This window comes from Emydura macquarii, unplaced genomic scaffold, assembly GCF_026122565.2.
Source record: "Emydura macquarii macquarii isolate MOO-44397 ecotype Brisbane River unplaced genomic scaffold, CSIRO-AGI_Emac_v2 contig_691, whole genome shotgun sequence".
In the NCBI taxonomy this organism is placed as follows: Eukaryota; Metazoa; Chordata; order Testudines; family Chelidae; genus Emydura; species Emydura macquarii.
In genome coordinates this window covers 13918207-14062385 of record NW_027130828.1, presented here as the reverse complement: position 1 = coordinate 14062385, position 144179 = coordinate 13918207, and positions in this window count along the sequence as shown.

Here is a 144179-nt window from a genome sequence, read left to right as displayed (position 1 = left end):
TAAAGCAGTATGCCATTTTCACAACACAACTGGAATTTGATTGTCTCTCATGACGTGAAATCAAAAACTGGCCTGTTTTCTCTCCCTGCCTCAAAAAGTCAGCATGTCTGTTTCACTTGAAAACAAATTCATGTTTTAAGGTAAATTGATCCTCTCTCAAGAAGAAAAAAAGACAAAGCCCTGGCTGGGTCGATTTAGTTGGGGTTGGTCCTGCTTTGAGCAGGGGGTTGGACTAGATGACTTCCTGAGGTTCCTTTCAACCCCCATCTTCTATGATTCTAAAAGGACTAACATTTCAATTCAAAATAGGTAACATGTTAAGTGAAATTCACCCTTATTTACAGCAAAAGGAATCTGTGAAAAAGCCCATTTTTTGATCTGTGTTCCAAGAGTCTGTGGACTTGAAATTACCATGAAATGAGTCGTGAGCAGTCTCTCATACTAAATAAATAAAGTTTGCAGTTGCGCAGCACACTTTGGGACAGATTTTCAAGTACTCGGCACCTAGCTGCTCCCATTACGATATATGGGTAACATTTTCAAAAAACATCTGAGTGACAGAGGCCTCAAGTCCCATTGAATGTTTAATGGGGCTTAGTCTGATAAATGACTTAAGGTCCGCCCACACCGCAAAGAAAAACCCGCAGCACCAAATCTCAGAGCCTGGAACTAGGTTCTGAAACCCAGCGAAGATGGTGAGTCTCAGACCCCGGGCTCCAGCTTGAGCCCAACAACTACAATGTTATTTTTAGCCCCCCAGATTCAGCCCTGCAAGCCAGAGTCAATTGACCCGGCCTCTGAGACTTGGCGCCGTAGGTTTTTCTTTGCAGAGTAGACACACCAGTAGGTGCTTTTGGAAATTCTACTCCAATTGTCCATCATCCGGCATGCTGAGATCTGAAAATCTGGCTGCTTATTATAGCGCCCAGAGAGGATTTTCAAAAGCACTCGACTCCCTATCTGGATATCCCTAAATCCTGTATCCCATATTAGCAAGAGCGCAAACAAAGCTGCAAACGGCTGGGCAAAGAGAGCATGAATCTGCTGAAAAGTGAATCAGGCATTTCTACTGACAGCAAAGTTCACCTCTTACTGTATGGAGCCAGGAAGGAGTCTAAACAGTTAGAGTATATTTTGAAAAACGTTGCACTGCTACCAAATTGGAGAGAATGGTACTGTAGAATGAGACCCAGAGTGCTGGTTAATCCAGTTTGCTATTTATTTATAGCACAGGCAGTGCATTCCTAGCCTGAGGTGAATTCTCAAGAGGAAAAAATAAAACACAGGAGGAAAAAAGTGCATGAAAGTTTCTGTGACAGCAGTGGGGCAAAATAACAAGTGCATTTACATTTCCATGTTTCCTAGCAGCTTTCTAAGTCATCCCTGGAGTAGAATATACAAGTGGAATACCTTCTTTATTCTTAACAACGTGAACAGGAGACAACTCCAGCTACAGCCGAGTTCTGCCCCTGAGTCCAGTGAAGCTTTCCCCCAAGTCCTGTAGTCATGAGGGTCTTGATGTAAGAAGCTCAGGTTGAAGGAGAGGAATGTGAGTCTATTTGAAATGATTTGCTGTCTGCAGAGCACACTAGAGCGGAATGGGGATGCTGGTAGGTATAAGTTGCTGGGACCACCAAGATTCAGGCATTCTGACAGTGAATTAACTGATCTAGATACTTGGCACTGAGAGCTTGGTGGTTGCCCTTTCTCATGCATTTGTGACTGCTTATTTCCTATGGTGCGTGTGATGAGTAGAATTGTGCGAATGCCCCCCCAAACATTGCATGGAGTTCTGAATTGGGAAGAGCTCAAACACTCAATAGAAACTCAACCAGAGCTCCAAGTTTCACCAGAATTGGGGTGGGCACCACTTGGAACTCTTATTAGCCCCAAATTGGGCAGCTGCCTGATTGAAGAGGTGCCTGTTGCTCTCTGTCGACGTCTGCTTTGTAGAACTGGCTGAAAAACTTTGCTTCAAAACGAATGCGTGCATTTGTTTTTCTTGTTGAAAATCCAAGTTTCAAAGAAAAAAATCATTCAGAATGCCAGCTTCAGATTTTGACCTGCTCTAGAGCAGATCAAAACCAAACATTTTCATCCAAAAATGACAGTTTGACCATTTTCTAGCATTTGTCAAAAATAGATTTTTTTTAAAAAATCAAAACACTGAAAATTCTAAATTATGGAACCTCTGACCTGGAACCCAAATGTTTGCCAGAAACCCCTTCATGTCAAATGTCCAGCCCAATTCTGCAGACTGTAGTGGGTTTTGATGGGGTTTGGACATATCTTTCAACCTGCCATGCCCCAAACGTGGGAACCTGAACCAGGTCATCCATCACTAGATAGAAACCACTCCGTTTTGTTTGGTTGTCCTGTAGGCCAGAGCGACAGCTGTTCATTAGATGCCTTGTAGTATAAATAGAGGGACCCTTGGGGCTGTATAGACATTTATTTCTAGTACAGCAAAAAAGTTTATAGGACCCAATCAGTATCAGGTGGAAAGACTCCCATTGACTTCAGTGGCTTTTAATCAGCCCTTTGAATCATGTAGAGTGAAAGTTCTGAAGTACCTGAATGTGCCGGATTGGAGGGCTAGTTATTATTAGAGTGAAGTTGTCCTAAAATTTTTGCTTGAAGATTTCTTCCCAATAATATTTGTTATGAATTTAGCCCTTTTTTTTTGTTTTGTTTTGGTTGTGAACCCTTCACAAACCAATCTGGATCCCTACAAATGTATTGGTAAGAATTTGTCAAAGTTCTGAAAGAATTACATGGATCGGTGGGTTGACTGTGCATTCTTTGCCTTGACTAGGTTTGCTGTTCCTGACGTGTTACTGGCCACCTATGTCATAGGATGCTCTTTGTTCCTTGATTGGTAGCGCTGGTCAAAAATGATGTATTTTTCTTAATTTTACCCCAAAACAGGGAGAAGAAAATCATGAAAATGTCTAACTGGAACTTTTAAAACCAGGAAAGTACTGAATGATAAACAGCAAATAAACCACTCTCTGGTGCAAACTTTTGCTGAATAATATTCATGCCAAGACTCAAGAGAGAGTCAAGATTAACAAACATTTTTTGCCAACATTTGGCTGCTGTCTGAATACTAGTTAATGGCAAATAATCATAGAATCATAGGGCTGGAAGGGACCTCAAGAGGTCATCTAGTCCAGTCCCCTGCACTTATAGCAGGACTGAGTAATATCTAGACCATCCCTGACATATAGGTCTATATATAACAATGAACCAAACAAACTGCTTTCATATGTGAAAATGTTTGTGTCTTGCATTTTTCAGTCAGTTGCACATGATCTGTCTCATGACTGTCATAGGGTAACATGCACCGGACAATGTAACTTGTTTTTTTGTTCTATCTATATGTGGGCCAATGAATGGGGAAATTGGGTAGGACGCAGGAGACCAGGATTTTATTCCTGGCTATGCCACTCTCATGTTGGGTGCTTGGTCAAGTCACTTCACACTTCTGTTTGCCTTAATTTCCCCATCTGTAAAACGATGAAAACAGCTGACTGTTTTAAGATCAATGGATAAAAAACATTGACTCGTCATAAGATCTGACTAGCAGGATGCAGTTTATATCCTTCCCACCCTGCACGTCACAATCATGTGCCTTTTTCCTTCCCTCACTCCCACTTTCACAGTTTCCAGGCCTTAGTTCCTCTGTCCCAAACTTTCTCCAGCATGATCTCATATCAGTAAATACATAAAGGCGCAGCTGGAGAATTGCTGTCATAACCCACAACGCAAGGAGAGCAGCTTGAATTTTAAAATGATTTTCTCCCCTTCTTCCTTTGTTTCAGTCGGGCCGCTGTGAGTTTCCCACAGCAGCTCTCAGCTCATCTGTGTCCCGACAGCTTGACACTTTAATAATTTAAATGATTTACATTCCCTAAAGTGCATCAGAACAGATTTATTACCAGTGTTTGCGACCTGTTCTCCTAAGCATTTTTCTGACGTCTGTTCCTCATTGTAGAGTTCAACACTCAGGTCCATGCTGGATGGTAATAGAAAGGTAACTGATCTTTCTTGAAGTTTATCACTCATGGAAGGCTGTGCACATCAAAATAAAGAATACGTTGGGGTCTGTGTGTATGTATTTATGCTGTTAAATGGGTACGGATCCTAAAAAGAAATTCTAAAATAAGATCAAACTGAAAAGTTGTTCCATTTCCTTTTTCCCTCTACAGCAATGTGATATTTTCCATTACGAGTTGTGGCTCACTGGCATCCCTGCTCCTCTCTTTGCCAGCCTGCTCTGCACCAACCCACCCACCGTGAGTATAAGTCAACCTCATTTTCCACTGACCAGTTCTTAAAGAACCTCGTTTGTCTTGCTCATCCACAGTAGCCCTGGATGAGGTCTGCAGCCTCATCCTTGACCCCTGAATTCCTGTCCTGCTAGGAGATCTGAATGGTGCCCCATTTTCACCAAAGGAAGAAGATTCCAGGATCATTTTTCACTGACAGTGACTAGAATGGCCAATGTGCTGTCTGCCAAGGGGTGAGAGGTCAGGCCGGGTCCACACTGTGGTTACTTGTTTCTCTCCACAGTGACCAATTTCAGATAGTAATAGGCGCATCAATTATGCCTCTGTCTTCCCTTGCTGTTCAGGTTTTTTTATTGATTGAAATATTGCAGTCTCCATTCGCTACATCAGCCCCTGTCAGGCAGGCTGAAGTAGTCACAGCACATCTCCCTGCAAGTGGGCTGTGATGAGCTGGTCCTGTTTGGGATCGCAGCGGTGAGAACTGTGGGTTCAGACTTGCAGCCTCTTTGCTCTGTGGTTCAGGCCTCTGAGGTTTCATGAGCCCCTGGTACTCGCCTGGCAGTGCAACTGCCGCACCCATGGTTGCATGCTTGGGCACAACAGATGGAAAAGCCTCTCTGAGAGCTACGAGCTATCTTTGATCTGCAAGCGTAGAACCCCGGCTTCTGCTGTCAGAGCGGCCGCTGAGGATTCAGGGCAGTAAGTCGCTAAAGGGACACGAGCTCTCTGACATGCACCCTTTCAGAGCCAACCCGGATGTGCCCCTATTCACTGCATGGTGAAGCGTGAGCCAGCCAGCAAGAACTGAGTTATAAGAAACTCTTTGGGGAGTTACTGAATGGTACATCCACTGCGCCTTCATCCCACTCTAAGAGCCACTTTGGAGAGGAAGCGACAAGAGATGACACTGATTTATTGTGTCACTTTCCTCCCTGGGGAAGTTTTCCAAAGGCACAAAGGGCAGCAAGGCTCCCAACTCTCATTGAAAGTTAGGGGGATTTGAGTATCTATCTCCCATAGATCCCATTGAAATCTTCCCTTCTGTGTCTTGGTTTCCCCCTATTTAGAATGGGGATAACAGTAACTGTAAACTGGATATTACAAAGATCTCAAATAACATCCAAAAGCGTGGAGACATTTTTTTTTAAATCAAATATCAGTTTCTATGGAAACATAGGTTGGAGACCCAGGTATGGATTTTGGATCACACACAGAGGCGGGTATTTGGGGGGAGGGAGAAATCTGGGGTTTGTCTGTGCTTCTGAGACTCATTTGTGCAGGAACGTAAAGAGCCTAGACAGCGCAATGTGTTTATGAAGTACTGCCTGTGATTCTGAATTGACTGTTGTTATAATAGCGGTGTCAGAGTGCAGAAAAGAGGAGAGCACTCACTGAGCACTAGTGCTATCAGCTGTGCCGGGGTGGCACTCATGGGATCTCCTTGCCTTTGGATGGGATAGCAAACCTGATGCTTCACCAGATGGAAATGAAGGGCTGGAATGGAATTACATGGCGGGGTTGCCTGTGATAGCAGGGAACTGGCCTCCAGGACCCCGGAGGGTGCCTTCCAGTCCTAGGAAACTCTTATTCGCACTTGTGATGTCAATAGGTTGGGATCTGGAGCTCACTTTCAGAGCTTTAGCAGGACAGAGTGGGCTAGAAATGGCCAGTGGAGAATTTCCCCTGTACAGGACAGCTCTCCACTGAGGGCACAATGGAACCAGATTCTGGGTCGGCTGCCTCTTTCAACCTTGGCATAAGGGGTAGAAAGGGGCATGCTGAGGGCAGGCTGGGCCAAGGAGTGGTGTGGCAGAGCAGAGCTGCACTGTCTCTCTGACATCTCCTTATGGATGCCAGAACATCAGCTCTAGTTCAGCATAGCTCGATGAGCGTTTAATCTGTCCCCCAAGCCCTCCTTGATGTTTCCCTTCTCCATCACTGTGAACACTACGCTCATCCTGACAGTCATTCAGGCCCATAAGCTTGGCATCATCTTTGGCCCGCACCAATCTCTGGGTGCTCACATCCAGGCTACGTCTAAATCTTCTGCATAACAGCTCAGAGGTACGACTTTTCCTATCCATCCACACAGCTAAAACTCCCATCCATCTTGCCCTCGTCTCGCTTGCCACAGCAGCCTCTTCTCTGGCCTCGACAAATGCATCGTGCCCCACCTATATCCATTCAGAATGCTGCTACAAAGCTCATTCTCCTGGCTTATCTCTCACACCGGGTCACCCCTCTCTTTCGATTCCCCCTTCAACTCCCCCTTCTCTATCGCATCAAACATAAACTGCTCGTCTTCCCACTCAAGGGCCTTCATGACCTATCAGCTCCCATTCATTATCAAGATGTTGACTCCTGTCTATAGTTGGCCCATGATGCCAGCCTACATTGCCCATGTGTTAAAATTTTAAACAAACGCCTTTTTTCCTTCTCCCACGCTGCCCTATTCCACCCTTGGAAGAGCTCCCTGTACACCTCCAGAAAACCAATTCATTATCTGCCTTTAAATCGCTCCTTAAAACTCTCCTTTCCTGTGGTGCCTACAAAAAACAATTGACACCGGGAAGGCCACTGGTGTGCTGAGACCACTGCCTGTCATGCTGACTGATACCGTTCCCTTGTACTCCCCCATCTGTCCACATTGTATCATCTGTTGTCTCTTGTCTTGTGCTGAGGTTGTAAGTTCTGAGGGGCAAGGACCTTCTGTTTGTACAGCACCTAGCACAATGGGGTCTTGCTCCATGACTAGGGCTCTGAGGTGCAACCGTAGTATAAACAAATAATAACAATGAAGTGGGTAGATGGTGGAGGCATAGGCCTTGGGTTTTGTTTCACCTAGTGCACGTAAGACTGCACAGGAACTGAGTGAGGATATTTGGGTTATTTATTCTGTCTGTGAGACACACACAGAGTTAGGCTGCTGGGGCACTGATCCCACTGCCCATCATGCTGATCAATATTGTCTCGTTGTTTCTTTGTACTGCCCTGTCTGTCTGTCATGGGCTTGGCTGAGACAGGGGAGTCTCAGACAAAGAGAGAGCTCATCTAATTGTGCAGCAGGCGAATTAATGTTCAACCCAGGAAGGCCCAAGTGAGCCTTACACTCCACCAGGGAAATGAAAGCATTTCATTGCAGTTGGAATAAGGCACTGGCCAGGTCTGGCTTTTTGGGTTAAGGCAGAGGGATGATCCTCCTGCCCCTGTCCCAGCTTCACCCAGAACTGCCCTCTGACAGCAACAGCCAGCCCTCTATGTTTGGCCTGCTGGGCCCGGATTGGCCTCTGCCTGCTGGAAGACCAAGTCCCGCTGGTTCCACCCACAGCTGATCCTGGAAGGTCTCTCTGGGCAACCCTGCGAGGTCCAGATTTGCCACCCTTCTTTTCTTAAAGGACAGCTGCTTAGAGCGAGATGTGCCAAGGTAGTGGGATCTCCGGAAGGGGGCGGCAAATACCTGGTACACCCCACCACACTGTCTGTATGCATCTGTTGTCTCTATTCTTATCCTTACAATAAAAAGATGGCTCCAACCCCCAAAAGCTGACAATCTATCTTTGTACAGCACCTGGCACATTAGGGTCCTTGACTAGGCCTCCTAAGTGCTCTGGTGATACAAATAATAATAAGAAGTGTAAGGTCATTGAGGGATCTTACACCAGTGGCATTGCTTAATGTTGATCCCTAGCAGGGTGTGGAATCTGACCCAGGGGCACAACACTTGTGTGCAAGCATTCACCAGTACGAATAAAGGCTGTCTACAGTCTGTCCCTAGCGTATCCCCAAAGAGTAGGGATTAGGTTTTTAATTAAATGTATTCTCCACCAATATGGACAGCACATGCACTGTTTATATTCTATTATGCAGTGTAACTCTTGGATGGAAAGTGAAATTTATAGCTCCTGTTGCTAATTTCCCACTGGAAAGGATTTTTTACAGTTCTGACTCTCCAGTATGTTCTGTAAGAACTGTTTAGGGTAATTGATATTCAAGTGATATTAGTTCCTTCCTTCCATTCACCAAGGCTGGAATGGAATGGCAACAGCCCCTGCATTTATAAGAGAGGCCATTGTTTATTTCAGAAATTAAAACATGAATTTAAATTAAATTGTAAGCAAGAGGCGGACGAGACGTCTGGATAAAAACTGAAGAGTTACTGGGAAAATCGCAGTGAGGATGTCTGGCTGGGGTCGGAAGCATTAAAAACAAAACCACAAGCCAGATAGGAGGTTGGGTGCATTACAATGTTGATACAAAAGAAGAAAGAATGCATTATAGGCCTGATTTTTAGTTTCACTGTGGGCCGCTTGACACCACTCTGGCCACAGAGGAAGGACCGCCCAGTGGTTAGGGATACTCACCTGGAGCTTGAGAGGCTGCCGTTCAAGTCCCTGATCTATCACAGACTTCCTATGTGACCGTAGGCAAGTCATAGTCTCTGTGCACCTCAGTTTCCCATATTCAAAATAGAGGTAATAGCGCTGCCCTACCTCACAGGGGTGTTCTGGGGATAAATACATTAAAGACTCAGGCACTCAGATACTCTGGGGGCTGAACAAGTACTGTATATAGATAGGTAAGAATGATTATTTCCAATCTCCTTTATACCTAAATGATAACATCCATTATACAATATGCAGGCTGAGTGGTAATTCCCTGTACTCAGTTTTCTCAGACCTGCACAGGGAGGGCATTCTCACCACTAAACCGTCCTTCACATCCCGGTAAGTCGGTTATATTGTGCACAATTTGGTTTGTTGCATTGTCCCTGCAATCCTCGCAAATAAAACATATACCGTTATTTATAGGGAGGGGGGAAAAATCAAATTTCCCCAGAGAGATTATTGGCAATAGAAAAGTCAGAATGATTTTAATCCTGTCCAGTAGAGAGAGTTACCAGTTACTTCTACTTGTTAGTCTTTTGTTTTGCAAAAGTTTATCTTTGGTTCCCAAAGGGTCATACTAAACTTGATTTGGCAGAATCTGATCCTTGACATTTCTTCTTTTAATACAGTCTCTGCATCAGCTAGGAATGTCTTTTTTTTTTCCCTCCCTGAGTACCAAGCCAGTGGGATTGGTCCGGAAAATGAATGTGAAACCTTGAGATGTCTAAATCAGCTTTCAGTGGATGGGAAGGCAGAATGCTCTTCTTAATGAGAGAGAAGTATCAGGACTCCTGAGTTCTGTTCCTATTTCTACCACTGAGTGACCACAAGCTTTCTGTACGTACCTCAGTTCAGCTGTTTTTAAATTGTGTTTTCTAACTGGAATTGACACCCCTCAGATGAAATGTGCTACATCTGAGCAGTGTGGGGTTATATTAGACTACCTTTAACTATGAAAATTAAAAGGCAACTGATTTAAAACTGGTGAAAGGCAAATTTTCCCCCCCTCACAACACATGATGTACAGCACTCATTGCAACCGACGTTACTGAAGCCAAGAGACGGCGTCCTTAGGAAGATTCACAGGAGGATTAGATGTTCATTTTAATAACAAGGAATTCCATTAGAGAAATTAAAAAATGTCTAAGGGATTGAGACCCTCATGCTTCAGGACATAAAACAGCCACTAACACATGGACAGGTAATTCTATAGCTGTTGCATTATGTGGTTGCCCACACCTTGTTCTGAAGCATTTGGCTTTGCTTGGTATAGTGTGTGGTCCTGTAACCAGGTCTGGCTTAGCCCCAGCCTCTCCACCCCGTGAGGCAAGCCACTCTGTTGCAGTTGGTGACAGGATACTGGAGTAGATAATTGACTGTTCTTATTCAGTATGGCGATTCCTGTGTTTGCCCTTGAATCTTTTATACCCAATTTTACTCCCCTTTTCACTAGTGCAATCTTAGGGAAGTCAATGGAGTTACATGGTGTAAACAAGAGAATAATTTGGACCCGTATCTCAGAGGATGTGAGGACAATTTTGCCTTACAAGCAAGTTGATTTCAAATCATTCCTGTTCATCCTGCATATATATATATATTTGTCCAAGGCCTTCCACAAACATGTTTGCATAAGACATACAGTCATTTAGCAAACATATCAGGTAGCCAAGAATGTTTGAAGACATTGAACAAGCAATTATGGTTCATTCGATCAAAGGCTTTCGTTTGATCCAGGCTCAATTAATAGAGAAAGACTTGCCACGTCTCTCCCCACGTTCAGATTACTGCAATATTTCTGCTGCCTTTGATAGCATAAGAATGATTACAAGACATGAGAGCAAAAGTGACCTTCCCCAGACTTTTCCAGTGGTATTTCAGCTAATATTTTATAATCACTGTTTAACAGAGGAATTGGTCTCCAGTTATTAATATAAAAATTATTACTTTCTTTGACTAATAAAATCAATAAAATTCGCCTGCCCTATAAAGGGGCCAGGCAAGCTTCTCTCAGCTCATGATTAAACATTTCTTCCTAATCCAGTGCAATAATAACCTTCACAGTTTTATGAAATTGAAAATAATAATAATACCTTACAGAACACCTTTCAACTCAGCGGGTTTCAGAATCGATGGCCCTGATTCAAGAGAGCATCCTTTCCCATGGCAGCGCTTGAGCATATGTATAATTTTAAGCAGGTGCTTTGTTCCCATGCAGTCAAGGATGGATTTAAGCATATGTTTAAGGGGTGGTTTTTTTTCCCTTCTGGATTGTAACCTATATGTTGTGCTTGCAGCATCACTGAAATGCAGCTGCTTCTGGACAGCAATACACCATGGTCATAATATTCAACAATGGATGCCTGAAGATAGGCATTTACATCCAGGCTTAGGAACTAAATGTGTGACCCAGCTTTCAGAGGTGCTGAGAATTTGCAGCACCCATTGAAGACACAGTAATTTGTAGGTGCTCAGTAGCTGTGAAAATCGGGTCTCTTTCATTTTTGGTGCCTAGCTTTAGGCATCCAACTTTGAACATATTAGTTAATAGTTTTCTACAGGATAGAAAGCAGCAAAAATCTGACCAAGGGAATTATGGTAAACATGTGCTCTTGTGAAAAACCACCATGGGGTACCTTGCGTCAACACGCTACAGGCAGCTCATCCATTCTTAAACCTGATCTGAAAGACCCACGGCAGTGAATTGCATATGCCTCAGTTTACCTACTCTGGAAGGATAAAAGGCTATGTGAAAGATGCTTGGATTTGGAACCTCTCTTCCCAAGAGTCAAATCTGTAGCTCACACAACTAATCTGTCATCTTTCTTTGTCTGGTTGTCTTCACTAGGAGTTATGTTTATCAGGAGTCCCAACTTCTGAAGCTAGTCTTCGCTGTCAAGTATAAATAACTATTCTCTTGAGATATCATGAGCCATCAAAGCTAATTAACTGATCCATCTTGTTTTGAAGATGATGAGTATTTATATAGCATCTTCCACCCCAATGGATCCCATTGCCCTTAACATACCTACTTCCGCCATGCCCAGGGATCACTTCATTCGCAAATGACAGGCAGCCACTTCTACACTGAAACAAAGCAACTGTTTAGTAACACACAGCAATGCTACACAACAATTCATGGCAGGGAGTGCGGACTACCCTTCTCAAATGATAAACTTATTTAAGAAAGTGATATCTCTTAGAGCATTTTGTTTTGTCTGTTGTCTATTAGTGAGAGCCACGTAATGGTGCAGGAATGTAACAGTGGTCACTCACATTTCCTCCCCAAAAAAATAGACATTCAACAGTCATTACCGGCACATATCCCAGTTTAGATTTTGATATACTTTTTGGCCTTCAAAATAGGATCCATGTCCCTCTCTCTTGACTTCCGGCTCTGTCTTTCATAGCTAAGAGTATACAGCTGAAGTTTGGCATGCCCTGCCATTAATTGCTGGGTGAATTCGGGCAAGGCGCTGAGGCTCACATCTGCGGTTGTCTTTGCAGTTTAGACGTATCAGTTTTTGGGTAATCTAGGGAGTGGTTTCCAGAGGTGCCAAGTACCCACAACCCTTGTGGAAAGCCAGACTCTGTCTGAAGTTGGGCACCCATACACCGAGGCATCCAAAATTAGGGGCCTCTGTTGTAGAATATAGCTTTTCCCCTCTGTGCCTTAATTCCCCCTTCTGTAGAATGGAGTAGATAAGACCTAATGCTTGAGATCTATAGATGAAAGAACTGTGTACGTACCAAGTATTATCCCTGGGCCAGATCCTCAGCTGCTGTAAATTGTTGTAGTTGAATTGCCATTGAAGTCAGTGGAACTATACTAATGTACACAAGCTGAAGATGAGGCCCATTATTATTTATTACTATACCATTATCATGTGACCCTCAATCCCACACCTCCTGTGTTTACCCGTCACTGGCTTTATCACATTTCCTTTCATTTGCTTCCTTTCTGCACAATTTACATTTCATCCCCTTGGTGCTTTTTGGATGAGAGCTCTTTCATCTCTCATCATAATGTTCAATAATAACGTTTCCATTTGTTTTCCTTTTCATGCAGCTCCTTTCTGAAAACAGGATCTGCCCTCTCCCTTTGTATCAGCCAAGGATCACGTTGTGCATGAATTTAAATGATTTTTTACAGAATTTGGTTACTTTATTTTTGTGTGTGTGCTTGTTTATTTGTTTGTTAATTTCCAAGTCTTTGCCAAGTGGATTATACAATTTTCAGAGCCTGTTTCCAATTACTATTGAGTCTTTGAATTGAACTGAATGTCACTGTGAGCTGGATAATAGAATGATCTGAAAATTCAGCTGGAAACATGTCTCTATTGTTGCTACAAGTGTTAGTGCTAATATAGAATTTATCAATTTTACGTGCTTTAAAAAATCCAGCTTTGAAATCAACATATGGATCATGCCAAACAAAAGCCAGTTGCACCTGCTATTTCGCCTATTATCAAAAACATGAAACCGATCCAATCCCTATGTACCTGGACTCCTTGCATACAATCCTGGGATAATGTAAAATAAAATATTCCCCCCCGAATTACTCTTATTTACCCAGAGATAAGTGTAAAGCAGCATATCTCCATTGACTTCAGTGGAATGATACTGATTTACACCAGCTGAAAATCTGGACGTTGGCACCCATGGCACCTTATGGAAAAATAAAACTAACAGTGCCCTTTCTGATGAGCTGACGTTGTAGGGCAGGGGCCGGAGCTTCGGCAAGTATAAATCAGTGTTGCTCCATTGATTTGGATGGAACTATGCTGACATTAGCTGAGGATCTGGCCCTTGTGGTCTGAATCTTTCTCCACTTACACTGGCTTTGCACCAGCCTGTCTCCATTGACCTCATTGCAATCGTTACTGGTATGAGACAGAGGAGAATGAGGTCCAAGGACGGCATATTACGGAGAAATCCTGATAATAGCTCTATTCCACCTCTAACTTGTCTACAGTAGACAAAATATACACAACGAGTAAGATGACGGCCTTGGTTGGAAGTTGGAGTGGCAGTGCTCTTATGAGGAATTCTGGCTCCTATGTGGTACGCATTAGCACGGCAGCTGCATTGGAGATAGTGACGCCTATACTCCACTCTGCAGCAGCCAATTCGCCTGGCCACTGCAGAAGGTTGACTGCTGCCTTTGGAAAATACTGAAGATTGACTCCAGTAGGCTTTGGGTCAGTCCCTGTGAGCTTTCCATCCCTCTAACCACTCAGTTAATCTGGGTTTAAAGCAGTTTTCCGTTGCCAGAACAGTACAAATCACATAGGTGAATCTCATCCAAAATCTTTATAAACCCTGGAGTTGTTCACCTTGAGTTCAAATCCAGCTGAGTCAATAGTTTATTTATTTAGATGTATACAAAACTAAAAGGGGAGGCATCCATCCCTGCCAGCACCCCTTCTGTAAGTTACAAGACCAACTAAAACCCAAAAGTCCCCTGCCATCACAAACCTGATTCCCTTCATAATCCCACCTCTGCGTCAGCCTCTGCAAACAGATGCACCTTGCCATATTCCTCAATGGTCTACAGACCTTCAATACCCCTTGATAATTGTTACCATCTGAGAGCTTGATGAACTGTCTGAAATAATATCTCACACTCATGTAGTTCTTTGCATCTTCCAAGTATTGCACCAATATTAACAATCATCCCTATGTGGTAAGTAGATAAGTATATCTATCCCGGGGAAAATGATGAGTCAAATCTGCTCTCATTGGCACTTGTTTATGATAAATCTGGAGTTGGAGCTGTGTGACTAGCTGATTTTTCAGTTCAGTGGCCAAAATGAAAAAAAAAATGTTTCAAATCAACCTGAAATGAAAATGTTTAGAATTTTTGGGTGATCTGAAAAAACGGAACATTTCTTGTTCTGGGTTCAATGAAACGTGTTTTTCAACCCCAAGCTAAATGTTTCATTGTGGTTTTGACTTGTTTTAACACTTAAAAAAAAAACCCAAAACTGAAATGAACTTCAAAAAGTTGTTTTGAATAAAAGACCTGAAACATTTCATTTAGAAAACATCAAAATGAAATGTTTCAATTTTGTCTGATTTTTTTTTTTTTTTACCAAAATGATTTTGCAAATTTGATGCCAATTTGCAAAATATTTTGGTTGACCCAAATCTTCATTTTTTTAGAGGAAAAGACATTTTGTCTGAAAAAATGTATCCCGCTCTAGCTAAATGAACTCCATTGACATCCGTCTGGATTGAAACTGGTGTTACTGAGAGCAAAGTTTGTTTTAAATGGCTTGCCCATCATCACACTGTACCTGAGAGCATACTGTGGAGTTGAACTCATGAAATTTCCAGACGTGGGCTCAGTTCAATAGACCATGCTGCTTCTCAGGGTGCTGGGTAGGTGGCTACATCACAACAATTACCATCCTACATGGCAGTAACAGCCCGCCTCAGCAGAAAGGATAAGGACTGAATGAGGCATGAAGACAGAATCACCTCTCATCCCTAGACTTGGTCCAACTATCTCATGGATGAGACACATATGGTCAGATCCCCATCTAATGTAAATCGGCACAGCTACATTGACTTTGATAGAGCTATGGTTATTTATATCAGTTGAATGGGGATAGGTGTTGGGGGAAGTGAGGGTTGCTCCTGAGACTCAGCCGGAAGTGGGGTGGAGCCAGCCGTGAGTTGGAAAACGGAGTCCCAGCAATGTCTGTCTGGTGCTAGGCCTAATCCTGGGCAACACTGCAGCCTTTGCAGCACCTCTGGGTCTTAGTCTCACCTCTGTCCCTTCATGCTAGTTTACACGGGGGTGGAGCCCCCACAATATCTCCGCTGCAGGGGCACTAGCGCCCACGGGCCCCTAATTCTGCTGCCTCTGAGCTAAGGATCTGGTCCCTTGGCAGGTCGGGAGGTGGGAGGCTGGCCCTGTTGGTTTCAGTGCTGCTCCTGTTCTGTTACAAACAGAGGATTCCAGTCTCCAGAGCTGTTCTGTGTTTTTTCACCAGCATTAGAATCACTTCCAGCCTTGGGTAGGTTTTGATTTTGTTAACGTATTTCATGACCTTTAAATACGAAGCCTACCCTCTGCATAATTACTGTTCCCTACAGACCACAATCAAGGTCTCTATTCCTAGTCATTCGACTCCGTCTTCCATCTCTACTTACGAGTCATGTCGCTGGTCAAAATACATTTTTTTGGCTTGAAATATGTCCATTGCCATTTCCTTAGCTGCTGGTGCTTTGATTTTAGTCACCTGCCATGTTACTATGGTGATAGAAGATGCCGCGGTCCCAGAATTTGTTTTTACAAAACTCATTTGAATTTGTATTAATTTATTTTGATGCACAAAATAAAATGGAGTGCTGCATAAAAGGTGGGGAGAGGGGAGATTTGCCTGTTCTCAGAAATAAAGATCTTCTCTGTATGGAGATTATGGGTTTCTTCATACTTTTATCCACTTCCCTTTTCTTCATGGTTAGACTGTTTTGTCAGCTGACCGGCCTCCGGGGTATTTTCAAAGGCAATGTCTGCCTTCACCAGGTGCTGGGGACCACTTCCCAGGGTGTTCTGGGGGAAAAGGATTATCTTTTGCAATGAAGAGTTTGAGGGCGCTTCCTCTAAAACGATTGCTCCACTCTCACAGTTCATGGAGGTTCTGTCCCATTGTGTCCCTGAACCTAATCTTTGGCTGGTGTAAATGGGTGGAGCTCTATGGACTTCAGGGAGTTACACTTATTTAAACCCACTCGGGATCTAGTCCACAGTGTTTAGGGTGACTAATTTAGTTGTTTTTTTTAAATGAGGACTTATGGGTATTTAGATTTAGGGTCAGATCCTCTGTAGGTATAAACTTGTGATGCTCCATTGTTTTTCAAGGAGCTATGCTGATTTATAATAGCTAAGAATCTGGCTAATAGAATTTGCATTCAGTCAGTGGTAGAGACTGCGAGCCAGACCCAGTGGTGCGATATGCTGATTTACACCAGCTGAGGATCTGGCTCCATGAGAGGATCTCCATCAGCTAAGCGTTGACTTCCCCAGAGTGCAGAGATATTTGGATCCAGGGGTTAATTCAGATCATCTCTATATTGCCACCATTTAAAAAAAGATCTGTTCAGAAGGATGTTTAAAAGCCTTTTCCTCTGTCTCCAGTTTATCAGCTCTTTTCCATCCCCCATCTCTGAATCAGCGTGTCAGTATTTTTGGACGGTTCACTGAAAACTTTGCAGTGTGCTTTCAAGCCAGGAAATGATCTCCTGTGCTATCAGGGCTCCATTCTGAAACAAGGAATTCATGACTTTCCCTTCAGGCACTGAGACTAGTATTTCTACCAAACCCTCTCATTCAGGTTTATTTTTAACTCCTCCTTCCTCCCCCACACATAATCTCCAAAAATCACTTTAGAAAAGTACTATATCAAAAGCTGATATTAAACTCTCAAGTGCCTGGCAAATGATTTAAAGCAACTGCTTGTACTGGGGTAAACCCCAGAGATTTCTTTTGTAAAGTTCCACCCACATAATCTCTCAGAGGTAGATTTTCAGAGTTTATCATTTGCTTTAGTCTGGAGACATTGCTGTGCTTGGATCCCTCATCTGCTTTCTGGCCACTACTTCTTTTGGGTGGGAAAATAGTTGTTTTCTTCCTATTTAATCTCCTTCTTTTATTCAGCACTTACCTTTGCTGGCGCCAAATACACACGCGGGGTATGATCAGCCCATCTGTTCTGTGGCAGGACAGCTGAGGAAAGGAACATGATAGACATCTGATATGGGAAAAAAAACCAACAACAACAATGCAAGCCAAGCAAGTGTGTGAGCTTTGTTTCCATGTGCAAATGCTGCATATAAATAAAGAGCCCTCTTGGAAAAGAAGGCCTTACAATGGGAAAGTAACCTGTATCACATGCTGAGCCACATCATCGGATGGTATAAATTAATGTTGTTCCACTGAGGTCAATGGTTTCACCAGCTGAAGTTCTGGTTCATTATACACAATAATCTGAGTGTATTAGTGAGTGATGTTGCCCTCTAGTGGCTGACCCTCAAAGATAAGGGACATGCTATTGCTGCAATCTAAAAGTTCTTCTTTAACCGGAGTGACAAATGCTCATGTTTCCCGAGCTGTTAAAACCAGGTGTTCTAGTCCCAGCACAGTAGATGGATTTGTTATGATACATGCAATAAACAGGAATGCAGAAAGTACAACGTGAAGTTACACAAAGCAGCCACAAATTACACATTTTGCCCTCTATACAAGTGTGAACAAGACAAAGGGTTGCAACCAGTATGGACAGAAAGTCCATACACCATACAGCTTTAATCGAGGTCTGAGCTGAGTGTGCCTTAGGGTTAGACTATGTGTGATGTCCCTAGAAGAAATAGCAGCTTTGGGCTAGACTCACAAAGGGATTTAGGCATCTATCTGCATTTTTTGGGAAAAGATTTGATTTTGGGAATCATCATTTTCTGACCAAAAACAGTTTTGCTGAAAATTTCCAGACCAGCTCTAGTCTGAATGCTTTATGAAATTAACCACTCCACGTAATCTGATATTTCTCTCCTGCAGTGCTCTACCTCCCCAACATACTAGTTAGCACATCTGCTTGCCTTGCATGCTTTTTTTTTAATGCTATAAGAGATGATTAGATCCACTTCTACACACACACCTGCATCACACACACCAGCTATTTGCATACATACGCCCCCAGATTCTACACACACCACATTCACAGCCGCCCACATCACCTCCACTCTCATCTTCCTCCACCACACCAGTCCTCACACACAAATGTATACCCACCCATACCCCTACCCATTCTCTTGGTCTCCCAGAATTCCCTGCTTTCCCACACAATGTAGCTGTCCTCGCTGACATACCAATCCCTCATCAAACCCAGTGCTGCTGCAGAAACCTGGGATGGGTATATGTGAGCTATAGCTGAGCACATAATGGCTGTTGCATTTGTGTACGCTTACTGTACTTCCAGTGTCTAACTCATTGCTTCGCAAAGCCCTTTGGGATACCTGAAGCATGAAAGATGCTATATAAAACCCCAACCCTATTCTCTTCTAAAAGTGTACTTTAAGTCCTTTTATCACAGAATGAGGCAAGCAATGAATTGAGCCCTGAAATAGCAATTTAAAGTTTTCATGAAAGAGCAGCACAGTGTATGTTTGGTATATTTTAACATAATTCCAGAGCACTAAAGTGCACTAAAAATGCTCCACTTGTTTTTGTGTGGGGGAGAAATGTAAGCACCTGTTTTTCGCTGGGATTTAGTTTATTATATGAGCTAACAAAGATCTGTCAGGATGACAAAGAAGGGAAAAAAAAACAAAACACCTAGCTGAGGTTCCTGATTGTTTGAGCTCAGAAAAAAATAACAGCTTGTTTCAGTTCTTTTAGCTTGGAGAGTTACGAGGTGTATGGTCTGAAACTAGCCATGTAGCTGGAGAATAAAGGGAGAGAGCTCTAGGATGGTCAAAACCAAAGCTTCTAGGTTATGAGGAGTGAAACACATTTGCTAAAGGGGCAGCTGCACGAGAGAGAGGCTGTCTCCAAATGGCCAGGATTAAGGCAGGGTTCTTGGGAATCCAAGCCAGGCAGCAGAAAGGTGGCTCTGAAATGACAGCTGTTGGTGGCGTGAATCACTGCTGATTCAGGCAGGGGAAATACAGTGCACCTCTGAGGATGCACTTGTCATCACACTGTGACTCATGGAGAAGGGGAAGAGGCAGCATGGAATGTCTGCGACTTGCACGTTCCCAGTTCATAGCCACTTGCACGGTGCATGCTGCCAGCGCTCCATGTGTTGACAGAGCCCCCAGAAAAGCAGGACTCTGGATGGATGCACATTTTGCACGTGCACAGATACTAGCATGTCTCAGGCTAGTATATTCTGTGCCAACCTCTGACCATAGACACAATCTCTCCCACGTGTTCTGCAGGTCCCAGGATAGGAACTAGACATGAGTTAGAGAGGCCTCGATATCAAAGGGAATACACCAAGCCTGGGGAACCTGTTTATCCTCTTGAACCCAACCCTCACTGGGACACTGCCCCTTCTTGCCAAGACCAAGTATGAAACCATTGAATTCAGTGGGACCAGGCTTTCACCCCTAGTAAATAATCTACAGCCAGTAGTACCTCTGGTGCCTTTCCAAAACTAGATCAATCAGCTTCCTCTATAGAGTGTGTTGTATATGATACAGCCTATGATCAGACCGTCCAACATTTGGCACTCAGGAAGCATAAAAATCGAACTCCAATATGCCACTGATTCACCCATATGTGTGCTACAACAGATCCACCTACAGAACAAGGGTTTACTTAGTGTCTGGGAAAGAAAATTAACAGCACTGGAATAGGGCCTTTTTTTCCTTTGGTTAATAAAGGTATACCCAGATGTTTATTCTCTGGGGATGCATTAACCTTGTTTCCTGCTTAATCTTGGTACAGTGGCCAGGAGATTAATTCTAGGACTGGATTCCTTGTTCACAGAATGATAAAAAATAAAAAGGGGAAATATTCCTGTAGATAACTTTGTTCTTCTCCCTGCCCCGGCAGCATTGTTTGCTCTTTAATGTTCTAGATTAGTGGATCCAGGATAATTGTAAATGACACAAGCACTGGAGTTTCCACCCCTTCCATTGGGAGACATCCATAGACTAATCAACCTTCCTTTTCAAGGAAAAAAAATCCAGACATTGACCTTACATGTTTACTTCAGTGGCGTTTTACCAGCTTTACACACATGTAACTGAGGGCAGAGTTTGTCTCTTTGACGTCAATAGAATTATACCAGAGATGAATTTGTCCTACTTAGATAATTTAATCTTTCCTTATAAATCAATCCTTCCAGTCCCTTAATCTTTTCTGATGATGTTCTTTGAATTCTCTCCAATTTGTCGATAGGTTGCTGGGGGTCAAAGAACTCAGAATCGAATGCTGTTTTGTCTCATCAAGCCCAAAGAGAAATAGATCATAAATGTCTTAGGCTGTGACATAAGCCACACCCCCAAATAGCATTATTTTCTTGTTGTTTGCCACCATTTTGTATTGCAAGCTCAACGGTGTATCTAAGTTGCTATTCACTTTTACCCCTGGGTCTCTTTTGGTATGATTTGTTTCTGGACTAGTTGTGTTTCCTGTTGTAGTTTTTTGAGAGCGGTATTCACTGCATTGCTCCAAGTGGAGTTTGTTTTCATTTCTTCTACGCTCAGACATGTCACTGACTTCCTGTGTGACCTTGGGCAAGTCACTTCCTCTCTCTGTCCTTATCTGTAAAATAGAGATACTAATACTGACAGGGTGTGCTTCACAGGCAGGGTTGTGAGCCTTCTTCAGTTCTTGTTCGTAAGGAACCCAGAGCTCTCCAAATGGATTGTGCTATGAAGTTAGTTTGAGATTTCTAAATTCTCTGAGGGCCCAATCCAAAGCCCATTTATGGAGACACTCCCTTTGACTTCAGTGGACTCTGGAGTAGGCCTTTAGATCCCTTTGTAGTAGTGTTTGTCGCTCCTCATTGGTACTCACAACACAGTCCAATATGCAACTAGGTCTTCCTGCTGTAAATCAGCAGAGCTCCAGTTACATCTCCAGAGGATCTGGCCTTTAGTATCACTTGCTAACTAAACTTTAAGTTAGAGGGTTGAATCTTTTTTACAGTCCAGTGGCTCTTCCATGTCCTCATCCTATTGAAAGACTTTCTTGGCTAATCCCAGATGAGTTTTCTATATAGAGCAGACCCTCAGCTGTCTTTCCTAAGCTGGCTGAGTCTCATTTCAGCTGCTTATTGTATTCCTTTGAAAGCTGAGTGGAAGAAAGTGCTTTAGTGAACGGAGCGAATGAGCTGGAGAAGAAAAGTCTCTGAGAAGAGGAAGTGGTGAAATGGATGGAGCAAAATTCCTGTGCCTCATTTTGAAAGACTAGTGACAGAGGTTAAAAATGAGCCAGTTCCTCCTCTGGCTGGCACCGCTGATAGACAGAACCTTTATCAAGTGTCAGCAAAGGCATATGACATTTATCAAGGTGGAAAGCTGCTTGCTGCTGTGCTGACAGAGTGTATTCAATTCATGCCATCTCCACTGTGCTGCCATTTCTTAATGGCTTGATTTCTCACTGAGATCAGGACAGCTCTGCCTCATCTCGGGTCTCCCTCTCCCCATCTTCTTGCTACTTCAGTTTCCTGCCTTCCCTTCATCTGCCTTTATTTCCCTTTTCTCCCCTTCTTTTCCCCTTCCTACCTAACCTTCCCTCTTTCTTTCTTTCTTTCTTTCCATCACACCCTTCCTTTCTCTCTACCTGCCCACCCCTGCCCACCGGGTCCCCATCCACATAGCTCAGGAGAGCATTACTGAACCCTGTCCCTGTCAGATTCTGAGAGGGATGAGCTGTAACCACACGAGACTGGCGTGCAATTTCCAGACCTGAGTCATAAAACACTTCAAATCTCTTTAGTTTATGGGAAAGACAAAGAGCCACTGACCATGAAATTCGGGCCAGAGGAATTGAATCCCATTGTCAAGGAGGTAAAAGTCTTACCAGGTGTGTTAGGACTGAGAGCTGGGCTCACGGACCCATCGTATTCTGCACAAAGCACAGCGTGACGGGGAGGAAAAGAAATCAGAGCATCAGCAATTAAGTGATTATGCAAATCAAAACAGGGATTTTGTTTTAAAGCATTTTCCAGTTTGAATGTGACATGATTGCCAGAGACATGCTATGTTAAGCACCAGGAAACAGGAATGCACCTGGGAATAACCTAACCAGTCACTGGATGTCACCACTGAGCCACAGAAATGCAGATGGAAGATCATTATTTATCTGCTTTTAAAAGCATGGATACTTAAGGACGATGGTTGCAACTGGAAGCTCTCAGGTGTGACGGCACTTCTTTGTAGGTTGGCCCTTGCCTTCAGCTGGAGCATCATGTCAAAGGTGACACACGTAACATAAAAGCCAAAGTGTTCATCCACAAAGGCATGATAGCAGAGAGCTCGAGTGTGGGGTATGATCCCGTAGTGCTTGGATAAATGTCTGGAAAACAAAATACCCGAGTGCGCCCCATGAATCAGGAACCTCCTTCTCTCTCTGCAGAGTCTGGGGGGTTCTGCATCAGGACAGGTGCTATATTAATACAACAATAATATTATGTGAGAACAGCTGAGAGACGCAGAGGTGCTGGAGCCCCCTTAATGAATAAGAGAGGGAGTCACCTACAGCAGACTTAGGTTTTAGAATTCACTTCCCACCAGAGCCCTGATTCATTCACCTTTCAGACACATGGCAAAACCCATCTTCGTTTGCTCTTCACAAAGCCTGCAGAGAGCTGAGGTGGGCGACCCCTTTTGTGTGATGCTGTGATTATCATTCATTGGATAGGTGCCTGGTGCACCAGGTGGGCTCCTACAGTTGCATAATTGACTCAAAAGGATTTGGGAAATTCACCCCATGCAGACAGACAGCCCAAAGGACAGGCACCACCTAAATCTCACTTCAGCTCTGTTTCAAAAGGGCACAAGTGATGCATAGATTTTGTGCTGGCCCTCTGAACAGGGGCGATATCACATGGAAAGCGAAGGCAAAGGGTGAGCAAACATGGCCAAACCAAATTCATATTTACATTTAGGAACATAAAAAGGGACATTCGGTAGAGTGGGGCTGTCCCAATGGTTGGCCCATTAGCCTAAAACTTCGGAGACCCCAAATCAATTTCCTGGTCTGACACGCGTGTCCTGTGTGACTTTGAGCAAGCCACTTATGGCTTGTCTACACAGGATGTGACAAGATGCTCGTTGGGTGGGGAAGTGATTTCTAAAGTGCACAAATCTATTACATTGAAGCACACTAGAGAACCATTAGCATGCACCAGCAGGGTCTGCACAGACCAATTAATGTGCAATACCTTAGTGCGCTTTAGAAATTACACTCCTGCAAAGTTCATTATCCCACTGGGTAAACAAGCCATAAGTCTCTCTGTGCCTTGATTCCCCATCTGTAAAATGGAGATCATAGAACTTCCCTTCCTCATGGGTAGCTGAGGATAAATATATTAACCATTGTGAGGTGAGCAGGAAATGTGGAACATATAAATACCATAGATAGGTATTGATCTAGCTCTACTTTTAAAATACCTTAGACCTTAAGTAGCACAGCAACTATGCTAGAAATGTTAGAAATTATTTGCTATGTAGAAAAGCAAAAAAAAAAAAAAAAAAAAAGAATTAGTTCCTAACAAGGATTGCTTCCCCTCTCCCCCCTCTCCCCCACAATGAAGTGATTTGAAATACAGTTCTCAGAGTAGTGGTGTAACTAACATGTCTTTAAAAAGAACCCGCCATCCGTCTTTCTGGTGTCAGGGTGATGGATTGTAAATTTCTCAGTAATATCTCTTGACTGAATGAGCTTTTCTAACACCTCTATTTAGGAAAGAGACATCAGCAGATGAAATGTAACGGATTGTTTCATTGTTCCTGGTAGCAGGAGGTGGTTACTTTTCCAAAGTTTTCAGACATTATGTAGTTTTATGTAGAAAAGACTGATCAAAACTTCCAAAGGGATTTCATAATAAAGCGTCTCATTGATCTCACCCAACAAAGTCTGTGGTGTTATATTACCATGCATATCTCACTATGAGCAAGACACAACCGCTTGCCTTGACCTTGAGATCCTTTTGTCCACATTCTGCAATACTATCTTTGTAGGGGAAAGGGTATCATTGGGCACAGCTACGTACACATATGAACAGTCAAGAAGGAAAGCACCTTTCCCATACCATAGCTAGAAGCTTGAGGTGTCTTGCCACTGTAGTGCATTGGGATTTTACAGGCTGGTGACTTGTTAATAAAAGTAGGGAGCCCTTTTGAGACACAATTAAGTATGTTAGACCACCCACTTCTGCATGCACATGCTCAGACTGGCACTTAAAATACTTACATTTGGTATTAAGGTGCCTTAGTGCTAATTTGATCTAGATTCAGAACTGGGCAACTTAACCTAAATATTTACATTTGCAAAATGGACTCCCTGTGTAAATTCCTGGCACACTGCCCAGTGTGCTCTCCAGAGTAAACTGCCTGAATAAATGTCCCAATGCACCCTCAAATATACCACATGAAGCCCCAGCGAGGGCACAGTTCAGCACGACCGCCCAATGCACCGGTCAGTCCAGTACGATGTCTGGCGCAAAGTCCAGTGCATTGCTGAGTACAGCACACAGCAAGGTCACTGAGCACGTTGCCAGTGCAGTTTCTGTCCCATCAGTCAGTGAACCAGGGGAGCATTTACTGTCTTCCTTGATAGTTAAGCATCCAAACAGTTAAATCTGATGAAATGTTTTCCTGGGGGGTGGGGAAGGAGAAGGGAAGCAGAGACAGAGGAAAGATCACAGAGAAAAAACTCACTTGAAAAAGGGAGATAAAGATGGTTTAATAACTGGGACACAATCTACACAGTCTGTGGAATTCAAGTTCTCATTTCTACTGGCCAGCTGCCAAATAGAGAGGCACAAACAAAGCCAGAGAAAAGCAGGTTAATGAGAGAGCCTACTAAAAAAAAAAAAGAAAAAGAAAAAAAAAGAGAGAGAGAGAGAGCATGGAGTTGCTGCTGATGGGATAAATAAGATTTGAGCTGGCATTATCGGATCTGTTTGCCATGTGTATTTTATTTGATGGGGACAATCTTTTAAGTCTCCCAGACACAGGTCTCAGCCTTGGCATCTCAGCAGCCCTTGCTGCTCCCATCCGACTTGTCCCTCAACATTTCTGCCCTCCCTCCCGGTCACTGTGGGATTTGGTCGCATCCTGATTTGGTTGCTAGGATGATGGTAGCTCACTTTGGAAAGGCATTTGCTGTGTGCTGAATCTGTCAGCAGGCTGCGGAATCACAGGAACTCATGGCGTGATGGGCCACGTGTCAAAAGCAATAAAGAAAAATGACAGTGTGAATCCCACATGAGGAATCTGGCTTTTCAGAACTGCTGGCCAGTGGCAACTTTGCAGAGATTATTTTTAACTCACTACCCCTCTCCCCCCCATTAATGCGTGAGCTTGGGACAGCTCCTGAAATTATTCTTCTTTTTATTACTTGCTTAAATTTTTAAGACGAAGGGGATGGCGTAAGGGCCCAAGCCCCTGGTCTGAAATGCCTAGGATGCTTCAAACCACAGACATGGATCCCATCACGGTCCCCTCAGCTCCTTTTCCTTTCAAGGCAGATAAACTGAGCTCAATGGGGTTGTAACTGGGTCACTGTTAGTGCCCCATCATTTTTAGTAGGGTCATTTCCACTGTTTTGGGGTTGTCAAGTCTTTTAAGCTAAGGTAGAAAAGCAAACTAAAACCAACAACTCTCTCTCTCTCTCACACACACACACACAGAACAGCATTTCAGGCTGCTTTCCCATTGGAGACAATGAGGGAAACTCAATTAAAAGGAAACTGAAAGACAATCTATAAAAATCCTACTGAACAACAGAGAGTCCTACCCCTCCCCTGTGTCATGGGGAAGAAGGAGATAATCCAGTCCTTTTCTCAGGTTCCCGTTCTCTCTTGTCAGTCAGGGAGGAAGTTCCACCGCTCCTTCCCAGGAGAAACTTTTCCATCCCCCTGAAAGCCTTTGGCTGGCATTTTCAAAGCTGTTTCAGAGAGTTAGGTGCAAAAATCACATTGACTTTCAATAGGATTTGGTGCCAGCCGAACTCCCATTGGAAAGTCCCCGCGTTGGTTTTTATGGCCTCTGGGTTCATGAGGTGCAGTTGTTGGTTTCTTCTTTGCTCTGATTAGAGGTTCTAATTCCTTTGTGGTTCAGCCTAGGATAAACCCTGCTGTAGGGGCCTTATGAACAAGGCCACCTTAGTTCTGCATGGATGCCAAACTTCCACCATGCTTTCCCCAGATGTTTTGGTAGAATAATCCTAATAAAATAATCCAGTCGGTCTCCCTTGGAGCTAGGGATTAAGGGCTTGGCCAAGTCTCCTTGGCCATAACTTCTTCTTCACTTTCTGGTGTGATGTGCGCCGGCTGGTGCTGTATCAGTATTGTTATTCCCCCTTAATGCATTACATTTGTGTGAAAGGTGCCAGGCTGACACACTCTGAACTCCTCTATCTCTGCAGGGCAGGCCAAGTTTCCCTCACACCTTCCCTTCACAATGCACTTATACCAGGACCTCCTCCAGGGTGGAGTTCATTCTCCATGGCCCATTCACTGTTTGATCTCTGTGCTGAGATCACTCAACAAATGCTACACGTCATAGTGGCTTTTCAGCATGGGCATGTCAGTAGGAGGTAGGTTGAGACCATCAGCCCGTCTCATGTAGGCCACTAAACTGTCATTGGACGGCAATGATTTCTGGCCATGGCTATGGTTGACTGAATTTGAGCACATGACCTAGACTTGAAAGCCTCTGTTATGCATTAAGACACACCTGAGTTATCCAGGGTCCTGGTCACCCATTTTTCTGAATGTTTTCAAGCGTGATTTTATTTTGCTTTTGTTTTATCGTGGGATGCTGAAGTCATCCAAGCATGGACTTTCCACCAGCCCAGCATGTCCTCAAGGAGTCTTTGCTCAGGAGAAGACATCAAGAGTTCAGGTCAGTCCAGAAGTGGGGTTCACCAAGATTTTATTCACCATGTCTGTCTAACTGCCACACTCTCTCTCACGCAGCAGCTGTCTTTTTACATCAGGGGTGGGGAACCTTTTTGTTGCCAAGGGCCCGATGGTGGCCCTGGCGGCGGGTGGGGATTCGGCGGCAGGGGGGGGATTCGGCGGCGGCACAGTTACGTGTGGGGCGGTACCCGCCACACGAATGCCGCCGCCGTTTCCGCCTTTTCGGCGGCGCGGTTTTACAGTGTCCACAGGGTTCCGTGGGGCAGTAACCGCCTCCGGACTCCCCCCGCCGCCGAAAATGGGCAGACGGCGGCAGGGTTTCGGCGGTGCACACTTCCCGCCCGCCCGCAGGCCGGATCAAGTTCTTTCGCGGGCCGGATCCGGCCCGCGGGCCGGAGGTTCCCCACCCCTGTTTTACATTAACCATATGAGCGTTGACACAGGCTGCTTCTTTAGAAGTGCTAATGCTGCTCTCTGACCCTCTCAGGGGTTGGCATTGTAATGAAGAGCTCAGGCAACTTCTCTCAAGAGGATATGAAAAGGGCTTCCTTCTCCTTCGCGTTGGACCTTGTGGAGAGCAGATGTAATAGGCTAATCAGACTGGTAGCGGGGTACGCTGATTGCATGTTCACTTTGCATAGGTGTAGATGATGAATAAGGCCCAAGGCAATGGGAAACCAACTTCAGTGAAGCTATACCAATTTACAGGAGCTCAGGATCTAGCCCTTGCTCTCCAATCCCATGGTATAGATCAGTGGTTCTCAACCTTTCCAGACTACTGTACCCCTTTCAGGAGGCTGATTTGTCTTGTGTACCCCAAGTTTCACATCACTTAAAATCTACTTGCTTACAAAATCAGACATAAAAATACAAAACTGACACAGCATGCTATTATGAAAAATTGCTTACTTTCTCATTGTTACCATATAATTATAAAATAAATCAATAGGAATATAAATATTGTACTTCCATTTCAGTGTGTAGTCTATAGAGTAATTTAAACAAGTCATTGTCTCTATGAAATTTTAATTTGTACTGACTTCATTAGTGCTTTTCATGTAGCCTTTTGTAAAACTAGGCAAATGTCTAGATGAGCTAGCTGATGTACCCCCTGGAATACCTCTGTGTACCCCCAGGGGTATGTGTACCCCTGGTTGAGAACCACTGGTGTAGACAGCCATAGTGCCGCCACAGAATTTCATTGGGTGTCACCTCAAATTGCCAACCCATCCATTTCTGTCATTGCTTTATCACACAGCCAGTATCCCTGTTCCTTCAGGTCTATGGCATTGTTTAAGACTTAAAATAGATATCAGACAGCTTCTCTCCCTCCACTCCTTGCGCCTTTCTACCTTGACAGAGGACCTCATTGGGTAAATGCCAGAAGACAGCCACATCCCACCTGCTGTTGCTAAGCATGGTCCATCCCTGTTTGCAACCCAGGTGTAAGCGATTGAGTTCAAACAACATCAGGACATAAAACAGCCAGTTCTTTTGATTCTCCCATACACCTACTTGGAGTTGCCATCTCCAGCGCACAGAAATCTAGCCACATTTCTCTTTTATACTGAAATTCATCCCAAGACCACTGCTATTATTTGTTTTTGGCATGGAAACTGTCTCAGTGATAATATCTACAACTTTCAGTCCGTGTGGACTTAAACCCCATTGACTTCAGTAGGACTTCAATGTATGGTTAAAGTAACACACGTGCTAAAATGTTTTGCTGATTAGGGATGCTTTTAGCTCTCTCTCTCTCTCCAGCTATGACTCCTGTTGATTAAGAGTGCCCATTGTAAATCCCTATGGAATTCTCTTTAGACAAAATAAACAAGACCTCATGTTTAGAGAGCTTTAATTTTAACCCACTGGGCCAGACTTTAATGGAGTTAGGCTGATGGACACCAGCAGAGGATTTAGCCCAGGAACTCAGTTATTTTACTTTTTTTCCCCCTCTCAAATAGCTCCCAAGTGTCAGCCCACATTTTGTGCTACTGGGATGCTAAAACCTAGTATATAAAAAACAAAGCTTTTCTTTTATGTCTTCATGTTGGAAGTGGTGGGAGCTGGAGGGAAGGCATCTTTAATCAGTATAATTCCATAAGGTGTCTTTTGGTTGGATTTATTTTTTAAAGACTTGTATAAAAGAAAAATATGCCAGTGGTGTTTGAACATTTTCATGCTGACAAAATCGTATATATATTTGTGTGTGCACACACTGAAAACCCCTCCCCCACATTTCAATCTACAGCCAAAATTAATGACAGACTCATTAATTATTATTATTAGGCATTATATTAGATTATAAGCTTTTTGGGGGCAGGGATAATCTTTTCGTTCTGGATTTATACCGCACCTAGCACAATGGCTCTTATTCCATAAGTGGAGGTCCTAGGTGCAACTGCAACACAAAATTCTAGTAGCTGAAAGCCTGTGCTGTTGCATGAGTGTAATTTGTAAAATCATGGGTGTAAAAAAGCCCAGAATGGGGGCTCTTGTTTCCATGTGCTGTGTTGTAGTAAGCAGTGTTACTGTTTGTACAGGTTTTCCAAAGTTTGTGCAGAATGCCCCCTGGCTGGAGGCACAACCAACACTTTGTTACCTCGCTGAGCTGTTACTCCCACCTTCTCTGATCTGTTACATTTCCAAACGCCACAGAACCTCTGGGCTCCAACATTCCATGTGGTTCTCACAGGGCCCACAGATGATCCAATTTAGGTGATATTCTAACAAAAAGAGTTCTCCAGCATGCTTGTAGCTATTTCCATCACTTTACAATGACTCAACTGACATTCTAGGCTTCATAGTGACACACAGACAGAGTGACAATCCAGGAATTTTTATTATATAGATAATAATAATAAATAATAATAATATGGTAACACCTAAATACCCACGGATCAGGGGTACATATGATGCTAGGTACTCTACAAAGATATAGTCAAAGAGTCCCTGCCCTGAAAGAAATTACAATCTAAAAGACAAGACATACCAGATGGATGAGACAAACCAGCAAGCCAGAATTGATGAAGCAAAAAAGTTATAGGAGGTGTACCCTTCTTAGCCAATCAGGAGCAGTATTACAACTCCTCACCAGTCTAGTAGGTATTAAATTGCAGTTTTCTATATGAATTATGGAACACGTGAGTTGTGAGGAGTGATCTGAAGGAAAACAAGTATAACGATGGTTGCTAATACGAAGCGCTAAGATGGATAGAAAAGAGAAGAAGGAGTTAAAAAGTTGACTCAAAACTTTAAGGATTCCAAAAAGATTGTCTGGGGGAAATTGTCTTTAACAGAAGGAAAAATAGGTATCATTAAAAAAAAAAAAAAAGTAAATCCATTTGCTGAGCATTAAACTCTGCTACTTTCTTTTCTGTGCATTTGAGTTACCTTGAATCACAAGACACAGAGATGTAGTGATTAGGAGAGAGCTCCTATACATAGATTTGTACATAATTCATAGTTTGACTTCCCCAAGTTTGCATAATAAATAGTTTAAACACTGCAGAAAATATGTGAGAGACAAAATTAGGATTCTGAATGAAAAAGTTAATTATACCTCTAAGGGTATTTTTTTTTCAGCTAAACAAAAAATAAAAATCTCCAAGTGGATAATTTAGGCTTAAAGGAGATGGAAATGCAGGAAACTATGGGAGTGGTAGTAACAGGAGAGTTATTTTATTAAATGGGAAGTTTAAACTAATTTAATTTTAAAACTGTGGTACTGCATTATAGATAAACAATGGAATAAGTAATGGCCCTGGACAGCGGGTTTTCAGCTACAGATGCTTCTTGAGTCTGTAAAGGATTTTGTATTTCATTTTCAGCCATTTTTCCTGTTGTGTTAATTCTGAATTACCATAGTGGGTGGATCCCTCTGGTATATTCATTGATGAGTCACCATGTGAGCATCAGAGACAGGAAGTTATGGAGGAGTGGGTGGGAATAAATACATCATTAAAGAATCACTGGTGAGTGGCCTGAAGGCTGGTGACCGATGGAGCAATGACTAGGTCCTAGAGCTGGAAGCTATTAAGTACCAGTGTATCAGGAGGAAAGATCTTCTCTTTTAATCTTGAATGCTTTTGTCAGTGTAATTCTCTCTAACTGTGTTTCTCAGAAAGTATGGAATGCTGGATTTACACATTAGAGGGGTGACTGGGAAAGAAAAGAAAAGAAAGAACAAGTATAGGATGAGACATTAGATCAAGAGAGTGAGATGGCGATACATTATGACAAGCTATCACAAAAGCTCCTCTTGTCTGTTTTTCTAGTCCATGTAGCGGAAAGTCCTGTGTACACCCATTTCCATCCAGCTGCTGACAGAGATGAGGCAGGACAGCCAGCAACTTGGAGCTCTTCTGTTGTCAGACAACCGTCCTGATGCGCATCTAAAACACCTTTCAAGTCGAGCTGCCTCAGCTGTCATCCAAATACTGCTGTGGAGGGAGATAAACTTCTGAATTTGCGGGGTTTCCTATTCCCTTTCCTTTTCACACTTACGCCTCCCATTGATTCTGTAACATCTTGCAGAGGCAAGGGGCACCAGCACATCAGAGCTGCATCGAATTACACGGTGATGAAAGACACCTGCCAGGTGGGAATATCGGCCTAGTCTTGCACAACATCAGATCACCAATTAAAGGGGTGATTTACAGTTTAAAGGTAGGATGCCCTCGCCTCTTTATGGATGAGGGGGATGAGGAAAAGATAGTGACAACGGTGTCCTCATGGGGGAAGGGTCTTTGGAAATAGACCTTGCTGATGAGCATCTTCATGCAGCACATAACGGAGTCTATGGATGTTTGCTCGCAAGCAACTTGCCTTCTGAGTGAACCAGCCACAGATCGACAAGCACGGAGAGAAAAAGAGAGCGGTTCCTCCTGCCAACTGCCTGACAAAAGAGCCATAATGGACTTGGATTTCCTACTTGGAACATAAAAGGGCTCAGCAGACTGCAGGAACAATGACTGACATTATCTGAACCAGAAAATGCTGTGGATGAAAAGCAGCTTGAGCCAGCCGCTCCCAGACGATGGGGGGCTGATAGCAGGGCAAAGGGCCTTTCACTTTGGAACCCCCCAGCCCAGCACTGGCCTGACAAAGCCCACGTTTGTCGGCTGATTGGGCCACGTGGTTTATCCGCCGCCCAGGTTCTATTCTGAGCAGGTTCTATTCTGGTGGAGTGGTGCAGGGAGGATTGAGGTCAGGGTTGAGTTGGTGGGTTGCGAAGGATCATTAATATGGCTATGGGCTGACCACACATCGGCCTTTGTTTTTAAATGTAATTAGTTGATGTGCCTTTTAGAAATCTAAGTAAATGAAACGGTGCTCCTGCCACCCTGCAGCACAGGATGGTGTGGGGCACAGTGAAATAAAATGACTCTGGGCAGGGTATTTATGGAACAGCCAGTTTATCCATGTGTTCTGGCTGAAGGACCCAATCTTGAACTCTCATGTGTAGTCCAACTGATGGATTTGGCCTTAAGGGTCTTGCCTCCATCAGCGGTAGGATGAAGCCACAACATTTTGGGAGCTAGGTTGGTCCAGTGGATAGGCTGAAGCAGGCTTTGGAGACCTGGCTCTGCCACTTATCTGCTGTATGACCTTGGGCACGTGGCTTCACTGCTCTCTGCCTCAGTTTCCCTTCCCCATCCTCTGTCTGTCTTGTCTTAAGATCTTACCGTCTAAACAGACTTTCGATCATGGGCAACGCCTGGTGGCACAATGTCATCGCATGGTCACAGAGACAAGTTTAAGTGCAGAAAGGATCACCAGATCATCTAGTCCAACTGCCTGTACACCACAAGCTGCCAACACTACCCAGTAGCCGCACACTAAGCCCCACAACCAAAATTAGGCCGTAGTATGATAGCCCTAAGGAGACTCATTATGTGCCACAGGCAGAGAATAGGAGGGACCGAGGTGCACCACTGCTCAAAGGCCCCCCAACGGCAGGGAAATGATTAATGAGAGCTACCCCCATGATCCTGGCAAATGACCCACAGCCACACGCCGCAGCAGAAGGCAAAAAAAAATTCCCAAGGTCACTGCCCAGGCACCCTGGGTGAAAATTCCTTCCCCACCCCATCTCTGGCACTCAGTGAGACTCTGATCACATGAACAAGAATCAGCCAGCCAAGCACCTGAGAGAGAGAGAGTCCTCGGTGCATCTCAGAGCCATGGCCCTCCCTATCCAATGTCCCATCTCCAGCTTTGGCCATGCCTGCTGCTTCAGAGGAAGGAGAAAGCTGAGCCAGAATGAGCCCACCCTGTCAGAAGGGCCAAATGACACACGCAGCTGAAGAATCTGCTGTAGGAGTTTAGTTTGTGTGATGCGTGGAAGAACCTCATCTCATTGAGCGGATTGCCTTGGCTTTTGCTGATGACTCACAAGGATTAGGCCCTACGTTATTGTCTTTATATCCCAGAGCATTGTGGCTGCAGTAAAAGATGTTGAAATAGATCAGGCAGCCTTTGTGGAAATCTCTCTATGAAATATGGAACACGAAAGAAAACTATCCCCAGTGGTGACTTGGTTCAGAACTTCTGGACACAAAAGACCTTGTGAAACTTTTGGAAATTGCTTTTGGTGATATTTATTGAATTTGGCAGACAAATATACACCAGGCAGAGGCCTCATTCTGCTGGAGGAGACAGGTGAAGCTCTTATGTGGGTCACTGTGGTGGGTCAGATAACCACCTGCCTCTTCCCCCCCTCGGTCAAGAAGGTCATCAAACTCTTGTGGTCACAATCAGCCCCAAACCGTTGCACAGGTGTGGCTTGGGCAGGCCCTTAAAAAGGAGGAACTCAGCTCTGTTGGGGTAGTACTCTGAACCAAGCACATCCAGGGTCCCCAGACGAGGGCACTGGATTACTCACTGAGCAACAGATTGGGGCTGCTGTATGCCTGAGCTGTCTGAGAAAAGAAGACAGGCCGGTTTGTTTCCTTGATTGAAATACCCAGCACTAACTCATGGCCTTTAACCAAGCAGAAAAGTGGGAGCGGAGACTTCCTGCAGAGCCTGAAAGACTGCTTCCCTTCCTCTGGAGAGGGCCTGGACCCTGGCTGGTCCTGGATCTATTTTCCTCTGGGTTTGGACTGCTTTACAACCAGATTCACTAAGAGGTACAGGTGAAAGGCTATACCTCATATTCTTACAACCAGACCACAGGACTTCTCGGTCCAGGGAATGACATAGGAGGTAAATGAGGCACTGCTTCCACTCAAGAGCAGGACCTTGGGACATCATAATCTTGGATGGGCAGCATGCCATTCTGCACTCCATCCCTTAGAAAAATTGAACTGCTGGCCGGTGTGGGGAGAGGTACAGAAGGATCTTAAGTATCTGTGCAAATCCATTCCAGATAACAGTGGCTGAAAGTTGTTGCTGTCTGAGGGCCATTTACTGGTCTACTTGCTGATCACAGTCTGGGTCCTCGAGGATAGCAACCCCATCACAGCTGGCACTATTTATGACACCTTCCCAGGCACTATGGGCAGAAAGCCAAGGGCTGAATGGGCATATGGACTGGGCTATTCTTGCTCCTAAAGGTGGTCCCTGAAGTTGCGGACACTGATGAGACAGTCTAGGGCGAGCTCGTGTTGACTCTGCTCATCTTTCATATTCCTCTTCCATAGAACCCTGGAATCACAGCTGTTAGAGGTGGAAGATGTGTACTGTAACTTTTAGTCTCTCTCCCTGAGAGGGCAGCAGCATTCCTCGTATTATTCCCTGGCATTTGATTTGGGAACAAAATGCAACACCCTTTGCAATACTCACTATTTTCTGGCAAAGTGTCCAGGATTTTCAGAAGGAGTCGGTATATTGGGTGTTGGTCCCTTTTGGCTATCTGATTATAAATGTCACAGTGGGAGATGCTAGAAGGTAAGAACTTTTGAAAATCAGCCCCTTATTTGTCTAACTTGGAGATGAGCTTCCTCTGCAAAGGTGGTCCCTAGTTAATGGCTTTTGGAGGGGTACAATCTGTGCCCCCGCCATGGCCCCAGGGCTGGAGGAGCTCGCTCTTTCTGCTGATTACTGGGGGGGGCATGTCCCCCCCCATCCCTCCCCCTCCCCCCCCGCTTGTGCATGATCCTGGTGCGGCATTCCTTGGAAAGCCGGGCTGCACATGTGTAATGATGTCAAATTCCAGTGCCATTGTAATTCTGGAGTTAGTGTGATCTAGGAGGAAACGGGACCTAAAAATTATTTAGAAACTATTGAGCCTGATTCTGCTCTCTTGTGTGCTGGCAAGAGTCAGGAGTATTTCATTAGAGTCTATGAAGTTTACACAAGTGTAAAAACAAGAGCTGGTCAGACCCTTCACTTGTCACAGGCTTTAGAAACTAAATTTCCCATCGCTCAGTCACACTTCTTGTACAAGGTGCACATACTTAATGTAATAAAACAGGACCAGGTCCTCTGCTGATGTAAATTACAGTTCCATGGAAGTCAATGGAGCTTGTGCTGATTTGTACCAGATGAGAACCTATGCCCTGGTTTCAGTAGACAAGGGCGGCCTAAATTCTTCTCTCATTTATACTGGTGTAAGTCTGGAGTAGCTGTGGAGAAGTCAATGGAGTTTCTCTAGATTAACCCCAGGATTAATGAGAAAAGAATATGGCCTATTACTACACGAGTGGTATCTTCACACTTGTCAGTGAAAACATACATAGCCCTTTCGCTGACAATACAAGTGGTGCTACTAAGAGAGCCCTTATGATATTATTAAAGTGGGAACAAGACTTAAGACTGAAATTTCAGCAATAAAACAATACTGTAAAGAACACAAGATACAGTCCATGTATGTATGGTTCTGCATCTGTTCAGAAACTACAGTTTTAAGGGGTTTTCTGTATATGTGCCTCCCCTTATGCACATATGAAATGTAAGAGCACCGAGTTGCTTTACTAGTCTCTGAAATAACTGCTACTTACTCACACAATATGGCCTTGTAGTGAGGTGCAATCTCTTTAGAAAGTGGCAACACAGGTCTTGGAAGAGCTGCCATCAAAAAACAGACCACATTGTTAGCTGTACTTCCTAGAGGGAATTGTAAGTGCTCGAAACGTCACAACGGAGGGACCTGGAAAAAAGGACAATCAGTTAACCTTGCCTATGCTAGAACTCCAGACTGAACTTCTGTTAAAAAACATCTCTGAAAATTGGCATTATAAAATCAATGGCAGAAGAAATGGATTTTGTGGCCATTTGGTCCCCATTCCATGTCCTTTTTATACAGCACATCCAGCACCATCATCAGCTTCTTGATGACTTGCTGATACAAATATTTGTATCTAGCATTCACCGCTACACAGTCCATCATTAAACCATACAGCTAAAATATACAATAACATCTGTCACAGTTACCAAGCTAGCTGCATTACTGTCCTTTCATGGGACCTCACCCAGTGCCCCCCACCTGAGGTCTCAGACCTTTACCTCCCCTGTGGTGGAATTCTATAGTTCACTCCCCTTAGAACAGACCCTGGGATTACCTACCAGGACTGTTTCAGTAGGTCCATCTGGGATCTGGGCCCTGGAGGAATGAACTCTTCTGAAGCTGGGTATCCGAGGCTGTCTTATCTGCTCCATTCTTTAAATGCCTCTTTATAGCCTCCTTTCATTTCACAGCCTCCATGTGTGCGTTGTGATAAAGCCAGGCCAGCCGGACTGGATGGCTACAATAGGGTATTACTGGCTGGGATGATTTAGTTGGGGTTGATCCTGCTTTGAGCAGGGGGTTGGACTAGGTGACCTCCTGAGGTCCCCTCCAACCCTCATCTTCTATGATTCTAACCCAGAGAATCTATGGGGAAGAAAGTCTGAGAGAGGCAGGGTAGGAAGAAGCCCAAGGAAACATAGTAAGGAGTGGGACTGTGCAGACCTTGGCTACTGGTTATAGGGTCCCTGGGCTGGAAGCTGGTGTAGTGCGGGGCCCAGGTTCCACTACCAACCACTGGGAAAGTGGCATAGGACCTGGAAATGTGGAACAGACCATCAGAGGTGGCATCCGGATGGTGATGAGACTGTTACTCCAGAATGGGCAGGGGGAATGGGGTAAGACTACACAACCACCTGGATGGAGGGGTGAGTCACAATGAGGGAGCCATGGATAGAGAGAGGGGGGGCCACAGTGTGAGCAACTGACATAGGGAGCCCCAGACAAGGCAAGAGCTAATTCCAGACCCAACCACAAGGAGGTGCGCCTATGGTGGGAGGACCCCGGTGCTGTGCCCCATCACAGAAGGATGTGGGCCTGAAGGGCCAAAGGAAACTGTTCCATGATGATTTAATACAGCGAACCCCAGGACGAGGAACTTTGCATTAAGTGCTCAGGACTGCAAGACAGTTACTGGGAGAAATAGGAAGGAAAGGAGGGCGAGGGGTCTGCAGGGTCACACAGTGCCACGAAGGGGCATGCTAGCGGATGGGATCCTGCCCCAGGAAGCTAGTGTTGAACGGCAGAGTGGTGGTCTGCGCTTCCATGGACCTAGTCCAGATAGGCATCAGACAGCAGCATTCAGCCGTTCACCTGCAGCCTACTTGCGTTGTGCTGTGCAGTTATGGACCTGGGAGGAGTGCTGGAGGGGCTGTGTTGCAAGTGGGTTAGCAGCTACCCTTCCTTTATAATGGATGCTGCATGTAGGATTGCAGAGCATGTAAAAAAAACCACAACTGAGCAGGAGGCCAGTGAAGGAGTGGGAGAAGAAAGGAAGGAGGATGCTACTTCTGATGTCACAATGCCACCACTCCACCACCACCTCCTTACAGGACAGCAGTGGGGCAAAAGAGAAGGGGAAGGAAAAGTGAAAGGAAGAAAACCAGGAGGGAGGGAGGGAGACATGGGAGGAGGCCGCAGGAAGACAGAGCATGCTTATGGAAGCAGACTGAGGGACATGGGGTACTCCTGAAACAGTCTGGTTAGCTGTGAGCTAATGATTAATGGCAGTGAGATCGATTAGTCTTCAATGTAGACTAAAGGCCGCACACTTGGTGTGACAAATCAAACCGAAGATTTCTTTAGCAACAGGCCAGAAAGAACTCTGAGTCCACGGCTGTCTCTGAAAGCTGCAGCTGGGCTAGAGAGAGTTCCCACTCTGCCCCTGAGGATCCTGGAAAGGTAGACAATAGCTGAAGAGAGGCCCAAAGAGAAAGCTCAGCAGGGGTCTCCGGAGGAGCCTGCCACTGACAGTCACCTTCGGGCTTAGTGGGGATGAATTGTAGGCACTTCCACCCCATTAGTCTGATCTCTCCTGTGCTTTCATATTTACAGGAAGCCACTTCAACACAAATGTGTGTTAATCTACACTACATTACTCAGAAGATCCATACCTCAGCATGTTAGGTGCACCAGATCAAGGGACAGTTTCTCTTCTTCCCCTGCGAAATCTAGACCTGATGTAAACAAGAGCCTTTACTGAAATTGTACCAGTGGACATCAGAACAGAGGAGGTCTCTCTGGCTGTATCCGCTGGATAGATTTCTGAATGTCCATGCCAGACTTTAATACTCGTCATCATCCAGAGTACGTTTAAAAACAACAAACAACCACCCAAAACATAAGCCTAGCCAAAGAACAGGTTAAGATCTTGCTTTCATGACTTCACATCACTTTATGTGTATGGAAGAATATCCCCAAAGGAAGTGATAGAAACCCCCTCTTGTTAGAACTGTTCACACGGGGATTTTCAAAGGGGACTAACAGAAAGGGCCAGCAGTGACCTCACCTGAGTTCTCTAGTTAATAATAAACACATTTTGTGGTTTATGGGAGGTGGCTGCTGTGTTTGTTAAAGCCTATTTAACTGTGCCACCAATTGGGGGGGGGGTCATGAGGGCTGGAGAGGCAATTAACACCTGTTTGCACTTGGAGGGTGGGTCAGGCCCAATCAAAGATGAGTCCCAGCTGGGTGCTTTTGATAAAGGAAGAAAGCCCAGAGTAGAAGAGGGTTGTAGGGACAGAGGAGAAGAAACCTGTAATATCTCTCTGGATAGCAGTGAGTAGAGAAGTTCCAGGAGAGAGTTTACATCCTGGCCCTGCTGAGAGACAGTAGCAGGTGAAGGGGACTCAAAGTGCATCTGAGATAAAACCAATCCATAAACAGAAAGCCTTCAGAGGAATGGAGGACTGCAGTTCAGGATTCAAACAGGAGCAAGACTCTAGGGAGTTAGTCATGGAGAGTCAGCGTTCTCTAGAAGAACAGAGTTGGGGTGGACCCAGGATGGTTTCAAAGCTGAAGCCCATGGAAGGGGCTGAAGTTGCTTTCACTGTGGTTTGCTCTCAAGTTTGGTTAAACGACTCCAGAGAGAAAGCTTCCAGAAGAGTGGGATGGAAGAAGAATCATGGGGGGTGGGGAGAAGTGGCAGATTGATGGTGACTGGAGCAGCTGTTGCCAGAGGGTGCTAGATGATGGAGCTGCTTGCTACCCCACATGCAGCATGCCCACAGTGAAAGCACCCCCTCACGATAACCCAAGACGGGGACGATTCAGATTTGTGAGCCTAATGGAAGAAGCGTATTTCGAGCTGAGACTTGGAGAAGAGGGTGGAGGTCTGATGAGGTGGGGAGATGGCAAGAAGAGGAGCAGGGCACAATGCAACCAAGGGGGAATGGTTTTGACGTGCCACATGGCTGAAGCTGAGGGTAACACCTGTTTCTTGGAGCTTTTACAACCAGCCATGTCAGGCACTTGCTGTTAAGCTTTTAACATAACTCATTCAGGTGCCAGGGCGCAGCTAAGGGGAGGTTTTGGCCCTCTGTGTCTAAGAAGTTGCAAAGGTTATGTTCAGAAGGTAAAGCAAGAGGAGGGGGTGGAGCAGAGATCCATTTCATCTACTAAAAATAGAAAGTGCTCCCTCTTCTCCCTGGCTTCGCCTCTCCTCCAGCCACCTGTCCTCTCCCTACCCTGGGAAAGCAATCTCCTCCGTGGAGCCTCCTTGTCCTTGGTTGCTGCAACGAGAACCCCCGTCCTGTTTCAATGTCCTGCGACCACTGGCTGCGTGCGTCTGCTCCCATTTTACTGCTCTCTGGCATGTGAAGCGCTTTGGGGAGGAGTGACTCAGAAGACGTGTTGTGGTGCCTGGCCATACAATACTGGCAATAGCGTTTCTTTCCGTAGCTTGCCGGTGGGGAAGCACTCCCAGTGGGGGCTTAGTGGGAGGGATTGTGTTCAAGAGTCTGTCTTTGAACTGGATGGGCAAATGTAATGGGCAGCCAATGATTAACAAACCCAGCTCAGCAGTGAAGAAGTACATTGTGTGCTATATTCCTCTGAACTATTGGGGGCCATTTTGAGATGTCCTGATGTGGTGAAAATGACAGAACTGCAGCGTTTGCTGTGGAGAGAAAGGGAATGAAACAAATCTCACATACACACACGGGATCAGCCTGATTCCTCCCTCTCCCACCAGACTAACACCACAACCATTCAAATACACCCACACAGTAGATGAACCCACAGGCACATTGAACGTTCATCCACGCAGCCACAAACACACACACAATGTGCCTACCCACACATTATTATAGTACTGCCTTATGCTTAGAGCCCCTTTGCCTTCAGAAGGTGCTAAAAATCCTCTCAAGACTATATACAGAACTCACTTTACCTGTCAGTTCTGTACAGGGCTTTGAGAATGGAATCTGCTTTATTCATAATTTGCAGTCCATCTCCCCCTGGCAGCCATTGTGCAAGACCACAACTTACAAGTTGCAATAGAGAAAATGACTGCTCTAATAAAACCTACATTGGTAATTTAATGAGATACATGGGCCGCTCTGTACATGCGCCTCTCACACTTATGTCCCCCACGCATACTTTCACCAAGCCCATGTCCACACTCATCCCTTTACATACAAGCCTCTCTGCTTGAACACAGATGTAAACCTCACATCCACCCTCCGGTACCCACACTCACATGCTTATTCCCACACACACAGGCAAATACTTACATGTCCACACGTTAGTCCTCTCTGCAGTCAGATGTAAGTCCTGAGAAGCTGCAAGGGGTTTAGAAACTAAGCCAGCCATGGCAGCAGCACTGGTGCTGCTGACGTTACCAGATGGCATTAATTTAATTCCACTCAGTTATGCTTTTAAATTTGATTTGAAAAATGTCATAAAATGCTATTGAGAAGCGCAGTGCAGCATTTCTAAGCAGCCTGCAAAGTTTCCTGCGTTGTAAAAGCCACTGGGATGGGGGAAATTAATTTCCACAACTAGCTACTGCTGGGCACACCAGAAGAGATCCCCTCAGATGGGAGCAGGGGCAAATGGGGTCCATAATCTTTTTGGTATTGCAGAAGCCAGGTTGCTCTGATCCAAGATTAAAGGGACTAAAGAATGGTGAGCAACTGTGTTAGGATAGGAGGTGAAACCTGCACATTCCACATATGCATGATCAACGAGCATTGAGGCAAGGAAAAGGGGGAAATCTGAAGTGATCTCACATAGAAAAGGTTTGCAGACAGCACTCGTTCTAGGGTCTCATGGGGGGATTGGTATTTTGGGGGTCCTAGATTGTGCTATTTAAAAGACAGACAATCTTCTAGAAGTCCAGGGGTGAGTTAGATCCCTGGAAAACCTTGGGTTTTTTAAGATTTTTTTTAAAAAGGCTGCTGTATCAGTATTTTGCTATGACTTATTATTTATATAAGAAGTTAAGACTTCCACTGCTTAATCTCTGACAACTTTCTGCATCTTTCGGCCTTTCTGACAATCCTGTTTGGTCCCCTTGAAGATCTTTGGGGGTGGGAGGGCAAGTGTCCCCTTTTGTATTGATAACTTTAAAGAATTCATTTTTCACTGCACTTAGCTTAATTTTCAAACCAAAGTCATTTTGAATTAAAAAAAAATTGGATTTTTACTTTGAAAATATCCAAGTAGGTCCCTTTGAAAAAAATTTGGAAAACAACTTGGAAAAATGAGAAATTTGTCAAAACTGGCCCTTTCCCACAAGCAGTTTTGGGTTTGAATCAGCACTTTTGGGAGGGGGAGGGGGAGGGGGGAGAGAAGAAAGGTTATTAAAAAAATTCTAGATCAGCTCTACCTGTGACTATGTGTCCTCCTGTCATTCCCACAAAGAGGAAGTGTTACCTTCACCTTGAAACATGAACCTAGCCCATCACCAATAGAATGTAACCTTGTGAGGTACTCAAAGCAGGGCATTCAGCTCTATACAACCTCCACTTACATAGTCCTCCTTTTTCTCTGTCTCACTCTTTTCTTTGTCCCCATCCCCCCCCTCTAGACCTGGTAGAGTAGAGAGCTGAAATGAATAGCAGTGGGCCTCACTAGAGGCACATATGGGAATACCAAAATATTTTCAGCCTGGCAAACACCCAGAGTCTCCGCAAAAGACCTGAACACCTGACGCACACCCTAGAAATACTTGAGTGACCTACAACTGTACACCTCTGGATTAGAGCGACAGAGTTGTAGGCCACCCGTGGAATACTGAGCTGTACTCACAGCTACAGACCTCTCGAATATTGAGTGACCCACAGCCATATACACCTGGAATAGCAAGTAAATCGTAGAAGGAAAGAAGAGAGGCAGCGAGGAATCAGCTTCAAGAAGAACAGATCATTAGTCAGATGCTGTGGAGTTGGATCCCAGGGCTGGGATTCAGATGCTCAAATCTCACTTCAATTCAATGGGATTTGAGCTCCTAATTCCCTTTGAAAACACAAGTCCAGGTCTGAGTTTGTTCCTTGGTTATTAAGAAGTCGTATCACCAAGAACACTAGTCAGTGTAACAAGGTACACTCACCTCTAGGGTATCTTCTCCTGGCTGCTCTGGGGATTAGCTCCTGCCGCATCTGAAGCGCCTTTCTGTCACTCATTGGTGAGCCCTTTCATCTCTCTCTGACTTATGGTGCTCTATCTTCATGGCTTGGCCCTCCAGCCAGGTTACTATGTGGTTTTTCCTCCTCTGGGCAGTTATCAAATTCTCTCCATCCAAAATGGAAGTTTTCACCCTCACTGTCCTAATTGTGCCAGTGCTCAGTGGCTGGTAGGGGAAGCTAGACTCACCCTCTACTCCAAATTATACTCAGGGGCCCTCTGATCAGAGGCTAAGGTCGGCAATATCCCATCATGCTGCCATTTCCCTGAGCTTTCTCCTACTTTGCCTCTCACAGGTTTCTGCTCCACCACCTTGCGGGATAAACCCTTCCTTCCAGGCCTGGCTCACCTGGGCTTCCAACTCTCCTCCGAGCCTGGCTTGCTAAACTTCCTAGCCCCACCTGTTCCTTCTCCATCAGCCTTTCCATCCATGGCTCTCCCCCAGTACAGACTATCAGCTTAACTGACCTAATTTAAATGACTGTGCCTTGTGTGGGCTGGGCACCCCATCACACATGATTTAATTAGCATTATGATGATCATCAACTGACACCAACAGAGACTGAGTGACAGATGACCCCTCTAATGAACTTCTGACCTATTCCTATTTGGCATGAACCATGCCCTAGTTTCCTCCTGCTAGGGTTCCTGAGAAAGGAGGCACACACAAGCTTATTTAGAAACTTATTTTTCCCCCATCATATTAACTTGGACTTTACAAAGGCTTGTAATCCCTTTAGACAACAGCAGCAAGAGCAGCAGTAGTTACAAAGCCCTAGGATGGGAACTCAGTCCCCTGGGGGTGGGCGGAAGCCTCTGTTGAGGTGGCAAAGGAAAAGAGGAAGGTGTGAAGATATTTACATCAGTCATGTGGAACAACAGGAGATTTTAATCAAAATGTTCTTTTTCATCTGTTCTTTCTTCTTTTGGAATCTGTTTTTTTCTTGTCTCTTTCTTTCTCCTGATACATTCAACACACACTTTTTAAAAATTATTTTTAAAGAGGAGGATTTGGAAAAACAAAGAAACATACAAAAAAGAAAACACCCTGAGTATTAAAACTCCCAGGCAATGCATCTCCAAAATCTATAAGACTGTAAGGAGATAAGAGACAAAAACCCACAGAAATGTTTCCTCTCTGTATCTTTGGAAGTTGCAGTCGCATGTATAATACCCCTAAGCCAAGGTAATCTGCTTGCCTCCTCCTGTCTTTCCCACTGCACGCGGATGTACTTAGCATTAATATTCCTCACACCACAACAAATGAACACCCAGGAGGCAGCTGACTCAATCAGTGCTTGTTTTACTTACTGTGTATCACTGAGAAAAGCCCATAAACTAGAGCACAACAGATCTGTAATGCTCATTTCAATATGCTTCCCCTGTTTGTTCCAGCCCTGATGAACTTTCATATTCAGCCAACCCCCCGCCCCCAAAACAAACATATTAATGATGTGTGTTAAATTACCATTGGAGACTCTGGTTCCTGATGGTGGAAGCATTTGTGGATAAACAAGATTTCTTTTTTTCCTGTTGCCTGCTCTAGTATATGATTATTCATGCAACAATGTCACAGTCCCCATGTGTGATGTCATGGCTGTTTCTACAGCAACTGAATATAGTCAGAGACAGCTTTAGGAACCAGCAAGGAAACTACAGAGTGTGGGAAAACAACCAGGATATTTTTCCCCTCTACAAGAGATACGCCTGCACAATTTGTTTGCAGTTGATCAGAATTGGTGACTGTTCTGCCTGGAACAATCACAGTTGGAAGCTTCACAGAGAAAGGAACTTGTTACTATTGTTTGTGGTATGGTAATGCTAACAAGTTTCAACTGAAATCTGGGCCCCACTGTGGCTGGCACCGTGTACACACACAATAAGAAAAATTCCCTCTCCCCGTATGCTTTCAGTTTAACTAAACAAGACAGGGAAAGAAAATTTCATTCTGTTATTATACAGAGGCAGAGAGAGACTAAGCAACTTGCCCAAGGAAGTGAGGGACTGAACCCAGATCTCCTGGGTTGTAGTCCAGTGCCTTAGCCCCAAACTATCCTTCATGTGAGGGTATAAGTCTGCTTATTAGGGATTCTCTGCTCAGTGTCCCCTTCTGGATCCCCGATTTTGGCCCTCTGACCTCACTCCTGTTCCTGTTTTTCATTAGTTATCCCCTGAAATTGCTTGAACCCTGGATTCAGTAGCTCCTCCACTTAGGCTGGAGGAGGGGCCCTGCATCCACCCAGCCCTGGAACTCAATAGGTGTGCATCAGTTGAATCTGTTCTGCGCCATTCATCACCAGCTTTGACTTGCCTAGGGAGCTGTAGGATGGACTCTGGTTGAATTTGTAGCAAGAGAAGTGGTTTTGAACGGAGAGTGGGCTCCTGAAGCTCCTTCCGCTGCTCCAAACACCAGGCAGTGGGATTGAACTTGACTTTGATGCCAGGAGTAGATCAATTCTGGGAACAAACTAAGATTGGTGAGTTGACTCAGGCAGGAAGAGGGTATTTGACTGACTTGGAAGCGGTTGGAAAGGCTTTGCATGGGGAACCAAGTCTGGATAAGGGGCTTTGAATAGTGACCACACTCAGGGGGATAAGAACGACTGTGTCACTGTGAACTGATTCTAAGGACAGCAAAAGAGACCGTTGCTTGACTGAGCTGAAGGATGAATTTTTGAAGGGTCAGGGAGTAGGAGATCCCCCATCTGACTCTGGGGCAGTAGGAATGGCTGGCCCGTTCAGCAGCTGGTTAATTCCTGAGCGGTGGAAGGGCATTAGACGCCTAGTCAATTAAGGTAAAATGAGAGGAATTTTGCTTGACCCCACAACAGCTAGAGAGATTTTTACATGGCCAAGAGCTGCAGGAAGAGGATTTAAATGGCCAGTTGATTCATGGTTACTGAAAGAGTAGCTGATTTAGGTGCAATCAGATGGGCTTTGCTCGACTCTACGGCAATGGGAAGGAATTTAATTCAGTGGCAGTTGGAAGGTGTATTCTGCATGCTCCAGTAGTTCCCTACTTACTGCTTTCATTAGCTTCAAAGCCAAGACTAGCCTGTGGGATCCCTGGATGCATCTGCGCCCCTCTGCTCTGCTGCATTGTTTTCTAACAGCCTGTTTTTAGTACAGCCTGCTATTAAAACAGGGGTAGGGAGGCAGGAACACTCATAGAACTGACCTATAATTTGAAGACTACATGGTCTCTAGGTTTCATAAGCAAACATTGGGTTTGCCTCCTGCCTCTTCCTGCTTTGTGTCCTAATTGGTTTAGCCTTGAAAACATACAGACAGGCTGAGCTGTCTCAGCAACATATAATGTGCCTTATTCATGGGAATTTGTGCGTGAGACACAATCTGCTTTCGGGATTCCTCCACTTCTCTGGGCCAGTCAGTGCCACGGCCCCCTCAGTTGCAGAGAATCCTCAGGTTTTTCCAACCCAATGATCAAGCCGGCCTTAGTGTTTTATCAGCCAGGAAAAAGTGCACCTCTTTTAGCCTGCCATAGCAAAGGTTGGAGGACAGAACCCAGTTTAGCCTGGCCTGCTTATGCTGAGTCACGGCACACAGAGAGTGGCCAGGGAAAGGGGGTGCACTTTGCCTGCTTAAAATAAAACATTTTCTGTGCTGGCTCCCCTCAACTCGTGTTGCATCCTTAAAACCTCACCTGAGCATCAGCGTTCTGTGCATGGCTGCAGAATGCTGAGCAGGTGGGAGGAGAAAGCCGGGAAAAGCAGAGGAAAGTCCCATGCATGCTATTCCTTTCCCCACACACGCCGTGGCAAACTTCTTGCCTTATTACCTAATAGAGCCCAGTTGCTAATGTGGTGAATGATGCAGGGAGCAGAAGGACAGGCTGCAGTATTCCCGTTCTGCACTGCAGGATGAAATGAGATGGAGGAGCCATGACATAACCCTCAGGAGCTGATAGCATGATACTTCCAGGGCGGCATTAGCTGTTTAGTCTAATGTCTAAGGCTGAGAAGTTCTCTGTGCATATCTAGCAACCAGCTCTTCCTGATGCCCTGCAGGAGGCAAAGTGGGGCTTCCAGTTTTAGATTAGCAGCATCAAAAGAACTTGGGACCCCCCCACACAGCAAGCAAGTAAGAGGAAGCAGGAAGGCAGTATTTTTTAGTGGTTATTACACTGGACTAGGAGTTAGAAGACCTGGGTTTCATTCCCAGCTCTGCCATTGATTTGCTGTGTGGCCTTGGCTATGTTGCTTCTATTCTCTGTGTCTCTGTTTCCCCTCTTACCCTTTTCCTTCCTTAGTTAGTTATATGATACTGTAAACATTTTGGAGCAGGCCCTCACTCTCGCTAAGTGTATGCACAGCGCTTAGCACAATGGAGCCTTGGGGGAGCTACTGTAATTCTAACAAACAATAATGATAGTGGAATGGCCATGCACCTTTGATTCCTGCACACTGCAAAACACACTCATGCCTTTGGACCAGATACTAGTTGTTTGCCTGAACGTGCATTGTTTTCTTCATAATCCATAACAGAGAGCATAAAAAAAAACATTTTTTTCCCCACAGACATCTACACTGCATCCAACTAATGGGCAAAGTAGTGGAGTGGGGTCATTATATCTCATTCAGTAGCCAATATGCAGACACCATCTGAATCATAAGTGTTCCCTCTTCATATATGAGAAGTGGCATCAGAATCTAAGCCTGGCCTTGCGTTTCCTTCCTGTTCTGTACTGAAGGAAACAAAGAAAGTCAGACAACTGGCAACATTATAATTACAACTGAGTTCCAGGATCACATCGTTTTCTGTTGGAAGCAATGCACCAACATGTGCCAATATCCAAGGCAAAGCTAACATGAGGTCTGCTGCCCTAGACAAATCCCACCGTTGGTATTTCCATTCTCTCCCCCTAAGTCATTTCTATTGGTTTTATATGGATGTGTTTTTAGTTTTATACGTCTACTGTGTATTGGTGTACCATGCAAGGGCTACTTTGTTCTCCCCCAGATATAGCTGCATTTCAATTACAGGAACATTCAGCACTTAACAAGCAGTTTGCATCTTGAAAGCTGTGTCCTGTACTTACTAATCTTGGGTGATGTACTCTCTGGTAAGAGGACGTTTTAAGCCTACCCACTGCCTAGGCTTCAGAGCCTGAGCCACAGTTCCAATGCGTCTATTTTTAATGCCATAACAGGAGGTCCATGAGCCCTAATCTGTTGACCTGGGCTCTGCAAAATCGCTGATGCTCACTGTGCAGATGCACCCTGAAGCACTTTGCCACCTTCTATTAATCTAGTCCCCTTGCATCCAGAAGGGGATGCCATGTCCCACCTTACATTGGAGGAATGCCCAGCTGCAAGTCATTTTTGCACCAGTGAAGCATCCCACAGGGGACTTTGTGGCATGAGGAGCTGTCCTTTCAGCTTGGTGTCAAAGACAGCTCACGCCGAGGAGAAGTCACTTACCACTTAGTTTGATTTCATTTATAAATTCAACAATGAAGAAGTTGCAGAAGTCTGAACGGTTACAGGGGCCTCCTGGGGGTCTTTTAAAGCATCCCTAGAGAGTGCAAATGTCATCCACAGAAATCTCATCCATGGATTAAACCTCAGGGCCAGGAAGAGAGAGTAGAATCTTGCTTTGCTTTGAGTCAACTAGATGCTATTCAGGCTCTCAAGTCACTCTTGGCTTTGCTGGTTAGGGACTGCTCCCGCTCCTGTTGAAATCTAGGGCAAAACTCTCTTTGGTGCTGTCACTCTGGCTGGATTGGGGGATGGGGGCATGTATTATATTGTTTGACATCAGTATGTCAAAATCATAATAATTCATGTGAGATATGCCGTGTCAGGTACTGTGAGAAAGGCTATAATGTGCTAAGTAAGATGATGATGTTTATGTTCATGTATTATATGTGTAATGGAAGTTATGGATATGGTTGATATATCTGTATTGCAAATTGTGCTGTGTCTGGGCGACACCCCAGACAGGATGGCTGCAGCACTAGCCTGCTTAATGGCCCATTAAGGAAACTCACAGGTACAATGGGCCCGGGGGGAGAAGCCAGGGATATACCTGATGAGTCACCAGGACTTACTCATGTGACCCTGGACTCCTTCTTATTCCTGTAAATTTCCACAAGCAGCATGGCAAAGGCCAAAGGACATAAAAGGCAACTGCACCCCATCCATTTGTCTTCAGTCAGTCTTCAGTCTACCTCTGAATCAACTCATCTACAACTGAACTGAAACTGTGAAACAAAGGATTGAGATCCAACCAGGTACTGGATGTATATCAGGGGGACTGTACAAGCCTGCAAACTCCACAGTTCTGTTAGAAACCTGATATATATGGACTTTCAAGTCAATTGTATGTGTCTGATTGCTTTAATCCTTTAACATTTCTCTTATAGTTTGTTTCTTCCTTTTTATAATAAACCTTTAGATTTAGTTACTAAAGGATTGGCTGGCAGCGTGGTATTTTGGGTAAGATCCAAACTTGTATGGATCTGGTACTGTGGCTGACCCTTTGGGGTCAGGAGAAAATTTTTTTGTAAAGAGCATAAGTTTTAAATAACTGATCTCTTTACTGGACCTAGTGGCTGATTGGGAGCCAGAGACTGAAATGCAGTAAAGTGGGCTGTGTGTATTTTGTTTTGGCTTCTTGATAACCAGTGTGGGGAATCAGAAGCACTGTTTGTGGCTGGTTGGGAAGTCTGACTTCAGTGTCACCCAGCAGAGCTGGGAGAATCTGTTCTCCTTTTACAGCCTGCCGTGACCTTGGCATTTTTAGGTGGCTACCCAAGGCACAGACGGGCCACAGGTGTCACGAAGAGCATGATGAGGCCCATACTGGTAATTCGGTGCTGGGCAAAGGTCCTGGACTGGCAGCATTGAGATCATAATCCTAGTCATTTATCCATGGAGCAGATGCAGCATGGTGTAATTTCCTCCATACTTACCTGCCACAGGTTAAGAGGCTATTTTGGGTCCCGTAACCCATTCTATGCTTGGCTTCGGACTGACATTGGAGGTGCCAGTGGTGGTGGTTGTGATTTATGTGCAATTAGGCACTAGACTGAAATGTTCCAGCACATTTCACGTAGGCCCCAAAGTAGTTACGGTTACAACTTTAGCTCCCTTCCAACACGTATGCTGAGCCTGCCAGCTGTTATTCCTGTGAATGGTCTGGCTGAAGTCAATAAAACAGATTACATGAGCAAGGAATACTGTAAGCTCTTCGGGGCAGGAACCATTTTCCCCCTGTGTTTCGACAGTACCTCGCACACTGGGGTTCTGTAATAATAATGGAAGCCATTAATCTTGAAAAGCGCTGGTGTAAGCACCGAAGCAGTTCTGTTACTCTGTTATGCTGCAGCAGCAGCAAAGGCTAACTAGTTCAATTCTCAAGCGGCAGTCCTTGCCACAGATAATGCAGGCATAAGGGACAGAAGATGAAGTTGGCTCACTCCTAGTACCTGAGGCCTGCTGCACTTTGCTCTTCGGTCTCTTTCCTCTCTCTCAACTCACTCCCTTCATCCCCTTTTGACTCCCTGCTCAGCTCCGCCCTCCAGCGTGGATTGTTGCTAGCTGCATCTTTCCAGCTTGCAGGGTTGATGTTAAAAGTTTTCCAGTGCCTCTTGAAAACGTCCTTCAACCTAAGCCTAGGTCGGCCCAGTGGCCTTGGAGCATCAGCCACAGAGGATATCCTTTGGAATGCATCCATCATCCATCCCATGCAGACGACCAACCCAAAAGATGTCTGTGTTTGAGAATAGTAATTAGGCATGTGAATTTTGCTTTCTCAAGTGCTTCAATGTCGGGGGCTTTGGTTTCCCACTTGATATTTACACTATGATAAATGCAGTGGGTGTGAAAGCTGTTTAGCCTTCTCTCATGCCTGCTGTAGCGGGTCCAGGTCTCACCACCGTACACCAATGTGCTCAGAATGAATGTCTGGTAGCCCCGTATCTTGGTGTTCAATATTATTTTCCTGTTTTCTCATACACACTTGGCTGGCTGGGTGAATGTAGCTGCTGCCTTTCTGTTGCAAGAATTAAGCCCACCATCTAGAGATAAGTTATCAGATACAGTTGCTCCTAGACAGTAGAACTTGTGCACAACATCCAGCGTGGCAATAGCTATGAACACTTCTGCTGCAGTCAATACACCATATGCCATAATCATTGTCTTCTTTAGACACAGGGTTAGTCTAAATTTATTACGAGCTGGAGTAAAGCTATTGCAAAGTTGCTGGAGCTCCTCTTAACTGTGTGCAACGAGCACAGAATCACGGGTGAAAAGTTCTCTTAGCAGCACGTGCTTGACGTTGCTTTTTGCTCTTAGCTGTGCAATATTGAGTTTTCCATGTGATCTGTATGGAGGTGTATACCTGGGGCTCCAGCAACTGGAACTCCTGGGCACTATAATATTGGTACTAATAACTGATCAGTGTTGTTTATTATTTGTAAGAGGGCAGGATCCAGGGGCCCCGGTGAAGGACTAGAATTCATTGTGCTAGTCACTGTAGAAACAAGTAACAAGAAGATGGTCTCTGCCCCAAAGAGATCCTAATCTAGGTATATGACAAGGCACGATGGTGGGTGCAACAAAGCGATTGAGAGGTCACGGAGAGAGAGAACACGGTAGCAAGTTTGGCACAGCAGGCGATAGTTTGGGCCTGCCACCTCATGGCAGAGGTAAGTTTCAAGAAGAGATTGGAGGGAAGGTAAAATGGTGGCGCACATGACTATGGGTTGGTTGAAGGATGCGGTCCCAGAGTGCTGCCACCTTCTGGCAGGGCCCTGCAGACACCCTGCCTCCATCCCCCCTCTTGGTTCTCCAGTCAGGTACCACACACCCAGGAATTCAAAAATAACACTCTCCTTCTTTGGAGTTCATTTTCTAACAGTTCACAGACAAACGTGGGTCCTTTGGCCTTCGCTGACTTAAATCCTTCCTTCTTTAGGACTGCAGGCCTTGCTTTTTTGGCTCCCCAGTTCTCTCTTAACAAAGTAGCTCTGCTGCTCCCATTTTGGACCCCACAGGAGAGATCTTCCTCCTAGCCACAGTTCCTCGACTCAAACTTCACCTTCTCCGTCCTCTTTCTTGGGTCTGTACTTGAATCCTGGTTCCCCAGCCCACCATCATCCTGGCTCTGCCACATGACAGCCTCCCTTACAGGTATCTCCTGATGCTACACTCCCACTTGACTGAGTTAAGAACCCTTTTTTTGTACCCCTCAGTAGGGAGTCACGTGACTTGGTCCCCTGAGGCTCCCAGCTCACCTTGGTCTAGTGATCCTACTAGGAACTACTCTGTGCTTAAAGAAGCCATGCCTTGGAGCATGGCTAGCTGGCCACTGTGCCACCACTGCCCTGGAAGGGGACAGAGCACCCTACTATAGAGTTTGTCTGATTGGGACCTTGTGCTGGTTTTCAACCAGTGACCTAGGCAGGTTCCGTTTTGTTTGCAGCTCGTGGTGGGCATTGTAGGCAACGCTTCCAAGAGACCATAGATACGTATGTTGAGAGCTATGGTATTCTCAAGACAAGTGTCGTTTGACTGGCGGGCAATGTCGTCTCTGCTGATAACAGCTAATGCAAAGCACAACGTGTGCGGCTTTTTTTTATTTTAATGGAGATATCTGAAAGTGACTGTATGATGGAGAGAGAAAGAGAGAGGTTGTGTGTCTTTGTGGGCTAAAATGGCAACATCATGAATATAAAAGCGATCCTCTCCTCTTCTAATATATTCACTCCCCATTCCAGCCTCTTTTCTTGTGACTGTAAACAACATTTGTCATCAGCAATGGGCTACTTTTCATTAAAAAACTGATCTGGAAATGGCATTTTTATTTCACGTGTATCAGCAGTGACCGGGAAGGAGCGGGGTGGGGAAAGATACATGTTGCAGGCAGGAAAGGGATATGGGACAAAGCATGCATGTGCAATTCTGGGGATCATTCATAAGCCTGGCCTCCATGACAGAAGATGGCCTAGTACTTCATTAATTCCCACTGAGCCAATGATGATGCATTGCACCCTTTCAATCTGCAAGTAAGGAATGCATTTTAAAAAACCCCACTAATTTGCACAAGTTTAATGCATTCATTAAGCTATTAGTCTTTCGACAAGAGATTTAATGGCAAATTAACAGTTTTCATGGAAACAAAAAACAACAAATTTCCCCACTTAGTAAAATTACTTTTGTGTCACTAGGCAATGCAGGGGACTGTGCAATCAGAGATTTCAGGGTGAAGGACGGGAGCATGGGTTTAATTTGTGTGGGGGTTATAATTAGCCTGGACATGGTGCTCCATCACAGGCAATGTGATCAAATGGATCTGCCTGGGGAAAAGGCACAGAATGGGTGGAAGAGGAAGGAAGGAACTTGTGTAAACCTATGGGCAAAATCCTGAAGTCCTTATTCATATTGTACTAGTTTCTCACTCAGGGAAACTTCTATCAGACGAGTTTCTGAAGTTCTTACTTTGGGGTTACTCAGTAAGGTCTAGATCCTGTCTTGTTGACATTAATAGAAGCTTTGACATGAAGTGGAATGGCAAAAGGTTTACGCTCACTGGCCCTCATTGAGCAAACATTGTCATACTTAAGCTCAAGAAAGCACTGAAGGATAGGCTTAACATTAAGCATGGGCTTAACTCCCATTAAGGTCAACAGAACTCTAATGCATGCATCAAATGAAGCACATACTTAAGTGCTTTGCTTAATAAAGATAGCTTGTTAAACCAGGGCTATACTCCTTATTTAGGCTAGCTCTCAATCAGGGTGAAATTCACCCCTGTGCAGAAGACCAGTGCAGAAGCCTATGCACAATTTAAGTTTCATGTAAGCCTTCAAAATAACCCTTGTGCTGACTGTCTTCAAAAGGGTGAATATCCGAGAATCTCACGGAGAAATGAGTCAGAGCAAGGACAGGGTTAGAGCAGTGTTTCTCAATCTTTAGGATGCCAGGGACCGGCTTACTGCCTTCCTAAATTGTGTCAGGGAGGGTCTCAGGAACCAGCGCCGCTCCATGGGCAGGTTGTTGAGAAACAATGGGTTAGAGAATCAGCAGTTGGTTCTAGATGAAGAAGGATTAACCTGAATAGTTAATAAACTGATGTAAAATAATTTTAGTCATCTCTTTTTTGGAGCTGTGGGTTGTATTTTAAAATGAATTTCTTTATTTTAAAATGCCTGCTCCTGATGAGTTTTCAGTCTCTTTTAAAAGACAATTGAGTGAATCCACAGGAACCCTTGTTTGTTTGGTTTTTTGTTCTTGGGGGTTTTTTCTACCAGAAGAATTCTTTAAGGGATCCCAGAATGAGACTTGTGTTTTGGCCAAAGAGCGAGTGAGAAGGAGTGGTCACAAATTGACTTCTTAAAGATCTGAAGAATCATAAATATAGTTTGAATCAATACCCTGGGTGTGTCCACCCACCCACGCATCCATTACAAGAGATGCTTTCCTATGGCTGAATATTCTCTTCCAGATGTGTAATTCATGCATCTCTGAAAGAGCAATGTGTGGTGCTGGAGAATGTATTCTTTTGCATCTTCCATTCCTAGATGTTTTCATTGTTCTCGCTTATGATGGTTTTATCGTGAGGTAACTCCATTGGCTTGGATGGAGTAACTTCTCTTTTAGGCCCTGCTTCAGGAAAACATCCTTCAACACAGCACATTCTGAAGGCCTCAGTGGGCTTTAATCTCATGCTTAAAGTTCAGCTTGTGCTCACGTTCTGTTCTGAGTAGGAAAGGCGGTCACACCTTAGTATTCTGCATTCCCAGAGGATGATCTCACGCCATTAGGGCCAACTCTTCATGTCACTACTGACTCGAATGGGAGGTTTACCTGTGTAACAGCTCAGGAAGGATCTCAGGATTTGAACCTGAATGCATTTGTGTCCTAGTGCATTGTATTCTGAATGCTGTTCTAATATATACCTGAGGTAATAAACAGGAATAATAAGACCTTGCATTTCTGTAATGCATGTAATGTATGCATGGAATTAATAACAAATATACTGGTATCTCAAATGGGGGAAGTTCCCGGATGACACTATGGTAAGTTCTTATCGGTTATCGCCCCATCTCTGTGTCAGATGTTACTGGTTGCTGTTTGACAGTATATCAGAGTTGATCAGCACATATCTCCGCCTGGGATGTTCTTGAATCCCATGATATAGCAGGTAATACCTACATCTCCGTGCCAGATGCTCCTAGACGCTTTGATGTTCTAGTGTAGAATTTCCTGGATGCTGTGCTGCACTAAAGCAGAAGTTATGTACATGTGTCTCATTGTTAGACGCTCTTGGATGCCCTACCCCAAAACAGCATCCTCAGTGCTATTTCCAGATGTTGACTTATGCAGCAAACGTTGTCAGCATTTTTTTTTTCTCTCTCTGCATTTGGAGCCGAATGCTATTTTCCTTTCAACCCCATCACCATAGTCCCCCATGGAACCATTTCAATTTAGTGAAGTAGAGAAGGGCCTAGCAGCCCGCATCCTGTGTTATGAATGCGGCACTTTAAATGGCGGAGTCAATGACATGAGACGCAGCGCCTCATTACTCCCTCGTTCACCCAGACTCCATGGTATTCCAGGCCCAAGCGATAGTCTGCTGCTAGGAAGCTGTGTTTGAATTTCATTATGTCAGGTACTTCTTCTCTGGCAACTTACTGTGTGGATTGTAGGCTGCTCTTTAAAAGCTTCTATGATGTTAGCAGCTTCTATGTCTATTTTGTGTGGGTTTTTTTTTTTTAATTGAATCGGTCAATTTCTTTTTTTAAGGAAAAAGAAAAGGTTTTAAAGGTCCAGAGAAATGGCCAGATAACTGTTCTTTTAGGAAAGAGAAAGGAAAACGTGCTATGGATTTTAATTCTGCTGTTACTTGCATCAGTGTAAGGCTCCGATTCAGGGAAGTATTATGGCAGAGGGTCTGTCTACATGGCAATCGGCAGTGTGATCGCATGTGTAGACATAGCTGAACTAGCTTTGATGGAGCTAGCTCAAACCCCTATAGCACTGAAGACACAGCAGCGCAGGCTGGCTGCTCCAGGTTTGCAGGTGGGGCTGGACAGCTCATGCTGCTGCGGCTTTCCTGTTACAGTTGTTGCAGCTAGCTCAGTCAAAGCAAAGCCGGGTATGTTGAGATGTGATGCAGTCACACCTCTAACTGCAGTGAAGACATACCTTTAGTTTATGTACCTTTCAGAGGGTACCTTGCAATACTCATGACGTACATATTGTGATTGCATTAGGCATGTCTCAGGCTTACCAACCTGTAATGGTAACAGAGTAAGACCACTGTCTTTTCTTAAGCTGTCTGAAGGGAGCAGCATATGGGCAGGCAACTGATAAGACCCAGCTAGTGTAATACTCAGCAGATATGATGCTGAACAAGACCTCAACCTGGTCTGTGACTCTGAGCACAATTTCACACCTGCTGATGCAAAAAGCAGCTTATGCATCACTAGCAACCGGTTTGCCCCCGCAAATCAGGCAGCTAGATAAAATGTTCACATATATACTTACAATTCATTGTGGCTGCAGTTAATTGTAGGCATAAAATTGCATCCACAAAATCAGAGGTGTGTTTGGAGCCCAGGCCCTGGACATCTTCATCAGCAAATATGGGTGAAACTGGTACCACTCAAGCCACCAAAATAAGGCTCAGGTGGGACTTAAATGGTGCATCAGCCTTTGTGCTGGCCCTTTACACAGGGATGTATTTCACCTTTTCTCTAGCAACCCAAACTGTTACCCTGCTTCTGAGGGTATATCTCCACTGCAATTAGACACCCGCTGCTGGCACGTGCCAGCTGACTCCAGCTCCCCGGGTTCAGGCTGTGGGGCTGTTTAACTACAGTGTAGACGCTCTCGCTTGGGCTGCAGCCTGAGCTCTGAGACTATCCCACCTCAGAAGTCCTAGAGCCCAGGCTCCAGCCTGAGTCCAGACATTGCAATTAAACAGCCCCTTCACCTGAGCCCCGTGAGCCTGAATCAGCTGGCAGAGGCCAGCGGCGGGGTTTTAATTGCAATGTAGACAGACCCTGAGAGATCATGCGGTGGAGATCTGCATGCACATGTCTGGAAAATCTACCCGCCTTGTCCCCACCAGCCCAGGGGAGCCAGTCTGTTGTAATATAATCGCCTTTCCTTGTGCGTTATATTGGATCAGGCTGGATCCTTTTGGCTGGCAGTGGTGAGTGGGAAGTGTTTGCATTTCACAGAGCTGCTGAGGAGAGCGGTTGAAAAATGGTATGAAAATGCTAATAAATAGTTCTAAATGGAAGCAATTTTAGCAAGAGAGCCCTTAGGCAGACTCTCTCTTTTGGTGACTATAACACTCCAGAGATAAGGCTTCCAGCAGCAACAACCATAGAAAGATGGAGCGATCACACTGTACACTGGGCTGGAAATGCATACGCTTTTTTTTTTTCCCCTTGCTGTTGTTTGAGTCTTTCTGGATCAACTTACAGATTAAAGCCCCACTGCTCCGTTGAATACACTTTCAAGGCTTTATTTTTCTGTGACTCTAGTGCTGGTGAAAGGTGCTGGGGCTGACAGCCCAGGAGAATGGAGCCCTCTGTTTGCCCACAAACATACACAGGGTATGTTACACTGCAAAGAACAATTCACAGAATCTCAGAGCCTGCGTCAATTGCGAGGCTCAGGCTCCGGGGTTAAAAACAGCAGTGTCGCTGTTCCTGCTCAGGCTGGAGTCTGGGCTCTGAGATCTTCCCCCCTTCTCTGCACCATCTCTAGGTTTCAGAGCCAGCTTCCAGCCTGAGCCTGAACATCCACACTGCTATTCTGAGCCCCACGACTCTGAGTCAATTGACCCAGGCTCTGAGACTCAGCGCCGCAGGTTTTTCTTTGCAGCGTGTACATATTCTTAAGCAATAGGCAACAGGCAACAGCAGTGTCAGCTTCTCACACACACATACCTGAACCCAGATTTGGAAGGGATGCCTTTAGTGGATAGGTTGAGCTGCAAGGCCCACACAGTCCTTGACTTCCTTAGGCTTCTCTGTATGTCCCTTCTCTGTATGCTTAGGCCCAGCAGAGGTGAGGTGGTGTGTCAAGAGAAAGTCAGGGGGAAGGAGATGTGGCCAGAGCTTTTCTGGGTTCCAGCAATTTCTGGCAGATGAAACAGCCCTTTGGTGGTTGTTACCAGATAGAGCAGCCTCAAAGTTTCTCTAAATTTCACTGAGTTGCACCAAAGGCTGAAGTAGGATTGGACGGGCGGGGGGTGGAGGGGAGAAGGCATATAGGAGGTAAAAAGCCACTTGCCCCACCCTTCCGCACCAGTTGCATCAAACTCTGAAAAGGCTTCAGCCCCTTATAGATATAACCATTATATAGACATTATACACCAGCATCAGCTCCTTCTGTAATTCTGAGGTAGGTACAGTGATCCAGTTTTGCAATTTAGAACAAGTTGAAATTCCATTTTGTTTTCACCAAAATTCTCTAAAGAAAATTAACAGGTTTCATTTCACTTGATTTTTTTCACTTTTTTGTTTCTTGGCCCCAAAAAAGAGAAAAACATTCAAAAGGAAATGAAATTTTTAAAAATTTGTTTGTACTGTTTTTGCCTTTTTTCACTGGGAAAAGAGGCCGGGGGGGGGGGGGGGGGGGGAATAGTTCCTTTAAAAAAAAAGGAATGAAAGTGTGTGTTCCCCCCACATACACACCTCTTTACATTTATTGCATTTTCCTTCTCTTTGAGGGGTGAATTAAACATACAGAAAGTGAGGAATTTTCCCACTCTTTATAAACAAAAAATGATTTTTAATACAAATATTTCAGGGTATTTGTTTCTATATAAAATTGTTTTGAAAAATGATAAATAGTCAAGTTTTTTTCATGGACATCTATATATTTAAAAAAAAAAAAAAAAGAACAAGTTTTTAATGAAAAAAAACTTTTAATAAAAAGATGTTGACCACCCTTCCTTCCAATGCTGGCAGAGCGGGAAGCGTGTAAACATGGTGCAGTGAGAGTACCTGGGCCAGGATGGCTCGCCTGGATGTTATGCAACATTGCAATCAGATCAGTTTGGTCCCACCAGTGCAAATTAAAGCAGCCAAATTCTCTAAGGCTAGGAAAGCAATGGCGCCAGGTGAGGTGGCTTTTCAGATATTAAATTAATTCCATTAGGGACTGGACAGTGACTTTCTCATTGTGCATAGACCACCAACAAACATCAATTAGAAGGTGATGGCTGGACACAGGCTTGAGAAGGAATCAGTCTGAAGGCCTACACGTGAGACTAGATATGCTATATTTTAATATAACAAATGGAGTTGGTTGAAACGTTTGGTCAATTCTTTTAATACAAAAAATAGCTTCTTTTTTTTTTTAAATGAAAATTTTGGCTTAAAATTTTGATTTCTTTTGCAATACCCAGGATTTTTTTTTTTTTAATGAAAACTTGCAAACCCAACTTTTTGGGGCTGTGGAAAACTGAAATGTTTCTAGTTTTGGGTTATGTTTTTTTTTCTTTTTTTTTTTTTAAATGAAGAAAAAAAAATCATGTCTTCCAAAATATTTAACAGAAAATACTTTTCTGACCAGCGCTAGTAGAAAAGCAATGATGGAGAGGGAATCTTTTTCTTCCCTAAGTCCATCTATTTCTGTGGCCCCTGTAATCATAATATCTGAGCACCTCACAGTCTTGTTAGAGCTGGCTGGAAACTTGAATTCCTGTTCGATAGAAAATTCTGAAATTCTCTCTATTAAAAAAAATCATTTGGAAATGGAACAAAACATCAGCATTTTAAAATATTCCATAGAATGGGAATTCCAAAGTTTAATCTAGGAAATGTCAAAACAACATTTTGTTTCAATATTTTTTAAATATTTCCAGGGCTGAGAGTCCCAGCAACCTGTCAGATAGAAAGCTGGACAACACAGAGAGCCTAGTGGGTTGGGGAGCTGAAAAGGAGGAAGAGGAGGAGTTAGAAGTTTTGATGCTCTGGGAACCCTGATTCTGCAGCAGCCTGCCTGGAGGCATCCAGGGAGTGGGGCAGCTGTGGAGCTGGGAATAACTTTCTGATGGAAAATCAAAATTTTCCAGCAAATTTTTTTTTCTGTAGAAAATTTAGATTTTGCAAGAAAGTGAATTTTCCATCGGAAAATCATTTAGACAGAAAATTCATGACTCACTCTAGTATTTTTGCTCAAAACACCCCTGTGAGGTAGGAATGTTCTATTATTCCCATTTCACAGATGTGGGGCTGAGGCTCAGAGAGACAAAGTGATTTATTAAGGTCACACATGATGTCTGGGTGGAGCAAGGAATTCAACCCACTTGTTTTGAAGTCTAAAGTAATACTCTAACCACTGGGCCATCCTTCCTCTCAAATGAAGCACAGAGAGCCATGATGCACTGAGAGGGAAACCCATGGATTCAACCCATGCAAGCGGTATTGTTCTGAAGGATCCAAAACAAAAGAAAAAATTCATTTTTCTAGACTCAGCCTAGTGCAATCAAGAGACAAAAAGCTTCAGTCAGTAGAACCTACGATGTATGTATGGAAATAGCACGCTCTATCCCCCTATGCTTCAAGATCCATTTGCACAGCAACCTCAGCTCCTGCCGTGGAAGGCAGAGAGTTGAAAGAGTGATTTAGAGGCTCTTAACATAAATGAGAGAAGACAGGCCCGCACTTAGTGCAACAAGCTCTCTAGGAAATTTAGACAAGGGAAAGCTGTTTCTTCTCTCTGTCGTTTCCCCTTTACAGCCTGCAGATGAGAATTTCATAGTGGAATAATTCAAAGAGAAGGAACCCCTTGGTAGTTTGACTTCAGTCATTTACCAGTCCTTAAAGTACTTGATCTTTGTGGAATTGCTACATGTTCTGCCTCTCCTTCACAACCAGATGCTGTGTATTAATATATATCATAAAGAGGGAATTGTACAGCATAGTTGATAACACATCTTTCTAAATATCTGAGAAAGGCGTTCAGCAGTGTGTTTAATTCAGGGAACACAATTTTATGGGTCATATTCTGTGGTTCTTAGCCATTTTTTTTCAAGCATTACTCTAGGATTTGCTCTAATTTGACCACAAGCTATGGGCCTTGCTGGGTGAGTTGTTGGGTGAAGTTCCACGGTCTCGATTATGCAGAAAGTCAGACGGAATGAACATAACCGTCCCTTCTGGCCTTCAAATCTATTACTCTTCCAATTCATGGATACACATGGGAGTTTGGATCCATAAGGCCTGAATAAAACTTGAGTGTGGATCCCAGGAGTTGCGCCACTGATAATTGGAAATTGTCATTAAATCTTTTCCTTAAACATTCATTTCAGTGTCAAGATAATATGGTAAGGAATGGCATTCAGTGACTTTGGGTAGAAGGGGACAGCTCGCACAAGTCTATGTAGCAATTTAAATCCTCAGAATGGGTCTCAGGTAGGACGTAAGTGGTTTATGAACACAGAGAGTGAATTTCAATCCAATGTTCTAAAAGATTCAAATGGTCTGTGTCTACAATGCCCCTGTTGTTCCTTGGGGTAATTTGCTAGTAGGATCCAGCCTTTGGGACATGTTGAGAGAGTCCAGTTCAGCACTCTGGACAGAGTCTGCCGTCTTATTCTGAATAAGAGAAACAAGGTGGGTGAGGTAATATCTTTTATTGGACCAACTTCTGTTGGTGAGAGAGACAAGCTTTTGAGCTTAGAGAGAGCTCTTCTTCAGGTCTGAATAACTTTGTTTCCTGGGAGTTCTGAGATACATGGTCAGAAATGGCATACTAAATATTTTTTTTGAATTTTAACTTTGTCCTTTAACATGAGTGAAGGGGACGGACACCTGAAGGGAAGGAGGATCCTCAGTATAGCCTCTGCAGGATTAAAATGTCAGACCACTTGGTGGATCCATTGCCATTCAGAAAGTCAAAAGGATGAATGTTCTCAGGCAGTAAAAAATCAGGGATTTAAAGAAATCCACTTGGATTATGACCAGACCTCTGGTGGCCTACATGATGTCAGTCCCTAGTGACTCTGACAGCCCTCTTCTCAATATCATTCGCATAGCGTGAGATCTTTGAGGTTTTGCTTTGTATTTGGGGTTCAAACAAAACTGAGAAAGCGTGTTTCGCTGCCAAACTTTGCCTCATTTTTGTGTCAGAACAGTGTATAGCCACTGGGTTCTGGATGAGCGTCCAAAGCCATACACTGACCTAGGTTTCATCCAGTATTGGTAGAGGTTCAGCCAGAAGGTTTGAGAAGGTGGGGCTTTCACAGGACCTCTGTGAGCAACAGTTGTTTGGTCTTTGTTGGACCAGTAGGGAGAGAATTCACAGCTACCAACCCCCTAAAATCTAATCTAGCCTCATTCAGAAGATCTCACCTTAAATTTGATTAAAGCACATATTGGTTATTGGGGTATCTTTTATGGGTTAGAAAATGTAAATGCATTTCTTAGCTGGGCTATTAAAAGATTCCAAGGGATTTCTCATAATCTCACCTCTGTAGCCACGTTAACTTCAGCAGAGTTACTCCTAATTTACACTGGTGTAACTACATTGTCTTTAGTGATGTCACACCTGATTTACACTGGTTTAGATACACTGATTTCAATGGATTTTCTTCTAATTTTTGCCAGTTTAGAGAAAAATCAGATCTTATGTGTCTCTATTTTTCAAGTGCAGAGTTTAAATGTCCCACTCCAGGCATTGCCCTGATCCATGGGGAGACCAGCTTCTTCCTCCATTTCACATTCTTGGCTAAATTCAAAGAAATCTTGAAATAAGTGAAGAAGCAAAATAGAGCTGGAAGTTTGAAAGTGAGTAGGCCTCTGCAGGAGCTGATGGGGATTAGTGCTGCCTTTACAGAGGTTCTGCTATTAACTGATGCATTCTTCTCTAAGACACATTCAACAGCCTTTACAAGTGTCAAAGGGTCAGAACTGGATAGGGCAGAACTGGGGCTGTGTGCAGATTTCATTATTATAGCAATTTCCTGTGCAGCAACATTATAGGAAGTTTGGGAAGGGTCAGGGAGGGGGGGAGTGTTGTCGTTGTTGTTTGTTTACGAAGACCATTTCTGTTCTCTGCCTCTGAAGTCAATAATAGGATCTGCCAGATGTGCCGAAAGCCCAGATGGGTTTTCAGCAATTTTTGTCCTTGTGTGCACATGCATTCGCGCTCTCTCTTGGTCTGTACGCTCCCTCCCTCCCTGCAGGTGCACTTCCTGGATCTCGTTAGGGTGTGGGGAGAATAAAGCAGGCTGTGTGGAAATGAGGCAGCCGAGTGCAGAGACCCAAGGCGAAGAATGATCACAGGGAAAATTACCGGTTGTTTCCTAGCCGTTCACCTCCTTTGAGTGGCTCACTTAATTAGCGATGCAAGTGTGAGCTGACAGATTTGGCAGAGAACAATAATGCAGTGGGAGTTGATGGAAGGGAGTCTTGCTGGGAAAGTTGTTCCTGATTTATAAATACACCTGATTATTACAGAGACGCCCATTAGCAATGCTATAGTTAAAGGTCTGTCAGACTTTCTATTCCCAAACCCTCATTTTCACAGGGTTAGACTGAGGTGACAGAAATTGCTCTGGGGCTGAATCTCATCTCACAAAACAATGGCTTTTTTCGTACATTGAACACAAAAATAAGTTAGTAAATAGAAAGAGCATGTGATTCCTAAACTACAAAAATGCCATGGAAAGAAATAAGATGGGGCCTTCGTTTTCAAATATGGGAACCTTAGTAGGGTGTCCAGATGTGGTGTCTGTTCTATGTTTCTACATGAAAGATCTCTCATCCTGTCCAAGAGCCAATAGGTATCATTCCGATCTCATTTATTTTGGTGTGACTCAGGAGTAACTCAACTGCATTCAATAAATTAAACAGGTAGAATAAAACCAAGTTAAGGGAGAGGAGAATCTACTCCAGCATTTGAAAAGCGAGGCCTATAATTTATATTTTTTCACAGTATGAACGGACTTAAAGACTGAAGTACAACCCAGCCCACCACCTCCACAGCCAGACTGTGTAAAGATGTGGATCTCTTTCTGTGACTCAGGCCAGTCTCTGATCGGAACTGGGGATAGCATGGCTTGCTGCACCATCTCGTCAATATTCAAGCCAGCCAGATTTCAGGACTGTGCCCCGTTGCATGTCCTCAGTGCTTCACTCCATCCAGTTTTAAATCACATACATGATGGGTTTGCTGACTGCCATCCTCTGACTGGCCTCAGTAATTATACTCCACTGCACTGTCATAAACCATTCCTATCTTTCCTTGGTGTTTGTATCCTTTTTGCCTAGATAGTACAGTGACTGGGGTCATTCCAGATATGATGGGTAGACTTGTAAAGAAATACAGGAGGACCAAGTCCCAGTGCTTGACGAAAAATGAATAGGTGATGCCATCTCAAACTGAGCATTGCTCTTGTTAACCTCTCCTGCTCCCAGGCAGAATAACTCAGTGGTGTCCAAACCACAGCATGATCATGAGGCTGTCTGTTTTGTCTCCTGTACTTCTGAAGTATTGGGATGGCTTATGAACACACAGGGCCATCTCCTCGGCTGCTGTAAATCCAAGTAGCCCCAGCCAGCTCAATACACCTGAAGCAATTTACCCCAGGTGGGAATCTGATCCATGCGTCAGTGCTGGCTATCTCTGGGAGGAAGGGCGGGGGGAGATAACTACTTTGCAAATGGAGGAATGAGGCCAAATAGTATCAACAGTTGCTTCAAGATGACTTCAGTGGCTGCAGTGTCCCAGTGTTCAGAGTAGCCTAGTGGTGAGAGGAAGGTTTAGCAGTCATGTCTATAGAATCAGGCCACAGTCTGAGCACGGGAGCGCAGTTTCATCTCTGGATCCTGATGATACTCACAGGAACTGAAGTCTCCATGGTGTCCAAAAAATAAAATGTAATGGGAACTTAATCATTCTGTCATCAACCCTGATCTCAGCAATGTAACCCCATAATGATTCTGATTGGATTCTAATGATTCAGTAATGATCTGGAGGATGGGGTGGATTGCACCCTCAGCAAGTTTCCAGATGACAATAAGCTTGGGGAGTGGTAGATACGCTGGAGGGCAGGGATTGGATACAGAGTGACCTAGACAAATTGGAGGATTGGACCAAAAGAAATCTGATGAGGTTCAACAAGGAGAAGTGCAAAGTCCTGCATTTAGGACAGAAGAATCCTATGCACTGCTACAGATTGGGGACCGACTGGCTAAGCAGCAGTTCTGCAGAAAAGGACCTGGGGATTACAGTGGACAAGAAGCTGGATATAAGTCAACAATTTGCTTTTGTTGCCAAGAAGGCTAATGGCATATTGGGCTGCATTAACAGGAGCATTGCCAGCTGATTGAGGGAAGTGATTATTCCCCTCTATTCAGCAGTGGTGAGGCCACATCTGGAGTATTGTGTCCAGTTTTGGGGCCCCCACTACAGAAAGGACATGGACAAATTGGAGAGAGTCCAGCGGAGAGCAACAAAAATGATTAGGGGGCTGGAGCACATGATTTATGAGGAGAGGCTGAGGGAACTGGGCTTGTTTAGACTGTAGAAGAGAAGTGTGAGGGGGGATTTGATAACAGCCTTCAATTACCTGAAGAGGGGGTTCCAGGGAGGCTGGAACTAGGCTGTTCTCAGTGGTGGCAGATGACAGAACCAGGAGCAATGGTCTCAAGTTGCAGTGCGGGAGGTCTAGGTTGGATATTAGGAAAAATGTTTTCACTAGGAAGGTGGGGAAGCACTGGAATGGGTTACCTGGGGAGGTGGTGGAATCTCCACCCTTAGAGGATTTTAAGGTCCATGTTGACAAAGCCCTGGCTGGGATGATTTAGTTATTGGTCCTGCTTTGAGCAGGAGATTGGACTAGACACCTCCTGAGGTCCCTTCCAAACCTACTCTTCTATGGTTCTATTAACAAACCTAATCCCATCTACAGAGCACTGTAATGCCTCTGATGGGGTGGAAAACATTGTGTTAGCAAAGCTCATTCCATCTCTACACAACCCCAAAGCTGTTCTCCTGGGATCCCATTGTCAAACCACATAACCCCATTAGCAATCCAGTTGGGGTCTTAAGCATTCAATTGTCAAACCTAATTCCTTCTCCTGGTGCCATAACCCCTATGATGGGATCTGAAACATCCTGTTACAAATCTCATTAAATGTGTGCCGGGCCGAGGCCTGCTGTCTCTCCTCCATGTGACTTCAATTAGAGTTTTGACTATGAAAGGGGCAAAAGCCGAGGGCTAGATCATAACTTTGGCCACAGTCTTGAACAAGTGATGGTGCATAAAGTAAACTGGAGAGAGTCCAGAAGAGAGCAGCACAACTGATGAAAGGTTTAGAAAACCTGACCTATGAGGAAAGGTTTAACGAAGTGGACATGTGTAGTCTTGAGAAAAGAAGACGGGGGTGGACCTTGATAAGTTTTCAGACATGGTAAGGGCTGTTATAAAGAGGACAGTGATCTGTTGTTCTCCATGTCCACTGAAGATAGGATAAGAAATTTAATCTGCATCAAGGGAGATTTAGGTTAGATATTGGGGTGGCGGGGGGGAAACCTTTTCAATGGTAAGGATAGTTAAGGACTGGAAGAGGTTACCAAGGAAGGCTGTGGATTTCCCATCCTTGGTGGTCAGGGATGGTCTAGGTATACTTGGTCCTGCCTCAGTGCCGGGGGCTGGACTAGAGGACCTCTCAAGGCCCCTTCCAGCCCTACATTTCTATGACTCTAAGATACCCATCCCCGGAGTAACCCCAAGGGGCAGTGTGCCTCACAGACACAATTCCCTCCCCATTTCCTCCATGCTCTGGGGGCGAGTAGTTTGCTGCTGCCAATTAGCAGCAAGCAGCAAATTGCAGTACTTCCCATGCTGACTAAGTGATGCTGGCTAATGCTAGGCTGAGCCAAGTCTCCACCCAGTCTCTGCCCCTCCCCACCAACCTGCTCCAGGGTGGGGGAGGAAGTAGTAGGTGCATTGCCCTGCTTGCTCCAGCATGCCAGACCCTTTCTCTGAGGGATATTGTAGGGGGTTCTTATGCCCGCTTATGCTCCTGCATGGTCGTGTTGTCCAAGTCACACTCTAGCTCCAAGGATTTGTCTCTGTATCTGATAACCTCCAAAGAGACCTAGGGGGAGATTTTCAACGACGCACAGAGCAGGTAGGGGGAAGTCCAAAATTCACTGAAAATCCATGGAACTTGGGTGGCTAATTGCCACTTGTCCCTTTGTAAATTTGCTTCCAGCTACTATTGCCAAACTCATTCCATGAGCAAATTCCCTCTGGGAGAGAAAAGAAGTATTTCTGAGTGGCTGGGTTTTGTTTTTGTTTTTGTTTTTTAAATTGATTTAAAATAAATTGGGGGAAAAGCCTGTTTTGTATTTACCAAAAACCTGAAGTCTTTACCCGTTCCAAACCCAGACAGAACTCCTGTGGAAGTCAGTGGGAGCTTTACCTGCATAAGGAGTGATGGAGAAATTCACCACTGTGCAGAATCTGCATGTGGTCTAGGCAACATTTACATCCCACATGACCCATCTGTGAATGTAATGATTAAATAGGACTTAATTGGTGCCTGTGTCTAGCTGACACTGCTGCACAAGGGTTGAAAATCACCCCAAGGAAAATACTAATAAGAAACCCAATAGCCTGGTTACCTGGCTTTACAGCTATCTATACATAGATTTAAAATGTCATAGGTGTGTATTATGTCTTTCTTGTTTTTCGACTTTTCCAGAGCCAATGAATAAAAAGGATGGATTTCTGCCCTTGGACATGGAGAGGCAGCTCATTAGAGCCAGAGGGAGTTTGTTTTGCGTTTATCTGAAGCCAGAAATTGTGTGAAAGCTTATTTACGTCTGCCAGGATGTGAGTAGTACCATTCTTGGAGTTCAGTCCAAGCCACACACACATGGCTGGACTTCAATAGCCAGTTTCTGAATGCATTAGGGTGCACACACAAACTCGGTCATGCTGCTTTCACTTTGATTGGATTCACTTTCACAGATTGAGAGCAATGGAATCTCATACCCATATGCATTGGTTCTAGGATTCAGTTCTGGAGGTTCAAAAGCCCCTATCTTGTTAGTGCATGAATGTACATTTCCAGGTTTGGGGCCAAATTCTACCCTGATTTACATCCACATAACTCCATTTAAACTAATGGGATTTCAATGGTTTCATTGGAAGTTGGTTGTCTGGGACAGGTCCTCACTGGTGTAAACAAACACAACTCCAATAACTGACCTACACAGCTTGAACCCACTGCAGTGACACCCACCCAAGATGGTTTATATTGGATCTATGTTGCCAGCATCTGAGTGCACTTAGTATCCCACACAAGATCATCAGCACTGCAATTTATGGTTGATTTTCAATGGAAGCTAAGGTTGTAAGGTGTCCAACTCCCAATGAAAGTCAACGGGGTTTGGGTGTCTCCTAAGCACATCTGAAACTCCTAGGCTATGTGCCTAGCACCCGTGTTTACAGAAATCAGCAGAACAACGCATTAGGGCCAGGACGCTTTCCTCTCTACTCCCCAGTAGATTCCGAGGACATGCAGTCAAGCAGCCCATCTGTTATGCGGGGAAGTATTTGGGATGTGCTCCCTTTGGGATTAACACTGCATCAGAGTAGCACGTCGAGACAGAGTAACATATCTTTATTTACTGAAGAGATTTTCCACGTTCTGCTGTGTGAGCGAGCAAGTGCAGACAGAGATGAGGTCTCCTGGAAACAGAACATGGTCTTTGTCAGCGCCGTGGCTCCTTCATTTAATTCCCCAAATCCGCTATAAGCGGAGTGGCTTCACCCATCAGCCCAGCAGAAACAGAGAGCGAGAGAGCTTATGGAGGCGTCTCTTACTTTCCATTGCTCTGCATTCACCGGCGTTGCATCAAAGTGGCATGGAGCCTTCTGGGAAAGGGATTTTACTATAAGTCATGTCATTCCCAGCTACATTATGTTTATGGATATGACAGACCGAACACTGAAATTATCATTTGCACAAATGATCACACAATTCCTCCAGGCCTACTGTGTCCCTTTAATAGTCCAATCTTTCAATTATGAAGTGGAGATCAGTCAGGGCTCTCTGGAAATCCCATCTTTTTTTTGCTTGTGCATATAATTTGCTTTCTTTCTGAGCTGGGTCCAGCTGCCAGGAGGTTTTATGGAGATTGGCAGCAATGAGTTATCGAATCTCCTCCCAGTACCCCACCTCCAGCATGGCAGGAACAATCCCTCCCTGCTTTGTGGAATTGTCGATACAGGATCTCTAGCCAGTGGAGGGAAGCACTGTGTAGAAGAAGTTTGCTATTCATAGGGCCTCAGGAAACTATGTAGCCTGGGGAGAAAGCTTTTCCATCCAATACCAAACCTTGAGCCCTTTTCTCCATTCTCAGTCACCTTCTACCTAGTCCCCAACCAGACACCTGTTGATCTCAGGCTGCAGGGCCAGCTCCTCAGCTCAGGTAAACCATTATAGCTCCATTTACTTCGGTGGAGCTATGGGTCTTTCCTCTAGATGAGGATCTGGCCAAAAGTCTGAGGAAGGAGCTCAGAATTTGACCCTTCCACTGGGTCTGCACATAGGACAAAATCTTTGTTTAACTGAGTTTTTACTTAACCATTACTTAGAGAAAACTCCCATGGGAAGACACCAGTTGGGAGTCTTAACTGAGTGAGATCCTAAGGATCCATGTCACTTGACAGGAGGCTTAAGGAATGAGAGAGTTGGGTGGGGCATGGCTGGCATGCCAAAAAAGAAGGAGCAGAGGTGGCACCAGAAAGCTGATCCAGCTGGGAGAGCACACTGAAGAACAGGAAAGGAAGAGCTTGATAAGGGACAACACTACATGGGAGTGGGGAGGAATTACACTGAAATATTCCCCGCCTGGTATTTTAACCCCAAGGGAAGAGGATTACGAGGTAGGAACTTGGCCTCTCAGATGCCAAGCAACTCCTGTGAGGTGCTTAGTGCCACTAGCCTACACTGAAATCAGCTGAGAGGTCTCTGCACTTCTCAGGAGCATTCCCCCAGCTCTCAGCTCCTGCTGTATCAACCCATTTCTCCAGAGAGCCCCAGCTAGCGGTGCTGGAGCTGCTCCACCCCCTTCGCCCAACAGTATGCTGCCAAAGACACATCGGTTTACTTTCTTATTGTGTCAGACAAGGGATTCCAGCCTGGCCATTTGAACAAGCCCAGGCCTGATCCAAAGCCTTACGGAAATCAATTGAAAGATTCTCCACTTAAACCCTATTTTGGGATTTAATCAGTCCTCTGGCTTGGTGCACTGGGGCGAATTCCACTTGGAAATGAGCTGGCTGAGTAGGCTTGGAACCCCAGCACCAAGACCCTCTCTGTAGGACACCACAGACCGAGAAAACAGCTGTACAGGTTGGGAAGGCGTTCTCAGCATCCCAGTGGTCTCCCACTGGGGGACGCTGCCTGTGAACTGAAGGCTGACTTACCTGCTCCACGGCTCTAGAGGTGAAAAGTTGCCAAGGTATTTGTTTTTAATTATTCCCTCTGTTACATCCACTCTGTTTTCTTGCTTCCATTGACATGGCACTCCTTGCTGCCTGCGCTCAGCTGCCTTTTTGTCATTTCTGCTGTTTGATGCACTGCAGTGCACCCAGCCTGCTGCGTATCGATATTTACTAATGGAGCTTCTTGTATGCTGAGTCTGTTTGCAATAAAAAGATAATGAAGAAAACTCCTTGACCCCGGCCGAGCAGTTAGCAGAATCAACAGTGGTGTAGTCACCATCTGCACGCAGTATGTGGAGGGGAAAAGAGCTGGGAGAAGAGAGGTAGAGGGAGAATGGGAAGAGTAAGGGAGCCGTGAGGAGGAAGGGGGAGATATGGAGATAGGGGAAAGAAAAGGGGAAGGAGATACAGGGGGAAAGAGGGAAGGAGGAAAATAGGAGAGGAAGAGGCAGCCAAAGGAAGACAGAAAAGAATGTGTTAGGGAAAGAGAGATTCAGAGCAAGGGCTTATGAGAGGAAGAAGGTAGAGATGGGAAAGAGAGAGAGAGAGAGACTGGGAGGAGGTGGAGGGAGGGAGAGAGAGAGACTTGGGTGGGACTTTGAAAACAAGATGGAGACAGAGAAGAAAACAAATACAGTGTAAGAAAGCAGGGGCCATGTCCCCATTGGTGTAAATTAGCATGGTTCAATGAAAATCAATGGAGCTAGGCTGATTTCCCCCTGCTGAGAATCTGGCTCTAGACCTGCAGCTCACAGTACAGTCAGGGGTCCCTAGCATCACTCCTGTTTAGGGCAGAATCCACTTATTGCTCCCAAGTCACTCCCGTTTACAACTTTTCCACAGGAGGAATTTGCCATCCCATCATCTTGCCAGACCCTCCCCTGCGACACTAAGCAGATGTGAGCCAAGTGGGGCTTCCCAGCCAGGAGCTTGCAAACTCAGCCCTGGAGAGTAAAGTCAATCAATGCATTATGACTGGCACATCAGTGCAATCTGGTCCTTCTCAGCCCTTCCACAGCAACTACTAGCCCCATCCTGTTTGAAACAATGGCAGGTCCTTTCACCTGCCGTGCAGCTCCGAGGAGCCAGCAGGGAAGCCTCAGTCCTTCTCAGCTCCACTAAATCCAGCTTCTCTGGGATAAATGACAAATTTACGACCTTGGTTTCTGCTTCAAGGGGTTCACTGCCTGAGAGGCCTGTCCTAGGCAAGGTTGGGGCTTCTTATCTGTGAAGAGATTCAGTTCCGTCACGTGGAGACCAGGGAGGACCATGGAGATGATACACTTTTGCCCTAAGCTAGGTCCTATTAAAGTCAACGGAGAGATTCCCATTGACTTTAATAGGATTTGGGTAAGGCCTTTACTGCATAAAGGCAGTAATGGAACCTGCAAATGCCCACACATTTGAAAAATCGACCTAGGGAAGACATTAAGGAATTTTAAAAGCTACTAGACAGAAGTGGTGGGTTGCAGGAGGTAGATGACCTTCTTCTCCAAAGTCTGACTGTTTCAGGCAGGCCAGGATCAATGTGGCAGGTGCTAGGACTGTGCGCAGAGCTGCGGTCAGTTCAGTTGATCTACCCTGATGTCAGGTGCTGGGATTACACATCAAGCTGCAGAGTTATTTCTGCTGACTCACCCTGGCAAACAGACTAGGTTGTCCTAGTAGCTCCAACCAAGGTGTATTAAAACGCAGAGTGTCTCTTTGAGGCAGGGGAAATTAACGGTCTTGAAGAGGGAAAATCTAGGACCAGCTGAATTCCAGAAGAAGCTTAGACTGGGGCTCATGTTTTGTTATTCTCCAATTAAGACTGAAGGAAAACTCCAGGAAAGGGGGAGAGTTTTTGGATACTTAAAGCAATGTGTGTGTGTTGTATTTAGAATGGACCCATCTCATTCACAGCATGGCTGTGGGGAGCAGAGTCAGTGAATGCAACAGCGACAATAGAGAAACAATGACTAACAGCGGCTGCCTGGATAGGAAGGAATGTTGCTCAGGTCCTGAAGGATCAAATCTTCAGTTTAACACCCAGCCCCAGCTTCTGCCCCCCCCCCCCCCCCAGCTACTCCCACAAATTTGAGGAAGGGAAGGAAAGAGGAATGGAAAGAAAAAGAAAGCTAGAGACTGCAGTGGGGAGATTCCAGTGGTCAGTGAAATCCGCAAGGCAGCTGCGTTCCTACAGTTACCTCTCAGCGGAGTTCTGACAGAGATGCACATCGCATCTTTAAAAGCTTCCCTCCCCGCCGCTGTGAGCTAAAAGGAGAGCTGCAAATTCCCTCTGTTCCTGGCAGCCAACCACACTCTGGAATGGATTAAAATGTGAGATGTTCAGTGCAGCTAATGAAGTGAAACGAGGCTAAATTCAACGCATAAAATCTTTATTCCGTCTCGGAAGTAGAGGCCTTTCCAAAAAACTCCTCAGGAGGCCTGCCCCTCCCCTGCCAGCAGCAACACTGGCTACCTTGCCTGCACAATGAGCCACCTCTCTGCAATGCCAGGGCATTGAGGGTCCCTTGGGATCAGACTCAGGAGCAGGCAGAAGTCAAAAGGAACTGCCCGTATCATACGATGCCCTCCATCATCAGTTCTTGGCATTAATCAAATAAGAAAAATACCAGTGTAAGCTGGCTGCTGTGTGCCCATGATGGCCAGAGTCCTAGTTCAGTACCCAGCTCACAAAACCACCTTCCTTCCCCCTGGCTGCCTGACATGGCTTGACATACACTGTTATGTAAAAGCCCTGGAAGCCTCCGACATGACGTAACTAACTATCATCCCCATTTTACAGCTGAGGAAACTGAGGCACAAGGCCATGCAGTGACCTTCACCCAAGATTGCACAGCAGGTCAGGAGCAGATTCGGAAGTTGAACCCATTAGTTCTGATGCCCCACTCAGTGCAATAAGCATCAGAAACATAAAACCCAGTCGGCCAAATGCAGGAACGATATGTAAGGTGGTACAGTTGCACCAGCATAAATTCCCTGAGGCTCAGAGGTACCCATCTAGAGCTGTGAGTGCAGCATATGCATCCCCTAAGCATGTAGCCTTCAGTGTGCGCATGTATGTGTGTCGGAGGGTCGGGGTAGGGAGTGTGGCTCTTTCTATGCACCCATGAGTTTCAGCTTAAATTTCCCACTACGTTCGCTGATGTCCTTCAGGTAGGAGATAGGGAAGATAGGGAATTTGTGAACTCACTGGAGGGCAACTGCATTTTCTATTCGGTGAACAGGGCTGCTAATTACCATGATGTGAAATAGAAGTCCCGTCTTACTGGCAATGGTCTGAGGCACATTTCACTTACAAACTGCTCTGTACGAAAGTAGCCTCAAAAGTTGGTGGAAAGCCTCTCCCTCTTGTAGTGCGTTATTTAGCAGCACTGGCTGGTATCTGATGCCATCAGGACTGCACTTTGTTGGCATGTAGTAATCCTTCTAGAGGATTTCACACAAGCAGGAGGAACAGGGCTGAGCTGAAGAGGATTAGCAAGAGTAATATACAGGCTAGGATTTTATTCAAAGATATTCCTAACACAGCCTGGGCCACATTGATCTTTGGGTTTCAAAGACTTTCTAGCACAAATGCAATTACCAAGGAACCAGTCAGCACCAGGGGGACTGCAGTCCTTAGACTCTGTCATTCTATCACTCTATCCCGAGCTGGCCAAAAAAGTGTTTGACTGAACAGTTTCTTTGTTCTTTTTTTTGTTTGTTTGTTTGAAAAATGCAGTTTTGTTGAAATCAAAACACTTTGCAGGAATGCATCAGTTTTTGATTAATTATTTTAACTTCTTTTTTTTTTTTTTGGATAATGTTGAAATTTTTTGTTGTATTAAGATAAAAATATTTTGGTTCGATTTTCTTGTTTCAATTAATTTTTTTTCTCTTTTATATTAAAATACTCCTTTTGTTCCTTATTTTATATGATATTGGATATGATTGTATAATATAATGGTTTGACATTATTGAAATGAAACAATAAGATATTTCTAGATGGAAATTTGTCTGAATTTCCATTTCATGAGAAATTTTGACTTTTCATTCTGATCTGCAGTGAAAACAATTTTCTAGAGGTTGGAACTTCTCGTGAAATGGAAATTCTCCCTCCTCCCACATCCATTATCAATGGGAGCAGAAGCATACTCTCTAGCAGAGCATTAATGGGCAGAGATCATGGAATAAAGTAAATAACCTCTATAGGGGACTGAATTCCTTGGGATTGACAATGAGCCGTAGAGCATGGCACTACCATGTCATATTGAATTGGCTTAGATGGAACAGATGGGCTCCAAAACTCAACGGTGTTAACATGACCCTGAAACTGTCCATCATCAGTTTGTAAAAAGTTTCGGGGTTTGGCACACAGAGACCTCAGCTTGCTTAGAACTGTGGCAAAAACACCAGTAAAAATCTTTTTCACCTTTCATTAAAGACACACAAAAGATAGGAAAAATCAGTATCAAGTAAATTTTTCCTTTTAACACTATTCTTTATTCCTTCTCCCTTTGGGTGGAGAGAATTTTTAAAGGGAAAAAACCCACCTTTTTTGACAGTCTCTTAGATGGTATCAAAGATGATCATCACTGTCCTTATTGGGGGAAAGAGAAGAAGTTAGTTGAAATGGGCTAGAGGTGTTGTTGCTATTGGTGTTAAAGTCTGACTCCATTTCCTAAAAGACAAAACAAGACAGATATACACGAATAGGGAGGGAAAAGAACAGCAAAGGTAGAAAATGCATCTTCTGTTTCTGACATTGACTATTTCTTGCAGCTTCATTGCTGGAAAAATAGAGGGACAGCACATGGTCTTATCAGCCATGCTGAGACCTGGTAAACTCGTACCAGCATTGGGCTGATTAGGGCATTGCTTTCAGATGCCTCTTTCTGGTTGCAGACTCACAGAAGTGTTGCAATGTATAAAGTCTTGGCCAGGTAAGCCAGACTCTTTTTGGACAGAAGGAAAAAGGAGAAGGATGGGGAAGAGAAGAAATAAGGTGGGGAAGGAAAAGACCACACAAGGGCTGGGGGCTAGGAGAAAGGGGATGTGACAAACTCTCAAGTCCCATGAAGCGGTTGTGATTTAGCAAGAGATGGAGGAGGTGGCCATGTCATCTAGCTCCCTCTCTCTGGCTCAGCCTGGTGTTTCCGGTCAGGACATCATTCAGGATTAGGATAAAGAAGATCTAGGATCCTCAGAAGACGATGGGGGTGGCAGCCAGGATGGTGAATCTCAGACCTTCTTCTTCTCTCATCTTTCAGTAGCCAGCTTTTCCCTGAAAGTCTTTCTGGGGACCCCAAAAGGGACCGATGGGTGGAATAGCCCATCCCCTCATTATTTTGTCCACCAATTAGGCCTAATTTCTGGCACACCAATTTTGATTTGTGATCCCACACTGTTTTTGTTTACCAAGCATGGTCTTAACACAGTCCTTGAGTTATATCAAGAGGCCTTTTTGTTTGTACTAATTCAGTCTTTCTGGCTCTTTTTTGCACCTTTTCCAGTCAACTTTTGTTGTTACAAGTTATTGTGACATCTTATGACCCGTCACTCACTCTTCCCAGGTGAGCTCACAACTTGGGTAATTTAGTAAGCCCAATTATCGCAACATAATCACCGGCATGCATCCAGGACTGGTTGGTAGCAGCCAAAGCCATAACCAGCTGCAGACCCTTTGGTGGCCTCTGAAATGAAATAATAAGTTGGAGTCCTTAGTCTTTTTTCTAGCAGACAATGGGGTTGGAGACTTAAAATTCCCTTCCTGTCCTGCAGGAAGTGTCTGTTGTCTATAGTAACTCTCTTATTCACTGGAAATCTCATGCAGACAGAAAACATCCTGCAGCATTTGGAGGAATTTTAGGGCACAAGGGGAAAAATTAATGGTGTAAGCCCCATGGATGGGAGTTGCATCCAGTTATGCCATGGCATTGGACTTGTTCCCAGAGACCACCTATCCATTCATCCACCACCCCTGCTGGCACTCGGATGAAAGCACTAGTCTTCTAGCATCACCCATTATATTAAGGTTACATGTATAGTTTGTAAAGGATTAATAAATGATGAATAGATGTTTTACTAAATGGTTAATTGATTGCTATACAGTCCAAAAGGTCAATAGGCCGCTTGTAACCCACCATGGTTTATAATAGCAATCTATAACCCAGTGCTATGCTTATAATCATCTCTAACGCCTACCACTCATGTCTGTGACGTGCTTATCACATTTACACATAGCTTACTAACACTTTATAAATATCCCTTCAGTAGAAAGAGAGACTGAAAAGGGCTAAAGCAGGAAACAAAAGCAGCAAGGAGAGAGGGGAGATTAGGGGAAGGGGGTCGTGAAAAGACAAAGAAAGAATCTGGTACCAAAAGGGTCAAGAGAGCATGAAGAGATGAGGAGGGGTGAGGGACAGACACTGAATAAGAAGCTGCTAGTATGACAAAGGACTCACTTTAGCAGATTTGTTTTTCCCTTTCTATTCCCCCAACAGATTGGATGACAATCTCATTTCAGCTAAATTCTCCCGTGTCGTACATCTATATATTTCCATCTCATTTTCCCTTACCTCTTTTATTTCCATTCCATTACACACTGCTATCTCTGCAACTCCCTCCCCATCCTCCTGGCTGCTCCGTTCTCTCTCTGGCCTCCAAACCATCCCCATAGTACACAGATACCCTTGCACACCTCATCTCCTCTCTCCGTCAGGGAGTTAATAGCTCTGCCACTTGTTCCCCAGCTGCCCTGATGACGTGAGATTGCTGTCTGACTCAAGCTGGCCATAGGCTAGTGAGATCTGCCGCTTTTCTGGGCCCGGGTAGAGAAAGCAGAGGGTTCAAGGATAGATAGAGAGGGAGAAGGAGAAAAGGGAAGAATGTGTACAGAGAAAGACAGAGAACCTCAGCCCTGGGGAGAGAATGAGGCAAAGAATTAATCACATGCAACAGATGTTAGTCACATCATTTAAAGGCACTCTTGAAGGCTCACAGATGCTAACGTGATGAGGGTAGTATAAGAACCTATACAAAATAGAACAAAATGGACCATGTCTGAAAGAGAGACAGAGCAAAGAAATGTTGAGAGCTATAATGAGAAGGGTTGACAGAGAAAGATAAGGGGAGCAGGGGGTTCATCTCACCTGTCCTTCATTTCATTACAAGGCGTGTCTGGGACCCGAGATGCCAATTGGCCTGTAACCTACTCAGAACTGTTTGTGATACCATCTTACGTTGTGAAATGCTGGAACCAACAGAAACATTGCTGTTGCTAACAAAATGAATCCTGACTAGAGCTGGGTGGGAAACAGTCATTCCATATTTGGAGGAGTTCAAGATTTCACAATTGTATTTGGTTACAATTCAGAACAACACCCTCTCTCCCACTCTGTGACATTCTCTGTGGAATGGAATTACCATTCTCTGCCCACCTCTACTGGGAACCCTGGCTGTGTGCAGCCCACCTGATGGGCTGCCCCAGAGCTGGAGACTCTTGGAAGCTTGAGTTGCAGAAGCCTAGGAGCTGGGATGCTCAGGACTTCTAGCCTTCCACTCCTCATCAGCCTGGAAAGGGGCTGCCAGAGAGCTGGGAACCTTGGGAGCCCAGACTCTTAATGATCGAGGAGCCAGGCCACTTCCAGGTTCCCTGTCAACCCACCAGGCATGCTACCAAAGAGCTGGTCAACCAAGCTGGAAGGAAATCAGGCAGGTTTGGAAATCTGCAACTCTCAAGAGTCTGCAGGCCTTGTATGCCTGGGAAAGGGCTTGGTAGTTTTCAACCAGCTCTGGTGTTGGATGGCCAATTTTAGACACCTTGGGCCCAATTTCCAGAGGTGCCACGTGCCGAGTGCCGATGGCTCTGGTGGAGGTCAGTCAGCGCGTGGGATCTCTGACAATCAGTACCTTAAAGTGCCTCATGTTGGGATCCCTCCAGACCTTGAAAGCATCTGAAATCAGAGGCCACCTCTGAAAACGTTGGACTTACTTGGTCACAATCTTTTCTTTCTTGCTGTAAATCAGGAGCAACTCCACGGAGTCCCATGGAATCAGACCAGTATAAAACCAGTGCGAGTGAGAGGAGGACCCAGGGCCAGGGTACTTATAGCTCCGGGTGGAGCAATCTACAGAGGCAGGATTTTCGGAGGGATCAGCACTGGCCATCAGGGCCAGGTTTTTCAAAAGCTTAGTTCTCATTTAGGCACCTAAATAAGACCCAGATTTTCAAATGTGCTCAGCACATTGCATGTGTGTGTGCATGTCATGGGGAGTGAGAATGGGTCACTGGATGTGGAGGCCAGTGGCGGGGAGCCCTCTAAACAGGTAGGGTTTATAACAGAGAGAGCATTCCAAAGGGTATCCTGTAGTCTCCCATTGGCCTGAAAGTCCGTGGCATTTCACATTGTTTCACATCACTGACTGTTCTTAGGCCCGTTCCTCCCTTTAATCCAGACCCTCCAGGTTTGGTTATGGGGCCCAAATAGTTTTGCCTGCGTGATACCCATCCCAAAGACCTTGCGAGTGTCTCCTATCCTCCACTGGCAACCATTGCGATTGGGCAACCGCGCTTCATTTCCCGCAGAATTTCAGCTGCTTCATTGTTTATCAAGAGCATCTGTTAAACAATCTGGAGGGGAAGCGGTAATGGTGCCATTAGCGTGTACGTGAGGAGGAAGGTTCGGAGCGGTGCTGGGACGAGAGGATGTGAGTCTGTGCCTTGTGCGTTTGGGGGGTGCTGTGACCTTGACGCCTCTGCAATGAGCGATGGCGCGTGTCTCGAAGCGGAAATGATGGGGAGAATGGAATGTTGCTCTGAACGTCTGTGTGCTGGTCACCAGGGCTGGAGATGGATACAGGGCATGGAGCAGCAAAGAGAGAATCAGCTTCAGAGCCACAACACTCAGAGCCACACGCCTACCTGAGAGCTGAGTGTGGGAAGGAAGCACAATTAAAACAAGGCAAAACTCACATTCCCCTAATCCCAAAGATCAGACAGGAACCTTCCCTCGCAGCGGGACCCTCTGCCTCCCCTGCAGCCTGTACCTCAGTTCAGCCCCCCCTGCTCCACAGATGACATGACACAGGTGCTCATGAATTTGAATGACCGATAGAATTGTCTACCGCTGGACACTGCATGTGCTTGCTCAGTGCAAGTCATTAGACTATCTCAGCCGCCCCCCTGCCGTTCCACCACTGGGCCCCTGGACAGCACAGAGTGCATTGCAACACAAGCTATGCCATTCCCTGACTTCACGAGAGATTCCCAGCACTTTCCAGTATGTCAGTAATCCTTTTCCCAACCTCATCTGGAACCACAAAGTGGGACTTAGTTGAATGGCAAGGCTTTGGTTCAGGTTGGCATTCCAGAGCCATTGAAGCAGCAAAGGCAGGCTGGCTTCTGCCAGGACTCCAGGAGACACTGTGGGGGGGTTCTTTTCCCCTTCGAACCGCAGGCACCTAGAAATCTCAGTCACAAAGTAGGACCCAGTTGCGCTAGGCACTGTACACATTCAAACGTCACACGCTTTCTCTGTCTCTCAGACATACAAACACACAAGTTCTCTGACAAACAGTACTTCCAGGCTCACTGTCTCTCTCTCTCACTAGGGGAGAACCTCAAAATCAGAGCTGACTGGTGTTTTTTGAACCTAGAAATTTGGACAACATTTAAAATCTGAAATTTTGAAATTCACCTTCCTCTGCCCTCTGAAAAGAAAAAGAAATATATATATGAGAGAGAGAGAAAGAGAGAGAGAGATTTTAAACAAAAACAAAAGAAATAAACTGGCAAAACGGGAATTTTGAAAAAAACCTTCACAATATTTCCCCTCTCGCTTCCTCCGCCTTCCCCCCAAACATCTCTGCTCAAAAGTTTTTGGTGAAAGCACTTTAAATCTGGAAATTTCTCTGAGACATACAGACCTTTCGGGTCCGATGCTGCAGTGAGATTGGGCTCTAGAAACATAAAGTATTCACCCTGTGCAGGAGAATTCTAAGATGGTCAAGAGCTGTCAAAGCAGCTCTTACAGTAACCTCCCCGTTTGCAGACAGTGATTGCAGAGAATGTTGCCAGGAAACAGGGGATGTGGTGGATGGGGCATCCCTATGTCTTGGTGATCCCATGCTGTCAGACTGACCCTATGCGGGCTGAGGGTCGCTGGTGAAAAATAGAACAGCCCAGAGGCTGCTCTACTTTATGCCAAAAGCTGATGTGACAGCTGGCCAACTCCAGCATCAGGTGAGTGGGAAGGTGGCTTAAAGCCAACTTTGTTCTGCCCCTCCAGAGCTGCATTATGCACAACTTGGGATCTGGGGATGAGAGTCCAAAAGTGGGATAGAAATCTCTTGAGAAAGTCTGTTCTGGTAACAACTCTGAGCCTTCTTGATTCTAGTCTGGCCTGAAATCACATCCCGTGTCTTGGTACAGCAGTTACCATGAAGAGGTCTTTTTTGGCCACAGTCACTGAAGTATCAAAGACACAACAGGTTCCACATTCTGTTTAAAATGAGAGGCATTGATGGCCATGTTTTGTCCATATTGACTTTTGAATGACTTCTAGAGTGCATCAGCAGTTTTGGTTTCTGTCCCAAATGGAACCTGGTTCTAACATGGTCAAAGTCTGGACCTGGACAGGTTCTTCTTTCATTTGGTTTAATCTTCTTTACCACGTACACAGACCCAAATCATTTCTCTAACAGCCAGTCAGAAATGTCTTTTTCTGCCTGTCAGGATCCTTTTTTAATTTTTTTCTTATAATAAATATAAAAACATTTAATGAAGAAATAATGATTTTTTTCATGTCACTGACTATTTTCCCTGTCATCTTTGATTTGCTTGTAATGTAGGCGGACAGATTATTTATGACCAGGGAAATTAAATATTATTTCCCTTTTTCTAATGCAATCTGTGTCTTCTCCCAGTCCCCAATTTCTTTCCATTAAAGTTATTGTCTTTGCTGTTCCACTCGACCGTTCTCTGCTGTTTTGTAACAGCACTGCCAGAAGACGTAGAAAAGACATAATGGGGAAAAGAAATGGCATAATTTGCTGGAGATGCTTTTCTCATCTCAGTTAAATGAAGACAGTTTGTCCCTGAGAGTCAAACATGTCAAAAGGAAAAGAAATGTGGAAACTGGCAACTTCCCATGTTAGGGAAGCCTCAAAAGTTTTCAGGATTAATTTCAGTCCTGGTAGCCACTAAAGAAAGGTCCAAACAAACCTGAGCTCCAAATGCTTTCAAGTAGAGCAGTGCTACATGTGACCTAATTTTCAAAAATGCTGCTGTTGGATGTGGGAACTGCTGGGTGCTCAGCCCTTTTGAAAATCAAGCCATTTAGTCAGATACATAACTATGGACTTAGGAGCCTCTTTTTGAAAACCTGGGCCATATATATTTGGAAAGATGACGAAGCACCAGGCACGGATGGCTATCTCTAAAAGATGATTCTTCTTTGCAGAAGCTTCCCCCTCTGACGGGTTTTGTTCTCCAGTGTTCCATGAGGTTAACTGGGCACTCAGAGGCTTTGACTGCATTCTTTGTCCTCTCTAATCATGTTCAGCAAGCCAGAAGACAAGACATGAGGACCCTTCTAGGGGACTCTGAGATCTTGATTGTTCGGGAAGGTCAGAGGAAACTGAGTTTCTAATCATCACAAAAGAAGAGATTAATGGGCTGCCTTGCTGAGATGTACAAAAATTCTGAAGGGAAAAGAAAGGTGATAACCCAGGCCATTTGCATTTGCCTCAAACACAAGAACCCAGGTGCCGTGAATTAAATTAAGGCAGTAAAAAAATGCAGACAAAATGTCTCTATATAGATGTGGTTCATCTACAGAGTTGAATGCAACAGCAGTGGGAGCAACTGCTGTGAAGAAGTATGAAAAGATGCTTGCCAAGGGGAAGGATATTCTGAGATAAAACGGCTAGGTGGGCTCCTTTATTCCTCAGATTTCCAAGGTTTCTAACCTTGATGTCCCTCGTCCCTGATGCCCACCAGAGATTGGTGCCACCAAAAGAGAGGGAATGCCTCCTGTTACCACTGCTCCACACGTCCCAGCTCCATTCAGAATGGGTTATGCAGAAACAGCAGGAGGAAGGGTTTATGCACAGCCCTTCCAACTTAGAGGAAGCAGGAAATGCTGGCAATCTTCGGAGAGAGGGCTCCATTCTCTATTGCTTTGCACCTCGTGTTGGCACTGACACCAGGAGAGTGTGTGTGCAAAGTGATTGGCAGATCAGCACAGTAACATTGCTCACTCATTTTGCACTGGTGCAAATGACTCCACAAGCTGAAGGACAAAGAATAATCCTGACCCAGAGACTGTTACTTTATATTCTCTGGATCAGTTTTGCAGCTGTTCTGATGGTTGACAAACTGAAGTGAATGGAGTAGAGATCACAATACTCCTTATAAGGCAAATGGGTTTTATCATCTCCATTTAACAAATGGGGAAACTGAGTCCACCGAGAGGCCCAAAGTCACATGGGACAAGAGTGGGACTAGGAAATCCTGACTCTGAAATCCATAACTCTAGTCACCAGTCTGGGCTCCCTCCCCAGGCTCCAGCTGCTTGTTCTGAGGTGGTAAGCAGGACATGAAAAGAAGGAAGGAGAGAGAGACAGGCCCAGAGCCCAAAGATATTTAGGCTCCTCACTTCCATGAAATGTACTGGGAGCTGTAGCATGGGCTCAATTTTCATTTAAAGCAGCATTTTGAAATGAATTATATTTATTTTGTTATTCATGGGAGGTGGGGAGGAATGTCTTTTACTTGGCATGATATATGGACTCACAGTCCATCAGAAAAGAGCGACAGCTATAAACACCAATAAACAAACTTTCACGCTTTGTCTGCCTTGTCTATCCATGACCACACCTGTCTGGAACTCGGCACAGCACTCAGACACCTAGCGTCTCGGTAAGATGCTGCAATAAACATAGCATTGCTCTACCCCAACCCTGCACTGTGCAATGAGACAGGCTGAGGCCTGGCAGGAGCCTGGTGCTCTACCTATACTGTTTCTCATGGACATTCTGCTTCTCAGGAATGACCCCCCCCCTGGGCACTGGGAAGCAGAGAACGGCCACACTGACTGAACACCCTCAATCTCTCCCCCCGCCCTTCCTCACTGGGGGCTGGGATCAGAGCATTTGCACCATCTGAGGAGACCCTATACACAGGTGATATTCTTGGGGAGGGGGCATTTCTGCCTCCTTTGTGGTCCGTTCAGGCAGCCAGAGCAATTTGCAGGGGGCCTCAGCGTCAGGCCCATTGACTTCAATGAGAGCAGAATCAGGCCCATTCCCTTTCAAAGGTCACGACACGGTGAGCATTGCCCCTGTTTTCATTTCCCCGGCTGAATGAACAAGTCACTGGTGAAAGGAGGTCTAGAGACCGGTGGCCTCTGTTCATTTGCGGAGCAGGCAGGGGTGGTACAAACCTCTCCATGCACCCCCAACAGGTCTGAATTCCAGCTGAAAGTGACCCCTCCTGGGTGTGCGGGGAGGAGCTCTCCAAGGCCCATTCAATCCTGGGCTTCTCTGAGACTGTCAGCGAGGGCTTTTTTTTTTTTCTTTCTTTCAATGTAGAGGGGCTCAAAAAGAAGCAGGGCTGAGAGATTTCACACAGCCCACCTGGAATGGGGAGTTCAGACCCTCTGCCAGGTTTGGTGGGTAAAGGGTTAAACCCCTATCTCAGTGCAAGGTGTCTGCCCTGGCGGGAGGCATCTCAGAGGAGCGCAGCCTTTGGTGGAGCCGGAGAGAGGAAAAGGGCCTGGGCTCAGCTGATGCTGGTTTTCCCCATTAGGAAGGAGGCAATATATAAGCAGGGAGAGGCAGCAGGGTTTTGCTGACTGATGTTTTGAGACTGAATGGGGGTAAAGTCTCCCTGAAACAAGGGAGCCGTGTTCCAGGCTGGCGTCACACACCGCTTTGCTTTGGAAAAGTCCTGGCTGTAGGAAAATTCAGTCCTTTGACTCTGGCTGAGAAAAGCTGTTTACTTTTGTGCTGGCTTCAGCCAGGGCCTGCTTAGCAGTAACTAGGGGCAGCAGGGAGTGGTCAGTTCTCACTGGGGATGGATAGCTGGCTAGCCATGCTGTATCTTCCCAGGCTGTAGCTGGAACTAGGGGACCTTCTGTAGGAGCTCTCCTGCCCTCTGTCATTATCTGCCTAGCTCAGAAGCAGGAAAAGGCTGTCCTGGCTTAGGAGAAGCTTAGAAGCTGAAATCACTTTCTTTCATTCTGGTCCCAGCTCTGCCACAGCACTCCTGTGTGACTTTGGGCATCTCACTTCCTGGCTCTGAGCTTTGGTTAACCCATCCATAAAATGTAGGGAAAACAATAACAGTAGCTCCCCCCTTCACCCCTGACTTAATTCAAATCTGTCAAGTGCTCTGAGCTGGGAGGGGCTCTCTGTGATATCACAATTGGATACAACTGTGTAACTGAAGAGAGGGGATCCAATCTTAGCCCCAGCTATTCCTCACAGAGTACAGTTCAAAGGAATTAAGCCTACACTGCACTACCCAGGCATAAAATGAGCGCTGATGAGGCATTGTAAATGTAAGATTCCTGTATTCTCTACCATCCTTTTGCCCTGCGTTCTCTAACCCCTAGCCCTTCCCACAGCTGTTGCCCCGAGCCATATGGAATTTGCTCCTACAAATGTGACTCCTGAAAAGGGTAGGATTACCTTCCCGTAGACGGCTAGGTCGTCTCTCAGCAACATACAATGAGCTGTACTCAGACTAAAGGAAATGGGTTTAGCCTAGTGGAGGATTAATTTCCTCAGGGCTCAGTTTCCCACACTGAAATTGGTCTCCGTTGGACCAATTAATGGGACATTCCACAAATGAAATTGATTCTGAATTATGGGTTCCAGTTCAGTTCTTAAAAACTCAATACCCGCAAAACCCGGGGGTTAGCTTCAGTCCATTTATAGCAGCAAATGCTGAGGCGCAGGAGCAGTTCACACTTCTGTCGCTCCTTTCCTTGGAGGTTTTTAAGCTGTGACACAAAAGAAGTTTGCCCGGTTTGCCAGATGGAGAAAGTGAAGCACAGAGACTCGCCGAGGATGACGCTGGGAGCTAGTGGTCGGATTGGAAATAGAGCCTGGGTCCCTTGATTAGACCTTGCTGCCTCCCCCATGTGTCTCCCCGGCCTGACATGTGACCCCTTTCAGCGTCATTTGCCCTGGTTAAATCTACAGTGGGGCCAAACCCAAACCCACAAAGACGTTTAAGGCTGGACACATCCCTGAGCCACTATTCAGGGCCCCACACCTCTTTCCTGTGTCGGAGTGAAGGATGGTACATAAGCTACAGCATCCCAGGAGCAGCCCTGGGAGTCACAGTGACACAGAAACAGCCTTCTTGATCACATTTCCCTCCTTGGGCCCTCCTTGCTCTGGGGCCATGGGGAGGCTTGTAATTTGCTTCTGGTCTATATTAATTATAGAAATTACAACATTCCCTGTGCTGTCTTAGCTATGCTGACTGGTCCTTTGTGGGATGCGGGGGCAAAGGCTGAGCCAAGGCAGTGCGCATTCCCCTCCCTCACACACACACACACACACACACTTAAGTCGGGAATAGCACGTGCACAAATCCCATTTATATGCCCTGCACCCAGACTCAGGCAGAAAATAAGGATCTTACTCCACTGGGCAGATGTGCATTCCAAGTCACACTTGAGCCTTTGAGACCCAAACCGATTCCATCCAGCAGCCAAGAGCAAGCACAGAGAATCCTTAGATTACAGAGTAGCTGGTCAAATCTGGACAGTAAAACTGTTGATACAGTTCCGTTTAAAATAGGTTCCGCACAGTGTTTAAAAAAAAAAAAAAAGAAAGAAAGAATTGAAGTTGCACACTGAAAACTTGCTGGGAACATTCATTTGTTTCTTGGAGAATCTGCTCTTCCAACTCTGCAGTTGTGTCAAGCCTTAAATAGTTTTTCATTTGTGTCAGATTAATCAAGTTAAAATGCCCTCTCATGGACTCGGATTTAGGGGGTATTATGCCAGAAGTAGCTGAATAACTTTCACTTTAAGAAATGAATGGGAGTAAAAAACACGTTATCTTCAACCTCAGACAATCTCATCTCTTTTCAGATGCTAAGCTGGCACAAGCCCGGGTAGTACTAGAACAGGAGACTTGCCTTGCGAAGAACAGATGCTGCAGGAAGATGGCCGCTATGTAAGTGCTTAAGATGTGCTCATCAGCATCCTATCTGAGCATCTTCCGATTGTGCATTAAGCAATGTGGCTAACATCCGTTACGTGTGGTTTGTTCTCCTTCTCTCATCCTCTCCCCAGGCAGAGAATTGTAGAGGCAGTGGAGTGTTTTGTTTTGGTAGGGTTTTATTTTGTTTGTTGCTTTTTTTCCTCTTCCTATGTACATGTTGCACTGTGTTTATACTGGAGCGAAAGGGGATGAGGTCTGTGATGGTCCTTAGCTCTTGCCGGAGTTCACTGCACAGTCTCAGACCAGCCCCCCAGAAACCTCTGTCTCCTTTGACGATGAGCTTATTATATAGCACTCCATTCTGCCAAAGGTGAGGCAATGCCAGCCATGGTCTTCATCCTGAGGCTTTTGGCTCTTTTAGCTATCCTGGGCCTACACGATTGAGCACCTAGACCAAGACCTTGAACTTGACTTGGTATGCCAAAGGAAGCCAGCGTAGGGTTGATGTGCCTGTGGTAGGCCGTGTTGTTGAGGAGCTCCACTCCAGAGTTCTGTGCTAGCTGAAGGTTCCTAAGCACTGAGTCAGTATTGCTGCAATGCTCCAGCACGATGCTCTCAAGCTGCTACAGGGGCCGTCTTTTGGACATAATGAAAAACAAAGCCCCTGACCTCTTGTGATCACTAAACACACCATGCCACATTTTCCAAGAAGAGGGTTGTTAACCTCGGTGTCTCTAGCCAAACTCCACTTTGGTTAATTGCATTGTGCAATTTGCCTCTGCATTTTCAATTGGATACATAAGGATCTCTTCACTTTCTGTCCCAGTTTTTTTGTAGGAGGTGGATTGCTCTACATATCCTGTGTTTCATCCTATGACAAATGCCACAGCATTCTACATGAATAGTCCTAGACACAGCAGTAACAGTATCAGAAAACATTCTGTTTTGCAAAGTTTCTGTAGAACATTGTGTCTTTAAAAAGAGTGGTGCATATCAGCGGTGGTTGAAATGATCCCTGAATACAATATGTGAGTCCGTTTCAGTATGTAAGGAGTATGTATAACTGGCATATGAAGGTATATAAGCCACCCATAAGAAAGATGTTTGACACATGAGTATTACACACAAAGCTCAGGGCCAAGAAATGACAATGAGGTTCTGAACCTTAATTTCTTTTTCTTCTGAATGGGGTTACAGAGTCATCCTCAAAACAATAACCTGGCCCCACCAGAAACACTTCTGCTTTCACTAGATTGAGGCCAAGGTAGTTTTGACTCATCCAGCTGCTAATATCATCCAAGTATTTCTTCAGGGCAGAGATTGAAGTAGCAGAAGCCATGGGACAAGATCTATACAGCTGTCTGCTACCAAAATATTGCCATTAAACTATTCACCCATTCACTCATTGTGCCAGCCAGCTCCCGATGCTAGGAATGTTCATGGCCTGATGTATCCCCCCTTTAGTGTTTGCTCTCTCTCAGTTTCAGAAATGCTTTGCAACATACAGAGCCAGTGATGTGAACTCTCCCTTAACTGGGTCTGAGAGTGGGGAGGGAATGGGAAAGGCTGGTGTGGGAGAAATGGGCTTCCTTAAAGGGGAGGCTGGGGTTGAGAGGTTGACTGTTTGCTGGACTCCCCCTTTAGCTGGTGTGTGGAACAGCTCCTGGTCCAAAGGAGGAAAGCTACAAGCAAAATCTTGAGTTGCATGTAAATACACGATGGCCTTGAAGCATCCTAGATGGGCTGCTAAATCTGCTCATGGAGAAATATGTCCAGCATCATCTTCTTTTTTTTTTTTTTTTAAATTGCTCCGACTACAGTGCTTCATAGTTTTCCTCTTGGGATGGTGAGGAACTCATGGAGTTGAGAGGAGAAGGATGGGCAGGGAGATACTGGGTTTCATTTATTTCACTTTCAGCCCACTTGCCTTCTCCAAGGACTGAGTCAATCCCTTTCCCCCCCATCCTTTTTTCTTGATCACCAGGGAAATGGAGTGAGCGTGTGTGTGTGGGGTGGGGAGGGGAGGAGAGCAGAGCAGTTTCTGTGTTTTGTGAGAAGTGGGGTCTGATCTATGATACAATGGATGGTGGTGGTTTGTGGGAGGGGGTAGGGGGGAACAGGCAAGTAGTAAATGAGTTTATTGTGTTCCTGGCTGCTAAACACCCCCAAGGGATTCCGAGCGAGTGTGCTGCTTTTTTTATTGGAGTTTTGTGCTAGAATTATAAGCCCTTTAAATGAGCCAGGATCATTAGAGAAGCTCGGCTGATCACTGATTTAAAAATATAACAATTAAAACAAAAGGCTGGAAATGGGAAGCAGAAGGAGAGGGAGGTGGGGGTGAGTGATTTTAATACTTAATAACAAATACTAATAATGGCACTGAGTCGGGGACTAATTAAAAGTTTCTAAAGAAAGTGAGAGAGAGAGAGATTAATCTGGAGTATTTTGTCTGGCAGCTTCCATCAGTGACTGAATAAACCAGACAATCTGGAAACCTTGAGAGCAAAACCAAATGTCTGGGGGAGATCAAAGCTCTAGTGGTAAGTGGTGCTCAGAAAGTTTGTAATGGGGCTGGGCGAATGTATTCTGTGCCTGCTCCAACATCATGCGTTTGAATGCCCTGCTGGAAATCAAACCCTACTGAGTTCCCAGGGAGATGAGGGAAGAGGAATGGAGGAAATGAGTCTGAGGGAGAAATTCCACTCTAAAAACAGGGAACATTGGAGAGGAAGGATGTTTTAGACGATAAGGAAATGGCCTAGAACTCAGGAGATCTGGATTCAATTCCTGGCTCCATCACAGGCTCCCCGGGTGACATCTCTGACCCAGATCATGCCCAATGCTCATCCAGGGAGGGATGGGATCTGCAAAACTGAGCCATAAAACGTATGGCAACAGTCTTTGGTGGAACTGGAAACCTCATAAGAGCAGCTCTGCTCCTGATATTCCAGCACTTCTGCTTCCAGTCCTGGATAGGAGCAGGAAGGAGAGAGGCTGTGGGATAGCAATACAAATATCTGGGGGGGATTGGTGGATTTTTTAGTTCTCAAAAAAGAAAACGTGTGGGAGTCTGGGGGACTGTTTCTGCGATCCTAGCCAAGGCTGCCTCGGGTGAATGTGGTTACTGAGGCTATTGAGTATTGCCAGTTGTTCTCCCAGTGCAAGGCTGGGCAGTCCCTCACACCGATTGTTGACAGGCTGTCCTGCGGGTAGCGAATGCTGACGTAAGCAGGGGAAAAGGGATGGAGATCATATTCTTGGCCATAGCAGTCATGCCCCACCGCCTGCACCCATGTTGCCTGATCATCCCCCGCCTTCCCCAGCCCTGCCCTCCTTGTCAGATTCAGAGATGCCCACCTCTTACCGGTGACAAGTGAGTCCCACCCATTGCGCTGTCTGGGATTCCTGACACCAGGGGGATGAAGCAGCTTAGCTTCCGTCTAGGCTATAGGCAGAGAGCTTTGCTTCGCTCTCAATAGGACAGCTGCGGCAGGAAGGCCACAGCTCAGGAGGGCTGTGAGGGACGAAGCACTTTGCTCTCTGGCTTGCAGAAGATACCCCATCCCCATACATCCCGGCTGGACAGTAAAGTGAAGGCAAACAGCTGTGTGCTTGAGGTGCTTATTACTCCAGGGAACAAGTCTGACTTGACCACCAAGACAGTATCTATTCTTGCTGTAGGAATGCCAGAAGCCCTCCCTTTGCTGGGGCCTTATGAATCTGGAAGGGGAGTAGCAGCAAATCATGCCATTTGAGCACCTCATTGTTTGGAGCTGTCCAGGGTCCTGGCACCGTCTGGTGAGGTATGCTCTCCAGCCTTCCCTTCCAGCATAGCCCTATTCCTAAAGGTAGAAGTGTCCACAAAGGCAAGGGGCCCAGCACTGCAGACTGTAGACATGTTCCAGGAGGGAGCTCAAAGCAGCGGCAGGCCTTTGTTGGACAGCCCAGCAGCCCCCCAGAGCACAGAGGGGCACTTTCGGAAGTGAACACGTGGCCTGTTATGCTGCAGACTGGAACGGTAGACCTAGAGTCACCACTGCTGTACTGCTGCCTGGATAACCCTGGTTTTGTGGGGATGTCAGATTTAAACACAGCATCCTTCCCCCCCCTTCCTCCCCCCGCCATCCCCACTTCTCTTCTCCTTGCTCATCTGGGAAGGCAAACACTAAGTTTTAATTATTGTTGCCTTTTGCTGCCCTTTATCTTAATGAACGTTGATGTGCTGATTCTTCCGAGGGAGATTATGTCCTGGAAATGCCTTCCCTGACCTGCATTGTGAATTGCAGTGGGAGAGAGATGTGACCCATCGTCATTTCAATAGGAGGTATCAGGCGACTTAATCTGTCCCCTATGGTGGCTGGAACGTGACAAGCTGGGGAGAAGGGAGGGCAGAAGGGAGCAGAATGGCGAGGATGTCTCTGCTGAAATGCACTGATTCCCCGGGGCTCTTGAAAGCAAAAACAAGGAGCAAAAATTAGAATGTGGGATGGCTCTTGGACAAATCCCAAGATTTCAGTGGGTTTACACTGATTTACACCAGCTCGGGGTCTGACCTCTTTTTCTTCCCTCTCCCTCATTTCTCAGCTCTCCTCCCAGCAAAGAATCAGGAAAATTCATACTTCCAGTTACAGGGCCAATGCCGAGAGCATGTTCCTATCACATCCCCCGAGTCTCTTAATGTCTCCAGGAGTGGCAGTGCACATCCACTTTGCGAGGGCACATTATTCTCTGTGTCTCACGTGGCTTCGTCTGCGGCACTGCCTACTGGGCCGCATGCTTTATTCTGCCCTGGGTCTCAGGGCTGAACCTCAGACAATACTACAAGAGGCATTGTGTGCCTGGGTCGGATGGGTGCATTACACTGTCTTTTCATCTCCAGTGCTATTTTGTAAATGGCAGCTCTGCCAAAGCCCTGTCCTTTTCATTATGTAATGGAGATGGCTTTATGAAGGGCTTTGACGCCGTATTGCTTGAGAACTTTATCTCGGTATATGATGTAGTCCTGTAATGGGCAGCAGCTTTGCTATTCTATCCCAGGGCTGGGTCTGACTGTAAATACTTCTATTTCAGAGCTCTCTCTCCAGCGTGACAGATTTGCTATGAGCAGCCTAGCAGCAAAGGACATTTCCCCCCCTTTGACAAATGTATAAAATGTATTAGCTTTTCATGCTCTAATTTATGATGTAATAAACTCCTCTGTGCTCCGGCCTCTTTAGGAGATCGGAGGCGAAGTGCTCCGCTTGTCTGCTTCAATTAAACCCTATGAAACTGTTATCGCTGGCCTCTCGGAGGCAGAGAGAATGGTGGAGGAAGAGGTGGGGGCTTTGGAAGAAGAGGAGGGAGAAGGGGATGCAGTGAAAGAGATCAGGGGACAGATGTGGGGAGTTTGGAAAGTCTCTGTTATTTGGTGTCTCAGCTCATCAAACAGCATCTGTCTCCTTCTGGGATTTACGCTGTTACACTGCCATTTCATTGCTGGTGATGCTTCATCCGTCAAACAAGGAGCTTCTCCAGGTGACTAAGCCATGCCCTGTGCAGAGCCGTTACAGAGGGAAAAGGAGGAGGGAGTGGATTCAGATGCTATTGTTCAGAATGATCCAAAGAAGAGCGCGAGAGAGAGAAAGCAGGATCCAGGAAGGAGCTGGGATTAGATTTAACATTCAGCGAGGGATTTATTTAGTATTTAAAGAACCACATTTTAAAATCCAGAGGCCCATGCTTAGTCTTGTGTCAGCATTTGTGTGGCCCATCAGCAGAATTGCACACAGGGCTGGTGCAAGAGTATGAGGTGCCCTAGGCGATCCTTCAGCATTGCAACCCCGCCAATTAACTTTTGAAAATGAATATTGTGCATTAGGATGAATACACATTCTGCATTTAGCATTATAATTTTGGGAAAGACTGCAATGTAAACACATGGAAATCTGTATGTATGTCAGTAAATGTGGATGTATATCAGTAGACCTAGGCCTTTTATTTCCACTGCTGAAGCCTGTTTGTTTACTTATGTAGTTTCTTGAAAAGTTCCCTGCCCTCCCAAATTTTTGCCACTCCAGGCAACCGCCTACTTTGCCTAGTGGTTGAACCAGCCCTGATTACACACATGAATCAGGTATTTCTGTGTGCATCATTATAATGGAGAAGCCTAAGTTACCAGTTGTCTATGCAAACACTTGCTTTGCACTATATTTGCAATATATTGCTGGAACTGTAACTCTTGTTCTTCCTAATGCTTTTCCCCTACTGTTTGCCACAATGGCGTGCATCATCTTCTTCAAGTTTAAATTATAAGTTCTTTGGGGCAGGGACCTTGTCTTTCTCAGTCTGACTGTGAAGTGCTATTTTTGGTACTATAAAAAAAAGAATAATGTTCATATTTTAGTCAAATGCACATGCAGTTTTGTGAGTGAATGAGTGTTGTGCATGCACATTTTCCAAACAAATGCAATTTGTGTATATTGTATTTTTTGCAACTTAATGCATAATGTACATGCATTATGTACATTATGTACGTGTACATTGTACATGCATTTTTGCACATCCAAGTAGGCCCCTACTTTATACAAATTTGATAGAACGTGTCTATCACCCAACAGAGTATCTGATTTTTTTTTTTTAAATGTAAAATAAATTGGAGCCTGCCAGGATTTGAGCAGCAAACAAAAGCAGGCACTGAAAAGAAATGCAGAGGAGTAGGTGGTGGCCAAAGAGAGGCAAAATATAGTCACAGATCCATCAGTCTTTAGAGAAAAGCCTCTCAGTGATCTGTGGAGATCAGCTGCAGAAGGACATCAGTGTACATTCTCTGGGAGAGGTTTTCCATTGGTGAGGTCCCTAATCTGAGAAACCCTGGTCTCAGCTTGGTTCAGATGGGACATCAGGAGAGATAGGAGAGACCAAGACAGAGGGATGGTTGTTGATGTACCTTAATCAAGACTTTGAAGGGAAGTTCATTAGCAAGCAGAGTAGATCCTGAAGGGTGGTGATGGTGGTAGCGGGGTATAATTTTTTCCCCTGGGCTTGTCCTACACAACTCTACAAATGCTGCTTCTGGATCAATGTCAAGGGCTGCCCAGTTAGGAATGGGTGACCTGGTTTGGAATAATCAGAAACCACAACCCTTTTGCCATCTTTAGTATTGAATCTGAATCCCAAAACTTTCTGAAGGGTCTGAGATGTCTGGTTAATCTTTATACTTCATGTGCACCTCTGCCCTTTTGAGTTCTGAGCCGTCTGTGGATGTGGAATGGGGAAAAAACATATTCTTGAGGTGTTTCTACCCTTTATAGAAGAAATGACAGTATTTTGGGCCTCTTATCATGAGATGTGCATCCAAACATTCAAACCTTTTCAGCTCCACTCCCTACCATGTCAAAGGTTATCCTCAGGAAGGTGATAAGCAGAATGCAGTTGTTACTCTTCTAGAACCAGACCCAAAGACCAGTGGCAACACTAGGAGGCTTTCCATTAACTTTAATGGGCTATGGATCAGGCCCCTAGCGAATTAACTGCTGTTATTAGTGGGAGAATTATCTGGGTATATTTTCCCAGAGATGAGACATTTGTGCACCCTCACAATAAACTATGGTGCAAAGCTGAGTCCTTTGTTATTCTCCTCATCTGGGTTGTTCCCCTAACTGAATAGTTAGAGGTACAAGTATTCAGAATACCACCTGCAATTCAGTTGTGCATGCAATTTGTGCCTGCAGTTCAATTGTGTATGAACACCTGTGGACGCAGTTTTTTACAGGCTCAAACAGAACCTTTTAAACAGCTGCCTTTTAAAATACTACCCCACTGTTACCCATTCCTTTGGGGAGTGGCTATGTTCTAATTCTTCAGCTGACTCAGTCTCTTTATCAATTATCCTCTGTGCATCTGACCCAACTTCTGAGTTGCAATTCCATTCTCAATTCCAGAGTGAAAGGCCACTAGGGGCTTTATGCTCCATTATAGTAACATGCACAGGCTGGCATTTAAATTCAAGATCATATTAGAAGGCTGCCCCATCCAAAACCCTTCTGGTTATTGCAGTGATAGAGTTGAATGCAACAGTTAGGAGGATGTTGGTTCTCACTTACCATAGGAGCCATAGCCTGATGCCCTAGTGAATATATGGTGTTTTATCATATTGAGCATATAGTAAAAATTACGCCTCCTGTATATTGATATGCACAATGTGGCTAAGTTACATATACAAGGTATCCTTGGGAGAGGGGCATGGAGTAGGGGCATCTGTAGATCCCCTGGGGAAAGATTGCTGTAGGATTAACTCAGGTGAAGGACATAGGAAATGTGTCTGTAAGGATGGATTTGCTGTGGGATTTGTTCCTGGAGATGGGTTTGCTCTGAGTGAAGGACAGTTGCGTGCAGTATCCAAGGCCCTGCGGATGTGTTTGCTGTAGGATTTGCTCAGGGGAGGGACACTCTGGTTCACCTTTGTAACACCCCAGGGGATAACTATTGCTCTGGGATTTGTTTGGTGAGAGTCAAAGGCTCAGATGGTAAACCAAGCAGAAATGTTACTCTGCTTGGCACCCTGGTTCTCATCCCATTCTGACGTGTTGCTTGTGGAGTGTGTTGTGATCATCAAGGCAGATGAAAGTCTGGCTTGAGTAATTAAAATGCTAATTGGAAATTCACCATTCATCAGAGGAAATAGCAATGAGGTGGGTTTTTATTTATTTATTTTTTTCCCCCAAGCATTTTCTCTCTAGTGGTGGCAGATGTTGGGGTTGTGAATGCATTGTGTGCCAGCGACACAGCAAAATCCTCTCTCCAAACTAATTTTCTGTATTTTGTTGATTGTCTGTTTAAATTAACCTTCTCTAATGAGATGAAGCTACACAGGGTATGTCATGTCATTTACCGTCTGCAAAATTAGTATGGATATAATATATCCTGTGGGTGACAGGGAGTAGGGAGCCGTGTGAGTGGCCAGGTAGGGAAGTGGAAGAAGGCATATAGCTAAATGTCACCTCCTCCTACTGTATGGTTCTGAATTAAATCAGGGATTATCTTTACCTCTGTTTCCGCCTACACCTATACACCCACAGGGTGTACCCAAGGTCATAAGGAGCCATGTAGCCCAGATTTCTGCATAGTAAATCACATCAGTGCAAAGCAGGCATAAAATGCTACCAGATCACAATGATTGTGTTTTATATCCATTATGCAATGATGAAACTGATTGCATGGGCTACCGGGCAACAGAGAACTGGCCTGTGGATTAACCTATCCTGTCCCTGAACTACCTTTCCCACAGGAAACAAAACACCCCCCGGGGATAAGGAGACACACCTGCTACTTATACAGCTGACCCCTAGATGTTGTTCTTGCTCAGTGTTAACTGGGAACGAGCATGCACCGCTCCGGCAATAAGTAGCTTCTGCAACAGAGATTTTTGCATTGAGCGTAACACAGTCATTGGTGTATGCGGGTGCCATTGCCCTCTGCTGGATGAAATTGGACCCACTCGTTTTACTGAGAGCTTTGCTTTAAAGCGCAGCAGGCCTATAGAGCACCAGCTGCAAAGGTGTGATATTTCACGGTTGTAGCACATCAAGGCATGTGAATGGTTGAAATCCTGTAAGAAAGACAGAGGGCTCCTGATGACAAGGTTAAGGTTCAAATTCTGGACAACCCCTCTTCCCTGTCCTCAATGGCTCATGCTGAATATGCATCTCAAATTGCCATATTCTGTCTCAGGGAGGGCATGGGGCTTGCTTCTTCTCTCACACTACAGCAAACCAGCATAAAAAATATCCCTTTCGGAAATCCCACCGGGGAACTAGGCACAATGAAATTTCAGAGTAAATTGGGTGCACAAAATGTACATGCGATTGCCCATCTAAATTCCATACCCAGTTGCTATGTATGATGGGGTATATAAACCCCACACTAGGATGGAAGGGGTTAAGGAGCTGCTTTGGGCTGGAGCAGCCCCACCTGTCCGCACCTGCAGATCCTGCCAGGACTGGAGGAGGAGTTAAAAGGAGGGAATGCCCCTCAGCTGGGGGTAACCCTGGGAAGGGAATTGACTCTTGAGCTTCTCCAGTTTGCCAGAGAGGTCTGGCAGCTTGCAGACCCTCACAGAAGCAGGGTGTGGATCCCCTGAGCTGAAAGGGGGAAAGGGTTTCATGTTTGCTGACTGTGGGCAGTTTCGTTGTTTCACCCGAGACCCCAAGAGGGGACGAAAACAGCCCGGAGGGTGCAGTTGGAGGGTTGAGAGCCAGCCCGCCGGGAAGACACACCTCACAGTACCCGCTGGCATGAGGGTAACTGGACTCTCATGTGTGAGCTTCCCATGCAGCTCTACCATGGACAGCTTCGTGACAGTATGCCTCCATGCAGAAATTGTGTAGCTGCAGTTGGGTAACCAGAGTGTTTCCAGCTTTCATGATTTTATTACTAGTCTTGTGATATGAGGGGTTTTTCTTAAAGCCCCAGCTCCTGGAGTTTTGTGATTAAGATTCTCAGCTTTCACTTAAAACAAAATGATTCTCTCCCCTATGGTTGTGGGGAAAAGCTTGAAAATCTGCCCCAAGGGCACCGTGAAGGTTGAAGAACCAAAAGACCTACCCTACCCCACCCCCATTTGTTACTTTTTTAAAAAGACCTCATGATTTGTAAACCAGTCTCGTGATTTTTGAACACGTGAGGCTGGCACTATCGTAGTTGTGTGTAGATCTGTGCATACAGAACTTCTCTCCCTCCTCCTCCAACACCCTCCCTTCCCTCATCGCCCAAGCAGCAAGCTCAGCTGCCCTCACCTAATGCTGCCTCTCCTGCACGCCTCTCTTCCTTTCAAGAGCAGGTAGCGAATGAACAGCTGGTGAAAGTTGCTCCTCTGAGAACTCTGCAGATGCCTCGATTCATCTGCATTAAAAGTGCAGCTTGGGCAGCGGCAGGGCATGCTGCCCTAGAACCCCCTCATCCATATCTTAGCCCTGCCATCGCAAGGGCTGACAGGTGAAGTCAAGCTCCACGACTCATCTGACGTTTGGCTGATACTGACAGCAAGGTGGTCTGTTAGTGCTGTCTGCCGTGGTGGCCTTGGTGACCTATTCTAAGAAGAACGGAGACCACCAAATCACACAGGTGGGTGCAGGTGTACTGGCTTATTCCCAAGACTTGGGGAGGGTCATTTCCAGCTCAGCTCCCCCATTTACTAACATAAATGTCCAGGGGATGATAAGGAACCAGGTTTGGATACTGCAGGACAATCATATTACCTAGTAGGAATCTAGAAGAGTGGATACATGGGAGAAAGATGGGATAGATGGTCTACATGGAGGAGGACTTCGCATCAGAGACATATGTGCTGGAGATAAAAGAGGAGGGAATGAAAAAACATACTGATTAGCTGTTACAGGACAAAGGTGTAGGGAAGGGAGAAAGGTCCAGGAACTGAATTTAATGATCTTGGCATGTAATTACTGGGAAACAAAATGAGATCCTGAGATGGTGTAAAATTGGTATAGGCCTGTCACATTTCAGTGGAATTTACAGCAGCTGGCCCTAACTATCTAATTGGGCCTGAGGATGATATAAATGAAAATATTTTCACTGAAGGTGAATCTCCAAGTTAAAATGAAGAATCAGAGGAAGTCGCAAAATGTTGTTCCTTGTGTTTAGCTGTGAATGTAAATGTGCATGTCCCACAAAACAAATACAGGAGCGTGACACAGAGCTGGGTGAGACGTGGTTTTTCCCATCCTGGGAAAAATTTTGAGCTTTTGAATTTTTTTCCCTTCTGAAATTGGTTTCGTTCAATCAAAATGGTTTATTCCAACATTTTTGAAAAGTTTAATTTTGATTTCAACTTTTTTTTTTTTAACTATAGCTTAGATTTTGAAACAAAATGTCGTTGTGAACTGAGAGCTGGATTTTTTATTTGTTTAGAAAATATCAAAAGGGGATGTTTTGAGCATTTTGAAACTTTCTTTCTGAGAAATTAATCAAAACTAGCCCATTTCCCACACAGTTTTGGATTTGGCCAATCAGCATTTTTCTGATGAGAAAATGTTCCACTGAAAAATTCCTGTTGCTCTTTAAAGTGGCATATCAACCCGTGTCATCCTTACACATTTGTTTTGAAGGTGATACATGTTTAAATCTCTAAGGGCTGTACTGTCTGGAGAGACAGGCCACCCTTTTGTCCTCACTCCAAGGCAGATCTTGAGAGGAGATGTGAATGTGCAGTGTATTGTCTCTCACAAAGATCCTGCCTCTGTTGTCTGCTTGTTTTGTCATTCTCTTAGTGCAAAGTAAAGGTCATCCTGACTGAAAGAAGATATTTGCTCTTTGTGTTTGGAATAAAACACAACACTTATCTATTACGGAGAGGTTTTATGAGGCTTTAATGGGTTCTCTTTGTAGAGATCCTGGAGATTCTTGGGCATGGATGTTACAGATATGGCCATTTCCTGCAACATCCTGGACAAACCTTATTAAATTAAGTCAAACCTTATTGAATTCAGGTTAAGTATTTTAGGAGTTCATTGTATTAAAAGCGCAAATGTTCTTTGTATTATGGGGGAATTGTATGTAAATCTCTATGGGGAGACACCACTAATGTAAACCCTGGGAAGGGTCATCAGCTTCAAAGGACTGTTTGAAACAATGTGCCAGACAAGAATGAACTTTAAAGTTAAGTGAGTTTCCCAGGAAATCTCAGTTAGCTAGTTAGTCCCCCAATACACCTCTGGCCCTTAGGGCAGCATCGAAGCTCTCCCACTCCTGTCCGTTTCTGGCCAGTCTTTCAACTGTGCCCAAGTTTTTCAGCTCAGCTTCCATAGTTCTTCACTATGTTGTTTTCGGTTGGTGTCGTTTTTGCATGCCTTCCGGTGTCCATCTTATTGCTATTCTGGTGATGGAATCAACTTCCACCTAAAACACATGGCAATCCATTTCCAAAGCCTGCTTCTAATGATGGTGCGCATATCTTCTGGGTTACACTGTCTGAATAGATCTTGATTTGAGATTGTTCTAGGCCAAAAGATACGGAGTATTTTTCTGAGGCAGATTGTATGAAATGAAGACAGCTTGGACATGTTATACTTTGCCATTCCCCAGAACTATAAAGTAGTGCACTATAAAGTGGTTCTGCACTATAAAGTAGTGTTGAAAGTACACAACTCTGATAAATCTTGAGTTTAGTTTTGATGTTATATTTTGATGATTTCCAGCCTGTATTTAAGCTCCTAAAGGTGTTCCTGACTTTATGGATTCTATTCCAAATATCCTGACATGTTGCACCATCCCTGCCTCATCGGTACTGCCCAGGTGTGTGAATGTATTTACATTAGTGAGAACATAATCCTCTAACCGTACTGGTGATGGTGAGGCAATATCAAAAATCATGATCTCTGTCTTATTGCGATTGATTGTCAATCCAATTTGCTGGCTGAATATGTTGAGCCGGCTTGTTTTGTCTTGTATATCATGATGGGTATGTGGTAAGAGAACAAGATCATCTGCAAAGTCCAGGTCTCCCAGGATGAGAAGGGTGTCCATCTAACACCTCTTTGTATGTCTTCTGTTGTACGCCGGATTTCCCAATCAATGGCAAATGTTAAAGAGGATTACAGACATAACACCCCTGCCGTACTCCAGTGTTGACTTTAAAACTGAGATCACTGTGGTCAACACTACATGTAAAGTTGGAATAGAAGCTTTTAATGATAACTATACACAGAGGGATTCCACAAACCCACAGAATACACCATAGAATAAGCCTTCTTAAAGTCTATAAAATGTATGCAAAGTTGTTGCCATTCTAAGCACTGTTCTACTATATTTCATAGAGTAAAGATCTGATCTGTGTATCACACCCTTCCCAAAAATTGGCTTGCTCTTTTCTGAGAATGCTATCATCTGCGTCTGACATATGCAGGACTATGACCTTATGCAATCCCTTACTTGGCAGAGATAAAAGTGTAATACCACGCCAGTTATTACAATTACTGAGGGCTCCTTTCTTTGCTATCTCCACTAGGAAATCTCGAGGGGGAGGCATATACAAATGTACCCCTCTGGTTATTCAAGAATTCTGCCTTTTGAAGCTTTGCCTTGAGAAGAGGATCTCAGTCTGCTGATCACCTGTTACACGCGGACAAGATCAGAAGCCCAGATTATATTAAGGAGAGACTCTCAGATCCATGAGGGAAATTGGTCTGAGCCAAAGTGGTTATGAACTTGTAACCACAGAAAATCCCCTTGGTGGGGTTTTGAAGGACTGACTCCTACCACGGTCCTAATTGGAGTTGGGGGTGATCCCCCATAAGCTTATTAGCATGAATATGGGTTCTTTTATTATTTTAGTGTTTTCCCTGTAATGCTTTCACCTGCAGAATAAATGTCCTCGTTTAGGAGAAGCTGTGTGGTACTTTATAACTCTGGGTAATTGCGCCGTTTATAACCTCTGAGGAGGAAAGCAAAGCAACCCTGCTTAGACAGTCTGACTTGCTGGAGCATTCACAGTGCAGGCAGGCAACAGTACAGCCTGAAACTACCCTGGCCAGGAGGGAGTGAGACATATGTCTCCATCAAGATAGGTATGGCCGAGGAGCCAGGAGCCTACGGTAGGTGCCCTTGGTGGACCAGACAGGGGTCATACAGGGGCATTTGCCCTGAACTGTGGTGATGAACTTTATTCTCATGACTGCATGTCCGTCTACAGACATGGTCTAAGTTGTGATCCAAACAGTTTCCAACCCAGACAGTGAATGGGAGGGTGGGGGGAAGGGCTGGAGTTGTGGGCATTTCACACCCACAGGGATATGAGTTACAAAGCCCCCAGGTGTGTGGCCAGATTTCCAAAATGCTGAGCAGGTAAAGTGCATGTTGCATGTTGCGCTATTTGGGAAAGCCAGCTGTAAGCACTGCATTCACAGCTGCCAAGAGCTGAGCTCTTTTGAAAATCTGCCCCCAGTTGTGGGGGCCAAGCATCTGAAAATGTGCCCCTACCAGCACAGGATGCTACTAGTGGAGCTAAAGGAGTACGTTTGTTAGCCAGAAGCAGTGGTAGGCTCTTATCCTCTATGTAGACCAGCCACTAGAGGGGCACATGACACACTTAGCCAGCATTTTACCAGAACCTGCTTGTCAGTACATACAAATAGGAGCATGGTAACTCATGCCTGTGCGGAGATCACTCAGGATAATCTGCTGCCTTAGCCAAAACTTCAGTGAGTTGGCCCCCTCCTGATTGACCTAGGGTGGTAGATTTGACCTGCCTGCCCCACTGTCATGATGGAGGGGCAGCCAGGCCAAATTTGATTGAGTGGTCTTGTGAGCCAGGGTACTAGGTTGCAACACCACTCAAATTTGGCCTGGACATGGACAGGCAGCCAGGTTAAATCTCCTACCCTAGGCGGCTGCCCAGAAATCTCCCACTCTACTCAGCTGCCTAGTTCACTTAGAGCTAGATCAACCTCTGTGTCTGTGTCCATTCAGTTCTCTTGCCACAATGTTGTAACCTACTCATAGTGTCCAAATCTCTCCTGACCACTTGACAAGGGAGACAACGCGCCTCCTTCGAAACCGATTCTCACAGCACAGGAGCAGAGATGGGCTGCCCAAACTGTAGCTACAGGGACCCAGATTGCAGTGGGGCAAACAAGCAGTGAGCATGAGAGCGATGTACTTGGGTGAACCGCCTGGGGGACCCCAAATGACGTTTCAGGCTGTCTCAAATTTGCCTGCCTGGAAAGGCAAATACTGCACCCAACTGAGGCAATATCAGGCTTAAATAATGACATTGCAGCCAGTTTGGTGAACTGTCAGCCGACTGCTGGGGAAGGTGCTTTAATGAGTGGAGAACAATGGGTCCAATGTTTGTTTATGTACGTCCGGAACATGAATCTGATAACTCTCTGTCCAATCATCCATGCATCTGCTCTGTGTATCCATCCTGCCTCTTTCTGATCCACACGGAGAAAACCAAATGAATGGTTATTGGACTTCACGTTTCCCAGCCAGAGGACCTCAGCTCATTACCAAAGTAGCCTGAGTGACAGCAAGGACTGTGTCAAAGGAAGAAGGGACGGGAGGGAAGGGAAAGGGAAGCGGGAGAGGAGAGGACTGGACTTTGGCAGCTGCTCCAAACTGAATCAGTAGGAATCAACTCTGATCTTAATGACACAGGTGTGTAAATCCGGAGATACCCTGCCAGATGTGGCAGTGGTGGAGTTGTGGACAAATTGAGCTGATGTGGAAAAGAATTTGAAGGGAAGACATGTTTCAGCTGCTTATATAACAGTGCTAAGAGTCTGAGTAACAAGCAAGAAGAATTGCCAACTCTCACTGATGAGAAGAAATGTGATATAATTGACATTACTGAGACCTGGTGGGAAGATTTGCATAATAGGAATGTTAAGAACACGGGTTATACCCTTTTAAGGAAGGATAAAGTGGGTCAAAGAAGTGGTGAGGGTGGCACTCTACTGTAAAGACACCAGTAGAGTTTATGGTTATTAATAGCCACAGGATCGTGAATGCGTATGGATCATCATGCTAACTGCCAAAGCCCAGAAGGGAGCAGTGGTGGGGTCTGTTACAAAGCACCGAATCAAAGCAGCGAATATGATGAGTTGCTTCTTCAGCACCTGTCTGTAAAGCGTGGAAAGAAAAATGGTGTTGTTCTGGGGGTCTTCAATCCCAAGGGATCCATAGGAAACAGAGAAGAAAAGGAGCAAGTGAGAGGTGGGGTGGGGGGGGGCGGGGGTGGCGAGTGGGGCTAAAATTCAAAGGATGTTTATAACCTCTGAGGAGCTGCTAAAATTCAAAGGATGGGAAATAAATCTCCCCTCCTCAGAGAAAGTGGAATTGGAATGTTGAGTTCCACGTGGCCAGTAGGACATGATTTGGAAGGTCATTTCAGCTTTTAACCATTGATGCACAAGTTGGATTTGGCGTTGAATACTAAAAAAGAAAGACATTTCGACCCAGTGACTTCTCTCCTTTCCCTCCTCCCTCTTAGGGTTTGCGCCACACGCAACTTGGGGCCCATAGAATTGGTTCTTTTGAGCCGGTAGCTCCTTGCTGGGAAACGCTAATGACTGGATGATGAGAATGTGCCTGTCTCCTGATTCCAGTGAGTACACTCATTGCCTTCCCCACTGAACAGCATTCATCATGTCAGTTCCCCTTTCTACAAGAGTGGCTGGTTTAATGGGAAACTCCAGCCAGCATTACTATCCCGAGGGGAGGAGGAAGGGCAGGGGATGGGGAAATGGAGAAGAGGAGGGGAGGGGTGTGGATAGAAAGGAAGAAGCTAATGGTGGAAGCAGTTACCGTTAGTTTTGGAGCTGGGATTTATTTGGGATGCGTCTGGGAATGGAAGGGTTTTTCTAATGGTTTAAAGCATTAGGTAAATCGTCCACTATGAAAGTGGAGCTGAAAGAGATCGACAGAGAGGCAGAGTGGATGGAACCCCACATGAAATGGCAAAACTCCAGTGGAACTTGCAGCACCTGGTGGAGGGGACATAGGCCTGGTGGCATAGCTCTGGGGCCTTAGCGTCATCTCAGGATCAGAGTGCAATCCAGGCAGAGAATGAGAGACAGCTGGCGTGGTGGTAGAGGGTACCCCGGGGAATGCAGTGCTTCCAGTAGGATGGTCAAGGCACCATGGAGATAGGATGTATCATCACTGAGAGGGCTGAGGTGGAATGGAAAGAGAACTGAGCTTGGACCCATTTAACTGAGACTGCGAAGATGGAACCAGCTGTTCCTGTAGGATTTATCTCTGCGAGGCCATCATTTCATAGCCCTCTAAGTGGGATGGCCGAGAGCAATGGAGGCGTGTGTGAGATTCCCACAGGTTCATCACTCACAAATGGAAACAATCTTGGCAAGGAGTCGGGTCTTTATACAGCACAAGGCAGCAGTGCCTGAAGCTCGGGTCTCCAACAACTGGAGGGAAATCCCATATGGGCCATTGCAAAGGTGCTGTTCTTTTCTCAGGGTATGTGGGTAACTCAGGAGAAATCTGACTGGATTAGAAGACATATCAGAGGCAGAAGGAAGGAAGAGAGTGTGTGTGTGTGTGTGTGTGTGTGTGTGTGTGTGTGTGTGTGTGTGTGCGTGCATGCGGCAGCTGGAAAAGGAAGGAGGAGGGAGAGCGAGTACCATTTGTTCTCTTGCTCTTTCTCCTCCTTGCTCTCCCTCTTGTCTATTTCCCTGCCTGTTCCCATGCTCCCTTGACAGCTTGTTATTAGAAACATTTCTGCATATTAGCTGAAATTAAGTTAAACTCTACCTTGTAAACCATTGTGTGACTGACGGGTTTCTCAATGTACCTGAACAGATGAGATCCATCCTTTCTCCACCAGTTTGCATAGTGCTGTCATATTGCATCTCTGACTTCGCTTCTCTCTTTCCTCCCTCACTTTCTTGGTAGGCTGAGCAGCGGGTTAACCAGAAAAGGTACTTGTTGGCGGAGATCTCTTCAGTCCACCCCTGGATTGCTTCTCCCTTGGTTCTTAGCAGCTCCCACAGAAATTCCCTAGAGAAAAGTGGCAGCCACCAAAGTTATTGTGCATCCTGTGGGAATGATTCAATGCCTATTTAAGTCAGTGGAAAGGCTCCTATTGACTCCAATGGAAGTTGGATCAGGCGATATAACAAATGTTGTTTTCCTTTGCTCAAAGGACTAGATCCTCCTCTCCCTCACACCAGAGCAACCTACATGGTTGCACAAAATGAGTCCGGGCTGGATTTGAACTGAGACCTCTTAAAATTCACCTAGCTGTGAGTCCAGAATAGCACTCAGGACAAATCAAATTGAAGTGCACATGGAACACCTTGCTGCATAGGAAGAGAGCATGTCCGTATATGCTAATAGCTTTGCCAGAAGGAAGGTGTGACTAAATACCAATTGTCTGAGCAACTGGAAAAGGGTTCTTTGAACAATACAGTATAAATTAGTGCAAAAAATGTCCACTGATTGTTCATGGCTCTATAGCCACCCAGGAATCCCCAGCAGTCATGGTAAAGGGCACAATGCAGCCACTCAAGATTTCCAAGTCATAAGCAGGGAGAATGCTGGGGTCTTCTGGTGCCACAAGGCTAACCCTACCACTTGAGCTAGAGGAGAATCCCCTGTGGCTGTAGATCTATTAGGGCTTATAATGACACCCCATTGAGCAAATGTGACATTCCCATCTACTAGACAGAAGTGGTGTCTAGTGATGCATGCATTCAAGCTTGGACATTACAAAATGCATGAGGTGCATGGAGCACCACATCTACGAGCGTGAGCAGCTATGCTTTTCTTATGTGCTGTGTAAACCTGTGGTGATTACTGGCATGGGAAATTATTGAGGCAAATAACTGAGGAAGAGTCAAGTAAAAATCTGATCCTTTTTTGAATCTTAATAAGAACAGCATCAAGAGCAACATGATATGGGATACAATTATAATGGTTCGCAGTCTCCAGGCTTCAGGACACAATCTAATCACCAGCTGGGGTCAGGAAGAAATTTCCTCCCACCAGGAAGAAATGCACAATTAGGTGCATCAGCATCATCCAGCATTGGGCTCCCATCAGAGATAGGATGGCAGAGTAGACAACCTATTGGTTAAGTCTACTATATTTTTTCTTATGCTTAGCAGGCATTGACTCTTCCAACCTTATAAATGATGTGATTATTTCCCCCTTCACCTGCAGAGCTTTGCAAGTAATACATCAGGGGTTGCAGGAATAGGATTCCACCCATGAAAATGGAGCCCCCCATGCTACAAGTTTCCCTTTCTGCCTCCTAGTTCCCAGAAGGCTAGTCAAACTGAAATGCCGTTGCTCAATTAATTCCTTGGTTCCAGCGATCTGCTTCCCTCAGTATAAATTACACTAAGATAATATCCTTCACCCAGAGAGAGAGGAGCTGATCCAAAGGGAAAGTCTCCCATTGACTTCAGATCATGCCCACAGTAGCTTCCTTTTGAGGCTCCTAAATTGCTTTGCAAGCATTAAGCTTCTAAGGCCCAATGGCATCCAGTGACTTGTCCAAGATCCCCACAGTGCATCAGGAGTGATACTCAGTTGCCTCCTCTAACTGCTAGGCCCCATCCAAGTACAGGACGCTGGCTGTGACTTTTTTACATAAGAAGCAGAACAAGGTATCAGCCAAATCGATATCTGACATAACATCACACATCGCCCTTATTGGATTAGGTATCACTTTCGTGTTGAATCTCACTCTACCAGTGGATCAGCCTATTGATGGCTGTCACCATGGCTTTGCTGTTCGTATTACATTGCAGAAACGTGAGAATTGTATTCACAGGACACCAAAAGTGCTCTGCCAGGAAAAGGGGAACTCATTTTCCCTGCCATGCTTTCCAAGCTGTAGGCACGGTGCATTAACATTATGTTCCCTGTCTGGGTCTGAGTATGATTACGATCGAAGTGAAAATCCACATCAGAATGACAATGTGTCGGCTATAGCAACAGGGAAACGTGCTTGGTAGGAGATATGCCCCATGTCTGTAATCAGCTACAGAACCAGAGGGCCTCAGGCTGACCCTTTGCCTGCTCCCACATGCTCAGAGCATTTTCACGAAGGCTGATGATTGCAGACTGCAGAGGTTTTCTTCAGCAGCCGAGGTCCAGGTGTTGTTTTATTTTTAGGTGTATTCCGCTCCAGGCTCTGCACTGGCGTCAGCAGGACTGAAATGAGTTAAGTGCTGCACTCCACATCCACAGAGTCATTTCCCCCATATCACCTCCCTTTCAGTGCTACAGTCATGTATTGGCTAATGTGCAGTTATACCACTGCCCTCCACTGAATAGAATCAGCATGGCCAAAATGTGTATCATAGTCCCCATACTTCAAACACCTGAAGGAGATTCTCCTTGAGCTGAAGTGACAGGGTCTGTAGGGCATTTGGGGCAAGGGGGATCTGGTAGCCATAGAGTTCTGAGTGGTGGTGGGGTGCAGCATAGGGATAGATCCTAGGTGGCCACAGGTGCTACATAGCACAAGCACGCCAGTGGGAGTCCTATCAGTGTCTTCAAAATTTAAGTGTCTAATCCTTATGGTTGCAAAAAGAACTTTCTGAATGTGACTTGCTTTATTGCTGCCTTTCTGGGTCAAGCAGGCCGAGGAAATCAATGGGTTCAAACCTGCCTTGTCAAAGTTTCATCTCATCTATGCTGGTTTTACACTGTAGCTCCGTTGACTTCAGTGTCACTCCCGATTAACTCTGGTGTAGGTTCAGAATCAGTCTCAATCTGATCATGAACCCAACTGGTGCACTTAGATACAGCATCTGTCTCCAGAAGTGTGTTGTTAATAGCTCTGGCCAGGAACAAATAAAGTCTTGATCAAAATTAAAAACTGTAGGTGGGACATACATGGCATGATTCCAGCAAACATCCCGACTGAGTGTTTCTGGGGTCATTGAGGAATCAGCTACATAGTGTGTGAACAAGGCCCAAATGCTTTCATCAACTTCCTGAAAGAAATATCTCCTCTCCTGTCTGCAACGTGTCCAACTCAAGACTCCAGCTCTCCTTGCTGTGATAATTTTATCAGCCAGCTCATGCTCTGTAACCTTGTTTCCTGGGGAAGCTAATGCCTATTGCATTTCAATAACAATCCCAGACACTCTTTGTCTTAGTGGTATAAGTAAAGACACCAGAACTCTTGTCTTCATTATCATTATTATTTGTATAATATTGTATAGGTGTATAATTATTTGTTGCACCTAAAGTCCCCAGCCAATATTGGGTTTCCATTGTGCTAGGAGCTGTACAGACAGAGTCAGTCCCTGCTCCAAAGGTTTCTGATCTCACTCAAAAAGAAATGTAGAGGTGAGTTGACTTGCCCAAAGTCACACAAAAGTTAGCAGTAGAGGTGGGAATAGAGCCTAGATCTTCTGAGTCCTAGTCCAGAGTCTTAGCACCTGGGTAGCACTGTCACCTAATGAGAAGTCACACTTCTGGGACCACTCAGTCTCTGGAATCTTCTGTTCCTGCTGGTTAGAGAGTGAATTGAATGGTCACCAGAAAGATACTGTGTTAGGAAGACATAATCTTTGTGGTCATGCAGCGAAAGGCGCATGCACACACACTTGAATGTGGGGCATTACTGACTGCACAGCCAGTTGTGTATGAGAATAAGCAGACATCAGCTTCCATATATGTGATCCATCAGCACAGGGTATCCAATGGAAGGAGAGGTGCCTTAAATGGTGCCTTTCAATCCCTTTTAATTCCTGTCCACAGAGAGAGAGCCTTTGCCACTTCTCCCACAGGAAAGGCAGTGTCCCAGTTCTTTAACTGCTTCATTTCGGAGGACAAAGCTCACTAAATTCTTATCTGATCTATCCAAATCAAGGAGGTATCAATTCAGCTATCAGTTAGGAAGGCAACATTCTGATGCATTGTGCAAATACAGACATGCCATGCTGCTCGGTTGAACCAAGGAAGAGCTGTATCCAGAATGCTTCAGCTGGAGGAGGGATGTTTGTTTGCAAGGCTTGTCTACTTTGTGGTTATAAAGCAGAGTGACACTTATAAATTCTATTGCATGTGAGTGCCGTTGTCCTTCAAATGCCCTCCCTTGTTATGTTCATTACACACAAAGAGAGAAGGTAAATAAAAGCCATAAGGTTTTGACATAACACTACTTTATTTCATGGAATCCCGAACCCTAATACACAAGAACCAAGATCAGAGTGAAACAAAGCAGGCTGCTCCCTAAGGCAGCGAGACACAGCTCACCCCACCTTGCTCTAGGCTGGATCTTTGAAGACTGACTGCTGAAGACCCAAAACACATTCGTCCTAAATTAACCCCCTAGTCTAGAAGCCGGATCAGAAACCCCTTGCACTTGAAGTGCACCGCATCCCTGACATTTGGTCATGCCGCAGCCAGGGAAAGGTCAGAGTGGACCAAGGCTGGGATGCAGAGATTTGGGTTCATGGGCCGTGTTCAAGCGGTGAAAGAAGGATTCACCTGCAGCAACATTCCATCCATGCCTCTCCCCACCAACCGCAAACAAAGGACCTGACAGAGTGGGGAAGGCATGTAAGGGAAGATGGCAGGGAGGGACGTGGAGCAATGAGGGAGGGGTTGGAAATAATCGAAAAGGCAGGGAAGCAGCCTCTCCCCTCTGCAGTAATAGCTCTCTCGTGGGGTGCTGTCACGTTAACCTCATATCGACAACTCTCATTCTTAACAGCCTTATTTTTAGCTTCAAAGCTCTATCACATTTTTAAAAAATATCTGACTAAATCAACATCCAGGGTAGTGCAAACCTTTTATCTTCCGATCCACTTTTTTGCTGAGTCTCTCCTAGCAGGCATCACTGTGTAGAGGCAAAAGTGCAAGGGCTTTAACCGTGGGCTGCCCACAGGTACTCCAGCCCCAGTGCCCGCAGCAGGAGTTGCTGTGGAATCCACACGGCAGAACCCCTGGGTTGAGGGTGTGCTATCATGAGGAAAACGTTAGTGGGAAGCTTAAAATTGCCAGACATGCTGTCCCGTTAACAGGCTTTTGTCGGGATTCCCACTGAGACCTTTTCCTCTTGGCTTATCCAGAACACCTTGTCCAGTTCTGGGAGAACACGTCATCCACTTCCCGGGGATCCAAAACACTCAGTTCGACTCTGGATTTCATCACTTATCCAGGAAAGCTATGCTGCGTTGAGCAGACTCAAGTGCAGAGGTTGCTGTGACAGGGTCAGACCGGATGGTTCCTGGAGAGTGCTAGAAAGCCAATATATCAGCCCCAGGCTCAGCAAGTCCCTTTTCCCCTGGCAGCTGAGCTGGGGTTATTCCAGGTTAATTAACACACCTGGAGCCAATCAAGGCCCCGCCCAGGTGAGGGTGTGGCTGGAGTTGTGGGAGTGAGGTTAGCTACCAGAGTGTGTGAGCAGGAAAGATGCTGTCAAGAGCCAGCAGGGTTACAGAGAAGGAGCAGAACGCCGGCAAAAGCGAACCCAGCAGGTACAAAGACCGGGAGAGGGAAAAACCATGCCTGAAGAGGACAAAGGACCTTTCCCAGGCCTGGAGGCCTAAGGGAAGAGACTCTGCCAGAAGGGGAAGATTGAACTGGACATTTGGTTTGGGCACCACCATGCCCAGGGGGGCTGTCAGAGGTCAAGAGCCTCCCCTGGCAGGGAGGCCAGGAAGGACCCCTGTCTGAGCAGGGTACAGACATTAAGTCAAGGGGCACGGAGAAGTAACCCAGGGAACCCAGAAGCTTTCCTGAAGCCACAGTGCAAGGCTGCTACTTGTAGGGTCGAGGATGGGACCAGGTCTCCCTACCCCCTACCTGCCATTCACAGGAGGGGCAAGAGCCCCAGCGAAGAGACAAGGGCCTGTGAGAACCAGAGACAGGACTGGGACCCAGCAGGGAGTGGCCACCTTAGAGAGGTGGTATTACCCTCCCCCACCATTAGAGGGTGGAAGAACATTAAGGGGCGAAGCAGTTCCCTGACCTACCGCTAGAAGGAAGTACCGGACCATCCGAGGTAGAGGAAGAGCTTTGCTGCAGTGGGTATAAGGCGTGCCACACGTCCAAAGTTACAACCAACAACCTCTTCCTTCAGATACATTTACACATTACATGCGTTTGCTATACATTAAATAACACATTTTTGGCTTGGCTTGGTTGTTTTGCAGAAACCAATCCCTGTATAGCATGCTCTGTCCATGTGCTCTTCCTGTGGAACTTGGTCTTTACATTCCAGGTTTATCTTGTCCAAAGTCCCTAGCATGGGGTGTCGCTGCTTATCTTAGCAAGCGCAGACATCCTGACTCCAGCATACTGTTTGTCAATTCCCTGTTTAGAACTTCACCTGCCATTCATGATGCCCACTAAGAAATGAGGCAAGTTACTTATGTCAAGCCAGGCCCACAGCTCTGTGATACAGGAACCAATTGCAGAAAGCGACAGGGAATTTAGACTCCAGCAGCATCCTGCGTGTAGCCTCCATGAGTCTTTTCTTGCTGCCAGTTATATAAATATTTATACTAATCCCTGCCTCGCTCTTTGCTGAAATGCCACATGGTGGAAGCCCTGGAGTGCTAGCGAAGCCAGGAAAAAAGCAAATAAACTGCAAATGTCTGATGAAAGGGACACTCATCCACCACTAGAAGAAAATTGCAGTGAGACACTCTGGAGTTGGATGGGGTGTTGTCAGAGGGGTAATTGAGTTCTGGGCCTCGGGATCTAAAAGCACCGGATCTACTGGCTGAGCGAAAAGACTGTTTGTTAGCTCGAAAGCTGCAGTGAAGTCAGAGTTCTATGAGTGGCCCAGCCACTAAGGATGGCAGAAAGTCAACAATTCGTAAGCACGGATTAGAAAACAAAAATGGCCGTGGACCAGGCAGTGTGACTGCAACATGTACATTCCTCAGCAGCTCAAACACTTACGGGGAAATGCTGAAGAGGCCTGGAAAAGGTTAAGCAGTCGCTTGAACTATGCGTGAAAGCCACGAGGGCTAGTAAAATGGGAGAGAACCAAAGAGTGACACAGATTTTGGCAGCGGCTAGCACAAAAGTTGGGCATACTGAGATTGGGAGGAGGAAAGGACTGAAGGCTCGGAAGAAGTAATGGAAATGTTTGAGGAGCCCTAGGAAAAGGTTATCTATGAAAATACATCTCCTGGGCACGGGTGCAGAGAAAAGGGGAAGTTATACAGAAGTTTGTGATGGACTTAAAATTAAGAGGCAGGGCTTTGGAAGGTTGAACAATTACCCAATTTCATGAATGGCCACGTAGCAGTTTTGGGGGAGCAACAATAAAAAAAAACTATGGGCAAGACCAGGCAGAGTCATAGAGTTAGCACTGCTCGCAAGTGAAATGGCAGTGCAATCGGGAACGCACATGCAGGCCTTAGAGAGACAGAGGGCCAGAGTCCATGACCATTAGCTCTGCAGTTAAACATGGGACAAGTTTACAGATTATTAGACAGAAAAGGAAAAATGAACCCCGTGTTAAACAACGACGTGTCAGTGTAATGGGACGCCTGCCCCTTCACGGCCGGAAAATGGTTCAGAAGGCCCTTGGAAAGGCAGCCAATAGGAAGGAGCTGCATGGCAGCCAATCAGGGCCCAGGACACCAGTATATAAGGAGCAACAAAGCAGAGCAAGGACAGTGCCCCCCCAGGAGCTCGAGGGGGAAAGACTGGCAGTGCCCTGGACAGAGCACTGGCTGGCTGGCTGCTGGGAATCAGCAGAGCCAAAGACCCTGAATCAAGGGTGGGGAAGGTAATGGGGCTGCAGGGAAACGGCCCAGGGAAAGCTACAGAGGAGCTGGGGAGATGCTGTGAAAGGCTGCCGCACCTAAGGTCCCTGGGCCGGGAACCGAAGTAGTGGGCGGGCCCAGGTCCATCCCTCAGCCCCTGATTTCCACAGGACTGCTGGCAGGACTGCAGTGGCCACCGTGGGGAGAGGCCTAGAACGGACTGCGGAATCCCTCGGAAGGCGGGGAGCACAGACTGTGACCCAAGTGAAGGGGCCAAGTCACGAGAGCAAGGGACGAGCAGAGAGGCACGAAACACCGCAGAAAGAGGCATCTGCCCAGCTGAGGGCTGATTCCCCAGACAGCCGGCAGGAGGTGCCAAGGCGGGGAGTCCCACCATGCTATAGTCAGTGATATGGCAGCTGGCATGAGGAGAATGTCCTGGGTTTTGGCAACTGTCTAGCTCCAACCACTCAACAGAAGTGCAGGGAGATGCATGGGTTAAAGAAGGACCAAGCGGATTGCTCAGTAAAGGAGGAAGCTGCGAGCTCAAAGGAATGGTTAATAAAAACACACACAAATGGCCCTCAAGTGATAGACGAAGCTTGAATCAATGTGCGAAACTGAAACAGAGCCATTCAGAGAAAGTCGAAAGCTTTAAAAAGTCAAAGGTGAAATTGAAATCCTATAATTAGTGATCTGCTATGGCTGTGCCAATGCTCCTACTCACTACAGGCCTAGTCTCTCAGCCGGAATTAATTCAGGGAACGACAGAAGAAGCCCGCAGATGTTCCATCCCGTTTCCTTGCCGTTCTCATAGGAAGGGATGATGCACTGATTGTAGGGGAAGTGATAGGTATTCCAGCTCCAGTCTCCTGCTTATTCATAGGGCAGGAGTAAATGACACCAATGGCTTTCCAAATTGGCGGGCCCAGTTCAAAGCTGGGGTGGCCATTTTGCTTGATAAGTTAGCGGTTTTCAGGGTGATGGCACGGTTGGTTCTGCCGGGGAATGTCTGAGGAAGCTTTAAATGGAATCTGTCCAGAGAGGGCAGAAATGTGACAGCTTTTTCTCCCCCTGCCCTTAGGCTCCCACTAAATGATGACTTTGTGTGATTAAAACGAACAAAGTAAACGGCTGCATGCCATCTTCGCAATCACAGCAGTTTCTCCTGCCCTTTGTTTCACTGCTTTGTTCATCCGAAACTGGTGAAAATAAATAAATAAAACATATACAGAAATAGAAGTTGAATGGATGCCTGCAGGGGCTGTATTTTTAGCAGCTCATCAGTTTGTGAAGAAGCCCAGAGGTTGCAGATGCTAATTATGAACCTGAGAATCTGGAAAGCAGGACAATTGTGGAGGGGAGAGAGGCGGGAGAAAGGGTGGAGTTAAAAGCAGAGGAGGGAGATATAACAGGTATCTTCACTGCTTGCACACCATGGCGGAACTTGGTATGGTGACAGCATCTGGACAGTGTTCATGGTGCGTGCAGTTGGTTGGGGAAGGCTGGAGGTTTTGGCAAGATCTACGTCCAGAAGGCTGGAAAGCGCTGTCCCTCCAGCTGAGATCAGACACGTGACACATTCTCCTGGATAGGCTGCAAAGGGACCTTTCCAAAGTGGGGCGCATCAGACCAAATCCAGGTACTAGATGCGGGAAGGGGGTGAGCGGGTGGGAAATGCTTGCACGGATTAGAGAGGCAACATCATGCACAAAACATCTGAGCACAGGCTGGAGGAGCCCAGCTTGTAAAGATGATTGTGTGACATGGGTGCGAACTCACTGTGCAGCCTTTAGTGTCTCAAGGCTGAATTCAGCCCTGGATCTGTTCCCATGTGCAGAGTCCTGGCAGCAGAAAGTCCAGCTGGGGGATGCTGCCATGGGAGGAGGCTGTGTGTTCCCGTCTCCTAGGTTCCCTGCAGAAGAGCAGCAAAGCCCCCAAAAGATTAGCTGGCTGGGAAGCAGGCCTGGCTGGGGCAGCAGGGAGGTGGTCATCCTGATTCCATTTGAGCAGTGTTTGAGACACACCCTGCTGTGACTCACTGCTAGCATTGCACCTGAAGTGGAGTTTGCAGAACTGTTGGCTGTACATATACAACCCAGCCAGAGCACAAGGCGAATGGAGTGGCAGCTGGGGATGGAGTTGAGGAGGAAGCTGCTTTGCCCTCGTCTGGGCAATCTGACTGGTGCTCTGTTTGCTTCATTGACAAACCCCTTTCATCTCCCTGGCTCCTGATCCCTGCAAACAAACCTCACCCCCGATGGTTTGCGCAGCATTTCTCTGGCTGTTTAAGGTCCCAACGGGTTCCTCAGCTCACAGGAGCATTCCCACGCAGATGGGCTGGATGATCTAAGGGGCCGTGCCCGCTCCGATTCCAATGACTCTCTGACTCTGAAAGCTGCCCTGTGCACTGCCCGGGCTCTCCCACCCAGCTGGGTGTGCGTGCATCTCCGCCAGAGCTGGAGACACAAAACCTACCCCACTAACTGAGGACCTGCGGATCCTGGTGCCAGCAAACAGATCACACCAGAAAGTGGACACAACCCCCAAATGACGGACCCAGGTCCTTCACACACAGGGGAAGAGTCACCTAGTGGAAAAGGAAAGGCGTACATGTCCCCCACCAAACCTGCTGCAGAAGCATGTGCCTCTCCCCAGTAGAAGAAGATCTGTATTGTACTAACAAGTAGAGGGGGATTATAAACAGGTGACCAGGTGTGACAGGTTCTAGCCAATAGAGAGCTGTGTTGCGCAGACTCCGGTGCATTACAGACACCCACCTGAGGGGCCAGCGGCACGAACACAACCATGGAATTGGCCTTTGGGATGCTACAGAGTGAAAAATTAGTCTGGGCTGCTGCTGATCTGCTGCCTTCAGGGCTGTCACTTCCTGAGTCTTCAAGGAAGAGCCGGCAGGCTGAAGAGGCTCCAGTCCCATCTGTTTGCAAAACCTACAGCAGCAAACGAGCAACGGGGGGAGGGGGAATCTTTGAATCTCTTGATAATGAATGTGGCAGTATCATTGTTATGCAAACAATGGAAACCAGGAGGCTTTCTGCAGCAAGGCCCAGGGAGCATCAAGGGGGGGGAGTGAGGACGAGGAGTGGAGGCTGCCCCCCATTCAGAAACGAAGTTGATCCCTTGATCTTGAGCAGTGGGTCCCAACCTTTTTGAGTGAAAGCCTCACTACTTAATACCGGGTAAAGCATGTGCCCCCCGACCCAGCCCACATCAGCCATAGACACGTATAGCCCCATACAAACACATATAGTGATAATAGCACTCAATTACTGCATCATAATAATAATCAATGACTCTTACCTGAGTAAGCAGCGAAGCCTACCCTGGTGCAGCCGCCACCGCACATCCCATTGGCCCCGCCTCTCCCCGTCTCTCAGGGATTGAGGGGAATAGAGGTGGGCTCTGGTGGGTTGTCCGGAGACAGGTTCAGGGCTTCTGTGCCCGGTGCGGAGCTCGGGAGGGGGCTAAATGACCTCAATATCACTGAATCCTCATAAACCCCCTGTAATCTTTGGTGCCTGCCCCCCCCCGCAAGGAGGTCCTGCCCCCCAGGTTGGGAGCCGTTAATTTTTAGTGCTTTTTCCTGCTGGCAAGGAGGGGGTTGGTGACCAGGAGTCTGTGGAGCCTCTCTCCCACGACATCCCGGGGAGAGTTTGGCCCACGGGGTCTGTGTACTGGTTACCCACCCACCATAATCAAAGCAGGGTGGGCGAGGAGGGCTTCTGAAAAGAGAACCATGATGCAAGATCGGTCAGTCCTCCAGCTTCTACCTTCAATGTCCCACATTTACCCAGCCTGGTCACTCCATCCCACCCTGGCCCTGGAAAACACCAGCATCATCCCAAATCCAAGTCCCCCTAGCAGCTTCACAGCTGTCACACGCTGCACCCAACGGCGAGAGCCAGCTCAGGACGCAGACCTTTCCACTTCACTGCAGCTAAGGGAGATTTGCTAACAGCAGGGCTCGAAGGCCCATGACACACAGCTGAGCAGTTCTGATTTTATCCAGTAGAGGGCAGTGTTGCACATCCACCCCTCACAGAGTTTTATTAAAACAGGGGCAGCAGAGTCGCGGGTGGCTGAAAAGAGGGTAGGTGTGATTCACCCGCCTGGCTCAGCAGTGCTCCAGGGAAGGTCATGCTGAGCTAGGTGACAAAGACCTCAATAAGGGCGCAGTGCTGCAGAGGCGCCGTTGTCTTTTGAGCTGCATTCAGAGTATCACAGACTCAAAGAACTGGAAAGCCGTACTAGGCTTAGCTCCATCAGCCAGTGCAGGCCTGTTCCTTGCAAGAGACTTTCTCTACATTGTGCTGTCTAGTTTGAAATGTCCCCAGTAACGGGGCTCTCACCACATCCCTTTGGACAGCCCAGTCACAGTGAACTTTTCCTGACGTTCACCCTAAATTTTCCTTTGCTTCTTTTCATGCCATTTACACCGACACACCCTGCGCCTTTTAGCCCATGCGATAATTTTCATAGCCTAAGCCAGACCAGCTATCATGATGTTGTTACTATATTCAGTAGCACCTAGAGACCCACAATAGAGATCATTGTGCTAGGTGCTGTACACACACAATAAGAGAGAACCTCAGCCCAGAGAGTTGACTGCTGAATAGACAAGACAGATAAATGGGGGGTGGGGAAACTGAGGCACAGAGCAGTGACGCGACTTGTCTGAGGTAACACAGGAGGTCGGTGGTGGGAATAGCATCCAGAATTTCAGAGTTTCAGCCCAGGCCTGACTCACTAGACCATACTGCTTGTCCTGCTCCCTCTTAGTCGGGATAGTGCTTTTCCTCTGTCGCTTAGCATCGATCCCCAGAGGAAGCAACCTCCCGCGCACACACACACAAACACACACACACACATGTGTGAGCAGAGACTGTTAGCCTCTCTGTGTCAGGATAGACAGTGTTTCACGGCAGCAACTTCTTTCCCTCTCTCCCTCTTTGGATCCCTGAAATCCACCAACGACGTGTTAGTGATTGTTTTCCACTGTGCTCATGTTGCTGGGCAAGACATCTGCCTGCTGTCCTCAGCGGAGGAATTCAAAGGCAAGCTGCTCAGCCGCCAGCAGTGGCCACCTCTCTCCACTGCATTTGGATGGCCAGGCAAGGTGGCAGCTGGCTGTTTAATGTGCGACTCTGCTTATGAATTTTAGATGCAGGGATTACTGCCTCATCTCGCCCACGTGACATAAGACGGATCTTGAAGCAGTCAGTGGCACGGAAGCAGCAGAAGACCTTCCATCCTCTCCTGTCCTCATTTTGCCTGCCCCCTGGCTGGTGGGGCCCGGAGCAGAGGAGTGGCACATGGAAGCTGCAGTGCAAATGAGTAAGCACGATATGGTGATAGAGGTCTTTGCAGAGGCTGCGCTCTGGCTGCTGCTGCTATCTGTTGGGGTCTGTGGCAGTGATCTCTTCTTTGTGCTGCTGCATAGATTTGGCTTTTCGCAGTTTTTACTAAGGGAATTAATATAGCCCAGGATACAGGCTTGGTTCATCAATGGCTGTTGGCCAAGATAATCAGAGATGCAAACCCATGCCTGGGGCGTCCCTAAACATCTGACTGTCAGAATCCAGGAGGAGAAGACAGGGTGGATCTCTCCAAACTACCCTGTTCTGTCCACTACCCTGAAGTTCTGGTACTGGCCACAGTTGAAGTCTGGATTCTGGGCTAGATGGATTATTGGTCCCACTGAGTAGGGCCGTTCTTGTGTTCTCTTTGGCTCCAAAATCAGATAAACTGACAATGAAAGAAAAATATGTGGGACTGGCAACTCTGCGGGTCCAAGTTCTCTGTTTATGCAAACCGTCAACATGTCTCAACCGTGCCCGGGAGGGACCACCCCCATCAGGCGGTAGTTTGAGGACCATTGAGCGCTGGCCCTATGTAGGGGAGATGCTGACAATGGCACCAGTTAGTGGCAACGGCGAAGCTCATTTTTGTGACGTGGATACGTGTCTGCTAGAAGCTGGACTTGGGAATGCCAGTTCATTCCCGGGGCGGCCAGAGATTCTACTGCTGCTGGCGGGTGAATGGGCCGTCTGTAGGGATAAGTGAAACACTGATGGATGCAACGTTTACTGTCCTGTGAAGGTAGGAGACTTACCCTTGCCTCCAAAAATGCATCTCTCATCTAGGGAGGTGGCATGGCTCTGATGCTGCATCGTCTCAGATTAGCTCTTTGGGGCAGGGACCGTCATTAGCTTTGTTGTCTGTAGAGAACCAAGCACAAAAGGGACCAGTGCCACTTAAGGCCTCTCAGTGCTACTGCATTATAAATGCTAATAAGCCCTTTCTCTCCCCCACTGGTACTTGGCTAAGAGCAGGGACTGTGCCCTCTGGTGTCACAAATAGCAGGACCCTGGTGCGTGTGCAAAAATAGGGAGGTAGCAGAGCTAAACTGACAGCTGCTGCAGCTGGTGAATTGCATGCAGCTGGATGCCTTTCACATCTGTCCCAACTCTGGGTCTGAAAGTGAGGACCGTGAGCAGATCATCCATAGAGCAGGGTTCTCTAACTCAGACCCAAGCAGGATTGCGTAGGGATGCTGAACCCAGCAGTTCGGGATCCTTTGAAATCCCAACAACCCAGAGAGGTCAGTGTGAGAGGTGATGTTGCAGGCTACCGGCTCACACATCTCTCTGACAATAGGGAGGGAAACAGAACATCCATTTTCTGCTTCATCCATTATTCTCCACCATCCCTGGCAGGAAGTGGGTCAGGGGTACGTGCCATCCATGCATCTTGAAAACATGCCTGATCATGAACAATTCAAATAGCTCAATCTGTTTAGCTTAACAAAGGGAAGGTTAAGGGGTGAATTGATCACAGTCTGTAAGTACCTAGCTGGAGAACAAAAGTCTGAGAACAAAGAACTCTTCAGTCTAGCAGACAAAAGTATAAACAAGATAGCAGCCTTTAACTACATGAAAGGGGGTTCCAGGGAGGATGGATCTAGGCTGTTCTCAGTGGTGGTAGATGACAGAACTAGAAGCAATGGTCTCAAGTTGCAGTGGGGGAGGTCTAGGTTGGATATTAGGAAAAACTTTTTCACTAGGAGGGTGGTGAAACACTGGAATGGGTTACCTAGGGAGGTGGTGGAATCTCCACCCTTACAGGTTTTTAAGGCCCAACTTGATAAAGCCCTGGCTGGGATGATTTAGTTGGGGTTGGACCTGCTTTGTTTAGGGGCCTGGACTAGATGCCTCCTGAAGTCCCTTCCAATCCTAATCTTCTATGATTCTATGATCCATTGGCTGGAAGTTAGACACATTTTGAGTAGGAATAAGAAGCATATTTTTAACAGTGAGGGGAATTAACCACTGGAACAATTTACCAAATGTCATGGTGGATTCTCCATCACTAGCAATTTTTAAATCATGACTGCATGTTTTTAAAAGATCTGCTCTAGTGAGAACAGGAATTAATTCCGGGAAGTCCTATGGCCTGTGTTACACCGAAGTCAGACTACATGATCACAACAGGCCCTTCTGGCCTTATAATCTGTGAATCTTGAAACAGGACCCTCCCAAAGGTATCCACAGAGAGTCCAACATAGAGAATTCTAAACTCCCCCCTGTTGGAGAACTGCCAAGTGTTAGACTTTTTGTAGGTCTCCACAGAAAATTCCACAACCAGGAAGGATCTGGGGTTCCCTGCGAGGAGCTTTGTAACCTTACCTAGCAGACTCCCAAAAAATCCCTTCCTAGGGAATCCCAGTTGCTGAAAACCAAATGGTCCCCATGAGGAATCCCAGAAATAAACATCAAGTGGGTGAATCTCACATCCTGCCCAGACATACTTTCAAAGGGTTGAATCCCTGTAACTACCCATGGGAATTATGCTATACCATACCCACATATATGGTTCTCTTCAGGAATTTTCTTCCTGGTATTACCTCTGAGGGAACTCCCAGGTAATGGAAGCCATCCCTTATTGCTCGTCCACAGGGGGCTGGAAATTCTTGGAGGTGCCTTCATTGTAATCCTGGCTAACTGCCAGTTGAGCCACCTAACAAAAAACAATGTGCTGTCCCAGGGTGACCATTTTAAATACTGGGTGAAGAAATAACCCAGTGCACAGAGAAATCAGTGTTACAGATTAAGTAGTTGGAGCTCTCATCAGAATCCGGGCATCTCCAATAATTTCTCCATCTCATCGGAGAGAATTTATTTATTTCCATCTGCTTCCTGGCATGGCCTGCTGAATCAAGAGTCGCCCACCCAGTCGAAACTGATTAGGTTACACCCAAACACTGCATTCTTTTTAACCACTCATCCCCTATGATACATAAATATGCATCTGCATTCCTCTCTCTCTCTCTCCTCTCCATGGCAAAGAAAGATTGGCTTTTCTCTCACTGCCTTTGAAAGTGAAATTTGATTTGATTTAGGTGAAGACTCACTGAGCTAATTTTGTTATGATTAACTGGTCTCCAATAGGCCTTTGTATCGTTTGTAGCCCTGTGCTAACAATGGGCACCCTGGCGTCAGCAGCTCTGGGATATGTATGCTCACACACAGACAGAGTCATTCTTCTGGCTTGATGGAGATGGTGCGTGTGTGTCTGTGCTGGAAAGCAGACGAATGAAGTCACCTCCACCCACTCCAGGAAGGATATAAACTGGATTCTGAGCTAAGCCGCTTTTTAAATAAGGTTGCATGTTTGCTCACTCAGCGGAAGGGACTTCTGGGAGACTTGCTTCTTAAGTAAATGGCCAAGGATTACAGGTCAAGGATCTATTTCCACTGGGTCACCTTTGTAGGTAGACAGTTTTAGGGCCTGTCCTTAGGTGGGGCTGAGGACTTTCAAGACCCACTGAAGTGAATGAGGAGTTTATTTATTTTCTTATGATTTATGATAAACCTTTAACGACATTCCTCTCCTGGGCTCTAGGCATCTTTGCCATGAATTAGAAATAAACTCACATAAGGAACCAAGCAAATCCTGTGGCAGCTATTCACCCTCCACCCCAGAAAAGAAATAATTGGGAATGAAATCAGACCCACAGGATGTTTACCCCCATCACAAAATAGATGGGGTGGCAGGGGGAGAGTTAATTTGTATGTTTCTCCAACACCAAACTGCATCCTGTATCATGTCCTTCCATTTCCCAAAGCCCTGGTAAATAGAATCTTGTATCAGGTCCTGAAGGTCACCTGCTTTAGGATATTTCAGTAGCTTCCTGTCTTTTATACCGAGAGGGCTCAAGTGTCTCCAAGGACAGTGGCTGTGGCAATACATCTAGCAGAAGGCAATGTGCAGAAGTGACAATACATCTAGCAGAAGGCAGACCGGTTCAGGAGGGGGCCAATGCTGCCCTATTTTTTTCAAAAGCAGCCTGTTATTTTGGGTTTCTTGTTATTTGGGGGTGCATGACTTTAACTATCTTGTACCTAATTTCCAGAGCCGCAGAGCACCCAGACCTCCCTTTATCTTCAGATGGGGTTTTGGGTGTTTACTGCCTGTGGAAACCAGTACCCAAATGTCTACAGCTGGGCATCGGGAGATGGGGAAAATTAGAGAATGTTGCCTCATGGAATGGTTGGAGGAGTCAAACCCTTCTGGGCACTCTCCATAGTCCTGACCACATTCTCCAAGGACCTTTCACATCAGCCTCACCTTTGGAGTGAGGACCATGAGCAGATGACCCCTCAGGCAGTGTTTTCTTTAACTCTGAGTTTGATCTAAGAGGGCTATGGGCCCAAACTCCAGCTTTTATTCTCCTGGTGTTCTTGTAGCTGCATCTTGGTCTCTTTCCACCTGGCCACAACATCCAGTTCAAGATTTTTATTCTTACAGTGGGGAGCAGTTAGTGGAAGAAAGCTCCCGATTTAAAACCAAAGTCCCAGTTTGAGCCAGCTCCTCCACTCTTGTAAATAGACATAGCTACATGTATGCCAAGGGAGTTATAACAGCGACGGGTCTGGCCCCCCTAGCTCAGAACAGATTTTAAATATAAAAGACTATGTAGCATTGAAATATACATTCCCAGGCAACCAATGGATAGTGTTATGTTTGAGGATATATTGAGGAAGAAAAGTGAACAGAAGCAGTCTTACAACCCTGAATGACCTCAGAGTCACTTGTAGCTCCATAATTCCTGGGATACATGTGCATCTTCTCTGTTTTAGTGGTTTCTTCTCTTGTTAGCACTATGTCAAACCAAATTGCCTTGGGATACTCTCCTGGCTCAACACCCACAGATGTGCAAGTGAATGAGGAAGGCTTTAGTGTTGACTTTCTCCGCTTTCAAGGACAAACCCAGAGGTCCTTCTCCCATATTTATACAGTCCTCATTCAGGCAGAGCTCACGGTGATGTCAGGAGCCAGATGCTTCAGAGGGAGTGAACAGAATAAGGCAATTTATTGAGAGATCCATTCCCTGTCATCCAGTCCCAGCTTCTAGCAGTCAGAGGTTTAGGGACATCCAGAGCATGGGGTTCTGTCCCTGATCATTTTGGGTAATAGCCTCTGATGAACCTATCCTCTGTCAACTTATCTAGTTCTTTTTTTAACCTCGTTATACTTTCAACCTTTGCAGCAACGAGGTCCACAGGCTGACTGTGCATTGTATGCAAACAAGAAAGCAGCTCATCTAGCTACAGGCTTTTAATAAAGCAGAGGATTCCCAGCTTAATTCTTCTCCTTTTGTCTTCTGCATGGTACACAATAAAAGAACATTAATGCTGAATGGATCTTTCCGACACTGGGAACTCTTGCTGCAAATGCAGAGTTCACAAGAAAGCTAAAGGCATGATGAATGACTCCCCTTGATTCTCACGCAGTTTTACTCCCACCAGACAAAAAGTGGAAGCAGGGTGTGTGTGATGGGTTGAGACAATCCCATCAGAAGGCTGCACCTTCCTCTGAGAACGACTTGCATGGGAAGAATAGGTTGATCGGTGCGGAGAGTTAGGCGCCTTGGGAAGGCCCATTATTTGAAAACACCGCAGGAAAGGTGCATTTATGTAAACATTAAAAAGTGAAGTCTGTGGAGTCCAGAGTGATCCATCTTTTAAATCTTGCTTTTATAGCATTATTATGTGAGACAGTCCCATAAAAAGCTCTCTGTAGATGTTATTACATCGCATTGTGGCTTTGGAAAGTGAGCCGACGAAGCTGTGAGTTTGTGCAACAGCACATGTTAGCATGAGTTATAATATGTCAGGGGCCCCGTGTTAACGATTGGAGAACCTATTCTGCTCCTTTAAGGTTAATCAACTCGGCATTTGTGTCAGGTGTAATGTCTCATTAAAATGATGGAAAGGGTGAGAATGCCTCCTGGCAGAGGCGGGAAATGGCACAAAGAAGCCGCATCAGTGCCATATTGGTTTGGAAAATCAATAAGAGGAGCTCATTTTATCCCAGTGTATCTGTGCATTTGCCATTCAGCGGCTCATTTGAAAAGATGCCAACTGGCTGCCTGGGAGGCTGGAAACAGCAGTGTTTCAAAGCACTTAAAAGGAGAGGCAGCTGGGGAAAGCATGGGGAATGGCACAGAGTCCGTGGGGGCAGGGAGATGGCCTGAAAGGAGACAGGGGTGCCCTCATGACGTAAGTGCAGAGGTGGGGAGGCAGTGGAGGTATATGGGATAGTCCCTTGATAAATAAGGTGGCTGGAATTTTAAAGGGATAGGAAAGGAAGAGGATGCTGGGTGTCACAAAGGGAAGGTTTGGAAGTGTGGAGTCTTGAAAGAGGAGAGAGGAAAGGCTGGGCAGAAGGGAAAGCTCGATCTTTTTTGGCAATAAAGTGGACGGCCTTAAAACATACTAATTCCCTGCAGTAAATAAGGTAACAGCAGTCCTTTCAGCATTCCCTAAAACTTCTCTATAAAAAAGATAAGGCATATTACACATAAGTAGGTAAAATAAGGGAGCTCTCTATGGGAAAACTGATGTATTTTTAGAGTGGATCAAAACTTTTTCATCCAACATTTTTTGGATGAAAAAAGGCTTTTTGACCAAAAGGTCTTTAAAAAAAAAAAAAAAAAAAAAAAAAAAACAGAAATTTTCATTTTGGTCAAAACTTCCTGGGTTTTGAAAAACCAGAAAATGAAAAATGTTAACCAACAGTTGTTGGGTTTTTTTTAAATGTACTGTTTGTTTTTTTGTTTCTCGTTGAACAACTGAAAATTGTTCACTGGAAATTAAAAAACAAACAAACAAAAAAAAACCCCAACCCCACTCCAAAAAAACAACAACTATTGTTTTTCAATATTTCCTGTGAAAAATAATTGGCATTTTTGAGAAGCAATACACTTTTTTAAAGGGTGGTCACTGTACATATGTCATGATTAGCTAGCTAGGTACAGAATGAGAGCTATAGATATGGATAGGTAATTCTGTATTTAGAGCACTTTTCTGGAAATATAGAGAGTTGCTAATTATCACCCCAAATTTTCATCTCCACTGAATTTTTAATATCAGGAATTACTATTTATTCATTGCAATTTGGGAGGGGGCCACAGGCGTCTTTGTTAATGGATGTAATCCCACTGGTTTCTTTAAGGAGCCTTCTCCAGTAGCATCCCTCTTGCTTCAAAAGTTGGAAAGGCAGGACACAAGGGGTCTGAGTTTCAAAAATGTCTAAATAATTTAGGAGCACACATACCATTGTGCTGTTGAAAATCCCACCCAGAGGGTTTGCCCACAGAAGTTTCACGTGCATCCACTGTGCCTGAATAAAGTCACATTTGCATGTTCTCAGAGGGTGAGTGTGTGAATAGAAATCTCTTGGTGGGAGAAGTTACATGTTTGGCCTTCACAAAAGCCGCATTTTATTGGCATGCTCCTTGTATTCATATCTATACATTTGCCGTTTGTCTGGGGAAGTTATAAAACCGATGGCAGTTTAGAACCTGAAGTCTTAGAGAGAACAAGAGGAGATGGCATCATGGATGGTAACAGGCCTCCAGGTTGGTGGCATGACCTGCTTTTGTCCAATCTAGCATTAAAAGACTCAAGCAACGAAGCATCCACAATTTCCCTTGGGACACAATTCTAGAGTCCTGCAATGCTGCAGCCTTAGAGACAGAGAGGGTTCATCTAACCACGGGTCTGAAACAGCCTCCGCACAGCAACTCCACAGGACTGAGGAGAAGGCTGCATTTCCTCACTTGCCTTCTGCACCCAGCCCAACAGCTCCAATGGGACCATTAGTTCCTTGAGGTCTTATGTGACAGGAAATTGGATGAGTTCTGATATGTAACATGTATTCTGGTGTGAGAAAAGGTTTGCAGTCAGGAGAACAGAAAACTATCCCCGGCCACTCAGCTTGAGATGGATCAAAACCCACTGAACTAACAACTCGCTAAACTTTATTTCTGGCACAAACATCTGAGATTGAGAAGAAAATATTCCAGGATTATCCTGTTTTGCAACCTTTAAGTGCCCTAGACAATGACAGAATCTCTCTGAAAGCTCTTTAAGTTGAAATTAATTTATGCCTGACAGTGATTAAAGGAGAAAGTGAGAAGAGATGGGAATTAACAAATCCATCTTTATTGCCGAAATCCCATTATGATTAGAAGGAGAAGGAGAAATCAGCATTGCGGGTGTCAGCTGCAATCTGGTGCACACTTTAAACAGCCCATCCCACCTTGGACGGATGTGCCTGTCACACAGGCTTGCCCACAGATGAGTCAATTTCGTAGGTGGTGGCAGAGAGGGAAAGAGTTGAGAGAAATTGATTTGGCACTTCTCCAACCTTCTTCTGCCAATTTCAGGGCATGGAGGGTGCTCCATTTTGGGTTGTGGGACAGCCAATTTAATGTGAGGACCTGAGGCAGGATGCACCAATGGAGGTGGGGAGCTGGTGATGGGAGATGGGGAGGCATTAATTAGTATTATTCCATCTGGATGCTCACATGGAGGAAATTCCCCCATGAGGCTGGGATGGAGGGAGCACAGGACAAGGGGGTTTGTAGCTTGACTGGATTCTCCACCTATCCTACTCCTCTTCCACCGAGCATGGCACGTGAATTCCCTACCGTGGAGACTGCTGAAGTGTGCTCCACGGAGCATTCAGAGGTGATGCTTGTTGGCTGGTCACACAGCGCTGGCTCCTTCTCTTCGTTTCCAACTGCTAACGCCAGGTAACAGACTTTCCTCAGTGCTACTTCTCCATCAATGCCTCTGCTGATGGTGCCACTGAGATGTAAGATGCTCACAAAAGTGGGGCTGTGCAATAATGAACTGGAGGAGAGATGCCCACAGGACCATGTCCCTATTGAGACATGAAACACACCGGGAAAGTTTGCCCATTCCTGCTTTAAACACTTTGGTGACAAATTATCCTCTGTCTCCCCCTGGTGGATCGCTGGGGTAGGGATACGAGTGCACATCTGGTAAGGTGAAGTTGAAAAATGGTCGTGAAAAATTTCCCTGGAAATTTTAATTTTTTGAAACATTTCAATTGGCTCCAATTATAAATGAGATACAGGTACTTCCAGAAAGGCAGGGAGTGGAAATGAGATGAGATCGGCCCAGACAGCTCCATGATGGAGTCTTTAATAACATGAAAATTACTTAAAAACATCAACCCGGGAGATGTTCCAGAGACAACACACATCTGATCTCAGGTCCTAGTTTTCAGGCTGGTAGGTAGCTGGAATATCTCACACTGCTCTCTGATGACCCTGGAATGACATTGATGGCTTCAGACAGAGCCCTATTTATTAATCCATAGATCCAAAAGATATGGTTTAGAATCTCTGTTAGTAACAGAACTCAGTACCTCTGTGGGACCAGGCATTAGACTGCACCTTCACTCACACATGTGCACATCCACACACACTCCTCAACCATGACACTATACTTCACCTCTGCGAGGGGTTGGGTCTCTCTGTGATAATGGGATTTCAAGGCCAGATCGGAAGAAGAAGGGGACACCGGCAGTAAGGGGAGCCCCATGGCTCTGCACGCTCTACTCCCTTTTCTAGGAAAGCATTTGTTTTGGATGTTCTCACCATTCATAGGAACATAGGAGAAGAAGATCCCTCCTGTGTCACCCGGTCTAAGCCTCTGCTATCACAGGCAAACCCATTCACCAACGTCGCATGCTCCATCTTAAAATTAGGCTGTTTGCATTTCGATTTCTACTGAGAGGCTGTTCCAGAACCTGATTTCTCTGATGGTTAGAAGCCTTCTTCTAATCTCCAGCCTCAGTTGATTCATAGCCAGTTTCTACTCTTTTGTTCTTGTGCTAGCATTTCCTTTAGCTTAAAGAGCTGTTTTCTCTCCTTGGTGTTTACCCCCGCCCCCATGTATTTATGGAGATCAATGAGATCCCTTCTCAGCCTTTATTTTGCTAAGCTAAACAAGCCAAACTTTTAGTTGCCTCTCATAAGATGGGCTCTCTATTCCTCTGATCCGCTTAGTAGCTCTTCTCTGCATTTATCCCAGCTTCCCAGTCCAATGGTCCAATCCTGAAAGGTCCTGAGTGCCATCAACACCCATTGATTTTCAGCAGGAGTTGAGGGATATCTCAGCATCATCCAGAATGTGCTCAGGACCTCATATGATCACCACTTTGTGATTCCTCAGGCTGGTTGGAGTGTGGTTCAATAAGAAGCCATTTGAGAGGTGTGGTCAGAAGTTCTTTGCATTATTCAGTAGAACTCCTCTCACCACTCAGGGCAACTGTTGTTATTATTTACTCTTTGTGTTGTGGTAGTACCAGAGAATCCTGATCACAGACCAGGACCCCATTAGAATCATAGAACCCTAGGGTTAGAAGGGACCATAAAGGTCATCTAGTCTAACCCCCTGCCAAGATGCAGGATTTGTTGTATCTAAACCATCCAAGACAGATAGCAATCCAGCTTCCTTTTAAAAACCTGTAGTGAAGGAGCTTCCACAACTTCCCTAGGCTGTCTGTTCCATTGTCCTACTGTTCATTGTGCTAGGCGCTGTACAAACAGGTTCTCAAAGACGGCTAAACCCTCATCCACAAGGATGGAGAAGGGGCCAGAGGGAATGTAATATGGGAAAGAGGTAGGGTGACACTCAGAAGTCTGATATGTGCATAAAAGTTGCTCACATCCTGGAAGGAAAAAAAAAAATCAGCCATGATTAATGTAGCTCAACATTCTTCGATCTAGGCTGCACTCTCTGAATATTGAAAGCTCCACTCTTCATTCATTCCTGGCTCCTGCAATGCCTGATTAAGGCACTGTCTTCTTTCCCCTCCCAAATCTCGCACATTGAACAGATGCCTAAATACATCACTGATCGAGATTTATCCTCCTGTCCTCGTCAAGGAAACAAAGCAACTTGAGCTTTCTTGTATCAAAAGAAGTCAGCAGCAGACCCGGCACGGCAGGATAAACTACACGAATCAGAAAGAAGAGAGGTTCCTCGGCTAGGAGCAAGAATGTGAAATTATGCTGTAAATTACATTATAAAAAGGGAGAATGACACAAACTAGAAAGATCAGTTCCAAGGCTGTGTTTCAATCAATGGCTTTCCTCGATTTTACATGTCCCAGGAGTGAGGCTCAGCTGCCCTTAGACAGACCCAGGGACTTGCTTAATTAATCTCTCCCATATTATCTAATAAACATGGCCTAAGGAAGAGGTACAAGAAAACAATACCTATATATGAGAGTGCAACAATTACAGCACGTCCTGGCTGCAATGGGGAAGGGCCAAAGGAGGCCGTAAAGACTGACTTTCACAGAGGGAGCTGGGGAAGGGTTTGGGGGATTATTACAATGATCGTGTAAGGTGAAGGTCGGGACACTAGGGATACAGACACGTGATTAGCATGAGCTGGTGGGGGAAGGAGGCTGATTGCGTTAATGACATGCCTTGAGACAGGTTACCAAAATAATAGTCACCCAGGAGGGAATGGATTAGAATGCAGACGTTAAAGGGCCTGTATGAAGAGAAGAGGAAGAGAGGCAGTGCAGAGATGGGGTGGAGAGGCAGCGCCTACCCTGCACCAGAAATGGAGACAAAGTTTTCATCGATTTTTAAGGCCTGATCTCCTGTCACTTTGAATACCTCCACATTTAGAAGCCACATTCATCCTGCCACTCCTATGGGGTGCCACCGCTTCTGCCTCTCTGGGAAGAGAGGCCCCTCCCAGCCACTAAGTGAGGGGAAGGATCACAACATAGGGGCTCCCTGTTGGGATGTGCCTCGGGTTTCCGACTGCTCTCACCTAGCCCAGACTGTCTGCTGAAGATGAGCTTATGAATCCTTGTCAAGGTTTCCTCCTCTGCCTTCCCTCAAGAGACAGCAGCTCAGGGAGTAGAGCCCTGAGAGGGATTATTCTTTAACCCCACTCTCATCCGCTCCCGCTATTATGGCAGTGCATCCCCACGGGATCTGGGTCCAGCACAGGGAGTCTTCTCCATTGCCTTGGGTTAGCAAAGAAGGTTCACTTGGCCTGGCCCTCGACTTAGAGTTTGTCTGGAGCTCCTGGCCCTCACTCTTCTCCTTCCTTCAGTGCATGTTACAGGAAGCCGTCTGCACAGAGATCAAATTACCCATCCCCTCACAGTTCACCCGATGCCCCCCCCGTTGGCATGTGGGTGGTTAGGAGGTAGCCTTGCCAGTGGATGGGAACCAGGAGGACACAGAGTGAAGCAGAACGGTGGAAGGGCTGGAGAAGGTCTCTCTCCGGAGATGCACCAGAGAGAGGGACTCGTGTTGTAACAACCTCCAGAGACTGGGTTGGGGGGGGGGGAGGGAAATAAAACAAGGAGTGCCTTACAAACAAGAACATGTGTCTGCATTTATTAACATTTCCAGCACAGATTTAATTCTCAGCAAGCGTTTCTGCCTACACGGAGCCCGGCATGTTGTGCGAAACCTCTCGTTAAGTTCCATACGAGCCATCTTTTTAGTGCATCCCCCCGGGGAATCTTCAAACAGATTCTATAATCTCACTGATAAATGGCTCTTTTGCAAGACACTCTTTACATTCCATCAGCAGAAAGGCTGGGGACGCTCTCCCTCTTCCCACACCTTTTAACCCTTTCCTCCCTGCAGCTCAGGGGAAGGATTTCTGAACCTTTTCGGGGAGGGAGTAGTCTCTGGTAGGTTCCTTTAAGGAGGAAATAGAATGACGCTGTGGGGGATGCTCTTTCAAGCAAGGACCATCTCTCACACTGCATGCGTACAGTGCTAGAACAATAATCCTGCTTGGGACCTCTATGGGTTCTATTGTAATACAAACAGTCTAGAGGGAAGCAGGCTGGTCTCGTGGATAAGGCATTAGACAGGGACTCAGGCGATCTGGCTTCATTTCCTGGCTCTGCCACGGACTCGCTGTGTGACTTTGGGCCAGTCATTTCATCTCTCCATGCCTCAGTTTCCCATCTGTAAAACAGGGATCACTGATGCTGCCTCTTTGTCTGGCTTGTCTGCTTAGATTGCAAGCTGTTTGGGGCAGGGATTCTCTCCTGCAGTGTGCAGCGCCTAGCACAATGGGTTCCTGTTCTTGATCAGGATCTCGAGGCATTATTGTAGTAGAAATAAATACTCTGGGCTGAATTAGCACCTTGCAATCAGCTCAGAGTAAGGAGTCATGTATCAGAGAAACATGACTTGGTCCTGCTTCCCCCCTCCTTCATGGGAGTCATAAAAGGTATGTCTACGGTGCACACTAAGCGGGGATCTGACCCAGATTTGAGCCTAAGAAGCTGCTTTCCATCCACACACAAATCAGTCTGACTCGGGTTAGCAAGCTCTCAGGACCTGGGTCCTAGGACCTGGCTGGGAGGAGGGTCAGAGACCAAGTTCCTCTGTGAATTGGAGTTAAGCCCTGGCATTTTGCGGCGTGGATGCAGGTCAAGCTGCAGTCCCGAGTCAGGAGATCTGTGTAGTGCAGTAGGGACACATTTGCTTGGTTGTGAGACCCGGGTCCAGCAATCGTGAATCCAGCTTTACAATACATCGTGGATGCTCCAGCACGGACATGGAAACACCAAGTACACAAGCCCAGGCCCCTACAGACCCAGGCTTAGTGTGCAGTGGAGACATACCCCCGTGGTCCCAGGCCTTTCCTTATTAGTTGCTTATTTCCCCCTTCATTGTGTCCCAGCTGTGCTGGCCAGCAATTTGGAGGAGCAGAGCCCAAAATCCACTGCCCTCCCCCATCTGCATAGGAGCAAGAGTAGGAGATGAGTGATGGCTGCTCTTCAGCTCCCTGGTGATGCGGCTAGCCTGAGCAGCAGAACAAAGCGTACCTTATGCTCTGCATGATCATATCAGGCACATCACAACTGAGCCCTAAGTGAAGACGATGATCAACATGATGCTGAGCATGGGATAAGTGCCTGAGTATATGGCTAGACAGTGACGTATTAGCTTGTATCAGAGCATCTCAGCACATGCTTGCAGACATGAATTAAGCCTTTCTACACCCCTATAAGGTGTAGTGAAGTATGAATATGGCCGATTTCCAGATAGATAAATTATGTAAACTGAGTACGTCTGGGGATTCTGCGACTGATGGTTGGGAGATCTGGCAAGAGGCTCACACCACCTCCTCCTTGCCCACTTCCCTGGGACAGGCACATATAAGGACTTACCAATAGGCAGCAGCTCCCCACAAAGCCTTGTAAGTTCCCGTCAGAAATTTGCATTTGCTGCAACCCGCTGGAGTGGGTTCCATTTCCTGGCTCTGGCTCTCTGATGAGGCTGAATCGATGCACTGCCAGGAATTTATTCGTGTCGGGGTTTTTTTGAGTTTTGCTCCTCAAAGGCAGGGAGAGCCAGATCCTCAGCAGGTGTAAATCAGCATGGCTCTGCTGATTTCAGTTCTGACTGACGCCAGCTGAGGGGCTGGCCCAAGAATGCTGGGAAATAACAAACTCCCTCCCTCTTTCTCTCCCTATGAGAAAGGGATATGCCAGGAGAAAAGCTGCCTTTACGGACACAACCAATGCTGGAGTCCTGGAGACAGCTCCAAACTCCTGGAAGAATGGTGGATTATTATTTATTGGGTCTATCCCAATGGTCCCATTGTGCCAGATACTCATACAGTAAAAACCAACCCATGCTCCAAAGACCTTACAATCTAAATGGCAGAACATTTCCGTAGGCCACATTTTTTCTTCCATTAGAAGATGCTGCCATGTTGAAGCCAAAATATTTTGCAGAGATATATTGATTCAGACAAACTTTTTGATGGAAAGATTCCCGAGGGCCAGGATGGGCTCCCTGGTCACCTCCAGAGAGAGAGGCCCGAATCGGAAACCTGACATTTTCGATCCTCAGTGGGATGTTTCAACACAATTCCGTTTGGGGAAAATATTCAGAAGGGTTTGTCTTGGTTCCAAAGTGAAGAAAAAGTGTCTAATTTCGAAACCCTGACAGATGTAGCAAATCAGAATTGTCACTCTTCAGATAGATCTGCTAAATAGACAAAAGCCGGGAGAAAGGATGGACTATCCTGTTTTCCTTCATTTTTGCCCATCGGAGTAATCCTCTCTCTCTCTCTGCTCCTCTTTTATCTTAAGATCAGTGTTTCCCTTCTCTTCCCCAAGCAAATTGGAAGGATACAGTTAACACAGAATGCAATCTGGACAGCTGTGCGCTCTCCCCGCGAGGTCAAACGCCCGCCTCCCCCCATTCCTTGGTGGGGGGGTTGCATTGGCAAAAGAAGGAGCATGATCATTATCCGGTAATGGGGAAGTCAATTAAAAGTCTGCCATTGCAGAACACTTTCTGATTACTCTAATTATCCGATCATTGTATTATCTCATTCAGTGGTGCACCACCGCACAAGGGACCGAGGGGACCCAGGCCCCTTTCTCCTCGGCAGACGTCGCCATGTGTTCCGTGCGATTTGTGAATTTTAAAGGGGACTGCGCCTCGCCTCAGCAGGATGGAGGAGCTCTTGTCAAACGGAGGGTACTGCAGGGAGCAGTGGATGGGGGGGAGGATTTAGTAAACAGTGCCCATCCCTCCCTGAGTCTCTACAGAAGCCACGCCCCCAGGGGGCATGAGGGAGTGGCTGCGTTGCTGGAGTTGCTGCCTTTCAGATGCGCAGTGACATTGAGGTCCAAACCCCGCTTGGTCTTTGATCATTTCCGAGCTGTAAGCGTGCTTGTTCCTTCGGAGCTTTCCAAGTTAGAGAAAAGGCACTAAACCAGGTACAAGACCCAGCAGAAATTGACTCGTACTAATACTAACTACTAATAACAACCCTTTGAGTTTCTATGGCGACTTTCAGCAGAGAATCTCAAAGCCTCAGACAGGCATTAATTAACCCCCGAACCTCAGCCTGGATAGCAGCAAAGTATCCTCCTTTTCCAGGTGAGGAAACTGGCACAGAGGGGTGACATGACTCGCCCCTGGGTCCAGTGTCAGGAATTAGAGCCCAGAAGCCCTGACTCACGGTCCTGCCCTAATCGTTAGCTAGCACTTCCACTCCTTATGCATCACAGAGGCTGCTGGCAGTGGATTTACCAGAGCTTGCATTACAGTATAGGGATACATGACTCTATCTTGCATCTATTTCAGGATGACAGAGGCGTGGGGATGCCTGGGGAACTTTTCCTGTGCAGCGTTGAAACCTTCTGTGCTTGCAGATCGGTAGGTGCATATAGACAATGAACAGCTGTGCTGTGTGGGGTTTATCAGAAATGCCCCCTCTCCAGCATTGTCCTGATCTGCCCCTGACCATTCCTTTCTTCACTAGTGACCGCACAGCACCATTCCCATCAAGTGGTCGCATCAACCCTAACTTTGTATCTGTTAAAGCTCAGGCAATTGCTTTTAGATGGGTGTAATTAAGAAGCCATTAGTGTAAAGTTTCATTTTGGTTTACGCCTCGGTCTCCATTTGAGCAGAGAAATATGAAATGAAAGTATTAGATCCTTTCGGAAAGATGAGTCATGAGCTAATACGTTTCAAGAGCAGTTTCTCAGCTGTAATGATTCTGCTTTTCTTTTTTCAAATCCCCCCCCCACACACACCCTCACCCCCTTCCATAAATTCTTGCTTCTGGAGACTTTCTTTAAATAAGAAAAATAAATCACAGACAGAAATGGAGGGAGGAATTATGAAGAGGACTCCCCCAGTGTGAGGGTCCCTCCCGACCGTGCCCCGTGGGTGCAAACCGGAAGCATAGCCATATGAAATTCCTCCCAGTAGTTAGTTCCTAGCTGGGAATCTAGCAGCCTGCACATTCTCCCAGCAACGATCTGGGGATGCTAGCTGGGATGTTAGCTGTGTGGAGCTTCTTCACAATATTGCCTTGGTAAGTGTTAAGTGAGCATCAAACAGCGTGAGCTTATGTGAGCTTACCCACAGCAGCGCCCTGTCAGTGCCATCTGGGACTCCCAGCAGCATGACCTTTCCCGCAGCAGCGCCCTGCCACTCATCACTGTGGTGACATGCCCGCACCAGCTGAACAAATGATTCTCTTTCCTCTCACATAGGGATCCTCCTCCTCATTTGCTGTATGACTCGTCCCCCTTCTCCCCAGAACGGCGTCGGCCGGGTGCTTCAATCCAGAGACTAGCTCCAACTTTACTGCTGTGCATGCCAGGAAACTGTGCTGGACAGATGTGCCCTGGCAATCATAGCAGGCAGCTGAGGCTTCTGGGGGGTGAGCTTTCCTTACGAACGGCGCCCGGTCTCTTACAGCAAGGAGTGCAGCTGGCAGCCGCCAAGCATCCAGAACTAAATCAGTGACAGTTAGAATTGTAAATACAGTTAATCAAGGCTTAATTAAACAGTTCAATCTCTGAGTAAGGAGATGGGAAGGGGGGGGAAATCCTCCGTTTGAGATGGTGAAATGCTACTGATCATCAATAATGCATCCCAGTAATGTTCTTGTATGAATTGGAAATGCCAGACAATCAAAGGCCATATGTATTTAGCTTAGATCCACACGATGTCCATGTATTTTTAATAGTGTGGCATCTTTGAAGTGTGTTTGCGAAGCCAGGCCTTTCATGCTGCAGTTACACAGGAGAGAGATCTCCCCCAGCTGGTGAAGAAGTTCTCTTCACAAATTACAGCCCCCCAAGCCTTCCATCTCTATCAAGGATGAATTTGCACCTCTGCCCATGCAGGAGTGTGAGGGGGAGGGCATGGAACTGGTCCCCAGCATGAGATGTTTTTTCATTATATTTAAAAAAAATATATCAGGGAGTAAACAGGTGCACAGTTCAATAGTGTAATGAAAAAACTGGATGAAATTCCCCTGATATATACATTTAATCTAATCTCTCTCTTCTGTCTGTCTGATCATTTCTATTGCACCTTTCATGCTGGTACTTGTACACACTTTGCTCTATCTATAGGGGAAACAGGTGACTCAGATGATCAGAATTGGCATACGGAATCTTTTACCTCTAGGTTCAAAATCCAGGGGTTAGAAGTTGAAGCTAGACAAATTCAAATTGGAAAAATAAAGCACACATTTTTAACAGTGAAGGTAACCAATTATTGGGACAAAAAATGAAGGATGTGGTGGATTCCTGAAGTCTTTAAATCAAGACTAGAAATCTTACTAGTAGATATGCTCTAATTCAACCAAAAAATATTGCCAACCTCAAATGGTTTCTTTTTATTTTAAATAGAATAGGATGAATTATTTTTTCCGGTTTTGAACCTTCAGGGTGCACATCTTTAAGCTTTTCACCCAAATCATGAGGGCTAGACTGTTACTTTTCTAAAGGACACTGAGATTCTATGCTAATAACATGATTCCAGTAGCTGGGGCTTTGAGTTGGCAACAATGCATTGTGCTTGATTCAGGAATCTCTAGGTGAGATTCTCTAGACTACATGAAGCAGAAGGTCAGACTATCATAATGGTCCCTTCTTTTTTAAAATCTGCGAATCCATGAACTCCCTCCGCTGTTTTTGACTGGTGCTCCAAAATGTGTCAAAAGCTGAGAGACAAACTTAGCATAAACCTTCTTGGCTTGGCTATATGGCTCTTGACAATTTCCACACCTAGTTCAGCTGCTGCCTGTGGCCCATGATGGTTCTTGCTGACATTTTGGCTGTGCTCTCTCAGACTGGGCCCCCAAAAATCGACAGCCCCCAAATTCAGTGGAGGCTTTTGAAAACATTGGATTAAATGACCTTGTCTCAAAGAGTCAGTGGCAGAGACCACAGATGCAAGACCGCACTCTATCTCCTTCCGTAGGACATCAGTAGCACCCTGCTGGATTTCCCCAGCTACCTCAGCAGGCGCCTGTCCTTCCCTGGGCTCTAGTTTATGGACAGAAAGTCCCGTTTCCTTGCAGCTGTCTAAACTGAAGCTTCAGAGCAAAAAAGGAAAAGGGGTGAGGAAGCCGGTGGGGGGAAGAAGGTGCGTTAATACAAAAACTAATTCTGATTCTATTTTAGGTTGTGAACCTGCTAAATTGCCTGTTGGGTTATGTAAGAGAAGTCATTGTGTTTGTGTTCAAAGGGCATCCTCATATGAAAAGCTCGGGACACCGTTTGAATTCTAAGTGGCCAGGCTGCGCAAGGGAGACGGACGGAATGGGCCCTGTTCCAAATTGATTAGTTCTGCTGGCTTCTCATTATTGTTCCGTGTGAAGTTTGGCATGCGAGCAAGGTCATTCCATGTATGGGCCTGTGTCAGCGCAGCCAATTCTGCTGCACGCTTCTCCTCCCCCCACCTCTTTTTCTTTTCTCCTCCCCTCCGTACCACAAACAGCATGCTGCCCGCACTAGAGAAAATTAAAAAACAGCCCATAAATTTTACATGAGTTCCTGAGACTGAAGAAAAATTAATTTGATGTTGTCTTTTGATAAAGACCTAGGCCTTTTTTTTATTATTATTATTATTATTTTAAGGGTGCCGTGTTCCATTCTTGTGATAATACAAATAATTAAATAATGCACTTCAAATAAGCCCCTGGCTTGTAAATATGAAAGAAAGAAAGAACAGAACACAGACCAAAGAGGACAAAATAATAAGCCCGCTACTTCTGCCTAGATTAGCCAGGTAGGAAATTCCCCTTTCACCAACCCCTTTCACTCCCCCTGACCAGCTCACATAGACATGTTCTGGTCTCTGATTCATGAGCCACGGTTGATGTGGGTGTGGAGTACAGGGGCGGACAGAACAGTCTAGGAATTGCCAGGAGCATGCTGAAGACTGGTGCTTGTAGCACCTGCATGGAACTTGAAGAGAGAAGCACAAGATGCAGGAGGGACGACTTTAGAGGAGGCGCCGGGCAGTTAGTCTGTGTGCCCGTGGCTGGAATGCTACCTACCACTGCAACACCTCTGAAAATAGCTCTCTTAATAAAGAGCTTGTTTAGTTTTAGAAATGTGGAGCCCGCTCATGTTATCACCCATCACATGATACACAAAACAGTCTTGGCATTTGGTTCTTAGAGGTAGATTTTGCGTCAGTCACAATGCTCCAGGCAATGCAAAAGGAAAGGGAGGCCAGCTAATGGTTTTACCTTCACTTTTATGAATCCTTTTGGATGTTTTTTTTAATTGTCATGCATTTGTACCCTCATAAAGATATTCTGCAATAAATGTCTAGCACACTAGAGCCCACAGCGAGGTTACTTGCAGTGCATTGGACCATTGCTAGAATTCTGTGCACTAGACGAGCAGACAGATTAGGAAAGTAGTTATCCCCAGCATTCCTGTTTCCTCCGCCCGCCTCGCATTCAGAGCCATCCACAAACCGGCTCCCTATTTAGACACAATTCTGCCCTATCCTGTTAGATTTTCCTATTCTCCTCTCCCACCTGTTCTAGACATTGCTTACAAAATTGGCATGAAAATGAAAGGTTGGCTTTGGAGGGGTTTGTGCATGTCACTTTTTTCTGCTTCATCCCTCTCCATGACCCCAGAATCATCTGTGTATATCTTCAAAATTGGTAACAGAACAGTGGTCCCTGATGACTTCGTAGCTCTTGGGTCATGCCCCACCAGCTTAGACTTTGAGTCACACAAAGGGATTTATTACATTTCTTCTTTGCAGCATAGGTAGCTCTGTAACTGGTATAATTTTGTTTTTTTCTGTGAACTGCCCCTTTATGTTTCTAGGAGTCTGCCTATCAGTAAGGTCAAAGGCCACCCTGTGAGGCAGAGTTGATGCAGCATCTAAGAGAGGAGACAGACACACTGTGCTCTCTCCTGGAGACCTTACTTTGGTTCTTTCTGGATTTGTTGTTTTTAACCTTAATTTTAAATATCAGTCATTGGGGAATGAAGGTATCTCTTTGCTATTTTAGTCTGGAAAATAAAATATTCTTTACTTACTGTCCTCAGCTCTGATGTGATGATAGTTGCTAGGATAGTAATCAGTGCAGTGCCTGCTGCAGTAGATGAAAAAAGAGTCTCCATGTTCCACGTCAGATGTGGCTGCATTTCAGCAGAACACACAGTGACTTAAAGATGCTGAACTCCTTGCACATCCAAAATAATGGAACTTCAGAGCTCTAAAAATATACAGGATTGATTCCAAAGTGCATAAAATACATTGGGGTACTTCAAGCTCAAATCAATACGTGAAAGGTTTTAATAATATTCAGAGCTGGCCAGAAAATTTCAACATTTGGATGAAAAATGGGGGGGGAAATGCTGCAACTTTAAAAAAATAAATTTAAAATCTCAAAAAATGTAACCCACCCCCCATACACACACACTCTTTTCAACCAAACTCTGGTGATACTTAAATAAAGCCCCAGTAAAGAAAACACATCCTCTTTGGAAATAATTCTGCAGATCTCCAGGAACACGAATGCAACGGGCAGCTGTTGCAATGAAATTATGTATGAACATGCACTGATCTTTCAGCTGAATACTAAACAAGCACCAGAGATTTCTGATGCTGCTGCCCAGAAACTGCCCTCTTTATTCCTACTCTGTACACCGAGTCTTTAAAAAAATGATAGGACAAGGTGCTATAGATCACTTGGCATGGTTTAACGAGCTTCGGGGCACAAAGCATATTAGTTCACACGGGCCTTTAATTAAAGACTATGGACAGACCTACTGTTTATTCATTTCAGCTGTTTGCCTCTGATCGAAGGATCTTTTAAGCTTTGTTTTAAGACTGCCCAGATTGCATTGCAAAGAGATAAAGGTATGGATCATGTTGTTAGGTGTATAATGGTAGCACCTTGGAGCCCCAATCAGAATCAGGGTCCCATAGTGGAGATGCTGTACTTACCTAGAATGAGAACTTACAATCTAAATGGACAGGATAGACAACGTGTGAGAAAGCAAACACAGTGTAGATGTGCCTTGAGTGAGGTCATGCAGCAGAGTCAGCAACAGAACCCAGGACCCCTGACTCATAGTCTGCTGCCCTCTCCACTACTTCATGCTGCATTGGAGTTATGGGAAATGTAGGTTGATTTTCTTCCCTGTTTTAATTTCCAGCCTTATCTGCCAGATTTGCTTTCCCCACCCCTCGCCAGCAGCACCCCACTCTACCATGCCGCAGGTGGGGAGTCTCCCAGCTCTCATTTAAAAGCCAGTTTAGAGACCCAGAGGGGGTACTAAGCAGTTGATTCTTTTTTTTCCCCTTTTCCTTCTGCTAAAAGAGAAACCTAACGGACCCTTTCAGAAAAGGCTCCCTGTCACAGGAAAGGGCTCTTTTGTATGCGAGCGGCAGCGTCTATTTTTCAAGATAACCTTTATTTCATGTACCGAGTGTTAGCTTTGCTGGGAAAGAGAAAAGCCGAGATAACTCCTTCACCTGTGGAACATTATTAGGCTTTCTCGAAAAAAGAAGAATGAGACGTTCTGGTGCATGATAATGGAGGTGGAACAAATCAGACAGAGGCGACCGCTGAATTGCGCCTCTCCCTCACTGTCTATCTTTGCAATCTCTCTCTGTCTTTCTTTCTCGCTCTCTCTCGCTCTCTCTCACACACATTTTTTTCTCTCTCTCTCCTTCCATTACACACTGATTCTCCTTCACGCACACGCACACACACACACGCATGCACATACACAAATAAATTCTGCTTCCTGTCTCATTGGTGTATGTTCACGAGAATCCGTTATTATTTAATCTTTGGACTGCAATGGTGTCAACAGGGCCAGCCCCACTGTGCGAGATGCTGTGCAAAGAGATGGTCCCTGCCATGCAGGGCTTGCAATCTAAATATAAGATGAGCAGAGCCGGACAAAATATTTTTAATGCAAGAGTTTTCCATCAGAAAATGCTGCTTCATCGAAATCTAAATGTTTTGCAGGAATGTACTGATTTCAATGGAAAAATTCAAAACAATTTGAAATAGAATAATAGATTCATAGAAGATGAGGGTTGGAAGGACCTCAGGAGGTCACCTAGTCCAACCCCAACTAAATAGAAGTGGATTTTTTGTTTTGACTCTCTTGTTTTGTTTCATTCTGGCATTCACATTTTGTTTCATCTTCTATATTATAATCTTAATATAGAATGCATTCTATTTTATATTATATTGTAATGTTTTAATGTGATCAGAACAAAACATTTCAGTATGGTTGTTCTGACATTTTCAAATTGAAATATTTCTGAGTTTTTGTTCAGCAAAATATTTTGAGATTTCATCCAAAACTGGGATAAACACATATTTCAGAACGTTGGAATTCCATTTTCCCATCAGCTGTAAAGATGATCTCCAATACTCCCTGAGTTTCACCAGCTTGTATTGGAGATGCTCTAGCTCAAACAAAAGAAGTGAGTTTGATGCAGAAATTTCTGGATCTTTAGCCTGAAGGGCACAGGGGGTCAGACTAGATGATCATAATCATACTCTCTGGCTTTAAATCTATGAATCTATGCGAGACCACAGCTGGCTATAACAGACAGATGCGGGAGTACAAGGGAACAATGAGACAGTTTTGATCAGCCTCTCAACCTCAATCCATAGGTCTAAAGGTCCCCCAGAGTCCTGTGTGCCAAGGGCAATTTATGCACCCAGGGAGTTTCCTGTGTGGGGCTAGAAGGACAGTGACTCAGTATCTTCTGTAGCACCATGTCCCCCTCTCTTCCCAGCATCCCATGTGGGACCCTCCATGCAGTTCAGAGTGCCTGGCTGTAAGAGTGTGCAATGTCCCTGCCCACAGTGATAGACCATGCCCTCTTGTTAATACAACTAGAAGCAGTGCAGCTCTGCTGGAATTGTGCTCCTGAGGTTGCCGGAGGGAGTAGCAGGGAATCCCATGCCAGTGTGAAGGCACAGAGTCTCCTGAGTCTTGGGCGAGGCACAGTTTGTTTTGTTGGGGACAAATTTTCCCACTGGAATAATTAGGGGGAAACCAGGGAAGTCTTGCTGAGTTTTCCTCCCCTCCCCTGGGTTTTCCCACAGGAGGGGGCTCTGGGTGCTCCAGGATTTGTTCCAGTGTAATTGAGAAGTGAATTTAGTCCATTATCTTTCTCTCCCTCTTTGTCCATCTGTCTCTGGACAAGAAGCTTCAGACGCACCCCTGACACAAAACACTTATAATTAAGGGACATAGAAGACAGTGTGGTGTGGGTAGGAGAATCAAAAGATTTGGGTTCCAGTTCCAATTCTGCCACTGACCTGCTGTGTGACCTTGGGTAAGTCCCTTTGCCTGTTTCCACATCTACCTTTTGTTTGGCTTGCCTATTTAGATTGTAAGCTCTGCAGGGCAGGGACTGTCTCTCACTAAATTGCTTAACAAATTGGGACCCTGATCTTGCTTAGGGTCTGCCCTAATTTAGTGCCAGATTACCCCACCCTTGCTTGTACTGAATAGCATCTCTTCAGTGATGTCAGTGGGGTAGAGGCTGTGGCACCCAATCAACAGTGCTACTCGTGGAGTCACCGTGTGGCAGGGTCACAAGATCTGGGCCTTAATTCATGCTCACTGTAGCAACTTCAGCAGGCAGCCAACTGTGCTGTTTATTCCATCCTTTCACATCCACAAATGGACCTACAGCCCCCGGAATGGAGCAATGTTACTCCATAGAAACAAGACACTACCGGCACCGCACATCATTCCCCTGGCATCCCATCTGGGATTGGGGTTTTAAACCAAAATTGGAAATAAAATTAATGATCTGTTGTGAGTGTATTAGCGGCAACTCCTCCCAGTATGCTGGAGCAGGACAGCTGTGTGTTGTGTAATGCAGAGATGGGTTTATGCTGAAATCATGAGGCTGTCTATTTGCAAAGCTTGAGATTTCACATTGACTGGATCCTACCAGCTGGGGAAAAGTTCTGGGGATTGTGTAGCCACAAGCACTTTGCAGCTATAACAGCTCTGAAGTTGCTACACAGGGTCCGCGTTGCACCATAAATTACAGGGTCATTATTTCTTAGTTATTTCGCAGTTACAGTGTAATTAGTTCCACTTAATGTCAACTTTTGCCAATATGTCTTCCATTAGCCAAAAAATTATAGCTGGGTTTAAAATGGCAGCGATGCACGCGTGGCTTCTGGACTCCTTACTGGGTGTGGGAGAGGGGAAGAGGAAAGGTTTGATATGTGAATGTCAAGCCAAACTCCTTTATTCTGGACTTTAACAAGCAAAAAAAAAAAAAAACCCTCCTTCCCAGGATCAATAATCCATCCCAGGCTGCAAGGGGGAAATCCACATAGGGGAAGTTTGATTTGGCTGTTAGAAAACAGGAAACTGCTTGTTTAGGATAATGTCCCTGGCCTACGTTTTCAAAAGTGATTGTAAATTTGGGTTGCCAACCTGAGACAATGTAAAGCAACCTGATTTTCAGAGAGCAGGTGCCCAGTGCTTTCTGAAAATCAGCTGCCCTTCAGACATCTCAAATCAGACGTCCAAAAACTGAGGCACCCAGAATGACCAGTCACATTGAAAATTTAAAGTGTGAGGCCAAGGAAAAAGGAGACCAGAGGATAGGGTTAGAGGAGCGCAGGCAAATGTCTCCCTTTCTCCTGGCTTTTTCAGTTTGGAGCAGCGGAGGGATTGGGAAAGGGAAGAAAACAAACTGCAGTAAATCTGTGGCCAGAGGCATGGGCAGTGGGAATTCAGCAAAACATTGCTGCTAATACTCATTCCAGGTTTATAAAGAATGTACATTGTGGCAAAATGTATCCATGGTAAGGCCTAACACAACAGAGCCCCTTGGTTCAACCATGAAATAAACAAAAATAACATGAACATTTGTACAATGAGATCTACCAGCCCAAAGTGAATTTCAAAAGTTGGACACCTGGCTATTCGTGTCATCAGTGATTAAGCCCTCATCCTATCAGGAAGCAGGAACAATACCATGTGATTCAGCTGGC